We start from the raw sequence: 139,754 nt of genomic DNA, 5'->3' as shown, positions 1-139,754 counted from the left end.
GGAAATAGGAAGTTACATCAGAGGGCAGGACTCAGTGAGTGAAGGGCCAACGACGAGACAATTTTGTTCTTTTACAGTCAGCAGCGCTGCAGATTTGAGGTGCCGGGTGCACGGAGCTCAGCTGGTAGGCAGGTGGGGACTGTCGGAGGGGGGAGTGAGAGGCGCTGCGCCGGGGGGGGGTCCACGCCAGGGGGGGTGCCGTGCCACACCGGGGGGGGGGGGTGCGCGCAGCAGCAATCTGCCCTGGGTGTCAGCCAACCACGGAATGCCACTGGGTAGGGGACAATGGTCCTTCTTGGGCCACTGGCCGGAAAGCTCATTACTTCTCCTCCTACAGCTTTACCGGGATCTCTTTAGGGAAGGAAGGCACTGCGCACCTCCAATTTCTAAGGAATACCTATGTGGGGTTTTCCAGACTGGCCCTTCCTCTTAGTACACATGGAGTGGAATTTTAGAAGGGATATCCAAATCAGAATATGGATGTCCATTTCTCATGTATTTTAGAACAGGATCTGCTGACATATAGTCTGTTCTAGAATACATGAAAAATGGATGTCCAAGTGCTGGCTACATCCTGCATGCACATCCATTGTACAAACTGAAATGTCTAAACTATGAACAGGGTAAAACAAGAGACATGGAGGGGCATAATCGAACGGAAATGCCTATCTCCATGGGCGTTTATCTCCGAGAACGGGTCCGTGAAGGGGCGGGCCGAACCGTATTTTCAAAAAAATGGACGTTTTTGAGCTGGGCGTTTGGTTTTTTTTAGCGATAATGGAAACTAAAAACGCCCAGCTCAAAAACGTCCTAATCCGAGCCATTTGGTTGTGGGAGGGGCCACGATTCGTAGTACACTCGCCCCCCTGATATGCCAGGACACCAACTGGGCACCCTAGGTCAGTGCGTTGGACTTCAGAAGAAGCTCCCACATGCATAGCTCCCTTACCACGGGTGCTGAGCTCCCAACCCCCCTCCCCCAAAACCCACTACCCACAACTGTACAACACTACCATAGCTCTTAGGGGTGAAGGGGGCACCTACATGTGGGTACAGTGGGTTTTGGAGACCTCCCATTTACCAGCACAAGTGTTACAGGTAGGGGAGGGATGGGCCTGGGTCTACCTGGCTGAAGTGCACTGCGGTACCCACTAAAAGTGCTCCAGGGACCTGCATACACGCAGGCCTCTAGGACTTGTTACTGCTGTATAACATTGGCACACCAGTTGACACCTGTAGACTAATCTCTCCGAAAACGTCCTTTATTGGAATAAGCACGCTTACTCACAGTTAACTGCAGATCAGAGGTTGTGCCCCACCACTGGCAACGAGTCTCCCTGGTATGAGATTAGCAGGTCAGAGCTGGCAGAATGCTGTACAATGCCCTCTTTCAGCCACATTCAAGGTAAGAACTAAGTTCTCTAACGTGGCTAACACATGGAAGGGATCTAAAACTGGCTTACAAAAATGGCCACTACCTCATGGACTACTGGAAACACAACAGGGCACACTCTGACCCAGTAGGCAGGGGGAAGAGCACCATGGGAGACGAGCCTACCAACTATCAACATCGTGAGACTGTAACACAAGCTAATGAAATCACCAAGCCCAATACCCTACACCCACCACAATGCAATGCTGATGTGACCCTGTATTGCATCCGAGAGCCACATCTGACCCAGGGAAAGGCTGTGAGAGGATCGAACTTATTCTGCTGTCATGGAGGTGGGTACGGCATTTGAGGGTGGCATACAGGCTGGAAAAAAAGTTTGTAAAGTGGGTTTTTTTTTGGTGGGAGGGGGTTAGTGACCACTGGGGGAGTCCGGGGAGGTCATCCTCGATTCCCTCCAGTGGTCATCTGGGCAGTTGGGGCACTTTTTTGGGACTTGTTCGTGAAAAAAATAGGGTAAAAAAAAGTGACCCAAAATTGCGGTAAAAACGCCTTTTTCGATTATCAGCTAAAGACGCCCATCTCTCCTCGGCTGATAACCACGCCCCAGTCCCACCTCCACCACGCCTCCAACACGCCCCCGTCAACTTTATTCGTTTCCGCGACGGAGTGCAGTTGGAAACGCCCAAAATCAGCTTTCGATTATACCGATTTGGGCGCCTTTGTGAGAAAAACGCCCATCTCCCGATTTGGGTCGAAATATAGGCATTTTTCTCTTTCGATTATAAGCTGGATGGCCATCTTTGTGGCAGCATAGATCACATGCACATTAATATGGAGAAGTAGCCTAATGGTCATTAGAGCAACGAAGAACTAGAGCAGAAATCCAGAGGTTGCCAGTTTAAGTCAACCCACTGCTTTTTGTAATTTTTGTTTTTTTAATTAGCCCTTCAGGGACAAGAAAATACCTACTGTGCCTCCCCTTATTCCATTCAGTGGAGAACAACTCAATTGGAGTACCAGGTCTAAATATGGACAACCATCTTTTTGAACATGGACCTTCCTTCACCTTCTGCAAACGGAATTGGACAGCTGTCTATTGGCCCTTCCCTAGTCCCACCCAAAACACGCCCAGATCACACCCCCTTGCCATATGATTGTACAGCAGTTTTAGACGTCCATATCTGGCTTTATAAAATCAGCAGTTTGACGTCCATCCAATATGGATATCTAAATGCTGGTTTTCAGATGTCCAAAACACAAATAGAGCTTCTAAAGTAAGCACTTAAGTGGCATTACTGTGGAGCAAGGACCCAAAATATTCCATCCTGCTACATTAACTGAAAGATCCACAGATGAAAAAGTTTTCATTTACCGTTCATCCACCTGACCTGTTAAAAATTGCCCTTATATCATAAACATTTTAATGTTCGTAGTTGCCAGGTCTCCTCTGTTGCTGCACGGCTTGGACCTGCTACATAACTTATATATTTCCACTCTTAACTTTGGCTCTGTTCAAGGCAAGTTGCATATTCTTGTGCCATGTAGCATGGGCTCTGTGTGGCACCAGCTGCTGCTCTGTCCACCTGCTTTATTTATTAAAACATTTATAACCTGCTCAATCCACAATGTTCTAGGCAGTTTACAGTTAATACATTCACAGTAATCAAATGACAAAACAAAATAAACAGACAACAAATATTGCAATGTCTCCAATTTCACAGCAACCATTAAATCTCCAGCTTATTCAAACCATTACAGAATCCGTAAGATGGTTTACAAACTGTCCCAAGGCTTCTTAATCATCAAATTCCTTATGAAATAACAAAGTTTTTAGCTCCCGTTTAATCTGATCTAATGACATCATCATTCTAATATTTACAGGCAACTCATTCCACAGTTTTGGCCCCCATACTTTAAAAGTTGGCTTACGATATTCATCCAATTTGAGCACTCTAAAAGATGGTACATTTAACAAACTTGGTGTAAATCCCAATGTCTAAATTAGGCACGGACCAGGTGTATTCTATAACCACACACATAGATTTGAGAAACGTCCATGACCCACCCATTCCACTTTTCAACTATGCGGCTAAGAAATTATGCGCATCATGATTATTTTGTTAACTAATTAAGTTGCACATCCAAATATGGAATATGACTGGATTTGCACGTGCAACTTAAGGCAGGCTACATAGAATCTGGAAGCATGCTCGTAAAGTTAGATGCATGATCTGCACCTGAAATTTATACACAGCCCGAAAAAGCGGGTATGGAAAGGAGACAGTTATGGGTGATTCAAGGCAGAACGGAGGCGTGGTTTTGAGTTCCATGCATAATTATAGAATAAGGGTGCTCTGTGTGTAAATTTAGGCATAGGCATTTGCACCACATTTTCGTTGGTGCAAATGGTCACGCCAAAATTTATGCGTAATCATAATGCTTAAGAGTTATTCTATAAACCGTGCCAAACTTTAGGCACAGCTTATAGCATACCACTTAAGAGAGGGGGGGGGGGGGGGGTTGGCACCAAATTTTAGGCGCCATTTATTGGATCTAGCTCTAAAGATGGTTTAAATCATTCATGACTTATCTGTATGCCGGTAGACAAGCACACCCCAACAGGAGCCTGTTTCGCCCTCCTGGTTTTCTCAAGGGGAACTTATCGTGCAGTTTCAGGCTGTCAGATATTTTTCGCCAACCGACTGTTATATAAAGTAGAGTTTAGCTGTGTTGTTTGGCAGTCATCCTACTTAATGGCATCCCCTCCTACAGAAATTATTAAATGGCTCACCATCTTTCAGAATTGTCTTTTAAAAATTGGTCATTTTCCAAAATCTGTGGGTGGTATAAGACACCACTTCTTTAAAAAGCTGGTTTAGATCCAGCTCAAAACAACAAGCTTTAGACTAGTAGCTTTGTTGGTGAAAATGACAGAGGCCATTTTGGCAGAACTACTATCTAAGGGGCCCTTTTACTAAGCCGTGGCAAAAAGTGGCCTGCAGCAGTGCGAGTGCATCTTTTGGGCACATGCTGGGCCGGTTTTTGCCAGGTCCTGGAAAAAGGGCCTTTTTTTAAGGGACCAGAAAATGGACGTGCAGCAAAATAAAAACCAGCACACATCCATTTTCGGCCCGAGACCTTACTGCCACCCATTGACTTAGCGGTAAGGTCTCACATGCTACCCAGGTGGTAGGCATGCAGCGTGTGTCCACTGCTGTTTACTGCTAGGTAAGCACCACGCAGTGGAAAATAGAAAATATTTTCTACCACATGTTTTTGGTGCTTGCCAAATTCAGAATTACCACATGGGACATGCGGTAGCTGGGTGGTAATGCTGACTTGATACACAGTAGATGCGTGTAGGCCCTTACGTGCCTTTGTAAAAGTGTCCCTATGTTTTTGACTGATCACATTTAAGTCCTCTATAATTTGATTTTCGATCCTTTCATAGTACAGAATCTTTATTTTATGCTTTCATATCGGATGCCAGAAATTCCTTATCTAGAGCTAAAGAGCTACTTTTGTTGCAGTTTGACCTGACAGTAGTGAGTTTTTACGGTAATCAATAGAAATAGAATAAAATAAAACATAGAAAAGAAAATAAGATGATACCTTTTCTATTGGACTAACAATACATTTTTTGATTAGCTTTCGAAGATAGCTCTTCTTCGTCAGATCAGAAATAAGCAAATTTTGATAAGTAACAGCATATATAAGTGAAACATCAAAGTATTTCAGTGAGTCTGAAAGGATGAGGGAGAGGGGTGGGTTAGGTGAGAAACAGGTTTTACAGAACAGAAACTATAAAGTTAAAATCGACAATTAGACATCCTAGACAATCGGGCTTTAGGAAAGGCCATAGAACAGAGACTATCCTGACTTCGATGTTAAGTGAGATTCATGCAAAACTAGAGCATGGCTGTATTGCCTTGGTTGTTTCACTTGATCTATCTGCAGCTTTTGATTTAATTAATCATAAACTACTTCTTGATAGATTAGGTGAGATTGGTCTTTCAGGGACAATTATGAAATGGTTTATATCTTTTCTTACCGAACGTTCATTTAAAGTAGTTCAGCAGCAATCGTCCTCTACAGTATACAATCTACCATGTGGGGTTCCACAGGGATCGGTCCTGTCCCGATTACTGTTTAATCTATATGTCAGTCCCTTGGCACTTCTCATTCAAACAATGGGTATTAGTTTATATTCTTATGCGGACGATTTTCTTCTTATTCATTATGTTAAACCATCTAATATGGATCTTACACCACTACAAATTTGTCTGGATAAAGTGGCAGATTGGCTCACAACATATCAATTAGTATTAAATCCAGATAAGACTATAACATCTTGGATAGTAGGACAGGGCACATGTCCAGCAGTGGTACCTATGCTATTTGGCAAGAACATCCCTACAGTTAAATCTTTTAGATACCTTGGGGTTATAATCGATTCTGCTCTGACTTTCGAGGAACAAATATCTGACGTAGTGAAAAAATCTTTTTTCCATCTTAGGAGACTTCGGTCAGTTAGGAATTCAATTAGTAAGGATTCCCTTAAAACGTTGACATCTGCTTATATTACCTCACGCTTAGACTATTGTAATATCATATATTCAGGGATCACTCAAGCTAGCTTGAAGCGACTACAAAGAATACAGAATACTGCAGCACATATGATTTGTAGGGCCCGGAGGGATGACAGAGTAACACCTTTACTACATCAACTGCATTGGCTTCCGGTTGAAGCAAGAGTTAAGTTTAAAGCCTTAGTTTTGACCCATAAGGCTTTTTATACACTAAATCCTGACTATCTGTCAAATCTAACTATTCCTTACACTGCCACACGAACCCTTAGATCCCTGACAGACAACAGGTTAGTGATTCCTCCTCTCGCTAGGGCTAGATGGGAATCTACACGGAATTCGGCTTTTTTCTATTTGTCTCCCTCTCTTTGGAATGGCCTTCCAAAAGAGATCAGACTTGAGAAATCTTACTTTCATTTTCGGAAACTTTTGAAAACCTTCTACTTTATCGAGTATGTAGACCAGAATTTAGAATAATGGAAGAAAGGTTATAAATGGGCATCTGTAATATATACTAAATCAAAACTGTATTATCTGTCTGTGTAGATTATATTATGTATTTAATTTTGTATTTGCGGTGTTCTCCTGTGTACTAATCATGAGTTATACTGTTTTCATCTTATGTAGCTAGTTTGTGGGTTTGCTGTGCTTTCCTGTAATGATTGGAGTTCTAATGTTTGTCCAATTTGTACTTATTGTATTGCTTCTTTTTATAAATTGTAAACCGTTCTGTCTTGCAGTAGCAATAAGATACGGTATATAAATTGACGTAAATAAAAATAAAAATAAATAAATAAAATGGATAATACATTGTCAGATGGCTGGAGCCCACAATGTGGGGTACCTCAGGGGTCTCTGCTTTCTCACATTTTATTTAATGTTTACATGATTTCATTTGATCAGGCTTCAAGTGTACAGCGCTGCGTATATCTAGTAGCGCTTTAGAAATGATAAGTAGTAGTAGTAGTAGCTTTAGCTCTTTTGGTATAAAGTTCTATTCATACCCAGATAATATGATGCTGCTAATACCTATAGATAATGAATGGAAAAATACTATATTGAAGGTATCCAATTGTATTACATTGATAGAACATAAAAGTAGGACTTATGGTTTTCAGCTTAATTATTATTATTAGCATTTGTATAGCGCTACCAGACGCACACAGCTTAATAGAGACAAGACCAAACTGTTATGATTAAGTCCTCAAGTACAGTCTACTCCTGATGATTTAAAGCTCCTCTATGGTTTGTCTCTGAAGGTGATCAATAGAAATCAAACAAAATAAAACATGGAAAAGAAAATAAGATGATACCTTTTTTATTGGACATAACTTAATACATTTCTTGATTAGCTTGCTAATCAAGAAATGTATTAAGTTATGTCCAATAAAAAAGGTATCATCTTATTTTCTTTTCCATGTTTTATTTTGTTTGATTTCTATTGATAACCTTAAGAGTGGACTAACACGGCTACCACACTCTCTGAAGGTGGAATGTTCTTCAAAGATCTTGGGTGTCATTTTAGATACTACACTCTCCTTAGAACTACAAGTGAATAATGTGGTGAAAACTGCTTTTTTAAAGCTCAGACAACTCCTTCATATATGTCCTTTTTTCAGAGGAACAGTTTTCATTATTGGTTCAGGCCCTTACACTTAAACTTTAACAGAAATGGCAAACTCTTCAAAATGCGGTTGCCAAATTGATATTCCGATTGAAGAAATTTGATTGGGCTAGTTCATCTCTTGTTCTGTTACATTGGTTACCTGTTCAGGCACATACACTTTTTAAATTGGCCTATTTGTGGGATACAAATGTTGCAAATAAATAAATAAATAAAATCTTTGATGGATCTTCTCCAGAATATTTAGTCAAATTATTTTCTTTCCCCAATGGTACTCGAGCTTCTCATGCAAGTGTCTCTCATTTAATTTACTATCCCTCTTTTCAAGGTGTTCGTTATAAAACGTTTTTTTTTAATCTATTCTATTCTATTTCAATGCTTCTACACTGCCTTTAACAGAGTCTTCAAGGTGGTTCACACCAAAGATAATATCTTAATCAGATATGATCAACAATTTACTTTTCCAAGCTTTCATGATATATAGTTACAACGTAAACAAATATCACATATTTGTTATCAATTATATTCTGTTTGTAGAGTAGTTACCAGTGATTGTTATCCACCTATCGTGAGATGGTAGAATACAAATATCACATTACATTACCTCTTACAACCTTAATCCATGTCCATTCTATCCCAGTGACACCATCATAACTTCACAAGAATCATGCGAAAAATCAGTGTCTTAGAAACAAACAAAAAAAAAAAGCTAAACAGCTAGTTAAGGAACATATTAATGATGTTCCATTCAATAAATTCTGAAGTAGGCTATGTGCAATATTCAGCACTTAACCTGCTATAAATAACAGCATAAAGATAGGACTGACTTCTCTGCGGCCCTATTTATGTGGTTAACTTTAACTGGTTAAATTCCGAATGCCACACTTAGGCCCCCTTTTACAAAGGCGTGGTAGTGTTTTTAGCATGTGCTAAAAAGAAGTGTGTGTTAAATGTTAGAGATGCCCATATATTCCTACAGGTGTCTCTAGTGTTTAGCGCCTTTGTAAAAGTCTCCCTATATCAAGTGCTGAATCCTCCCTCGGAACGGCCTCATAGTAGTCAGCTTTGGCTTGGGTGCTAACCGAGCATTTTCAGCGGCTGTATCTGATTACATGCTACTGAAAATGTCCGGTAAGCTCCAGACTGGCAATCTAAATGGCCAAGAGCCTCTCTTGGCTGTCATTTTGAATATCTGGCACTGGATACTTTTCATAATAGAACAGGCACAACATAGGTGCATCTAGGTGTCAACAAATAGGTACTCTCTTATATAATTAGTCTCCATGTGCTTTGCTATTATATACTGTAGGACAACTACTAACAGACAACATATGAACATAGTAGATGATAGCAAAAAAGAACTAATAGACTTACTTAGTTTACCCTTAATCTATGCTGCTGTCCTTAAGGGAAATGGGACTTGATATGCTGCCTTTCTGAGGTTTTTGCAACTACATTCAAAGTAGTTTAGATATATTCAGGTACTTATTTTGTACCAGGGGCAATGGAGGGTTAAGTGACTTGCCCAGAGTCACAAGGAGCTGCAGTGGGAATTGAGCTCAGTTCCCCAGGATCAAAGTCCACTGCACTAACCACTAGGCTACTCCTCCACCTCCTCTAAGAATATAACTAATCTGTCAGCCATCCAAGCTTAACATAAGAACAAAAGAATTGCCATACTGGGACAGACCAAAGGTCCATCAAGCCCAGTACCCTGTTTCCAACAGTGGCCAATCCAGGTTACAAGTACCTGACAATATCTCATTTTATGCTGCTTATCGTAGAAATTAGTAGTGGATTTTCCCCAAGTCCATCTTAATAAGGTCTTGTAGACTTTTCTTTTAGGAAGCTATCCAAACCTTTTTTAAACTCTGCTAAGCTAACTACTTTTTCCACATTCTCTGGCAACAAATTCCAGAGCTTAATTACACGTTGAGTGAAGAAATATTTTCTCTGATTCATTTTAAATGTACTACTTTGTAGCTTCATTGCATGCCCCCTAGTCTTATTATTTTTGGAAAGAGTAAACAAGCGATTCACATTTACTCAATCCATTCCACTCATTATTTTATAGACCTCTATCATATCTCCCCTCAGTCGTCTTTTCTCCAAGCTGAAGAGCTCTAGCCGCTTTCCTCACAGGGAAGTCGTCCCATCTCCTTTATCATTTTCGTCGCTCTTCTCTGTACCTTTTCTAATTCCACTATATCTTTTTTGAGATGTGATGACCAGAATTGCACACAGTATTCGAGGTGTGGCATTAAGCTGATTATCAGCAGGATACTGCTGCTATTGCAAGTCAGTTAGTTGTATTATGTTCCACCCTTAGCCCTCTACCATTCTAACCGTACTAGTTCCCATTCTAAAACCAACATAAGGAGCCTGCCCACCTCACACCTCATCCCCTCAACCTTGTTTCTGCTACTATAATCTGTATCTGTTACGAGTGGCAAAGAGAGAACATAATGCTAGAAGCTGTTTTGAAACAAATACATTTAGAACAATGCAGTGTAGGAACATAAGACTTCCAGTCAAACTTGCATATGCTGGATGACATTTCACTTCTAGAAAGAAAAAGATAACATAGGAGTATATTCCAAATTTATCTTCCTAATTGGTTTTGACCAAAGATGAATCACTATGTTCCTAATTGCAACATATTGTGGGGATTATAAAAACATAGGTATGCTGAAGTTTGAAACAAAAGCAAGAAAGAGAGGGCAGTTTATTCTCCTGTCAGTACCGGAGGTGGGATGAATTTTCCATATTCTGTTACCCTCGGTTTAATGCTGCACATGTTCTCATTCTCCATGCCTCTACCTTACAAAACAGATGATGGCAGGATCCAAACAGCTGAAAACCTAACAGAGAAGGAACTGAGATTTGCTAAGGTTTGTATATTTTTTTATGGTATACTACAGAAGATCTAACTTCTTCCCAGTTAAGCTGAGGGCTAGAACGTCGGTCTAAGAATTAATGATTCCTGGGCTGGAAACCTCTCCCTCATTGACTCTCTGACCTCTGTCTCCTTTGGTGTAACAACTGTACTTGGGTAATAATAGTGTTTTGAAGTGCTGGGTGGATATAAGCCACTTTGAACAATTGCAAAATATTTACTTATGTAGATTTAGAACTCAAGTAGAACATTTGTTAAGCTTATTTGCAAGAAAATTAACTGAGGACTGTGTTGTATGTGACACATTGATATCACGGACTGTTATTAGTATTATTTGCAAATAGAGCAATAAAAAATATGGTAGATTACAATGAGATATGTGTACTGACCTTCTAAAAATAAATTTGCAATATGATGAACTTTGGTAAAAGTATTTGTATAGCAAAGAGAGGGAGCAAAGTACAAACCAAAGTCCAAAGAACAAAAAACAGAAAGTACCAGGGGCCTTCAAAAAAAGGGAAACATCTTTATTCATATATTTTGTTGAAAACAATCCTTAAATGGACCCAACATGGTCTGTGTTTCGGCGCCCAGCGCCTGCGTGAGGGGTCTACATTAAACGTAGAAAGAATAATTTAGAAATATTTATAAATACAAACATATATTTGAACTCTAAAAATAGGAACCATAAATATTAAAAACATTAAAAACATAAACACAACATATACATAACATATTTAGCCAATATATCATGTCAGCCATTAGAAATAAATATGCAAGTCTATATACGTAAGAACGTACAATCTATGCCAACAACTCATGTATATTTTATTTTAAAAAACAGTTATATGTTTATTATTTATTTTCATTTATTATTTAAAAAAAACCAATTTGCATTGCCTAATTGACACTCTGTTCTTATAGAATCATCTATTCAAATTTATACAATATTAATAATTACAATATGAATTTTTAAATAATTGTTTAAAAATATATTTGTTTATTTTAAAAAATATATATGATTGTAAAATAAATTTATTTAAAATAAGATGTTGAAAAATTAAATGAAGCCTCACAAAAATATTGTCTTCAATAGTATAAAAATGAAAAAAAAATGTATATACTGAAAACATAAACAAAAAAAAAATGTCTGTAACCATGATTAAAAAATGCTAAATAAATAAACATAATTCAAAAATTACATCAACACATATTGCTAAAAAACCAGAAATATATATAATAAAATGGAAAATACACTAAAAAACTAGAAAAATATATAATGAAAAATATGATCAATAAACAAAAAAGTCCGTTTGGCAAGCATGTTTAATGAATATCCAGTAAGCAGTATCAATAAATGATGACAAATAAAAGAAAAGAACTCACCACAAAGCGTAGCAGATAACGTACAACTGTATTGTAGAATTCAATACATATGCTTGAAACAATGTTTCTCACCGCCGTGTTGTCCCTTAAAGAGACATATAGTTCCATAGAAACCTATGGAACTTTGGAAGGCTAAGTGCTTTGAAAATGAGCCCCATAGTATATGGATACACTGCAGTCATGCAGCTGTCGGCTCTGCTGGTCCCCTGTCCCCTCAGACCTTACTTTGTTTCAGGGTGGGGACCGGAAGAGCTGACAGCTGTGTGACTGCTCTGTGCACCCCCGTGCTAGGAGGAAGGGTGGTGGGGTGATGCGCCTCGGGGGGGGGGGGGGGGGGTGACACGCCGGGGAGGAGGCACAGCGGCGACCCACTGTAGTTGGCAACCAAGCTAGGTATGCCACTGCATTAAGGCACCCAAAGGACCCATGGTAGGAGCCTATTCTACAAAGGAACCTCGGTTCCATTATAAAATACTAGCGCAACTATCAACGCACCTAATATTGAGGTGCTAATACTTTCGTCACCCATAGAGCAGGCTGGTCCTGGGCAGGCTCTGGTGGGGCAGGCTGGGCCTGGACACGCTCTTCATCAGCTGGAGGGTGCCTTGTGTATGTAAAAGGTTTGCAATTGAGATCAACATTTCCTTTATGATTTATGTAGTGGTGCAGCTGGCTCTTGGGAGGCAGAGATAGAGACAAGTGGGGGCAGCTGTTGTTATCTGGAGGACATTTCTGAGGTATAGCACCAGTGAGATGACATAGCAGGGAACTAGGAAAGGCAATGAAAGTGGTCTGGCTGTGGGCACACAGGATAGGTTCTGGGCCTGCTGGAGGGTCCTAGGTGAGCAGACATTGGCTAGGAGACAGTATGGCACTGCGCTGTTACACGGATTGGGCCATTGTTTCCGTTTTTGTCAGGGATATGGGTGTGTGTGCATCCCCATGCCTATGTGACCTACTGGTTGGGAGATGGTAGAGGACCCTGTCATAATCCTTCTGGCCACATCTGCTGGGACCCCCAAGAGAAAAGCAGTTTCTAGACATCAAGGTGTGTAACCTAGGTTTGGGAGCATCTATCTGTGGGGTACTGATGCTAGCTGTTTTAAGGTCCTCACTAATGACGGTGGCTGCCCATCACTCTATGACTCATGCCCATACTTTGGGGGTTCTGGGATGGGTGGAAAGATATGTGTACACATAGGTGGGAGTTTCCATAGTGGGGAATGGGAGCATACTAAAATGTGGAGATTTCAGGGGCTCCCAGCTTGGGTATAGAGGGATGATTCAGAGGGCAGTATACCAACCTTTGGAGCAGACAATGGTATGTCCATTGAATATGGGTTATGGGGCACGAGAGAACATCCATTTGGAGGGGAAATGATGCTGTGTGACAGTCCACTGTGGTCAGTGTATTGTCATCCTTGAACACTTCTTTGTCAGATGCCTGTTTGTCCTAGGAGTTAGGGCTGTGTGCCCTGAGTGCAAGGGATGAGGGTTTGAGTCCTACTATGCGTGTTTCGGATGACTCTTTTATGTCACCCCCCCCCCCCATAGTGGCTGCAATGGGCTAGGTAGGTGTGTGTGACACGCTGGCCACTTTTGTATTGGTCACTGGAGGATGCTGACCAAAGGACTTCAACCCTTCCCCCTTCCTTTCCATGCCATCTCATAGGTTGGGGTTTGGCTGCAACACATTCTAATAATGGGGGTTATGGACACACTACAACAAGGGTAGGCTGTTCATTATAGATCTCCATGCCTTCATGGAGACATTGTGTGGGGGTAGGTGGTGCTGGTGGTGGTGGCGGTGTTTCATTATTTGTCTCCTGTGCCTGAGGCACATGAGGACCAGTAGCTCTGTCTCCTCCACAGAGAAATTTGGTTCCCTTCTTAGAGACATAGCTGGGCACTCTGAGCAATGTCCTTTCATGTGCAGAAGTATATATGCCCATTTTGCACGTGGAGGGAATGTCCTGCCGTTGACAAGGATGTTTTTTCAATGTGGGGACCGGTACCATAGTTGCACATTTTGCGTAGTATTTTTTCGACGGTGGAAACGTTTATCTCTAAACATCTAGAAAGTTTTTGGTACATCCTCCTTGAAATTATTCGGGGGGGGAGGGGTTGTGTATTTTTCAATATTGGAAAATATTTAGTTTTTTCTTCCATTATGGACTTCAATTTTTAAATGTTTTCCAATAAACGTTTATTTCGTCATTTGGATGCCCCTCATACACGTATATCATAAGTAATATCTATTGTATGGATACAGAATCCTATAAATGCCATATTTCAAATATATAATAAGACCTGTGTTTTTAAAGTAAAAAAAAATACTGGGACAATATTTTGGACTTCCTCATTTCCCTCACCTCATCCTCCCAGATTGTTTCTGCCACTATTCCCTCTAAGCTGAGTGGGAGTCCTCCAACTGCACTTCTGCCACTAGGTGGTGGTGCTTCCATATTGAGTTTTCAATTGCTAGGGACAGGCAGGTTCCCTGGAGTCCTGCAGAGCTAGCCAGTCTCTCATTATTGAAAATGTGATAGTGAAACAGCATCCCCAGCTGACAGAACTACATGTGGAGGACTGCTGCTCAGTTTAGAGGGAACAGTGACAGTTACAATCTGAGAGGCTTTTGAAGACATAATGCATGGCAAAAGAAATGGCGGCAAGGCACACACACATTGGCTGAGCAGTCAGTGGTAATCTGAAAATGTTTTCCTTGTAACACTCAGGAATATCTGCAACATTTCTATCACATCAGTGAAGATTTACCCAACCGTACAAGGAGAAGCACTGACTCAATAGCAAGCAGACTAAAGCGAATGCAGACATTTTTTCATCTGAATGCCACTGGTCTCCTGGATTCTGAAACTTTGGCTACGATGAAAGTCCCACGATGTGGAGTTCCTGATGTTAACAATTACAGGCCACTGGGCCAATGGAATCGCTGGTCAAGGAATACTTTAACCTACAGGTAAGATAATGCATTGGAGACCTGACATGGCACTATCTTGGCAGGAAGAAAATGTGAACATGCCAACCAAAAATGATACCTCTCACATGAATGGAGGAAAAATACCTTAGTTACTGGTTCTATTACTAAAATGCACTAGAATCTGGGTTTAATGTGTGGTAACACAGGAGTTTACCTCACCCTAAGCCCAGATTTAACACAGCACATTTGGAGGAATTTTAATATATTTCATTATAGGTCTTGCGCAAATGTTATCATTAGAGCACGGTACTTGCATGGAGTTAACACAGGAGCACTTTTCACCTCCTATTTAGGGGAAGAAACTCAATTTATAATAGACTGTTTCCTGCAGGTTGTATTTTGGCTTGAATTATGGTTTGTTAATTATTTGATTGGTCTTGAGTGATTGTGCTTTCCTATTTTATCGCGTTCCTTTTCTAATTTTTGATTTTGTATTTTTTTTATTGCAATGTAAACCATTTCAACTTGGGTTCATGAGGAGCGATATAGCAAACTCAATAGATGATAAACGATAACTGTGTTAACCAGTTAGCCTGCATTCAGAATAACACACTAGCTGGTTAATGCATTTGGGAATTTTATATGTTCAGCTACCAAAAGAAAATGAATCTCAGTTGGGAAGACTGGATAGTCTTTATTGCTCATCTTTTCCTATGTTAGCTTTAATAACCTGGTTATTTCCATGTAGTATGTAGTATTAGAGGGACCATTGGATGTTTGCTTCCCACCTGGAGCCAGGTGGGAGTGGGTACATAAAGAGAGGGTCAATATTCAGTCAAATAAGGAAAATGACTTTATTGTTACATTATGTCCTAGTTCTTTGGGCTTTATTTGCTGCTTTGCATAAGTAGAAGGGGGAGGGGGAAGGCTGGGAGATAAATGGTCCTTATATTTTATGGAAGGATTTTGGGGTGAATGGAGAGGGCTGAGGTGATTATAATCGTATACCATTTCAATTGTTTTTGTTAACTTATAAGCAGTATAAAAAATATAAAATAAATAAGGCGACCTTTCACAAAGGTGCACTGAAAAATGGCCTGCGCTAGTGTAAGCGTGTGTTTTAGATGTGCCCAGATCCATTTTTCAACGTACCTGTAAAAAATGCCTTTTTTATTTTGGCCGAAAATGGACATGCAGCAAAATGGTGCGTGTTCATTTTTAGGTCTGAGACCTTACCGCCACCTGCACGACGTCAGACTCACAGAAACAGAACGAAGCCCTGCAGATCGCAAGGCTTCGTTCTGTTTCTGTGAGACTGACATCCTGCACGTTGTGTACGTGCAGGATGTCAGACAGACTCAGAAACCAAACGAAGCAAGAAGACTTCGGCTAGTGGGGCTGGGGTCCCCCGCCAGCAAAGGTAGCAGACGGCGACGGCAGGTTGACGGCGGGTTGGCAGCGGGAGGTGGGTTGAGAGGGTCATTGGCAGGGGGGTCCAGGGCCAAATCTACGGGGGCCCTGGCCTCCGTGGCCCCATAGCAGCTACGCCCGTTTCACCCCCACTACATAGACAGCATTCACTAGAGCCTTTTGAAAAATACAGAGAAAATTATGCACATTCCATCCTCAATATTATATTTCCAGTCTTTGTGTGATCTATCTAAAATGGGCCTTCTTATTTCTTTTTGAAATTTGATATTGAAAAACTAATTCACCAAGGGGCCCTTTTACTAAGGCGCACTGAAAAATGGCTGCGGTAGTGTAGACGTGTGTTTTGGGCGCGTGCAGAATCATTTTTCAGGGCACCTGTAAAAATTGCTTTTTTAATTTTTGCCGAAAATGGACGTGCGGCAAAATGAAAATTGCCGCATGTCCATTTTGGGTCTGAGACCTTACTGCTGTTGACCTAGCAGTAAGGTCTCACATGGTAACTGTGCAGTAATCATATACGCATGTAGAATGACAATTGCCGCTGGGTTTTTGCCACGCACAAGAAAATAAAAATTATTTTCCGGTGCGCGTACCGGGCACATATCAAAAATGAAATTACCGCAGGTGCCACGCAGTAGCCGGACAGTAACTCAAAATTAACACGTTGGGTGCACATAGGTGCCTAACCAGCTTATAATCGAAAGTGATCGCCGGCCATCTTCCGACATAAATCGGGAGATGGCCGGCGATTTCTTAAAAGCGGCGAAATCGGTATAATCGAAAGCGGCATTTTTGACAGCATCGCCGCTTTCCCGTCGCTTCGCCGACAAAAGTTCAAGTGGGCGTGTCGGTAGATTAGTGAAGGCGGGACATGGGCGGGCATGGGTGTGGCTACCAGATGGCCGGCTTTCGTCGATAATGGAGAAAAAAAAGTGGCGTTAAGCAGTATTTCGCCGGCTTTACTTGGTCCTTTTATTTTCACGACCAAGCCTCAAAAAGGTGCCCCAACTGACCAGATGACCACTGGAGGGAATGGGGGATGACCTCCCCATACCCCCCAGTGGTCACCAATCCCCTTCCAAACTAAAAAAATAAAACTAAAAACCTTTTTTCCAGCCTGTATGCCAGCCTCAAATGCCGTACCCACCTCCATGACAGCAGAATGTGTTGTATCCTCCGACAGCCTTTCCCTGGTTGCGATGTGGCTCTCGGGTGAGTGTGACACCTTTTCTGTTAGGCGCCCTGCAAAGTCACATTAGCAATGCATTGTGGTGGGTGTAGACTGGTCTCTACTCCCATGGTGCTTTTCCCCCCTGCTAACTTGGTCAGAGTGTGCCCTGTTTTGTTTCCTATTGTAGTCCATGCGGTAGTGGCCATTTTTGTAAGCCAGTTTTAGTTCCCTTTCCTGTGTTACCCACGTTAGGGAATGTAGTGGTACCTTGAATGGTGCTGAAAGAGGGCATTGTACACCATTGTGCCAGCTCTGACCTACTGCTAATCTTAGTACCAGGGGACTCTTTGCCAGTGGGGCACAACCTCTGATCTGCAGTTAACTGTGAGTAAACGTGCTTATTTCAAGAAAGGGCTTTTTCAGAGAGATTAGTCTTAAGTTGTGAACTGGTGTGCCAAAATTATACAGCAGCAATAAGTCCTAGAGGCTGTATGCAGGTCCCTGGAGCAATTTTAGTGGGTGCAGTACATTTGTGGGTAGTGGGTTTGGGGGGGGGGGGGGTTGGGGGGCTCAGCTCCCAAAGTAAGGGAGCTATGCACGTGGTGGGAGCTTTTCTGAAGTCCACCGCAGTGACCCCTAGGGTGGCTGGTTTGTGTCCTGGCATGTCAGGGGGGCCAGTGCACTAAAAATGCTGGCTCCTCCCACGGCCAAATGCTTTGAATTTGGCCGGGGTTTGAGATGGCCGACATAACTTTCCATTATCGCTGAAAAACAAACCCGGCCATCTCAAACCCGGCGAACTCCATGGCATTTGGCCGGGCTAATCCGTATTATCGAAAAAAAAAGATGGCCGGCCATCTTTTTCGATAATACGGTTCCGGCCAGCTGTAGCGCTGCCGCCAACATAGATCGCCGGCGATCTATTTGGCCGGCAATGTTCGATTATGCCCCTCCATGCGGTTTAGTAAAAGGGTCCCTGACTGACTTTACCTTCATGTTGCTTTTTACTAATTAAATCAGTATTTAACCTTAAGCACAAATTTACAAAATTAGACAATTATAACAGTATATCTAAAACCACTCAAACTTAAGTATAGTGAGTAACACTTTTCTCATTCCACAGAATATCAACATACACATCAAGACTGCCTTCTTTCACTGTGAATTCACTTATTGTTTCGGCTTTAAAAGTTTGGAGTGATGCCAGTCCGCTAAAGTTTGAACCAGCCTATGGTCCAAATGCAGATATAGGTATTAAGTTTGCAAAGAAAGGTATGATATTTAGAAAGTTTCTTAAGGATTTACGTCATTATTGCTGGCTTAAAAAATGCCAATTAATTATGTCATACCAACTTTTCTAGCTCATGGGGACACGTTTCCATTTGATGGCCCAGGGGGAACCCTAGCACATGCATTTGGACCTGGAGAAGGCATTGGAGGCGACGTTCATTTTGATGAAGATGAAAAATGGACAGCTGAAAATACCGGTATATGTGGATGGTTTCATACTCTGAAGCCTCTGCTTTTCTGATAATTTATTTAACAACAAGTTTCCATGTAGAGCGACAATGCCAGTAAAGTACAGTCACATTTCAATTAAAATTTTTAGTTACAATCAAGTGCGTGATAAAAGTTTTTTAATCGTGATTAATCACACAATTAAAGGTATTTTATTAATTTATTTATGTAGTTATTTATTTTTGACTGCAGCCTGCAGCTCACACCCCTCCCCCTATTCAGGGTTTGGCATCTTCCGCCCTTCTCAATCCCCTCCCCAATCAGTGATATAGAAATAGCATGTGAGGTCAGAGGAGGCAGAACGGGCTAGAGGGGAAACTTTGGATCAGGCTGCAGACAGAGTATGTGCAACACTGCCATTGCTGGGGACCAACATAAGATTACCTTTAAGGTAGCCTAGCATGGGAGGTGAAATTGAATCGCAGGAGGGGGAAAAGATGCTGGATCACCAAGGACAGGGGGTTGGAAGTGAAAGAGAGCAGAAGAAATGTTTGAAGATGATAGCAGATGTTGCAAAATTAATTTTTTAAATCTCAGTGAATAATTATTGCATTAGTTGCAGAGTTAACCATGATTACAGCCCCACAGTAAAGATATATTGATTCAGACATAGAGTTACAACAAAAGGGTGGTTATTTTAGAAACATATCCATGTTTAAATAGTGGTATTTATATGTGCAGGCCACATATTCGTGTAAATAGCAATTTCAGAATGGAAGCAAATTAACCCATTGAGATCCACACCATTCAGAGATTCTAGGGAGTGTGATGGGGACATGGTTTGGACCTGGCATACACAAACCAAGAAATCTAGGTGTACTCCCCATTTTATAATGAGAATACACATACTGTATATATAAAAAAAAATTCTTGTTTGATTTTGCACCAGCTCAGATTTCAAAAAATGTTCTTTTTCACCAAGGCTTTACTCAATGAATTATGGGAGTAATTCTCCTTAAGCCCCCATTATTTTCCCCTCCAAAATGAAAAAAATGTAAAACTGTGTCCTCATTACTTAATTGGTAGTACTTATACTAAGGTGTGTTAGTGTTTTTAGCGCACCTACGGATATTGTAGGCACGTACATGGTTAACGTGCATTAAAAATGTTAACGCATCTATAACGCTGCTTAGTAAACAGGGCTCTAAGTTTGTAAAATGGTATGATTACATGTGGAAGTGGTGCTACTTACATGTGGAAGTTACAAAATCACTGCTTCTGTGTAGAAGTGCTGACACTTCCACATGGAAGCTGGCGGGTTCATACCACTCACTTCCTCCACATGTATAATTTATAAAATGGCTGCCGGTACACTCTTGCTGTGTATGCCAGCAAATACATGTGCATTCCTGCATATTTGTATATGTATTTTACAAAGAAGGGGATATAGAGTAGAGCCATGTTAATATTCATGTTCCCTGGCTACGAACCCAAAGATGCTAATAAAAAAAAGTCTTTAGATTATTCTTAAAACTATCTAAACTAGTCTCTAAACATATTTCATCATATTCATTAACCCCGTCATCTTTTATTTATATTTCAACTTTTTACTTCCTTACATTTTATTTTTATTCCCTATTAATCATGTGAACACTATCTATTTTACTATTCCTATCACCTGTTCATCTGTTTCACACATTTGCTCCATCATCCCCATCACTATTTGTTTACAGACCCTTTTACTCACCTATTCTGACTTATCTATGTCAATTTTGTCAATTCTTGCTTTTGTTTTTATTCTGTCTCATTACTACGGTTTTAATATTTTTAATATTTGTGGTTTTCAATATATTTTTAATGTTTATGTTTTAATATTTGTATTTTTATATTTTTATCTCATTATGTCAATGTACATTTAGACACCTGAGGAAGACTGTGCTGAAACACGGCCCTTGTAGAGTCTTGGACTCTACGTTTTAGCAAATAAACTTTTTGTTGCTTTTACTGCTGTTTGCCTTGGTCATTTGGAACTTTCCTGACTGTTACCCCTGCTAGTGTTGCATGGCAAGAAATTCCACAAGGCAGGAGCTTGATAAAAGAATGCTGAATCTGTGGTTGAGTCCAATCTTGCTCAGGATAATGGTGGTAGATCTAGATGGTTCTGAATGGGGGCAATAACGGATTAATAAATTGTTCAAATATTGGGGTAAACCAATATAAAATGTCTTGAAAGTCAAAACTAACATTTTAAGCTTAGAGTGATAAAAGCAAGGAAGTCAATGTGCTGCTTTCAAAAGGGGATTCACATGATCAGATTTTTTAGCTCCTAGAATAATTTTAATAGTTGCATTCTGAATATTTTGAAGGTGGCTGATTGAGTATTTAGGCACTCCATTAAATAATGGGTTCCCATAGTCAAGTCTACTTAAAATGCGAGTGTGAACTAACTTATGGAGTGACGGTTTATTAATCAAAGACTGCAATAATCTAATAATGTGCAAAGTGAAGAAGCACTTCTGGACAACAGATGAAATATGAGACTCAAATGACAATTTAGGATCTAAAGTGATTTCTAAGATCTTGATACTCGATTCAGTAGTCAAGGTATGTCCTAAAAGTTGGGGTACTGCTTCAGGGATAGGTAGATTCCCAGTTATCCAGATGGATTTGAGTTTTGAAGAATTAACCTTCAGCCAGTGGTGCTCAAGCCAATCAGCCACTTTATTCAGAGCAAAATTAATGTCATCTGCATATTGAAAAGCATGGATTAATGAGACAAAGCCAATAAGGATTTAGTGAAGGGAAATTTTGCCTCACCAATCTACTACATTTCTTTGAAGGGGTGAACGAACATGTGGATAAAGGTGAACCGGTAAATATTGTGTATCTGGATTTTCAAAAGGCATTAGACAAAATACCCCATGAAAGACTCCAGAAGAAATTGGAAAGTCATGGGATAGGAGGTAGTGTTCTATTGTGGATTAAAAACTGGTTAAAGGATAGAAGACAGAGAGTAGGGCTAAATGGTCAGTGTTCTCAATGGAGAAGGGTAGATAGTGGGGTTCCACAAGGGCCTTTGTTGGGACCACTGCTTTTTGACATATTTATAAATGATCTAGATATGGCAATAACTAGTGAGGTAATTAAATTTGCTGATGACACAAAGTTATTCAAAGTTGTTAAATTGCAAAAAGATTGTGAAAAATTGCAAAACAACCTTACGAGACTGGGAGACTGGGAGGGGCATAATTGAACAAAAACGTCTATCTCCCGATTTGGGTCGCAATATAGGCGTTTTTCTTTTTCAATTATAAGCTGGTGGGCATCCAAATGGCAGATAATGTTTATAATGTGAGCAAGTGCAAAGTGATGCGTGTGGGAAAGAGGAACCCGGATTATAGCTACGTGATGCAAGGTTCTGCATTAGGAGTCACTGAGCAGGAAAAAGATCTTGGAGTTATCATTGATAATACTTTGAAACCCTCTGCTCGGTGTGCTGCGGCAGAAAAGAAAGCAAATAGAATGTTAGATATTATTAGGAAAGAAATGGAAAATAAAAATGAGGATGTTATAATGCCTTTGTATCACTCCATGATGCGACCACATCTTGAATACTGTGTGCAATTCTGGTCACCGCTTCTCAAAAAAGATATGAGTGATATTAGAAAAGGTACAGAGAAGGGCAACGAAAATGATAAAGGGGATTGGGCAACTTCCCTATGAGGAAAGGCTGAAATGGCTTGGGTTCTTCAGCTTGAAGAAAAGATGGCCGAGGGGAGATATGATAGAGGTATATAAAATACAGAGTGGAGTGGAACAGGTAGATGTGAATCACTTGTTTACTCTTTCCAAATATACTAGGACTAGGCGGCATGCAATGAAGCTACAAAGCAGTAAATTTAAAGTAAACATTTCTTCACTCAACGTGTAATTAAACTCTGGAATTCATTGCCAGAGAATGTAGTAAAAGCAGTTAGCTTAGCTAGGTAGTTCATAAGCCATTATTAAAATGGACCTGGGAAAATCCACTGCTTATTTCTGGGATAAGTAGCATAAAATGTATTGTACTGTTTTGGGATCTTGCCAGGTACTTGTGACCTGGATTGGCCACTGTTGGAAACAGGATACTGGGCATGTTGGACCTTAGGTCTGTTCCAGTATGGCAACACATGTACTTATGTACACAGCAAGAGACCTGCACTACATAACATGCATTAATGTGTGTTAGTACATGGTATACAGTAGCACCTTTTAGTAAATTTAGCCTATGTGATGTAGATAAATATTAAACAAATGGGGTGATAATATCAACCCTTGCAAGGAAATTTCCATGGCTGTGATTCAAATACCCAATAAAACACATTGAGGTCTATGGCTCAAGTAAGACCCAAACAACCTTAAAACCATACCTGTGAATCTTGACACTTCCAACTGCCCTAAGAGCAGCTTATAGTTGAGTATGGAAACACTGCTGTCAAATCTAAAAGTATGACTGCTATATCTCCACCATTCTCTATTCACCTATACAGATCATCCGACAGATTCCAGAATCTCCCCCTCCAGCATCCTTTTCCCACTGTTTCTCTCTTATACCTTCTCTGGAGGTCATTGTTCTACTCTTCTTTTTAAGGAAATGCAGATTCCATTTCTTTTTAAGGAAATGCAGATTCCATTACACAATATTGCAATCTGTTTATCCAATAGCTTTCTTAAAAAATGGCAAATTTGCCACCAGTCTGTAATTATTCTGGTCTTCCACTTTCCCAGTATACCTCTTCAAAATAGACCTAGTCATTGTCTGTTTTAAGGGCTCCAGGAAGAGACTTGCAGATCTCCATAGTCTCCACATTAAGCAAACCTTTGCATGCTTAATCAGGAATGAAGGGCAAGGTTCTACTTAAGTGCAGTTTCCTCACTTATTTATTACTATTTTTTCTATATCCTCATTTCTTACAAATAAAAATGAATCCTGCCACTTCTACTAATGCATACATTCAATGTCAGTCCATGAGAGAATTAGATCCTTAGTAAAAGCATCTTGAATTAACTTCCCCACTTTTCTTTCTTGCTTAACATCCTGATTAAACTATGGCCTCATAAAAAAATTGTAACTTTATCCTTAAACCATTCAACTATGGGCTTATTCCCTTGGTCTTTCCCACCATTTGAGTTGTTTCACTAATAGAAAGACCTCTTCAGTAATATGTTGACCAAAAGACATTGCTTGTTTTATATAAGTTTTCTTATTTTCTAATCTACTATAATAAAACTCACCCTCAATGTTCTGAGGACACTGACGTCAGTGAAGCCAAGCCCTGACTTCCTTCAAAAAGGTTCGAAGGTTCGTGGTGGTGAAGCCACCAAAATCGCTCCGGGCCCCGGAGCAATAGCAGAACAACGAAGGGGTTGGCAGGGAGGGAGGCAGGGGTGGGAGGGTGGGAAATCACTCCGGGCCCCGCCCTCGCGTCAAACGTCATGATGTTGGGGGTGGAGCAATGGCAGAACAACGAAGGGGTTGACCAGGGAGGGAGAGGGGATGTTGGCGACGAAAACCTTGCTAGCGCCGGTTTCATTTGCTCTGAAACGGGCCTCTTTTACTAGTGATTTAATACTATGCCTAATGACCTGACAGTTTTAACATTCCTAAATCATCTGTAAACCAAGGTGTAATCTATTTCCCTGATCTGCATGGTGGTAAGGTGCAATAACATTCACTGCTATTGACGTCTCCTTATTCCAAGTCTGTCAGTTATCATATTGCTATTATCATATCCTTATGGCGTTGGCCCCAGAACTTTGACAAACTCCACAGGATCTGACTTTTTCCAAAGGTGAACCATCATTGTCTGCTCTTCTGAATAACAAACTGAGGGGTCCTTTTACTAAGGTGCGCTGAAAAATGGCTTGTGGTAGTGTAAGCACGGGTTTTAGGTGCACGCCGATCTATTTTTCAGCATGTTGGTAAAAAAGGTCCCCTTTTTTGCAGAAAAATGGACATGCGGCAAAATCAAAATTGCCGCAAGTCCATTTTGGGTCTAAGACCTTATCGCTAGCCATTGACCTAGCGGTAAAGAATCTGGGCAGTCCGTTAAGCACGCCCAAAAATAAAAATATTTTTCAGATGCGCGTATCAGATGCACACCAAAAATGAAATTACCACAAGAACCATGCAGTAGTTGGTCGGTAACTCTATTTTGGTGTGCATTGGGCGCACATAGATGTTTACGCGGCTTAGAAAAAGGGTCCCTGAATCAGTGACGTAGCTACTATGGGGCCATGGGGGCCTGGGCCCCCGTAGATTTGGCCCTGGACCCCCCTGCCGATGACCCTCTCAACCCCCCTCCCGCCGCCAACCCACCATCAACCCGCCATTGCCGTCTGCTACCTTTACTGGCGGGGGACCCCAACCCCCGCCAGCCGAAGTCTTCTTCCTTCGTTTGGTTTCTGAGTCTGACGTCCTGCACGTAAAATGTGCAGGGCGTCAGGACGTCAGACTCAGAAACCAAATGAAGGAAGAAGACTTTGGCTGGCGGGGAGTGGGCAGGGGGGTCGAGGGTTGTCGGTGGGGGGGGGGGGGTGAAAGTTGTTGGTGGTGGTGCTAGTGGTGGCGGGGGGTGTCGGCAATGGCGCTGGGGGGGGGTCGGCGGCGCCGGGAGGGGCTAAAATGTGCCCCCTCACCTCGGGCTCCGGACCCCCCTCCCGCCAAAGTCTGGCTACGACCCTGCCCTGAATTAACCTATGGCACTTCCTGAGTAGTCACTGAATTGATATTGGAAACCTTATTCTGCTTAAAGCAATAACAGGTCCAAGATATTCCATCCTGAAAGTGTGGAGCTGTTTATTTTTTGAATCAACCCCAATTTCTCATTCAGATGTTTCAAATAATCAAATCTTGCATTTGTTTGAATGTCCCATAGAACAGTAAAATCCAAAAAGCACAACAATCTCTGAGATTAAAAGAAGCAAATCTTCAAATGATATGTTCATTCCACCTGGTGCCTGATAAAAAGAATAAAATCCCCAGCATTAGCTTCCCACCCACCCATACGAAGAAGCATTCCACTGAAGAACCCCCTCCAACAGCTTCTCAAGTCATTTACAAGGACTTCCTAAATATTAGAGTTAACACCTCCACCTCCTACAAGACCATTTTATGTGCTGTGAATCACATTATACCCACAACAAACCTATGACACAAACTTACATGCGTATGCAATTAGTTCCTGATAATGGAACATTTTATATTCACTATGATATAAATCATTACAATAGTTGCATTATGTTCAGTGTCAAATTTCTTGCATTAAGCATATATCAGATAAACCTTTCCCTCCCTTAAATACTAGGCAAGACATTACTAAAGAAACCCTGAGCTGCACAAAACTGATCCCTGCTTCTTAACAAGTTTCAAGAGATTTAAAATAAAGTCAAATAAATGTTTGTTATGAAGAGACAAGTAATGCATCACAAAGCTTCCCAATCCTACTCTAATCTTCATGCTTGCTGACAATTCTAATTAGAGCAATCCAAATGGATTATAATAAGCTAGACAATTATTTCTCTGATGCACACAGCTTCTTGAAACATGCTTTAACTCAGTGATGCTTAAACCGGTCATCCCACGCCTGCTACTTGGGTTTTCACGATATTCCTAACAAATATGCCTGAGCTATACTTCAGTACATTGGAGGAACAGGCAGTGCAATCAGTATCCCAGGAATATTAATCTTATTGTCTAGGTTGAGCAAACATAGGGGTCCTTTTACTAAGCTGTGTAAGTGTCTACGTGCGTCCAATGTGCACCAAAATGGAGTTACCACAAGCCTACCGCATGCCGTACATCCGATATGGGCGGCTGAAAAATAATTTTTATTTTCTGCCTCGTGTATCGGATGCACACCAAGTGGCATTTGGTGCGCATAGGTCATTACTGCCCGGTGACCGCGTGAGACTTTATCGCTAGGTCAATGGCTGGCGGTAAGGTCTCAGACCCAAAATGGACACACGCCAATTTTCATTTTGCTGCACGTCCATTTTCGGCAAAAATTTTAAAAAGGCCTTTTTTACAGGTGCACTGAAAAATGATTTTGTGTGCGCCCAAAGCCCGTGCCTACACTACCGCAAGCCATTTTTCAGCGCACCTTAATAAAAAGACCCCATATTTATTTTATTTTTTTATTTATTGGGATTTATTAACTGCCTTTATGAAGAGATTCACCCATATATATATATATATAACTTATACATACAAACCAGTACCTATAGTTATGTTATCTGACAGCATACCGATCCATATAGAGAAATATGTATAATTTTCTTTTTATCAGCTACTTTCTTATAACTCTCAAGTGGAAGAGTAGCCTAGCGGTTAATGCAGTGGACTTTGATCCTGGGGAACTGAGTTCAATTCCCACTGCAGCTCCTTGTGACTCTGGGCAAGTCACTTAACCCTCCATTGCCCCTGGTACAAAATAAGTACCTGAATATATGTAAACCACTTTGAATGTAGTTGCAAAAACTGCCTCAGAAAGGCAGTATATCAAGTCCCTTTTCCCTTTCTAGTGGACTATGCAGCCATCATCTTTCATTTACAATTATAAAAAATTGTATAGCCTTCTCCTCCCACTCCATTTGCCCTGCTCATTGCACCAAAGTCAGAGAAATTTGGTCCAAAGCTACAGCTTGAATTTTTTTTTATAGTCTAGCACATGTGCACATTGGGAGCAATTCAGTATAGTGTGCCAAAATAATAGGCACCAAAATGCACACAAAAAGCTGGGATAAAATAAAGCGCAAGTCAGAATTTATGTGCCATCATTGAGCCATGAGCACTTAAGTGGGGAGAGAGAGGGGCAGATGATAGAAGTGGGGAGGAGAGAGGGGACAGATGGTGGAAGTTGGGAGGACAGAGAGGAAAGCTATAGGTAGACACAGTCAAAAGAGGGAAACTGAAGATTGGATAATAAGAAAGAAATGTGGATAGAAGCAGAAAATGCATTGAAGAAAGCTGAAAGGAAAAGTAGGAGATAAAAATGACAAACGGACAGAAAATCCTGGCAATAGAGTTAAGTCAGAGACTGGGACCAACAAAGTTGAAAAAATAGTATGTGACCAGACAACAAAGGTAGAAAAAAATAATTTTATTTTTAGTTTAAGAAAAAGTAGTGTGGTAGCTGTGTTTAATTTTTTGTTTTATTTGTAGTTGTTAATATGTAATGTACTGAATAGAATATGTCATTTTTTTTTACATTTACATCTGCTATCTTTATAGCAATACAAGGGGGAAATATTTTTGTTTTTCTTATGTTGTCCTGCATGCCAGAGTCTGGTTTTTGGGAGTTTCAGCTGAATATTTGTCTATATATTTTATTAGTTTATAGTCAGGGGTTCTTTTGTTGGACCTAGGGACTGGTATACTATTTTCAATTATATCTTTTCATATGCGCCATGGCTGGTAAATGGGTGTGGCTAATGGGGGTGTAGCTACTGTATGGGCAGAGCCATATATAGTGACCCCGCCCTTAAGGATGGCCCTGTATGAGTTCTGGTACCATTTTTCCTACAAAAAAAGCATTTGCAATTCCCGCCCCTGGTGTGAACAGGATGATACCCTGTCTTTGCCCTCTTTGACCAGAAAAGGGCCTTGGATGGTCTTGAAGTCCAAATATTAGGATACCTTAGCAGAAAGTCGTTATACCTTTTTCTACAGAAGTTTTGATACTTTGGTAACAGGGCTGTGCAAGATGTTATGTGTATTGCTGTAAAGTTGTCTAGCTATTGAAGGAAATCAAGATAATCCTAACTAACTTTTAAGGCCCACATATACTAAAGGGTTTGTCCCAGGTTGGGTGCATGGGATAACGAAGTTCATATAAAGTTATTTTTCTCTCTTCTAGGATTAAATCTTTACCTAGTTGCTGCTCATGAATTCGGCCATTCATTGGGACTTTCTCATTCTTCCAACCCTTCCTCTTTGATGTATCCAAAATACAAAACACGCAAGACAAATGGATCTCCACTCTCCAATGAAGATAGGCAAATGGTTACAAGGCTGTATGGTAATGACAATATATATTATATATATTATTCTCTATGTTCAGAAGAGCCAGGTCTTAATAACTTTCAGAAGAATTTAATATGGCAACATCCTTCATCCTTCTATCTCAATAGCACACTATGGACTTTTCCTCCAGGAAAAGTCCATAGTCCGCTATTGAGACATAAGGATGAAGGAGAATGGCAATCAAATTGGGGACCAGGAATTTGTTTCCTTTAAAGTTTGATTCTAGACAACATAAGAAATTAATAGGTTCTGTATGTAATGCCGGAGCTGTTTGGAGCACACAGAAATGTGCTCCTCACCTGATTCCTTTTTCTGACATGAGGTCATCTGAGAGTGAAAGAGAAGGGAAGATACTGTTGATGACAGGTGGAATTGGGGTGGAAGAAAAGTAAGATGGTGATGCCAAGAGAGTTAGAGGGCTGGTGGAGAGCAGGAGAAAGATCTGAGAAGATGGTATTGGTACCAAGGGTGTAAAATAGGAGAGGGAAGGTTAACATGGTAAAGCCAGGGAATAGGAGAAATGAAAGGAAGTGATGATGTCAAATGTTGCAGTGGGATAAGGAATGGAAAGTGATGATGCCAGGACATGGGTGGGTGGAGGGGCAGGTGTACAACAGGAATATGAAAATGTTGATGTAGTGAGTGGGAGGAGAGGAAGGGTAATGGTTTCAGTATTGGGCATGTCATGGTACATAAACCTTTAGAGTTCACCTTGGGAATCAGCACCCAAGAAAAAGATCTAGGTGTTATTGTAGACAATACAATGAAATCTTCTGCTCAGTATGTGGCGGCAGCCAAAAAAGCAAACAGGATGCTAGGAATTATTAGGAAAGGGATGGTAAATAAGATCAAGAATACTATAATGCCTCTATATCACTCCATGGTGCAATCTCACTTTGGGTATTGCGTTCAATTCTGGTCACCATATCTCAAAAAAGATACAGCGGAATTATAAAGGGTTCAAAGAAGAGTGACCAAAATGATAAAGGGAATGAAAATCCTCTCATATGAGGAAAGGCTAAAGAGGTTAGGGCTCTTTAGCTTAGAAAAGAGATGACTGAGAGGAGATAGGATTGAGGTCTACAAAATCCTGAGTGGTGTAGAATGAGTAGAAGTGAATCAATTTTTTACTCTTTCAAAAAGTACAGACTAGAGGACACTCAATGAAGTTACATGGAAATACTTTTAAAACAAATAGGAGGAAATTTTTTTTCACTCAACGAATAGTTAAGCTCTGGAACTCATTACCAGAGGATGTGGTAGCAGTGGTTAGAATATCTGGGTTTAAAAAAGGTTTTGACAAGTTCCTGGAGGAAAAGTCCATAGTCCACTAATGAGATAGACATGAGGAAGAACCAGTGCTTGCTCTGCAATTGCTAGCATGGAATATTGCTACTATTTGGGTTTCTACCACATACTTGTGACTTGTATTGGTTACTGTTGGAAACAGGATAATGGGCTAAATGAGGGTGTATACAATGATGTTAAGAGGAAATAGGCTTAGGAGGAATCTAAGAAACTACTCTTTCATAGAAAGGGTGATGGATGCATGGAATAGCCTCCCGATGGAGGTCGTGGAGATGAGGACTGTGTCAGAATTTAAGAAAGCGTGAGACAGGCATGTGGGATCCCTTAGTAAAGGAAGCGTTAGTGGTTACTGAGGATGGGCAAACTGAATGGGCCACTTGGCCCTTATCTGCCATCATGTTTCTATGTTTCTATTACTGACCCAGTATGGCTATTCGTATGTTTTATTTATTGATGTGCACTTCCACATTATGCTTTACATGCAGTGGCAGATAGTTGGGCTCCCATGCACATAGATTTAGGCACAGAGGGGTGTATTCTATAACAGTGTGTGTAAGTAAATTTTGGATAATCCATGGCACCTTATTTCCACACCCCTTTTTGGCTCTGCGCATTAGAATTTAGGTGATGTGCATTACAGAATACACTTACCCTCCACCCTCCCTATTTACTAAACCGCACTAGCAGCTGCCGTGTGGCAGCCAGCAGCAATGCCGACACAGCCCATTCAAAGTGAATGGGCTGTGTCTACATTAGCGAACAGCTTAGTAAACAGGGGGTTAGTGACTTGTGCACCTAAATTCTAATTATTGCCAATTAGTGCTCATTATTCCTTGTTAAGTGCTGTTAAAAATGCTGATTGGCTTGTTAAGCCAATTAAGTAACACAAGTTGATATAGAATGTGCTTGGATTTCATTACGGAATATAGAATCTGGTGGATGGTGGCTTGTCCTTCAAATAACCTGCAGTTATTGTAGGATAACACCTGAATAATAATTTATTGTAAGTTCAGACTCAGGAAGATACTGTAGGTAAATTAGAAAGTGATATAAAAAAAAACATTAATGATTTCTTTTCTTTAAATAATGTAGGACCAGTATCCAGCTCTGGAGGGATGCATTATCCAAACTATCCGTATTTGCATTACTTTTTCCCAAGATGGTTGACTGCGGATGAGAAGTGCAACCTAAACTTGACATTTGATGCTATAACTACTCTAGGACAAAGCATTGTGATCTTCAGAAAAAGGTAAACACTACTGTGAGCCATAGATGCTCTGTGGGTGCTATAGGTGTTTGATTTCCCCCAGTATTGTGTTCTGTATTCCCTTGGATAAGGAACTGAGACATCCATATTAGAAGGCTATAGGGGAGAGCAGAAGGAATGTTTCTGTCTCCTTTCTACTGCTCCCACATCACTCTGTAGTCTATTGAGTGGCTAAGGAACGCCTGACCAATGGCCTGCAAGGGGATAAGAATCCAACAGCAGTGTAGGGCAGCTAGGCTTCTAGCCTTTGATCTGCCTTGAAGAGAAAGAGAGGTGTGTTAATGGAGGTACCAGGAAAGAAACAGGATATGTAGAATAGTTCTTAGTTCTGGAGTAATGCATTGCCACCACCCCCCACCAGGCTCTCTCCTCGGCTATAGCCAGCTCTACAATTTGGGGGTGTGTGCAGAGGGGGACCGGGGGGGCGCAGAGGGGGACTGGGGAGAGAGCCTGTTGTTAAACATTTACCAGCACACCACCGCTCTAAAGCCTTAGTAATAAAAGTAGCCAATGCTTCCTTTAGAAACATCCTAACTGTTGTAGGATCATCAGCCTCACCCACAGAAATCTCCCCTTCCTCCAAAGTATCAGGCAAAACTGCACCCGTTTTTATAACATGGTAATGAACTGAATGAATATCCCTATGACACATTTGGGCCTTGTTACTGTTTTTGTGTATAATTAATTGACACAATATGGTGACAGAATCTTGGAAAACATTATTAGCTTAGATTGGGCTGGTATGACCTCATCAGTGTTACTCTGAGTCTTCTTTCAACCAAGCTGTATATATTTAACTATAACAACTTCAAAGTCTCTGCAAGGTACCATTAGCCACTGACATTTCCTGGGTCATCTTTTTATCATAAGAAAAATGTGGATCAGACAACTTCAGACATCAAAAGTGAAGGAAGGATTGATTAAAAGCTTCTTACCACACATTAAGTCAGATATTGATGCTGCCTATGAAGTCCCTTCACAGAAAACAGCAAATATTTTCAAAGGTAAAATAATTTTCATTCTCATTTAGAATCTACATTAAGATTTTTACTTAAAGCAAATGTTTGATACTGTATGCATTTTTCTTCAGGGCATCTTAAATACATACTATAAATTGCAGTCCACATTTGGATTCTTAAGTGATAATGTCTTGCCCCCCCCCCCCCCTCCCATTTTGCTTTAAAATAAATGCTTCTTTACATAGGTTCTAAATTTTGGAGTGTTACAAACCTTAAAGTAAGGAAAATACCCACCAAGATCTCTGAATTAGGTTTTCCAATTGGTGTTGACCAAATCGATTCGGCAGTACATATTGAGGAAACTGGAAAAACGCTTTTCTTTATAGGAGAAAACTACTGGAGGTAGGTATATAACTATTATCACATTTTAATGTTCTTTACAATATTTTCAAACCTGTTAAAAACTGTTCCGTCCAGGTTTATCTAATGCTGCTGCTGTGCAGGACACCCAGGTTTAAGTGTCAGATGACATTCCTATTCCTGGGTTCAGCTTGTGCAGGAAGCATCACAGAAACAATGATCACAGCTAACAAAAGAAAAACTATGAAGCCCTACGAATATACAATGTATAATGCCCCTTTACCTGGGTGCTTTTGATTCCGGGGTCTGACTGGTCTGGAGCCTCCCGAAGGCAGTCTCCGTTGGACCCTCACTGTTCTGGCGCTTGGTGCTTCCTGGGCTGGGTCTCTCCATTGCCCACCCAGAGCTCTCCTTCTCAGTGACTGCTTTTCTTAGCAGCAACTCTCTTCTTTTACAGCCAATGGGCTCACTTCTTTAGTTCTTGGACTCCCCTTTAGCCTCCAGGTCAATGGCAGGGGACCCTCAGTCAACCAAAGACTAGGGACCAACAAGTAAACTCTCCCCCTCAAAGGGCAACTAACTCTTTTTTATTAGCAACTAACTCCACCTCCCCTGTCAGTCCTATCCAGAAGAGCACGGTTGTTCCACATTTTATTCCAAAGCTACTCCCCTTGGGTTGGGCTCATAGGCGCCCCGTATAAGAGGCTTGGGGAGGCTAAGCCTCCCCAGCCCAAGTGCAACCTCTTTTGGAGCGCACGTTGCTGGTAGATTACCGGTTCCTGCCCAAAACAAGCTGGAACTTCCCTTCCGTGCTGCCCTGCCGGCGCTGCCACCAAAGTTGCTGCCTCTCCGATTCAGTGTCCAGGCATCCATCGGCAAACAAACACTCTGTGCACGGAGCCATAGAGCTCCGCATGGCAGGCAGCGCTGACAGCTCTTCCGGTCCCACCCTCTATGATGCATCATAGAGGGTGGGACCGGAAGAGTTACCGCCGGGTCTAGGGCCTTTATCCACCGCTGGGTAGGGGTAGGAGTCAGGACCGTGGCTTGGCTTGTGAGTCTGTCGTTGGTTTATTGCTGTGTAATCCCTATCCCAGGGCAGCACGTCGTCGAGCTGGGGACAAAGTTAGAGTTCCACCCCGCCCCCCTTTGTGGTCAAAGCTGCAGCGTTTTACTTCATTCTGCCGTAGAGGTGGACTTGAGATTGGAGGGAATGGGGTGACGTGTGTGTGAGAAGAGGCAGATGGGCAAAGCTGGATAGTGAAAAGAAAAACAGGCAGTGGTGCATTGTATGGGGAGAGAGAGACAGAGAAGAGATCTGTATGGTATGTGAGGTAGGGTGAGGTGGGAGAGAGAGAGGAGATCCTGGGTGCCTGGGGCAGGGGAAGAGAGAGAAGAGATGCTGCATGGCAGGGAGGGGGAAGAAAGTTAGATGGAGGGAGAGAAACAGAGAGGAGATTATGGCAGGCAGGGAGAGAGACACACACACAAGATCCTGGATGTTGGGGTGGGAGAGAAACAGAAAATGAAGGAAGCATGGATAAGTTTGAGTGGTCAGAGAGGCAGAAAAATGGAAGAAAGCAGAAAAAAAATATCAGTGTCAGAGATGGATGTAGTAGAAGATGTGAAGAAGACATGCGAAGAGAGAAAAATGATATATGGACAAGAGATATGGAAAGAGTTAAAAGACAGCAGTAACCAGAGACTGCAACCTGCACAATTTGAAAAATTAGATGCCAGATAACAAAGGTACATAAGTACATAAGTAGTGCCATACTGGGAAAGACCAAAGGTCCATCTAGCCCAGCATCCTGTCACCGACAGTGGCCAATCCAGGTCAAGGGCACCTGGCACGCTCCCCAAACGTAAAAACATTCCAGACAAGTTATACCTAAAAATGCGGAATTTTTCCAAGTCCATTTAATAGCGGTCTATGGACTTGTCCTTTAGGAATCTATCTAACCCCTTTTTAAACTCCGTCAAGCTAACCGCCCGTACCACGTTCTCCAGCAACGAATTCCAGAGTCTAATTACACGTTGGGTGAAGAAAAATTTTCTCCGATTCGTTTTAAATTTACCACACTGTAGCTTCAACTCATGCCCTCTAGTCCTAGTATTTTTGGATAGCGTGAACAGTCGCTTCACATCCACCCGATCCATTCCACTCATTATTTTATACACTTCTATCATATCTCCTCTCAGCCGTCTCTTCTCCAAGCTGAAAAGCCCTAGCCTTCTCAGCCTCTCTTCATAGGAAAGTCGTCCCATCCCCACTATCATTTTCGTCGCCCTTCGCTGTACCTTTTCCAATTCTACTATATCTTTTTTGAGATACGGAGACCAGTACTGAACACAATACTCCAGGTGCGGTCGCACCATGGAGCGATACAACGGCATTATAACATCCGCACACCTGGACTCCATACCCTTCCTAATAACACCCAACATTCTATTCGCTTTCCTAGCCGCAGCAGCACACTGAGCAGAAGGTTTCAGCGTATCATCGACGACGACACCCAGATCCCTTTCTTGATCCGTAACTCCTAACGCGGAACCTTGCAAGACGTAGCTATAATTCGGGTTCCTCTTACCCACATGCATCACTTTGCACTTGTCAACATTGAACTTCATCTGCCACTTGCACGCCCATTCTCCCAGTCTCGCAAGGTCCTCCTGTAATCGTTCACATTCCTCCTGCGACTTGACGACCCTGAATAATTTTGTGTCATCGGCGAATTTAATTACCTCACTAGTTATTCCCATCTCTAGGTCATTTATAAATACATTAAAAAGCAACGGACCCAGCACAGACCCCTGCGGGACCCCACTAACTACCCTCCTCCACTGAGAATACTGGCCACGCAATCCTACTCTCTGCTTCCTATCTTTCAACCAGTTCTTAATCCATAATAATACCCTACCTCCGATTCCATGACTCTGCAATTTCTTCAGGAGTCTTTCGTGCGGCACTTTGTCAAACGCCTTCTGAAAATCCAGATATACAATATCAACCGGCTCCCCATTGTCCACATGTTTGCTTACCCCCTCAAAAAAATGCATTAGGTTGGTGAGGCAAGACTTCCCTTCACTAAATCCGTGCTGACTTTGTCTCATCAGTCCATGTTTTTGTATATGCTCTGCAATTTTATTCTTAATAATAGCCTCCACCATCTTGCCCGGCACCGACGTCAGACTCACCGGTCTATAATTTCCCGGATCTCCTCTGGAACCCTTCTTAAAAATCGGAGTAACATTGGCTACCCTCCAGTCTTCCGGTACTACACTCGATTTTAGGGACAGATTGCATATTTCTAACAGTAGCTCCGCAAGTTCATTTTTTAGTTCTATTAATACTCTGGGATGAATACCATCAGGTCCCGGTGATTTACTACTCTTCAGCTTGCTGAACTGACCCATTACATCCTCCAAGGTTACAGAGAATTTGTTTAGTTTCTCCGACTCCCCCGCTTCAAATATTCTTTCCGGCACCGGTGTCCCCCCCAAATCCTCCTCGGTGAAGACCGAAGCAAAGAATTCATTTAATTTCTCCGCTACGGCTTTGTCCTCCTTGATCGCCCCTTTAACACCATTTTCGTCCAGCGGCCCAACCGACTCTTTGGCCGGTTTCCTGCTTTTAATGTATCTAAAAAAATTTTTACTATGTATTTTTGCTTCCAACGCTAATTTCTTCTCAAAGTCCTTTTTTGCCCTCCTTATCTCTGCTTTGCATTTGGCTTGGCATTCCTTATGATCTATCCTGTTACTTTCAGTTGGTTCTCTTCTCCACTTTCTGAAGGATTGTTTTTTGGCTCTAATGATTTCCTTTATCTTACTGTTTAGCCACGCCGGCTGACGTTTAGTCTTTTTTCCCTTTTTTTTTCTAATGTAGAATGAAGTAGCCATGTTAGTCCACTTTACAGGTTAATAAATAAAAAAAATGTAAAATAAGATGACAACTTTTTATTGAACTAAATACATTTTTGACTTACTTTCAGAGGTCTAAACCTCCTTTCTCAGGTTAGTAAACTCCAAAAAGCTAGTCAAAAATGTATTAAATTAGTTAAAAAGGCATCACCTTATTGTACATTTTTGTTTCAAATATTTATTCATTTTTTAATTTAGTGAGTGGAATGTGTCAGTTTCTGAAATTTAAATCTGTTGGTCAGTGTGGCTATTCTTATGTTACAGTCCATTTGCTTTATAGGTCCTGAGTGACTTTTTTAAGGTTCTGCATTACTTTTCAATATGCCTAATATTAGAATTTGGTCTTAATTTAGCTCATAGCATTCTCAGTAGTAGCTCAACTTTCACTTGCTAACCTTGAATCTCACTAATTGGGATGGTACTTTTCACATTTGGGATGGGACACCCTTGGTATCTCTGCCCTCTGGAAATTGAACCTTAGCACTGGTGCTTTTCTGTCATCAAAAGTTCTGACTGCCTATTCTATAGAAATGCACTTTCCTTCCAACTATACTGTTCAGCCATCAAGCTCTCAGACAGTTTGAGCAACCACTTTATTCTTTGACATATTATACATATCTAATACCTAAATTTAATGAAAGGTATTACTTGTTACTATTTTACTTTTACTTATTTTTTTCTGTGTTGTCAGATAATTATGGATGTAAGCCCCACCCCTGGCACCGCCCATGACCCCACCCCCTTTAGCCTCCCCAAACAGTTGGGCCACCGACCGCCTATGGTTGGGCTTCCTCCCACCCAGGGACCTTCCAGTCACTCCCCCTAGTGACCCTCCACAGTGACTTACTCTGCTAGTAATCCCCAATTTAACAGGGGATTACAAATGAATTACATAAAAAAGCATTAATCAAATCTTAGGTAATACAAATTTATGAAACAAGAAAGTTTTCAGTTGTCTATGCAATGATTTGTAATGTTATATTAACCTGCTCTTAATAGGCAAAGCATAATTTGAAAATTGCCTGGTTTCATTAGGTAACCAAAGTAATTCTATAAACGTAGGTATAATTCTATCAAACTTGGATTATTTAAAAATCAATCAGCCGCTGTATTTTGTAACGTTTGCAACCTTTTATGAACATTGTCTTTACAACCAACATAAATTAAGGCTGCAATAATCCAAATGTGGTAATACTTCTAATCCTTCTCAATTTTCTTAGGGGCCCTGATCCTGGCCCTTCAGCTGTGAAGACAGAACAGAAATATTTGTTAAGCAATTCTGACTTATTTTTATCAGCTTCTACATATTTCTCCCCTTCACCTTTGAGTTTCACAATGCCACTTTTGCACTTCCTCCTATCACTAACATATCTAAAAAATGTCTTCCCCCCACCCCCACCCCCATTTTACTGTATTGGCTTCATTTGCATCTTTGCTTTCCTAAATACTCTACCAACTTCTCTTAGCTTTTGCAGATATTCTCGCCTGTCTTCCTCTGCGATGTCTTGTAGTTTATAAAGGCTAACCTTTTTTTCCTTACCTTTTCAGTTGCTATTACTTTTGAAAAACAAAGTGGCCTCCTTTTCCTCTTACTTTTGTTTACTTTCCTTACAAAAAGGTTTGTTGCCCTTACAATAGCTCCTTTCAGTTTTGCTGCGTGAATGAAAGCAGTAGATGTAGCCCCCCTTTTTTTTTTGCAAGCACAAAAGCGCGTTGTTTTTTTTTTTGGGATGGACAGACCTATGTTGGGGCTCCCTGCCTCCCCACTGCTGGGCTGTCTGCTGCTGTTGGCTCTGAGGAATCAGCATCAGGGCTTGGTTCCACCCTTAGCTGTTCCTGCTGCTTCCTTCTATTGGCTGGCTGACATCCTGGAACGCCCATCTCCCTGAAGATGGACTCTCAATGGCTGGCTGGTGTCCCAACTCCTCCTCCCTGCAGGGCTTCCCTGATGACATCCCTCTAGAGCTGTGAGCTGATTGGATCTGAACTTCCTGGTGTCCCCTTCCAGTAGTGAGTGGGCGGGACATCCCAGGCTGACACTGTCCAATTGGTTTAGCCCCTCTTTGTTGTGCTTCTAGCACAGGAAATGCTGTTTCCCAGCAGAGGCTGTTTGACCCTTGTCTTCCTTGCATTTTTGGTAAGTCACCATTACTTTTATACTGCCCCCCCCCCCCCCCATTTCTTGCCAGTAACATGTCATTTGAAAAAAGAATCATAGCACGGCTTTCATACACGCAAAGAAGCTGCGTGTAAGCCTGTGTACTTTTTTTGTGCTCCATCTTCCCTGCCTTGTTTTTCCCCTTCTCCTACTTGCGAAAATGAAGAACCGACAGGTCCAGACCTCCCGTTAAAATTTCCATGGTAAAGGTGTGGACTGCTTTTGTGCATGGCATTGGAAACGGCTGTGCATCACCTTACATGCACATTATAATAGTAATTAGCTCATTATAATAGCTTTGCATTCCATTTTCATTAGCTGCTACCGTGACAGGAAAATGGTTTGGAGAACACTTTTGTGCATGTCTTGTTTTACTACTTGCTCGCTAAACTGGCTAGAACTAGTTTAAAAACCACGTTTTAGCTTGTTAGGTTTAGTGCATCTGGCCCTGAGAGAGAAAGGGGGGGGGGGGTGAGGAACTAGTCCAGCATGCACAGAGAACAAGGCAAGCCAATAGAAAGAGTCCCATAAGCATATGGCTTTCCTTGCCTATAGGACTAGGGTTCAAGCCTTGGGAGGCAATTTTGTATTACACTTTCCTTAATTATATTTCAAGGTCACCAATTTCAATTTTTTGATCCCAAGCAACTAAATAATTTTCTGCAATCTAAAGAGGAGGTAAAAGTAATTGTGTAACCCATATGTTCACTGTTTAGGGTGGGCTGAGAAGCATTTCTTTGTTAGTAGTCCTTTTGAAAGTTTTTTTCTTTTTTTTTCCTTTTAAATGTTTTTCTTTAACCTTGGATCTTATTTCTTATTTAGTTGGCGGAAGAAATTGAATTATTTCTATTGTTCTTATGACATCTTTCTTCTGATTTCATCATGTATCCCACTTTTTGGTGTTACTTGAATATTATATGTATAAAGTTAAATAAAAAGAGTCCCATAAGATAAAGGAAGCTGGACTTGTGCTCTGAAAGAGTTTATTATAGGGAACTACAGCATTACAGGGATTTGTAGTTCAAGGGCCTGACCCAATTCCCTGCAGATTGGGGGCAGAACACTTATATATGATATAATTTCGGATAACAAAGATCCTAATACTGTTCTATGCTAAATCCACTTCTAAAACCCGATTGTTTATTACAATCTGGTGGTCCCTGATGAAGGCTAAGCCGAAACTTGGCCAGGTTGGGTCCTTCTTCAGTGAAGCTTGCTTTGGTGAACTCCTGTTTGCTCTTTCTTCCACCATATGCCTGCTATAACGTTTCCGAACTGGAGTGTCATGTGCCTCTCTTGTCATTCAAGTACTGCCCACAAATCTTGCTTATTGAGTTGATTTTGAAATTTTGGACTCTAACTTTTCTTACTCAATACTTTGTTGATTTTAACTATGTTTACTGAAACAAAGTAACACCTGAAATCAATGTTTTTGCTCGTGGCTGTTTATGCTTAATAGTAGTAGTAGTATTATAGTAGACTGGAATCTCCACAGACGCATAACACTGTGTAACTCTCAAATGGCAGGAAGCAGTGCTATTAATATTAACTCCTTATATTTTCCCTTTAGCTATGATGAATTTACTCATACTATGGATAACGGCTATCCAGAGAATATTTCAGGAGCTTTCCCTGGAATAAGTGGCAAAGTTGATGCGGTTTTTGAACTGAATGGTAAGTTTGAATCAATATATTCCATGAAGAAGGCACAACAAGCCTCTCTGGTGAGCCTGGAAACTGAAGTATTCAGATACTCTCCAGAAAGATTTTATATATTTTTTACAAGGTTGTTTCTTTATTCAGGAATTAGAAAATGTTTTCACAAAAAAATAATTTACCACCACTAGCAAAAAGAAATATTTGTATTCTTAGTTTGAATACAACTGCCCTGTGCATCTAAGCCACACCTATTGAGGAGATTTAGGCCTGCCTCAATCGCTAGCACATACAGAGTAACTCTATAAAGGTGCACCTATTTGGAACTTATTCTATAAAGGTGCTTCCTTTCTAATATAGGAAACTAGCAAAACCAGGTACATATGAACATAAGCATAGCAGGGGCGTAGCTAAGTGGGGCTATGGGGACATAGGCCCCCACAGATTACACCCTAGCCCCCTCTACATTTCACCCCCACCGTCGCCGCCCACCCCATCAGGTACCTTGTTTGCTGGCAGAGGTCCCCAATCCCCGCCAGCCGAAGAGTCTTCTTCAGCGCCGGTTGACTCCGGCGCCTCCGTTGTGCGATCATCTGTTTATGTCGCCTTACGTCCTGCACCGTACATGTAGCCCCGTGCAGGATGTAAGGCGTCAGAAACAGATGATCCCACAATGAAGGCGCCGGAGTCGACCTGCGCTGAAGAAGACTCTTCGGCTGGCGAAGATTGGGGACCCCTGCCAGCAAACAAGGTACCTGATGCGGCAGTGGCGTGGAGTGGTGGGGGGTTTGCGGTTGTTGTGGCAGTTCAAAGTGACGGGTGGGTGGGCGGGGGTTGCGGTTGCGGCGGTGGAGGTCCAAAGTGGTGTTTGGGCGGGCAGGGAGGTTGCGGCGGCAGGGGGGGTCCAAAATGGGGGGGGGGGGTCAGCGGCGGCGAGGGGGGGTCAGCGGCGGGGGGAGGCAGCTAAACAGTGCCCCCCACCTCAGACTCTGGCCCTCCCTCCCGCCGAGGTCTGGCTACGCCCCTGAAGCATAGCCATACTGGGTCAGACCAATGGTCCATCTATCCCAGTATATCCTGTTTCCAAAAGTGGCCAATGCAGGTGACAACTACCTGGTAGAAACCCAATTAATATTAACATTCTATGCTATCAAACCTGGGGCAAGCAGTGGCTTCCCCCATGTCCATCTCAATATGAGACTCTGGACTTTTCCTCGGGAACTTGTCCAAACATGGTTTAAACACAGAAAAGGTATCCACTGATACCATATCCTCCGGCAATGAGTTCCAGAGCTTAACTATTCGTTGAGTGAAAAAATATTTCATCCTGTTTGTTTTAAAAGTATGTCCATGTAATTTCATTGAGTGTCCCCTGGTCTTTGTACTTTTTGAAAGAGTAAAAAATTGATTCACTTTTACCTGTTTTACACCACTCAGGATTTTGTAGACCTCAATTAACACCCCCCCCCCCCCTCCCAGTTGTCTCTTTTCCAAGCTGAAGAGCCCTAACTTCTTTAGCCTTTCCTTATATGAGAGGAGTTCCTTCCCTTTATCATTTTGGTCGCTCTTCTTTGAAAGCATATGCATTCACCAGTTATAAGTCTGATGTAAATGCTCACATTTTGATTCTGGAGATAACTGCATAACTTATATTATTCTATAAGTTACACATGTAGGTGTGCACCCCATGCATGCTCTGCCCTTTTGAATGCCCAGCTGCAAACTATATGCTATGAAAGATATACTTATAGTTACAGAATAGTGTGTAGCCAGATTTACAGCATTTACGCATACATATGCTAGTATTCTGGTCATTTATACATTTACTTGCCATATAAATGTTAGTGCCTTCTTTAGAGAATTACCCTCATAGTATATTAGTTATATTATACATGAGTTTCATTAAATGTGCAAGGTTATCTTGCTGATGCTGGAATTTGAGGAAGCTTGCTGCATGTATGATGTTAGGGTTAGACACCAAGATCATTTTCCACAATCAAAACAGCAGAACCAGCTTGTTTTCAGTCACAAGAAAATTTATCGCAAAACACATTAAAATCCAAGACCAAACATGGCCATGTTTCATCCAACATAGGGCTGCATCAGGGGTTTGTCAAAAGTTGTTGGGTATCTGGGTTACAACCAGCAATGGCTGAGTGCAACCAAATCACCACAAATGTCACCTGAAGACATAAATTTCAGCATTAGAGCCCACAGGATTCCCAAATACTTATGACAAACCCCTGATGTAGTCCTATGTTGGACAAAACATGGCCATATTGGATTATGGATTTTAATGTATTTTATGGGGTCAATATTCTCAAGGGTTTAACTGGTTATCCCCTAATAGGGCTCACAATTTTAAAAAGACAAAATAAAATAAAGCTACAAACCCCTACAGATTTTAACTATGTTTACAGTGAGATTCGAACCTGAAAACTCTACACTGGTTCGCCGCTGGGTGCTCTAACCATTAAGCTACTCCTCCACACAGAGACCTGGGTGACCATTTTATAATATGGATGTTCCAATGCTGCCACAAAGACATTCATGCCCCTCATTTTGCTCTGTTCATAGTTTGGACCTTTCAGTTTGTAAAATGGATATTTATTCTAGACATAGCCAGCACTTGGACATCCATTTCTCATGTATTTTAGAACAGGCTTGTGTTAGCAGATCCTGTTTTAAAATACATAAGATCTGATGTACAGATCTGGAAGTCCATATACTGAGTTTGATGTCCTTTCTAAAATTCCACTTGTTAAAGATTATTAACATATACATTTGCTTTCTTATGTCATGGTTTAGGAGTTTGATTAGGCAAACTTTCTATCATTTCTGTAAATGCAGGTTTTCTTCACTTTCTTATTGGACCTAATTCACACAAGTATGATTACAAAAGTCTGAAGACAGTTGAAGTTACAAATGCCAACATATGGTTGGGATGTTAGACAATGATTCTGACAACAACGAAGAGAGTCCAAATCTCCCGTAAAAAACACCAGAAAAAACAAAAAAGACGGAAGATATACAGAAAGACCAAACTAAAATCGCAAATGTAAAAAAGCCAAATTTATTTATAAAGACCCTACACGGCCTCTTTGGCCGAAACACAGACCGTGTAGGGTCTTTATAAATAAATTTGGCTTTTTTACATTTGCGATTTTAGTTTGGTCTTTCTGTATATCTTCCGTCTTTTTTGTTTTTTCAGACAATGATTCTGTCCAGCGCTTGACTGAGGTGCAGTATCTACTCTCATAAAAACAAAACATCATCAAACATAACCTTTTCCAAACTACCCATATTTGGGCAACTATTCTTTTCTGATAATATAGATAAAGTATTCTTAGCTCCATAAATGCTGGCCTTCTGACAACCACCAAATCTGAAGCAAACATTAGTGAAAACAAGCTCCCAACAGCATCTCAATAAGAAGAGAATGGCACGAGCCACTGCAATATCCCAACACATTGTCAACAAGAACAGAAGAACCAAAAAGCCTCCGTGTTACTACAAAGAGTCAAGCAACACAGCGAAGAAGGCAATGTAGATGATGAAAAACATCCAACGGATTTGAAGAGTTCACATTAGAAGCTTATTTCACGATAAAACTGGGCGCGACACGAATCGTGTTTCGGCCATAAAGGCCTGCTTCAGGAGTCCCTGTGGTTTGATTTCTGAAAATCCTAGTGAAACTGTAAATGTTGAACCAAAAAGGGGTAATCAAGTAGCAACATGCAGTCTAAATAGCACAAAATGTACAGAGTCAGTCCACTGACGTGCACAGTGAAATACGCCAAACACATGTCACAGGAGCCCAGTTACCCAATAGAAAAAATAGCAAACATAAAGGGATCCTACTCGTGTTCTTCCTCAAATGTATATATTATTCAGTGTAGAAAATATGAAGAAGGATGCTATATTGGAGAGGAAGGCCAGATGCTAAAGACAAGAATTAACTCTCACAGGCTCCACATAGAAAACCAAGGTGAGCATTTTCAGGACCAGTGCAGCCATCCCATCTGCATGGGGAACTGGGCAGGATTAAGACATAGGCAAAATGGGTATGTGCCTAAGGCTCAAACATTTAGGATGGGGACCTCTCACACATGCACCACATCAAACACCACAAAGCAAATCAAGGTGACAACTCTGTGGATGAACATTTCCCAAGACCAGAGGACTGCACCTTGGGGTCAGAACATTAAGAGGAAATTCTAATACAATCCAGGAACATAAGACAGTTGAAGTTAAAGATGATGAATACTTTGATACCAAGACAGAACTTAAAGATCTGGGTTTCCTCTTATATTATAAACCATAAAATGATACTGCATTGTAATCTTCCATCTCTCTGTTTCTCATTCCCCACCACCAATCCCCATCCCTACACTTCCCCTTGTCATTAGAATGCTTTTATGTTATTTATATATTCTGATGTTGTCATCTTTTGTTCATATTGTCCTCACCTGAGGAAGAAAATTCTAGTCTTCAAAAGCTAGTCATCACATGAATTAATTTAGCCCAATGAAAACGGTATCATCTTATCTTCCTTTTTTGTTATGTTGTATTTCTATTTATTACCTTGATAATACAGAGAAAGATGCTCTTGTGGAGGAAGATAGAAACTTCATAAACACACTTAGTTGAAATGTTCTGAACTATGGGGGCCCTGGCGCATGGGAAAAACAGACTCGCCACTACCGCAGGGCTCTTTCTCCCACAGCTTAGTAAAAAGACCCCCCTATATGTTAACCATCTCTCTGACCTCATGTGCAACTTTCTTTAAATTAGTCACCTTATTTACTAACTCCTCTTATTCTCTTACCTATCTACATGTTCCATCTTTACTCATAGCCTACACTGTCAATTAAAATGTTCTATTACATATTGTGTTGACATTGTGAGTATTATACTATGCCATATGTTGTATTGTTATTTGAATATTTTTACTGCTATAATTGCCTATTGCTCATGTTTGATTTCTTCTTACTGACACCACCTTGACTGAATTCCTTCGTAAAGGCGGTAAATAAATCCTAATAAATAAATAAATTTCTGGATAATGGCCTGATGAACTAACGATATGCATGGTTCCTGTGTGCATTACTGCTATCCATGCAAATAAGGAAGTGCTTCTCAACCCAGTCCTCAGAGCACACCCGGCCAGTTGGGTTTTCAAAATATCCACAATGAATATGCATGATAGAGATTTGCATGCATACTCACTGTGGATATGTTGAAACCCTGACTGGTCGGGTGTGCTCTGAGGACTGGGTTGAGAAGCACTGAAATAAGGTACCTGTGAAAATGACCCAGAGACCCAGCAAAAAAAAAAAAGTAACTAATCTATCCCTCAGTCAAGTGTAGTTATCTTCATTGCTCACAGAAACGTCTTCATGTGCTAGTTTTCACTGATTCTGAATTGAGTTGCTTTGCATGATTCTGTACCTTATCAGCTCATTAATTCACAATCTGATCAAAATTTCATGCAATATACAATGTGCTAAATTGTATTGCTAGTGAAGGGTAAAAATTACAAACTTTTTATGAAAGTGAAAAAATGTGCAAAACCTCAAAATATCTGTGTCAATATTCAAAGCGGTTTAAACAGCTCCTGGCCATTTAAATCACTTGGCTGGGATTAACCGGGCATATTCAGTGGCACTTAACTGGATAGTACTGCTGAAAATTCTGGTTAGCATGGCTGTCAGGCAGATGCACCAAAGTCCTGGTAAAGCACCGATCTCTATTTCTACCTCAGTAAAAATTAAAGCGTTGGAAATAGCGAGAGATACATAAGTAAATTTAAAACAAATCGGAGAAAAGTTTTCTTCACCCAACGTATAATTAAACTCTGGAATTCGTTGCTGGAGAAAGTGGTGAAGCCTTCCCTTCTCTCTCAGCTCTGCGAGGGTGGGAATAGAGCTGAGAGAGAAGGGAAGGCTGAAGCGCTGAGCCTGCTCGCCTTTCACTGCTGCCGCCGGGACCCCGAGGTAAGATGAGTTTTACATTCTGGGCGGCAGGCAGGAAGACGAGGGTGGAGGACTGTTGTGGGAGAAGAGGGTGGGCTGGGGTTGGGACTGGCACTTGGAGGAGAGGAGGGACCTGGAACTCAGAGGAGAGGAAGGGAGGCCTGGAACTTGGAGGAGAGGGAGGGGGCCTGGAACTCGGAGGGAGGGGGCCTGGAACTCGGAGGAGAGGGAACGGGTCTGGAACTCGAAAGAGAGGGAGGGGCCTGGAACTCAGAGGAGAGGGAGATCTGGAACTCGGAGGAGAGGGAGGGGGGCCTGGAACTCAGCAGAGAGGGAGGGGGAGGGGAGAGAGGAGGGGAGGGGGAGAGGAGGGGGGAATGCACCACCTGTAAAAAAAAAAATTTCAGCACCCCCAAGCATTTTGAAAAGTTGGCTTCTATGTATTCAGCACTTAACTGGCTAGGATAACTGCATAAATTGGAGCGCATAAATACAGTCCTATCTTAATATGATTCATTATAGCCAGTTAAGAGCTGAATATCATCATGTTTAACCAGCTATGTTTTAGCAGGCCACATATGCCTAGGTATTTAATGCTGGTGCCTGGACATGGCTCAGTTGATGACAGTGAGCAAAATGCTGACCACCATTGGCTGACTATCCAGCTCTCTGTGTTGTTGCACTTTTTGGGAGGATTCTGTGTGCATTTTAGTATGCAAGCCCTAATTACAAAAAAAAAAAAAACTTCACAATTTAGCATATCAGTCTCTAAATTAGTAGAAATAATTTTGTTTCTCATTACCCATTGGTGTTTGGTGAGCTTAAAGTATATTTTGTTGGTTTCTTAATCCATCTGTGGTGAGTAATTATCTGGGGATGTTACCACACACCAACTGATAGGGCTGTCAATAGCACACTACTAGCACTATTATGTAGTTGCAGCCCAACAAAAAAAGGCAGCCCAACCCTCCAAACTCAATCCCCCCCATGAAGAGCTCCTTCAAAATCCCCCGAGTGAAGATCCATCTTCTCAACATCCCCCCAACCAAGGCCCTCAGCAAAGCCTTTCAAAGATCTAAGTCCCCATCAAGGACCTGAAGTGGTCAACTTGATACAGATTCACCCACTAGGATTGACCCAGTCCTAGCTTTACCCCATTGCATGCAGGGACTTGCTTTTCTTAGGGAGTGCAATGGGGAAATCAGACCTACAAGTCCCTACATGCAATAAGGTAAACTCAGGATTGGATCAACCCTTCTGGGCAAATGTGGATCCAGTTGGCAACCATACAAGGACCACAACCTAACCCCCCCCCCCCCCCCCAGGACTTTTTCAGAGGTATCTTTGGTTATCTAGTTTTCCTCTGTTTTCTGCCCTGTGGCCAACTGGGATCAAAATGGCAGCCATGATCCTAGGCCAATCTGCTAGGTGTGCATGCATGGAATGCTCTTCCTTTTTTCATTTGACCAACATGTAATCTTATCAAACTTCAGAAGAGTTTAAAGACATATTTATTTGTTTATAACGACATTTCCTGAGGCTGCTTAAATATTTTTAGGTATAATGGATGCCTTTTTATTATTATATTTATTATATGTGGTTATGATGTGTGTTTATGACTGTGTTTACATTGTATGTGATGATTATTGTAGATGTTTGATGTTCCAAGTTTAGCACTAAAGAACTAAGTGGGGTTATAAATAAATGAAGTGAAATGAAAATGAAATATCTAAGGAGTAGCTTCATAACAGGGTGCTGATCTGAAATATCCCCCAAAACACCTATTTTATGCCTTTATGAAATAGGCTCTCAGAGCTATCCATAACAGTGCCAAAATTTACACCTGCATGTTCTATGTGGATGTACACGTGTATTTTATAAATTATGCTCACATATCACAACTCTACACAAGCTTCAACCAAACTGCAACCCTGAGAACGCCAGTGAGCAGAGTACATAAAGGTAGGATGTAGTATAGCCAGGAACTTTTTACAGGAGGTGCATCTTCCTCTTGTCCCACTGCCACCTCCCCCTCCCCCCGTACCTTAAAAACCTCTCGACTTTAGATTTTACCCGGGCAGCAGCAGCAGCACTCATAGATTGCCAGCTGCAACCTGCTTGGGAACTTCTTTCCTTCCACGTCCCACCCCTTCTGATGCAACTTCCTGTTTTGCGAAGGACAGGACAGGTGCAGGGAGGAAGTCCTGAGCAAACAGCCTATGAGTGAAGCTGCTGCTGTCTGGGTGAATACTAAAGCTGAGAGGATTTTAAGATAGGGGGACTGAGTCTGACAGGGGGTGCATACGCCACTGATGCACCTAGTTTAAATACGCCACTGAAGGTAGGTGAAATGTTATAGTGCACCTGCTTTTTATAAGTATATACCTGTGTGCAATTTTCTAAGAACCTTCTTCTGCACATGCTTTACATGCAGATAAAGTTGTATAAAAATGCCATCTTACTAGATAAAGCTTTGTTACATGTCTACTGTTTGAGACAGCTTCTAGAATAACCTATTGTAACAATAGGAAGGAAAAGCTCAAACCTGATAAACTAGAAGTGAATCATTGTTAGTTATTCATTCTCTAAAGAACTCTAAGTCTTCAGCTGATTTTCTAAAAATAAGCTTCTAGTATTTTGCAACATCTAGTACAAAGAATTATATAGTACTCATGGTAGTCCATTTTAATCCACACAAACAATAGCACAATACAAGCTGTGTAGTATATATCACAGGATTCTACAGCTATTCACATGGGAAGGACATTCACCATAAAGGATTCACATTCATTCACATTCATGAATGCAGTAAACGTGATTCAGTACAAACAATATGAAGAATGATGCTACATCAGAGAAGTAAGTCAAAATTCAAGGACAAGAAAACACCTTCAAAGGTGTAGAATAATGCAAAGGTGTGGAATAACTAAATCAAAGTACCATAAATCAAGAAAATGATCTGGAAAAACTAGAGCAAATCACTGTATATAAAGAAGATGTAAAAGGGCAAACTGACATACTTAAGACTAAACGATCTATGAATTAACCAACTTCCGCAAACTACTGAAGACCCATCTCTTCAACAAGGCATACCACAAAGATCAACAAATATGAACTCCTATAATATATCCAGAATTGCCTTACAGTATTTACTCGTCAAACTTCTATCATGTTTTATCGTTATCATGTTACTCAAGATCCTTCTGTTATATTAAATGTATATTTTCTTATATATTTCCACTTTTCATGATGTATTGTAAGCCACATTGAGCCTGCAAAGAGGTGGGAAAATGTGGGATACAAATGCAATAAATAAATAAATAAATAAATAAATAAATCTACTGAAAATAAGTTGCGTTCTTATGGTTTTGTGTTTGTCATATAGGAGGAAAAGGCTTCAGATGCTCGGCTAATTCTTTGCTTTTACTACTACTACTACTTAACACTTCTAAAGCGCTACAAGGGTTACGCAGCGCTGTACAGTTTACAGTTTGCAACTTTCAATTTGCCAGGCAGGCTTCTTCATCAGCCTTAAAAGCCTCCAAAATGAAATCCTTTACAAGTTTTTTTGTTTTTATTTACCATTTGCTTAATCCTAGTTCTTCAATCCCATTTACAGATTTTTAGCAATTGTTTTCCTGAGGGCGTCACAGGTACTTATCTTTGTGAATGTGCTGTAGGCATAGGTTTGCTGAACAGAGCGCGCCTCCATTTTGTTGCTTCTTCTAACTGACACAAAGATGCACGGGGAGATATAGATAAGGGACACAGAAGAAATTGTGCGGCACGGTTTGTCTCCTGAAGAAGCAATGAAATGGAGACGCTCTGTTGAGCAAACCTATGCCAACAGCACATTCACAAAGATAAGTACCTGTGACGCCCTCAAGAAAACAATTGTTAAAAATCTGTAAAGAGGATTGAAGAAATGTAAAGAAATCGGATTAATCAAAGAGTAAATAAAAATAAATAATTGTAAAGGATTTCATTTTGGAGGCCAATTAATCTAATTAGTGTCAATAATAGTTTATTAAAAAGCCAATTATTGGTGCTAATTAGCTTGGTATTCAATTAAATTGTGCATGCAAATTGAGCATGTGTCCAAATTTGTGCACGCAATTTTTGGCAACTCTTACAGAATTAGGGGCATATGAATATAGGTAAACTGGTTGATATGGAACCTCATCTTACATAGAATACGGAGACTGAAATTGAGACATCCAGGTTAGGACATCTAAAAGGTGGATGAAAGTTTATGTGGACAAATAGAAAGTGGCACATTTTTTTTCACTAGTCAGTATTCTATAAGAGGTCATTTACACACATAAATGGTCACTTATGTGTGCAAATGACTAAAATACCACCATTTACACACCTTCTTGCTACCTATAGGATTACCCTCAAAATATATTGTTAGCTACTTCTGACCCAAACTGGCCACTGTCTGAAACAGAATTCTGTACTAGATGGACCTTGGTCTGATTTATCATGTTTTTTTTTAATGTTCTATAAACAAAGGGAGATCATTCCTTTAAAGATTTTAAGTTGGTGTACTTGTCACAAAATGCCTAGAACCTGCCTGGGGTTAGTCCTGCGGCCACCTGGAGGATCTGCCCTCAGCACTGCTCACACTGCTCAGGCCCCCCTGCACCTAGGCATCTGCTCTATACTAGCATCCTCCACCCTACTGACTGGGTCCCACTTGCCTCTGGGCGAGTGTCCCACTCTCAAGTTATTCCCCAGTGATTTTTAGGTTACTAGGGTCATACTTTCAGGGGTCCCACAGTTCCCAGAAAGCACCCACAGACCCAAAACACAAACCACCAGGATTCTTAGTCCAGGACAACAGAGCTAATACACTAACAAGGTTTATTGTCACAGAATTAGAACAGTGGACCATATAAAACAGATGGAAAAGTAACAGGCAACCAAATAAGGATCAATATTAAAATTGTCTAAACACTTTGTTAATACCTGGGTAGCACAAAATCACAGAACAAAGAGCAGTGATTAAAGAGCAAATAAGTAACCTAATACAAAAAATAAGGCTCCAATCTCAAAATTTTGTGCTTTTGCAAAAAATGAAGAAAAAGCCCTCAGAAACCATGGATAATATATCTCAGGTTTAGTGCGTGGTTATGTTGCTGTAATAACTCACGCCACGATTCTATCACTGGGCAAAAAACTTCATTTTTGCATTAACAATTTGATAGCTTGTGATAAGGCTATGTATTCTTTTTCTCTTTTCTTATCTTTCTTCTTTTTTCTTATTCTTTAACAATCAAACAATATCTATTTCAACGATATCTATTTCAATGCATATTCATTGTACTTAGCTTTATATAGCTGAGCACTCTCCAATCTCAGTATTTGTTCGACGGGAACCCGTTTCGCCCAAAACTAGGCTTCATCGGGAACGGAGTGCTTTCGTTAAACTGGAATCAAAATAGAAAAGACATTGTTGTCATGAAAAGAAATAAAGCTTAAGCACATTAAGTTATAGCTCGAGGTCTGTCATACTTTAGTGGAAGCTTGCAATGTTTCAAAAAAATGGCGCCTCGCAATAGATCATGTTGAAGCACATTATAGAGGAGGGGACCGTAAACTTGCTTTGTTAAGAAGAGAAACCAGATGGATATTTGAATTTGATACTCTGGAGCCAAACGGGCTTAACAGCTCCATTGATTGGTACAATTTCTATTGACGTTGTACTGCAGTCCAAACATATCATAATTCACTGATAGCTTAGAATCTTTCTGACGTCATCACGCAACATACGTATCAGTATTTCAGACAATTGGAAGCATAGGAACGCCGAGGCGCCATTTTTTTGAAACATTGCAAGCTTCCACTAAAGTATGACAGACCTCGAGCTATAACTTAATGTGCTTAAGCTTTATTTCTTTTCATGACAACAATGTCTTTTCTATTTTGATTCCAGTTTAACGAAAGCACTCCGTTCCCGATGAAGCCTAGTTTTGGGCGAAACGGGTTCCCGTCGAACAAATACTGAGATTGGAGAGTGCTCAGCTATATAAAGCTAAGTACAATGAATATGCATTGAAATAGATATCGTTGAAATAGATATTGTTTGATTGTTAAAGAATAAGAAAAAAGAAGAAAGATAAGAAAAGAGAAAAAGAATACATAGCCTTATCACAAGCTATCAAATTGTTAATGCAAAAATGAAGTTTTTTGCCCAGTGATAGAATCGTGGCGTGAGTTATTACAGCAACATAACCACGCACTAAACCTGAGATATATTATCCATGGTTTCTGAGGGCTTTTTCTTCATTTTTTGCAAAAGCACAAAATTTTGAGATTGGAGCCTTATTTTTTGTATTAGAATACCTGGGTAGCGCCTGAGAAGCTTCAGGAAATTAACTGCTCACAAGCCTTGAACAGGGTCTCAGGACATAAGTACATAAGTATCGCTATGCTGGGACAGACCAAGGGTCCATCGAGTCCAGCACCCTGTCACCGACAGTGGCCAAAAGAACAAGCAATTTGTCCCGCTCATCCTAGAAATACTGTATTCCCTCGTCCATTCAATAACATTCTATGGCTTTTTCCTCCAGGAAGCTGTCCAACCCTTTTTTGAAGTCCGCATCTCTGATCCTATACTGAGACTAAAGACTTCCTCAAAGTTCAGGTGGGGAAAAAAACAGTCACTTCTGTAACAGCTTTACAAAAAAAAAAAAAAAAGACAGTCACCATCTGCTGGCCAAACAAGGGAAATGCACTGGGGAACAAATATGTCATACATTCACATAAGAAGTCACAGACATAAGTCCCCTGTTTCATCACAGCACTCAAAAGGAATTTCAGGAGTAAAAAGAATGCAAACAAGCACAGAAAGATTTAACAAGAGCATTGACTCTCTCACTAGAACAGTCATCTATTTTTCCCACTCTCCCCATTTTCTATTAGTGAGCTTTGCCAGACAATCTATGGTCTAACATACTTACTTATATTCCATATATACCTGTTAAGTTCAATGCAGATTACATTATAAATAAAACTGGGAATAGCCAAGAGAATTATAGTATAGTAAAAGCTTCCAGCCTAACAGCAATAAAACACCAAAAAATTATAGAAAATACTAGGCAAATAACGTTAATATTTACAGCATAGTATATAGTATGTGTTTCCAGTACAACAACAGAAAAGTACCAAGAGCTTAACTAAGGTATTGTTTAAATAGCCAAGTTTTCAGATTTTTCCTAAAGGCCAAATAGGTATTCAAATATCTAAGATCTTTAGGTAATCCATTCCAAAATATTTGCTATTAAATAAGTAAAGGAAGATTTAAGAACTTTTAAATACTTAACACCTCTAAGCAGTGGAAAGTGTAGTATCATGGAATCTCTCAACTTTATCTGTATCTCAACAGTAGAGCATGATATGAGTGAAAACATACTGCGGAGCAGAACCATATAAAATTTTAAATGCTGTACACATCTTAAACAATATTTTAGCTTGTAAGGGCAACCACTGAGCTCTTATCAACAAAGGAATCATTCTATCCAGACTGACTGCCGTGTTTTTACAATGTTTGAAATTTTTTCAGAAGTGATTTATTATAAAGTAGATGACAATAATCCAACTGATTTATAATTACAAATTGACCTGATGAAGAGGTCTTAGCTCCCAAAACTTAGTTACAGATATTAGTCCGGTCAAAAGCTATCATCCACAACTTGCTTGTTGACTCTTTTTGCAACGACATGTTAAACTGCACTGTGAATAGTAAAACAGAGCTTCTGTTGAGGCATATTCATAATAATAAAATAACTTGAACTTTGCTAAAGGATGTACTGATCCAGCTCTTACCACACTGTCATACACAAAATACGCTTGCTCTCATTAGTGGATTTCAATACCTCTGAAAAATATATGACTCATTTTCAGGTATACACCTATTCATCCCTATAAAGCCAGTGAGCTTGGAAGGGTTATGAAAGAAAGTTTCGCTTGCAAGCATGCAGTTCACTTGGCTCATCTTCTTGGTTTTGTCGAATTCTGGATTTTATGCCTGTTTACCAGTGCCAGAGGAATTTAAAAGCATAACTCAGCAAGATGTGTCCTTTGCAGAGGTAGGGTTCGTTGTTTCCTCATCCTATACGTACTTTTATTTTCCTTATTATTCATAGTGAGGCACCCGAATATATGAATACTTTGATACTATTGTCAGATTGAGAACAGCCAGAAGATATTTGGTGCTTATCCTAGTCCCAAAAAAGTTGTTTTCAAGTCAGTGTTTACTTCTGCATTTCAATATCAGGCAGCCAAATGTTGGAATTTATTACACAATAAGTTTAGAGCATTAGAGTATTACAGTTTATTCTGTAAATCCTTGAAAATGTTTTTATTTCAAGAATAGTTTTAGCTAGATTTTGAAGTATGTATTAATGAATGTATTCTGTAGTGGATCCTGGGTATGCCCACCTCTTGATTTGTTAAACTGCACTGAGTTCCACTGGGGATATTAGCAGTATATAAGAACTTGAATGTAATGTAACACTGAACAAACATCATTTATTTAAAACTTCTCTTACTGATTTTTATTTGAATAAATATTAGGAAAGTTCTATTTAATCTTTTATGCTTTCTCCATATGTAAAACATGTTTTATACAAGGAGTGTGCATGTGTAAATAGTAGGCACACTGGAAAATAGAAATAGTTTTATGAGATCTATGTATAGGTGCTCTCGGGTCATAGTTTGGGCAGAGCTGGGGAGGAAGTGTGATGTATATATATTTTATAAGAAATGCATCTGTCCAGCCACGATCAGGGCACAGACCATAGAAGTCTGCTTTGCTTTCCAATTACTGGTGTTGTCATCTAGTCACCGTCAAACAAAATTAACGGTGATTAGATGGCAACACCATTAATTGGGAAGCAAAGCCAGTGCTGGGGCAGATTGCTATGGTCTGTGCATGACCGTGGCTGGACAGATTCAGCTTCAGTAGCTGGAGAACAAGGCCAATGCCCGGCAGACTTCTATGGTCTGTGCCCTGAAAATGGCAAGGACAAGTCAAGATAAAGTATACATATGCAGTATCACATCATACCTTATGCTATGAGTTTATCTTGTTGGGCAGACTGGATGGACAGTACAGGTCTTTATCTGCCATCATCTACTATGCTACTGTGGGATTAATTTTCAAAGCACTTCGACTTACAAGGTTGCCTAGGTTGCTATGCAACTTTGTAAGTCTAAATGCGTTTAAATATGCCTTTATCTTACTATCCATAGAGTACATGAACATATTTAACCCTTCTTTGTGCTACTGGAGGTCATTACAGGAGCCTATTTTATGGAGGCATATAGGCATCTATATAGCCTTTTAAAACATACATAAAATAGGCACTTTTTGGACTTTTTACATAGCTGCCATGTTATAAAAATAGCCCCATAGAGGGCAGTTGGTCTGTCTCATAATTCGCCTCTATTGGCCAACTAATAATATAAATGGACTTCCAAAGAAGAAAAATTTCCCAGGATTAAGGAGAGGGCAGTACTAGGAAACAACACGCATAGAATGGTATTTCAAACTCATGTACATTGGGCCCGATATTCAGCTGGTGGTGGGCAGTGCTTTTGCTGTCCGCCACCGATATTAAACCCAGATATTTAATGCAGAGCCATTTCCTGTGACCACCATTGAATATCTGGGGGGGGGGGGCTTAACCACTAAAAGTTAAGGCGATATTCAGCACTAACCAGTTAACTTTGTAGTGGTTAAAGATAGGCCTTATGCAGCCTATTTTAACAGCTGAATATCTGTGACTAACCAGCTATGTTGCGTGATACAGCCAGTTAGCAGCTAGTCACTAACTGGATATTTAATGGGAGATAACCATAAGGGAACAAAGCAAAAACATCCAGGGCTAAAAGTTAGACCTTTTGGTCTAGATCTGTTTCAATCACAAGTAAATCACAAAAAGGTGCCCTAAATGACCACCGGAGGGATTAAGGCATGACTGCTCTTAATCCCACAGTGGTAACTGACCACCTCCCACCTCCTAAACATGTAAAAGAAACAGTAAATGCCAGCTTCTATAACAGCTTCAGATGTTATGGCCACTTCTGTTAGAGCAGCAAGCAGGTCCCTGAAGTATCCTAGTGGTTGGTGCAGTGGACTGTAGAGAACAGAACCCAGGCCCATATCCCACTCTAACTGGTACACTTGTGGTGGAAAATGTTAGCCCTCCAAAATGCGCCAAAAACCTACTGTACCCACATATAGGTGACAACTGCAGACATAAGGGCTGTTGTAGCGATGTACAGTAAGTTCTTGATGGGTTTTGGAGCGCTCACCATACAATATAAAGGGGTAATGGTAAGATGTGTACCTGGGACCTTTTATGTGAAGTCCACTGCAGTGCCCCCTAGGGTGCCCCACTGCTCTGCTGGGATGTCTGTGTGGCCAATCTACTAATAATGCTGACCCCTCCCCCCCCCCCCCCCCCCCCCCCCCCCCCCCCCCCAATGGCTTGTTTTTGTGCATTTTTCCCTTGGATGTTTTTTTTTCCATGAAAATGGTCATGAAAAATGCACTGAGCACAAAATATCTAGGAAATGGCCCTTTTCAAAACAAAAAGATAGAGGTTTTTCTGCTTCGAAAATCGCTATGTTCGCCACTTCATTTTTGGACATTTAACAGTCTAATGTAAAACTGCAAAAGGGGCGTTCACATGGAAGGTGCATGGGCAGGTCATGGGAGTTCTGACTAGCTAAGTGTGCACTTTACTGAATACTGTCACCTAACTGCTGCATTTAGGTCAGCCCATTTACATCTGCCATAGAGCAAGCATAAGTGGTCGTGCCTAAACTCAAGCACCTTATTACTGACTTACCCTAGTATTTTATAATGGATTAGGCCCACAAATTTGCCATTATAGAATACTAGCTTAGGGCTTAGATTTTAGTGCCCTATATAGAACTGCCCACATGGAGATTATCCCTATGCATACTTTACCAACCTCACTCAAACCATGCCCCAGCCTCACTCTTTTTCCTGTAGCATTTTGCACTGTAAATCAGTGTATATAATTTTTACCACTGAATGAAAGGTAGTTTTCAGCCCACAAAATTTGTGGGATAGCTGTTCAGTTACCCAAGCAAATTCCCAGGGGCAGTGTTAGAGATGCTGAAGCCCAGGGCAGAAATTTGGGACGGGGCACAAAAGCCTTCCAGAAGACTTTGCCTCTTTCAGCTTGGGGCTCCTTGTGGTCTGTGGGCTCAGGGCAATTGCCCAGGTGGCAGCCCTCTAACACCAGCCCTGCAAATTAATTTGGAAATTATGTTCCTTCAGTAAATATGTAAGTCATGGAGATATTTTATTAAACCATTGAACACTGAACTACCTTATAAAAAATATGTATCTATATGTATTTTAAAATCAAAAATTGTTGAGTTCAGTCACTGTTCACAAATATTTCTTTAACTTGCCAAATATTGTCAGATAGTATGTATAAGGGAAGCACTTAGCTTAAGCTTCCAATCGTCAACATCCCAATGGGGACCCGTTTCACCCGGAAAGGCTTTTTTAACATGCAACACGCAGTCATTCCTCCGTCATTCAATGTTTAATTCTAATGTTATAGAAGATATTTTCATTGCCTTTAAATGGTGAAACCATTCAAGCAGAAGAAATTAAATTGAATTAAGTAAGTAAAATTGAACTGAAAATATTTTAAAGGTTTTTTAGCCGATGATTGGTTTTAGTCAGAAGGAGTCTTGGCTTTTGAAAAATCAAGTGGGTTATGCCCAGTCGATGGCAATTACCTTTGACTACTGAGGCTTTTTTCCCTCCTTTTTAAACCAATAAAAAAGTTCTTCAAATATAAAAAAATATTTCCTGTTTGAAGAACAGTTTTTGTTGTCACTTGATTTAATTATTTGGATGTACAGGGTTTCCACGATTTTTTATTTTTAGTCTCACTGATTTTTGTGGAACAGTTCATTGTTGTTTGGGCAATCTATATGTATCTTAGAATATCTTACTCAATACTTGATATTTCTTATCTCAAAATTAATGTATAAAAATAGCACTTGCTGTAGAAACATAATATTCATTTTACTATAATATTTTTATATAGAAATACCTACAGCAGTTTTACAGCATGGATGGGATCTCTCCACACCGAAGAAAAAGATATATTGGGACTTTCCAGAGCAAAATTAGGAAACTACAGGATTTTTTTGGCCTAAATGTTACTGGATCATTGAATCCCGAAACACTGGCTTTGATGAAGGAACCACGATGTGGAGTACCAGATGTGGAAAATTATGAGTTTTACGCCAATAGGTCCAAATGGACATGGAATATCATAACCTATCGGTAGAGTATGTGTTCTAACACCAGTTTCATGTACTTCGTAATCAAAGTGTTTGGTAATTGTGCCATATGTTTCTGAGTAATTGGAAGCATAAGAATAGGTCAAACAGCTTTATGGTAAACTAGTAAAACAGGCCCATTTCTGACACAAATGAAATGGGCGCTAGCAAAGTTTTCCTCGGAGTGTGTATGTTTGAGAGAGAGAGAGTGTGTGTGTTTGAGTGAGATAGTGTGTGTGAGAGATGGAGTGTGTGTGTGTGAGTGAGAGAGAATGAGTGAGTGAGAGAGAGACAGGCAGACAGGCAGACAGAGTATGTGTGTGTTTGTGTCAGAGAGAGAGAGAGTGTGAGAGACAGAGTGTATGTGTGTGTGTGTGAGTGTGTGTGTGTGAGAGAGAGAGAGAGAGAGAGATAGAGTGTGTGTGAGAGAGAGTGTATGTGAGAGACAGAGAGTGAGTGTGTGTGGGGGGGGCTCCGAGTTCCATGACCCCCTTCTTCCCTCCCTCCCTCTCCTCCCCTCCGAGTTCCAGGCCCCCCTTCCGTTCAAGGTGCAGGCCCCCCTCCCTCCCTCTCTTCTCCTCTCCCTCTCTTTCCTCTCCTCCCTCCCTCTCTCTCCTCCCCTCCGAGTTCCATGCCCCCCTCCCTCTCCTCCCCAGTGTTTTCCATGCCCCCTTTCCTCGGAGTGTGTATGTTTGACAGAGAGTGTGTGGGTGAGAGTGTGTGTGTGTGAGTCTGTGTGTGAGAGAAAAGTGTGTGTGAGAGAAAGAGTGTATGTAAGAGACAGAGAGTGAGTGTGTATGTGTGTGTGTGTGTGTGTGTGTGTGTGTGTGTGTGTGTGTGTGTGTGTGTGTGTGTATGAGAAAGTGAAGCCTTCAAGCCTTGAAGCATTCGTGTGCTCTGTAAGGCTCCATCTCCTCAATTGACGACACGTAGTTCCGAAATGTTGCAGGAATGCTTCAAGGTCCGTTTTATTATATAGAATGGTGTTAAGCTTCCTAGTAAAATATAAGTTATTAACAAAATGACCAAGAGTGGTTACAGTATAGGTAGGATGGAGAGGATAATTCAAAAAATACTGTGTCCCATATATGGTAGGACAGATCATGATTGGCTGGAATGGGCTTCAATGGTGACTTCAGTGGTTGGAACTTATGGACAGTGCTGAGCAGACTTCTACAGTCTGTGTCACGAAAACAGCAAAGAAAGATCAGGATCAAGTATATGCAGGTCCGCCAAGAGGGGGGCCAAGATTACCGGGGCCAGCCTCCAAGGGGGGGGCCTGGCATGAGGGAATAGAAGCTTCTTCTTGCCAGCCTGTGTCTATTTATGCTTTCCAAAAATACTAGGACTAGGGGGCATGAGATGAAGCTACACAGTAGTACATTTACAACGAATCAGAGAAAATGTTTCTTCACTCATCGAGTAATTCAACTCTGGAATTCGTTGCTAGAAAACGTGGTAAAGGCGGTTAGCTTAGCAAAGTTTTAAAAAGGTTTGGATGGCTTCCTAAAGGAAAAGTCCATAGACCATTATTAAATTGGACTCGGGGAAAATCCACTATTTCTGGGATAAGCAGCATAAAATGTTTTGTACCTTTTTGGGGATCTTGCCAGGTATTTGTGACCTGGATCGGCCACTGTTGGAAACGGGATGCTGGGCTTGATGGACCTTTGGTCTGTCCCAGTATGGCAATAATTATGTACTTATGGGTCTGTCTCTCTCTCCTGGTCCTGGATCATTGCGTTAATGCGATAACCCGGGTCCTGGCAGTGGGTACACAGGAGCCGGAGACAACAGACTGAGAGAGTAGCAGAGTGGCACAGGAAGGTAGGGGGCGGTGGCAGCAGCCCAAGTGTTGGGGGGCAGCCTGAGTGTGCAGAGGGGCACGCGGTACAGGGGCAGCCCATTTGGGGGGGGGGGCGGGCTGGGCCCAGCTATGTATCTTGGCAGTCCTGGGTATATATATTTTATACCACATTCATTATTGACTTAATCATGAATTGATAATGAATGTGACTATTGGGCAGACTGGATGGACTGTTCAGGTCTTTATCTGCCATCATCTACTATGTTACTATGGTGCTTATGTTTGAAGCTCTATTCACGTTATAGACACCTAAAAACTGGTATTTAGATATCCATATTGTATGGATATCCAAGGAATTCCATTCAATATAAAAGGAAAGAGGGAGAAAAAAAGCAGAAAAGTGACCTTACAGGCTTGGCTCTACTGCCATTGTAGGACTATGGAGGGGCCAAAAGCTCTAATTGCAGAAGGGGAAGGGACATCCATGTCCAAAAAGATGGATGTTCGTATTTAGACCTGGTACTTGGCACGTCCAGGTTACAGAAAGGTGCTCCAATTAGGCAGTTCTCCCCTGAATGGGAAATCACAATAGATATTTTCCTGTCTCTGGAGGGCTCACCAAAAAAAAAAAAAAGAAACAAATTACAAAAAGCTGCAGTTTGGTTCAAAGCAGGCTGCTCCAACCACTAGGCTACTCCTCCACCTGGATAGTTATGTGGCCATTTTATAATATGGGCATTCCTCTGCTGCTATATAGACATTCATGTCCCTTGTTTCAACCCATTCATAGTTTGGACATTTCAGTTTATATAATGGAGGTTCATGCTAGATGTAGCGAGAACTTGGACATCCATTTCCTGGTATTTTTGAATAGGCTGTATATCAGCAAATCCATATCTAACATACAGACTTGGACAATCTTTCTAAAATTCCACTTTTTATATCAATAACAAATTAAAATAAAATAAATTTAAATATATGGAAGCTAAAAGAAAGGAGACCCTAGAATAAGATCAAGAAAAGGTGTAATAGAACCAAGAATAATCAAGCAGTTGTCGTGAAGATGATCATTTTGATACTGGCTGTGGTGCTAATCGTGATAAGCTCATTTTCAAATCGGTGCTACCCATGGACTTTCCCTTTTAAAAAGCAGGTGGAGTGTACCTCCTGACCTTTGCCTTCTCTGAACTAGCCCTGCCTACACTTTTATGTGACAGTACTTGTGCTACTTCAGACAGGGTCGGCCCAAGGGTATCTTACCTCCTAGGTGAGCTTTCAGACATGTGCTCCTCCCCCCACCCCCTGGCTCAAGGCACTACCCTCATACTCCAGCATCTCTCTTGCCCTCTATCTTCCCTCCCAGGTGGCCAGCATACCACTTTCCACTCCATAGCCCCCATTCAACATCTCTTCTCCCCTTCCCTACCCCATCCCATATTCAGCATCTTCCCTTTCTTTACCTGTCCCCTCCTCCACTGCCTATTGTAGTCTATAAAAGTTTTGTATTCCGCTTGCATCCCACAAAGAGGTTGCTGCGGTCAAGAAACCAAAAATCTCAACAACAGACGAATATATAAGTACAAACCTAAAACATAATCTTGCAGATTCAATTAAACATTAAGATCTAAATCAAATAAGTATGTTTTAAAAGCTCTCTGAAAGCAATAATAAGAAGGTGAACATTTTAACTCCCACTGTAACCCATTTCAAACTCGTGTACTCTAAACAGAAAAAGAACATTCATAAGCAGATTTAAAACGAATGCTCTAAAAGGAAGGGAGGCCAATTTGTAATGTCCAAGAAAAGCAGGTAGTACGTCCTGATGAAGGAATCATGAGCAGCTCTGTAGGCGCCTACGAGTTCTGACCAACTAATGACTTATAAACCAAACAAGCAAGTTTAAAGCTGATGTGCTTCTGAAATGGTAACCAATGAAGATTCCTCATAAGCAGGGTAACGCTATTGAATTTCCCTTTGTCAAAAATCAGTCTGGCGGCTGTGTTCTGCAAAAGCTGTAACCTTTTTTGCAGTTTAGGTAAAACATTATGATATAGCGCATTACAGTAGTCCAGTTGCGCCAAAAGAATTGCCTATGCTAGAATTTTAAAATTTTGCAAATGCAATAATGGCCTGCTAGCACGAAGCTGCCTCAATCTAAAAAAAAATTCTTAATCGATGCACTGATCTGATTAACAAAACTCAACTTGGAACCCAGAATAATTCCAAGTACCTTGGAATGATCTTCTATAATAAGACTCTCTCCTAAAGTTAATGTAAACTTCTTACATGAAACATTATCAAAGTCCCCAAATCACAGCATCTTTGTCATCTGTTTATTAAACTTCAAGAAATGCTCAGATGACCACTGATCTAAGAACAGAATATAACATTTTATAGATATTAATGTATCCTCAAATTTTGGTAAGGCAAGACATTACAAAAAGATGTGATCTGTATAAGAAAAGACTACGATCCCTAAGTCTAAAAAAAATGAACCCAGAGAATTAAGATACACATTAAACAAGAGTGGAGATAATGGTGAGCCCTGAGGAACAACACAACCAGGGTTCCTCTTCCTGGTTCTAGGTTGAATTTCAAGCAGACTGAGCACCAAAACACATCCATTAAACAGAAACCTATGCTCTGGCACTGCCACGTTCCATTCCCCCTGACACATGACTTCCTGTTGGGGAAGACAAGATGTGCTGTGCTGAATCTACTTGAATCTTTGGGAAGAGGTAGGGTATTGGGGGAAGGAAAGAGAGGGATGATGCTGAGCATGGGATGGACGATAGCTCAGCTAAACGCGCTGTGATTGGCTCAGAGACTTCCAGGTCTCTCAGCTGAGTGAAGCATGACCAAAAAGGACGTTTTTATTATTCCGTGGTTGAATGATGTCCAAAAAAGAGCCTACAGCATCGGAGACTGATTTTTTAAAATAAAGCTTCGCTTAAAAAAAAAAGTCCATTTTGGGCGCCCCCCCCCCCCCCCCACAATAATAAAAACATCCTTTTTGGCCGTGCTTCACCCAGCTCAGAGACCTGGAAGTAAGGGCTGGATAGTCAAGTAAGCACAGTTGTGGCTAAGTGGTTAGAGCAGTGATCTTATAATCAAGAGGTGGTGGGTTTAAATCCTAATAATTTTGTTTAAAAAAAAAAAAAGGACCAGCACTTGGATTTTTTTTCCACTTTTTTAAGTTGTATGAAGTCTTTATTGAACATTTATCAATAAAGTGACGAGCACTTCGGCGGTTTTTCGGGTGTAGAACGGCCATATGACGAGCACTTGGCCGTTTTAGCCCCCCCCCCCCCCCCCCCCCCCCCGATTTTTTTTTTTACATTTTAATTTTTCCAATCCCGCACAGCCTCAACGAGAGGTACAGACCTCTCGTTAGATTTTCCACCATTTTCCAGCGTTAAGGCAATCGGAAAAGTTTAGTGCATCTCATTACAATAGGGTTTCTACACGATTTGCTCATCTGCATTCCGTTTTCGTTAGCTGCTACCGTCGTCGGAAAAAAGTGTTTAGTGCATGCCAGGGATTACTACTTGCTAGTTAATGGCTTGTTAAGGGCTCGCTAAGTTTAGTGCATCTGGCCCCAAGTCTCAAAAAAGTGCCCCAATTGACCAGATGGCCACCGGAGGGAAATGGGGATAACCTCCCCTTACTCCCCCAGTGGTCACCAATCCCCTCCCACCCCAAAAAACAATTTTGGCCAGCCTGTATGCCAGCCTCAAATGTCATAGCAAGCCCCCTGACAGCAGTATGCAGGTCCCTGGAGCAGTATTTAGTGGGTGCAGTGCACTTCAGGCACGTGGACCCAGGCCCACCTCCCCACCTGTTACACTTGTGGTGATATATGTTGAGCCCTCCAAAAAACCCCAAAACCCACTGTACCCACATGTAGGTGCCCCCCTTCATCCCTAAGGGCTATGGTAGTGGTGTAGAGTTGTGGGGAGTGGGTTTTGGGGGGATTTGAGGGGCTCAGCACCCAAGGTAAGGGAGCTATGCACCTGGGAGCAATTTTTGAAGTCCACTGCAGTGCCCCCTAGGGTGCCCGGTTGGTGTCCTGGCATGTCATGGGGGACCAGTGCACTACAAATGCTGGCTCTTCCCACGACCAAAGGGCTTGCATTTCGCCGGGTTTGGGATGGCCAGGCCCGGTTTCCATTATGGCTGAAAACCGAAGCCGGCCATCTCTAAACCCGGCGAGCTCAACATTTGACCTAGATGTTGAGATTTAGCTGGCCCCAACCGTATTATCGAAAGAAAAGATGGCCAGCCATCTTTTTCAAAAATATGGTTGGCTCCGCCCCTTTGCGGAGCCAGCCCCAAAGATGGCCGGCCATCTATTTGGCCAGCGCCGTTCGATTATGCCTCTCTGTGTCACCTAGCTTTTGATTGCTATAGGCTGTCCTATTCTATGTAAACCATCCGTAATAGTTTGCTCTTCTTCTCGTTATTTTTAATTGTAAGTCATTTGCTGTGTACAAGGAAAGATGTTACAGGCAATGATAAAATTAATTTTCTTTATCTTTTAAAATTATAGGTTACTAAACTATACAAATAAACTAACAGCTAAACAGGTGAATGAAGCTGTTGAAATGTCACTAAAGGTCTGGAGTGATGTTACACCACTAAATTTTGTCAAAACAGACAACGAAGATGCTGATATTATGATTAAATTTGCTTCTAAGGGTATTTTTTTAAAACTTTTTAATAGAGTTTTTTTTATAATGCACATTTAACAGGGCCAATATTTAAAAGCACTTAAGTGTTTGGAAGCATATAACTCACTGGAGCCTATGTACTAAGCTGTATTATGTATTTTGGGGGAAGTTATCAACATGGGCTACCATTAAGAGGGGTTATTTTACCACGTCATCCTTTTTTAGCCGGATTATTGTCAGTTAAGTTCTGGCACTACAAAAATAAGACATATTTTTATAGCAACAGAAATGGCATGCACTAGGGGTGGGAACTACTGCCAGGCTCCTGCGATACTACTACTACTACTACTACTACTTGACATTTCTAAAGCGCTACTAGGGTTACGCAGCGCTAGTTACCCAGCGGTAGTTCTGGATTGGCATGCAGGGAGCCCACCGTGGGCTTACCGCTGCTTCGTAAAAGGACCCCTATATCAGCTAGGGTAACCTCATAAATAGGACTGTATAAAACACAGTCCTATCTTTATGTGGCAACCAGTGGCCAGTTAAGTTCTGAATATCAACTTAACCAGCTATGTGTTAGTCGATGCTGCATAAACTGAATATTCAATGCCAAAGCCCAGACATGGCCCAGCATTAAATATCCAGGAATAACGCTGGTGGTGGTCAGCAAAATGCTCACTGCCGCCAACTGAATATTTACCCCTTAGGGCTTAGCCTGTCTCATCTTGACACCTAACTTTGGCAACCTCTATAGAATTGCCCCTTCGGAGGTCAATTCTACAAAGAGACATCTACATTCAGGCACCCGGGGTAAATTCTATATATAGTGGCAAAACTTCAGTTCAGAAAAAATCTCTATTCTACAAAACACGCTTAAAGTTAGGCACAATTTATAGAATAGTACTTATGTCCGAGAATTGTGCCTATCTTTAGGCATGGCCATTTGCACCAACTAAAATGTAGTGCAAATAGCCATGCCTAAATTTAGGTGCATCCTATGTGCATAACTTAAAGGAATGTCCCTGATCAACCTGTGACCTGCCCATGACCCTCCTATTTCCAAACTCCCTTTATTGACTCACACATAAAATTTAGGCACGAATCCCATCCCTAAATTTATGTGCATATATTTCAATGAATTCTAATTTGTGCCAACAATTGCTTGTTAAAAAGCCAATTATTGGTGCTAATTAGCTTATTATTCAATTTAATTGCATGGATATATTGGGCGCACATCCAAATTTGCATGCACAAATTTTAGCAACTTTTATAGAATTAGGGGGCTAATGGATGCATGCCTAGGTACTGACTTTCCTTCATAGAACACTAGCATAACCAAGTATATACACGCAAATGCATTTCAGCACACACATTTATGTCAGCCATATAGGTTACGGGCCAAATTCTATAAGGGTACTCAAAAGCTCAAGCATGATATTGCTCATCTGCTGTTAGTAATATGTAACCTGTCATTAAAATCGTGCATAGTATCTGAAGATTGGAAGGTGGCCAATGTGACACCGATTTTTAAAAAGGGTTCCAGGGGTGATCAGGGAAATTACAGACTGGTAAGCCTGACATCAATGCTAGGCAAAACAGTGGAAACTATTATAAAGAATAAAATTACGGAACATATAAACAAACATGGTTTAAAGGGATAGAGTCAGCTTGGGTTCAGCCAAGGGAAATCTTGCCTCACCAATTTGCTTCATTTCTTTGAAGGCGTGAACAAACATGTGGAAAAAGTCAGCTGATGTAGTGTATCTAGATTTTCAGAAAACTTTCCTAAGAGTCATAGGATAGGAGGCAAGGTTCTGGTGTGGATTAGGAATTGGTTATAGGACAAAAAACAGAGGGTAGGGTTAAATGGTCATTTCTGTCAATGGAGGAGGGTGAACAGTAGTGGAGTGCTGCAGGGATCAGTACTGGGACCGGTGCTATTTAACATATTTATAAATGATATGGAAATTGGAATGAGTGAGGTGATTAAATTTGCAGATGACACAAAACTATTCAAGGTTATTAAAACACGTGTGGACTGTGAAATATTGCAGGAAGACCTTAGGAAATTGGAAGACTGGACAACCAAATGGCAGATGAAATTTAATGTGGACAAATGCAAGGTGATGCACATTGGAAAGAATAATCCGAATCATAGTTAGCTGATGCTATGTTCCACCTTGGGAGTCAGCACTCAAGAAAAAGTTCTAGGTGTCATTGTAGATAAAACACTGAAATCTTAAGCTCAATGTCTGGTGGCAGCAAAAAAATCAAACACTATGCTAGGAATTATTAGGAAAGGGATGGTGAATATGACTGAAAATATTATAATGCCTCTGTATCACTCCATGGTGCAATCTCACCTGCGTTCAGATCTGGTCACCGTATCTCAAAAAAGATATATCAGAATTAGAAAAGGTTCAAAGAAAAGTGACCAAAATGATAAAGGGGATGGAACTCCTCACGTATGAGGAAAGGCTAAAGAGGTTAGGGCTCTTCATCTTGGAAAAAAATGGATGAGGAGAGATATGATTGAGGTCTACAAAATCCTGAGTGGTGTAGAACAAGTAGAATAAATCGATTTTTTTACTTGTTCCAAAAGTACAAAGATTAGGGGACACTCAAGGAAGTTACATGGACATATTTTTAAAATAAAATAGGAGGAAATATTTTTTCACTCAGCGAATAGTTAAGCTCTGGAACACTTTTCCGGAGGATGTAGTAACAGCGGTTAGCGTATCTGGGTTTTAAAAAAGGTTTGGACAAAGATCCATAGTCTGCTATTGAGACAGACGTGGGGAAGCAACTGCTTTCACTGGGATTGGTAGCATGGGGTGTTGCCACGATTTCGGTTTCTGCCAAGTACTTGTGACCTCACCTGGCCACTGTTGGAAATAGGATACTGGGCTAGATGGACCATATTAGTCTGACCTAGTATGGCTACTCTTATGTTCTTATGTTCTATGGTTCTTATGTCTCAGAGGCATAGATAACTATCAATCAAATATGCTGGGTAAGCAGATCACTTCAGGAGACAAACATAACAATACATTAGGAGGCAAACAAAGCACTAACAGGGTGAAAACCAGACATTTCCATTCTGTTTCTGGAAATCCATCTTTCACTGGAGCGACGACAATTGAAAAGGTGAGTTCCAAAACCTGTTAAGCACGAAAAGCTGTTTTCTCCATAAATGCACGTTTTTATTTTCAAGAATTCTATCCAACATAACAATATTTTTTCCACTGAATATCATATACTTTATGAATAAATGCCTATTAGCCACAGGATCTATAAAAGCAGTCTGTTTCCAATTTGAACCTTTTTTTGAAAAACAATGTACTTATGTTTTGGAATTCACCTCTTCAATTGCATGGTTTCTGTGAAATCTGTGATAAGTATGAAAACAATATTGCCTTATTCAGAGGCTTACGTTTATCTCCATTTAAACCTTTGAATAAATAATCCACACCCAAATAATCAGATTCAGTAAAAAAGATGTAATCCAGTAGAAAGCTATACAAGGAAAGAGAAAAAAAATAAGACAAAGCTTTATAAGTTCCATTTACTTAGCTCTGTGGAAGGAGGAAATTCCTTGCAAATAATTGTAAAGAATTTAGCTAATTCCACTTTTCTTTCCAAAAGAAGTTCAGCCTCTTACCTGCAATCTGGAATGCAGCAGAGAAAAGGCTCTTAAGGTTATGAGGTCGAGAGAGCTGTTAAGCAATCAGAAGGTGGCTGAACTCTAGCAAGGCTGGTGCAAGAGTAACTTGCAATTTGGGTGAACCTTCAGCCATGTGCCACTCCCTCACATTCCGAGCCCATAAACCAACTCCTCATCCACTATCTAGTCAAAATGATGAGTCCACCACCACCCCTCCCAGAACAATCCTGGAAAAAAACATAATTGGACATAATGGGCCCAGGTTCAGTGAATGGCGCTCAAAAATCGGTGCCAGAAAAAAATCGACTCCTGACTGAGCGTCCTTTATAGAACAGCTCATAACACCACTTCCTGCACCCAACTTTGGCTGAAATCAGGTGTAAATCCAGTATTCTATAACACTGCACCCAATTTTTCGGAATTCCTGTGACCTGCCTATGCCCTTCCCATGACCGCACCCACGTTTGGGTTGCATGTTATAGGATTTGTTTTCCCAGTGTTATAGAATAGTACGCAGGCAGATTCATGCACAAATCCTAATTGGTGCCAATTAATATCAATAATTGATTGTTAGCGTCCAGTTATTCCTTAGCTCGTTAACCAATTGTTCATTCATCTCAGGATCATGGGTGACCTTTATTTATTTATTTATTTATTTGTAGCATTTGTATCCCACATTTTCCCACCTATTTGCAGGCTCAATGTGGCTTCCATTATTCCATATTGGTGATCACCAATTCCGGAAAAGAGAGATACATAGTTAAGATGTAGGTGACAGAGTGGATTAGATAATTCAGGTGAAGAAAGAACATTTTCGTAATAAGAAATAAAAGGTATGGGATTAAACTTCAATCGTGATAAATTGGCTTGAACAATCAGTAATATTACACTTCAATCATAAGTACATAAGTAATGCCACACTGGGAAAAGACCAAGGGTCCATCGAGCCCAGCATCCTGTTCACGACAGCAGCCAATCCAGGCCAAGGGCACCTGGCGAGCTTCCCAAATGTACAAACATTCTATACATGTTATTCCTGGAACTGTGGATTTTTCCCAAGTCCATTTAGTAGTGGTTTATAGACTTGTTCTTTAGGAAACCGTCTAACCCCTTTTTAAACTCTTCAAAGCTAACCGCCTTCACCACGTTCTCCGGCAATGAATTCCAGAGTTTAATTACGTGTTGGGTGAAGAAATATTTTCTCCGATTTGTTTTAAATTTACTACACTGTAGTTTCATCGCATGCCCCCTAGTCCTAGTATTTTTGGAAAGCGTGAACAGACGCTTCACATCACCTGTTCCACTCCACTCATTATTTTATATACCTCTATCATGTCTCCCCTCAGCCGTCTCTTCTCCAAGCTGAAAAGCCCTAGCCTCCTTAGTCTTTCTTCATAGGGAAGTTGTCCCATCCCCACTATCATTTTAGTCGCCCTTCGCTGCACCTTTTCCAATTCTACTATATCTTTCTTGAGATGCGGCAACCAGAATTGAACACAATCATGATAGATTAGTTTGAACAATCAGAAAATAAAGGGTTACGTTTTGTGTAGTTCTGGTGTAAATGTTATTACTGGTATTTAGGATGGATCTTTGTGGTATGCCTTTTTGAATAGGTTGGTTTTCAGACGTTTTCGAAAATTATTTGTGTCGTGTGTTGTTTATAAAATCTGTGGGCATTTTTTTGTGGAAGGGCACTACATAAACCAGCTAATTCCCACTTTCGCCGGCAAACCCAGAAATTCAATGCCAGGGCCATATCCAGCCACCAGCATTGAATTTACGGGAGATTTTTTTTTTGTGCCGCAAACCTAGCTGGTTAAGTTGATATTCATCAGCTGACCGGCCAGGTTCTAGTGGCCAAAGATAGACCTGCTATTTATGGATTCACATTACCACCCATTAACTGGATAGTGGACTTCACGTGGGAGTGCTTAGCGCCTCCTAAATAGGAGGCAGTAAGTGCTCCTGCATTATTTTTTTACTGGTCCTGAATGCTAATAAAAAAATTAGTGCAGGACCTTCAAACATTAAAAAAGAAAAAGCCCTATTTTACTGCTAAGCCGCCCCAGCCCGTGACCTTCCCCTGGCTGCTGCCCCCCCTCCCCCAACGCAGGGCTGGTGCAGCGCTGCAGCCAGGCAGCTCTCCGACGGTCCCTCCTTCCCGCCCTCAGCTCCCTGACCGACAGCCTTCTTCTCCATTCCTTCCCCCTCCCCCCAGCATGTGCGTGCATTTAACCCTTTTACTTTTGGTCACAGGGACATCAATGAAGACAACACAGCGGGCTCACCTCCAGCTTCTCCCTTCCCTCACACAGTGTCCCGCCTTCTGCAATAATGTCTTACCTGTTTCTGTGAGGGCGGGACACTGTGTGAGGGAAGGGAGAAGCTGGAGGCGAGCCCGCTGTGCTGTCTTCTTCACTGCTGGTTAAACGCAGGGGGGAGGGGGGAGGAAGGAATGGAGAGGAGGGTTGTCGGGGAGCTCAGGGAGGGCAGGGAGAATTGCTGGACATGGATGGGAGGGGAGTACAGGGGGAGAGAACAGATCGCTGGACATGGAGAGGAGGGGAGGGCAGGGGGAGAGAACAGATCGCTGGACATAGAGAGGAGGAGAGGGCAGGGGAGAGAGGAGAATTGCTGGACATGGATGGATGAAGGGCAGGGCAGGGGAGAGAGGAGAATTGCTAGACATGGATGGATGGAGGGGGCAGGGAAGAGAGGAAATTTGCTGGATATGGGTGGATGGATGAGAGGGCATGGTAGAATGGAGAGTTGCTGGACATGGATAGATGGAGGGGAGGGCAGAGGAGAGGAGAATTGCTGGACATGGATGGATGAATGGGAGCAGGGGAGAGAGGAAATTTGCTGGATATGGATGGATGAAGGAGAGGGCAGGGGAGAATGGAGAGTTCCTGGACATGGCTGGAGGGGAGGGGAGAGCAGGGGAGAGAGGAGAATTGCTGGACATGAATGGATGGAAGAGAGGGCAGGGGAGAATGGAGAGTTGTTGGGCATGGATGGATGGAGGGGAGGGAAGTCAGGAAGGAGATGCACATAGATGGAGGGGAGGGAACGAGAAAAGAGGAGAAATGCTGGACATGGATGGAGGGGAGGGCAGGGAAGAGAGGAGAAATGTTGGACAAGGATGGAGGGAAGGAAAGACAAAGGATGGAGATGCACATGGATGGAGTGGAAGGGCGAGAGGAGAAATGCTGGATATGGATGGAGGGTAAATTGCTGAATTTAAGGGCTGGATCGGAACACTTTGAGGGCAGATGCTGAAACTAGAGAAAGGATAGGGACAGGGCTACAGATGGTAGACAGGACGCATAAGAACACAGGAGGATGGTGGACATGGTGAGAGAAAAAATATCAAATGGTAAGAAGACACTGCATAAAACAGAAGACACTGGGATCAAAGCGAATAGAAAAACTAAATGATCAGACAACAAAGGTAGAAAAAAGTATTTTATTCAGAATTTATTAATTGGAATATGTCAGCTTTTGGAAATGTGCATCTGTGATGTTTTGCATGTAAATTTCAATTTTTCTAGTATTGCTGCATGCTGAGTCTGACTTCTTGAGTTAACTTTCCAGTTCAGTATTTTGCCTTCATATCTGTTGTGTCATGTGTTTTTCATGTGTGATCAAGGCGCAGTATTCTGCTAGCGTGTAGTATTTGCAGCCCTTTTTGTTTTTTTCACTAGGTTGTGTACTGGTGTTTTAGAGCCCGGTGTAATTACAGTGCTGCCTTTCCATGCACAAGGTTATACAGTGGTGGAAATAAGTATTTGATCCCTTGCTGATTTTGTAAGTTTGCCCACTGACAAAGACATGAGCAGCCCATAATTGAAGGGTAGGTTATTGGTAACAGTGAGAGATAGCACATCACAAATTAAATCCGGAAAATCACATTGTGGAAAGTATATGAATTTATTTGCATTCTGCAGAGGGAAATAAGTATTTGATCCCCCACCAACCAGTAAGAGATCTGGCCCCTACAGACCAGGTAGATGCTCCAAATCAACTCGTTACCTGCATGACAGACAGCTGTCGGCAATGGTCACCTGTATGAAAGACACCTGTCCACAGACTCAGTGAATCAGTCAGACTCTAACCTCTACAAAATGGCCAAGAGCAAGGAGCTGTCTAAGGATGTCAGGGACAAGATCATACACCTGCACAAGGCTGGAATGGGCTACAAAACCATCAGTAAGACGCTGGGCGAGAAGGAGACAACTGTTGGTGCCATAGTAAGAAAATGGAAGAAGTACAAAATGACTGTCAATCGACAAAGATCTGGGGCTCCACGCAAAATCTCACCTCGTGGGGTATCCTTGATCATGAGGAAGGTTAGAAATCAGCCTACAACTACAAGGGGGGAACTTGTCAATGATCTCAAGGCAGCTGGGACCACTGTCACCACGAAAACCATTGGTAACACATTACGACATAACGGATTGCAATCCTGCAGTGCCCGCAAGGTCCCCCTGCTCCGGAAGGCACATGTGACGGCCCATCTGAAGTTTGCCAGTGAACACCTGGATGATGCCGAGAGTGATTGGGAGAAGGTGCTGTGGTCAGATGAGACAAAAATTGAGCTCTTTGGCATGAACTCAACTCGCCGTGTTTGGAGGAAGAGAAATGCTGCCTATGACCCAAAGAACACCGTCCCCACTGTCAAGCATGGAGGTGGAAATGTTATGTTTTGGGGGTGTTTCTCTGCTAAGGGCACAGGACTACTTCACCGCATCAATGGGAGCATGGATGGGGCCATGTACCGTACAATTCTGAGTGACAACCTCCTTCCCTCCGCCAGGGCCTTAAAAATGGGTCGTGGCTGGGTCTTCCAGCACGACAATGACCCAAAACATACAGCCAAGGCAACAAAGGAGTGGCTCAGGAAGAAGCACATTAGGGTCATGGAGTGGCCTAGCCAGTCACCAGACCTTAATCCCATTGAAAACTTATGGAGGGAGCTGAAGCTGCGAGTTGCCAAGCGACAGCCCAGAACTCTTAATGATTTAGAGATGATCTGCAAAGAGGAGTGGACCAAAATTCCTCCTGACATGTGTGCAAACCTCATCATCAACTACAGAAGACGTCTGACCGCTGTGCTTGCCAACAAGGGTTTTGCCACCAAGTATTAGGTCTTGTTTGACAGAGGGATTAAATACTTATTTCCCTCTGCAGAATGCAAATAAATTCATATACTTTCCACAATGTGATTTTCCGGATTTAATTTGTGATGTGCTATCTCTCACTGTTACCAATAACCTACCCTTCAATTATGGGCTGCTCATGTCTTTGTCAGTGGGCAAACTTACAAAATCAGCAAGGGATCAAATACTTATTTCCACCACTGTAGCTCGTCCTGTCCTTGGAATTAGTGCTGTTATGGTTTGGTAAGGTTATGAGTATGTTTTTGCACAAGTTTGTGTATAGTGTTTTGCAGTGGGGAGATTGTGTGTTGGCCTTACTGAGGTGGCACCAAAACATCAGAAAGGGTGTAGAGCCTAAATCATGGCACACTACCTCTTGAAGGATCTACATATGGTCGTTAATAAAAGGAGCTCATTGTGAACACTATCCTCCCTAAAAGGGTGTTTTGTGGCTCTACATGAGAATGGTGATATTATGATCCCTTGTTTCATATTGTTAATGGTCTGCATTTTCCGTATGGGTGGTATATTGGTGTATTAGGGTCTGCCCAGTGTAATATTTATGGTACAGTATGGTTCTGTGTTTTTGCACAAATTTGTGCATAGTGTTTTGCAGTTGAGCGATTGTGGTTAGTATATGCTTTGAGCAACCACTTTATTCTTTGACAAATGATACTTATCTAATATCTAAATTTAATTAAAGGTATTAATTGTGACTATTTTATTTTTACTTATTTTTTTGTGTGTGTTGTCAGACAATTATGGATGTAAGCTCCACCCCTGGCCCCACCCCTAACATCACCCCCTTTAGCCTCCCCAAACAGTTGGGCCACAGACTGCCTATGCTTGCATCCAATACTTAAGTATACATTTTTCCCCAATGCATAAGCTTTACAAAGTAGAAGACATGAGTTTTAGTCAGAGATTAAAATAGCCCATTTAATGGTAGCCCATGTTGATACCTCCCCCCCCCCCCCCCCCCCCCATCTTTAGTGGGCATTCATGATTGCTTAAATTATTGATTACATAAAAGGTGTTGAATTAGTATATGTTTGAAATTTGTGAGAAATAACACCAGCTGTCAAGGCTTCAACCTTACCTACTGTCCATATATGAGTCTTTCACATATATTCATAATATTCTTTTAAAAAATACAAAAATAATTCTACCTACAGTGAGAGTCCATCTTACTGTATATTCTCTCACTTCTTACTGAAATCTTTCTCTGGATTTTTGTTACCAGATCATGGAGACTTCTTCCCATTTGATGGGCCTCGGGGTACACTGGGCCATGCCTATGAACCAGGGGAAGGAATAGGTGGTGATATTCACTTGGATGAAGAGGAAGTTTGGACCATGGGATATGTCAAAAAAGGCAAGCAGTTTATCTCATGAATTTGCCATGGCCCTTATTTTAGAAGCATTCCCACTTCGAAATGGCAGCATTTGAATGTCTGGAAAGACCCAATTAGACACTGTACTACAGAAGGGTGTTGAGGTGCCCTGCTAAGATTCTATATATTTACAGTGGTGGAAATAAGTATTTGATCCCTTGCTGATTTTGTAAGTTTGCCCACTGACAAAGACATGAGCAGCCCATAATTGAAGGGTAGGTTATTGGTAACAGTGAGAGATAGCACATCACAAATTAAATCCGGAAAATCACATTGTGGAAAGTATATGAATTTATTTGCATTCTGCAGAGGGAAATAAGTATTTGATCCCCCACCAACCAGTAAGAGATCTGGCCCCTACAGACCAGGTAGATGCTCCAAATCAACTCGTTACCTGCATGACAGACAGCTGTCGGCAATGGTCACCTGTATGAAAGACACCTGTCCACAGACTCAGTGAATCAGTCAGACTCTAACCTCTACAAAATGGCCAAGAGCAAGGAGCTGTCTAAGGATGTCAGGGACAAGATCATACACCTGCACAAGGCTGGAATGGGCTACAAAACCATCAGTAAGACGCTGGGCGAGAAGGAGACAACTGTTGGTGCCATAGTAAGAAAATGGAAGAAGTACAAAATGACTGTCAATCGACAAAGATCTGGGGCTCCACGCAAAATCTCACCTCGTGGGGTATCCTTGATCATGAGGAAGGTTAGAAATCAGCCTACAACTACAAGGGGGGAACTTGTCAATGATCTCAAGGCAGCTGGGACCACTGTCACCACGAAAACCATTGGTAACACATTACGACATAACGGATTGCAATCCTGCAGTGCCCACAAGGTCCCCCTGCTCCGGAAGGCACATGTGACGGCCCGTCTGAAGTTTGCCAGTGAACACCTGGATGATGCCGAGAGTGATTGGGAGAAGGTGCTGTGGTCAGATGAGACAAAAATTGAGCTCTTTGGCATGAACTCAACTCGCCGTGTTTGGAGGAAGAGAAATGCTGCCTATGACCCAAAGAACACCGTCCCCACTGTCAAGCATGGAGGTGGAAATGTTATGTTTTGGGGGTGTTTCTCTGCTAAGGGCACAGGACTACTTCACCGCATCAATGGGAGCATGGATGGGGCCATGTACCGTACAATTCTGAGTGACAACCTCCTTCCCTCCGCCAGGGCCTTAAAAATGGGTCGTGGCTGGGTCTTCCAGCACGACAATGACCCAAAACATACAGCCAAGGCAACAAAGGAGTGGCTCAGGAAGAAGCACATTAGGGTCATGGAGTGGCCTAGCCAGTCACCAGACCTTAATCCCATTGAAAACTTATGGAGGGAGCTGAAGCTGCGAGTTGCCAAGCGACAGCCCAGAACTCTTAATGATTTAGAGATGATCTGCAAAGAGGAGTGGACCAAAATTCCTCCTGACATGTGTGCAAACCTCATCATCAACTACAGAAGACGTCTGACCGCTGTGCTTGCCAACAAGGGTTTTGCCACCAAGTATTAGGTCTTGTTTGACAGAGGGATTAAATACTTATTTCCCTCTGCAGAATGCAAATAAATTCATATACTTTCCACAATGTGATTTTCCGGATTTAATTTGTGATGTGCTATCTCTCACTGTTACCAATAACCTACCCTTCAATTATGGGCTGCTCATGTCTTTGTCAGTGGGCAAACTTACAAAATCAGCAAGGGATCAAATACTTATTTCCACCACTGTACATGCATGGGGGGGGGGGGGGGGAGATGATTCTATATATAGCGCCTAAAAAATCCACGTGGAAAACAATTTTACCTAAGCGCAGTGGCGTAGGAAGGGGGGCGGTGGGGCGGTCCGCCCCGGGTGCACGCCGCTGGGGGGTGTTGGCTCCACTGGTTCCCTGCTCCCTTTGCCCCGGAACAGGTTACTTCCTGTTCCGGGCAGAGAGAGCAGGGAACTAGCGGATCCGACGCAGCTCCTAGCGACATGCATTTGTGGCGGTTCGGCCCTCCCACCCGTCCCTCGCCACTTTCCCATGTAAGTACGTGCTCCGGTGGGTGCATTCCGGAGGGGGGAGGGTGCACCGGGCTGCACCTGGGGGGGGGGGGTGCGCAGCGGCGACACGCCCCGGGTGTCAGCTGCCCTCACTACGGCACTGCCTAAGCGTATTCTATAAGCGGCAACTAGATTTAGGTGCGGTATACAGAATATGCTTAGTTGATATCCCAGCATCTAAAACTACGCGTGTCTGTTTACAGCAATGAAAACATGGTGTAAATCCTGGTGTGTAGATTTAGGCGCAGAGTGTCATATTCTATAACTACATGTGTAAATTTTGGAACACCCACAAAATGTCCATTTCCCCACCCATCACCATGCCCCTTTTTTCTGCGCACATTACAATTTAGGCACAGTATGTTACAGAACACGCTTACCGAGTTGTGTGCGTAAATTCTAATTATTGCCAATTAGTGCTCAATATCACTTGCTAAGTGTTGTTATCAATGCTAATTAGCTTGCTAAGCCAATTAAGTTATGCGCGTTGTTATAGAATCTACCTGGATTTCGGCACAGAGCTCTAGGCGAATCCAGGGGACAAGGGGCATGTACATGTGGACACCTACCTAGGTTGTAGAATTGCCCTTCACATGTGTACCTGACAGATTTTATAACATTGCAAATCTAAGAGGAGCCAATTAAGGAACCAAACTCCAAAACTCAAATATTGGCCTTTTAGGGTCGTTTTGAACTCTTTGACAGGTAAGAAGTACTCCCCCCCCCCCCCCCCCCCCCCCCCCCCCCCCCCCGTCGTCAAGCACCTCTCCAGACTCCAGGTCCAAACAAGCAGTTAGCCAGAGGTTGTGTGACTTGAAGCAAGTGTAGATGCCAATATGGAAATTTTCCACTGTTTATACTACTACTAATAATTTCTATAGCCCTACTAGACGTACATAGTGCTGTACACTTTATAAGCAGGTACTTTCTCTGTCCTTAGAGGGCTCACAATCTAGTTTTTTTTTGGTACCTGAGGCAATGGAGGGTTAAGGGGTCCTTTTACAAAGGTGCACTGAAAAATGGCCTGCAGTAGTGTAGGCGCGGATTTTGAGCGTGCGCAGAATCATTTTTCAGCGCACCTGTAAAAAAGGCCTTTTTGTGCCAAAAATGGACGTGCGGCAAAATCAAAATTGCCGTGCGTCCATTTTGGGTCTGAGACCTTACTGCTAGCCATAGACCTAGCGGTAAAGAATTTGGGCAGTAATGACCTACCCCACTTGGTGCGCATCCGGTACGTGTTCCAGAAAATAAAAAATATTTTTCAGACCTGCGTAGAGGATGTGCACCAAAATTGAAATTACAGAAAGAGCCACACGGTAACCGGGCAGTAACTCCAATTTGGCGTGCATTGGGTGCGTGTAGGTGCCTATGCAGTTTAATAAAAGGGGCCCTAACTGACTTGCCCAAGGTCACAAGGAGCTACAGTGGGAATTGAACCCAGGTTGCCAGTATCAAAGTCTGCTGTACTAACCATTAGGCTGCTCCTCTATTTTACCTGTATAAAATATAAAATACAGATACAATTTGAAGGATCACCCAAACCTTCTCCAGAAACATCCTGTTAAAATGTCTGTGTGCTGCTGTTTCCACATTTCAGTAATGCCTTTTCTAAAATTTCTACTTAATTTAGCTGCTACAGTCATTCTTGGTATAAATAAATCTGATACATTGGTTGCTAATTGTAACACAAATTGCTTTTATATTAAAGTGTTTCTCTTTTTAAAATCTTGCATTGACTCAGCCCTTGTTACTTGTCAAACTACCTAATACTGCAATCAAATCCTCATTTTTCTCATTCGATTTTTAGAAATTGAACTGATCTTCCATCTGCCTGCAGTATCCAGAAAAAAAAATCAACTAGTCAATTTAAGTGTCCAATTCTGACTCTGCCCTCGGAGTGCCCCCAACTTAGTCAGCTTTGAGTTAGGCGCTAACCGCAAATTTTAGTGGTATTTAGCCAGTTAAGAGCCACTCCTGCTTATTTTTGAAAGAGAAGGGCGCCCATCTTCTGACACAAATCGGGAGATAGGCGCCCTTCTCTCAGGTGCGGCCAAATCAGCATAATCGAAAGCCGATTTAGGTCGCTCTCAACTGCAGTCCATCGCAGGAGCAGCCAAAGTTTAAGGGAGCGTGTCAGAGGCATAGCGAAGGCAGGACGGGGGCGTGGTTAACACATGGGCGCCCTCGGCCGTAATGGAAGAAAGAAGGCCGGCCCTGACGAGCATTTGGCCGACTTTACTTGGTCCATTTATTTTTAGGACCTAGCCTCAATAAAATGCCCAAACTGACCAGATGACCACCGGAGGGAATCGGGGATGACCTCCCCGTACTCCTCCAGTGGTCACCAACCCCCTACCACCCAAAAAAAAAAAAAAGTAAATACATTTTTTGCCAGCCTCTATGCCAGCCTGAAATGTCATACCCAGCTCCATGACAGCAGTATGCAGGTCCCTGGAGCAGTTTTAGTGGTTGCAGTGCACTTCAGGTAGGCGGACCCAGGCCCATCCCCCCCTACCTGTTACACTTGTGGTGATAAATGTGAGCCCTCCAAAACCCACCAGAAACCCACTGTACCCACATGTAGGTGCCCTCCTTCACCCATAAGGGCTATGGTAGTGGTGTACATTTGTGGGGAGTGGGTTTTGGGGGGGATTTGGGGGGGATTTGGGGGGGATTTGGGGGGCTCAGCACCCAAGGGAAGGGAGCTATGTACCTGGGAGCAATTAATGAAGTCCACTGCAGTGCCCCCTAGGGTGCCCGGTTGGTGTCCTGGCATGTGAGGGGGACCAGTGCACTACAAATGCTGGCTCCTCCCATGACCAAATGGCTTGGATTTGGCCAGATTTGAGATGGCCGGCCTCAGTTTCCATTATCGGTGAAAAATGAGGCCGGCCATCTCTAAGTCCGACGATCTCAACATTAAGGTCGACCATCTCTATGGTTGACCTAAATGTTGAGATTTGGCTGGCCCCGAAAGTATTATCAAAAGGAAAGATGGCCGCCCATCTTGTTCAATAATACGGTTGGCTCCACCCCTTCCCGGGGCCATCCCCGGAGATGGCCACCCTTAAAGATGGGCGCCCCCATTCAATTATGGCCCTCACTGAAAATTAGCAGCTAGTCCCAACCAAGTGATTTAACTGGTCAGTGGCTGGCTAAATCACTGAGGGCCCCTTTTACTAAGCTGCTTACCAGGCACCTACACATGCCCAACGCACGCCAAATTGGAGTTACCGCCCGGTTACTGCATGGCTCTTGCGGTAATTTCAATTTTGGCGCACGTCTGCTACACGCATCTGAAAATATTTTTTATTTTTCAAGTGGCATCTGACGCGCGTAGGTGATTACCGCCCAAATTCTTTACCGCTAGGTCTATGGCTAGCGGTAAGGTCTCAGACCCAAAATGGACGTGCGGCAATTTTGATTTTGCTGCACATCCATTTTTGGGAAAAAAGGCCTTTTTTACAGGTGCACTGAAAAATGATTCTGCGTGTGCCCGAAACCCGCGCCTACACTACCACAGGCCATTTTTCAGTGCGCCTTTGTAAAAGGACCCCTGAATATCGGCCAGATTATTATTAATTATACATGTGTAAATGTATAACCACCTCCATAATCCAGAGCAGTAAATGGCAATTTCATTTTTCAGGTATATTTTGAGGGTAGCCTTAATGCTTTTAAGATGGAATCTAACCTTTTGAATGCTTTGGCAGGCTATGATTTGTTCAACGTTGTCGCTCATGAACTTGGTCATGCACTTGGACTAGGACATTCCAGAAATCCCAATGCACTGATGTATCCCAAGTACAGATTTTATCAGCCTAAAGGCTTTCAGCTTTCACATGATGATTTAAAAGGAATTCAAACATTGTATGGTATGTATTCAAGCTTTATATATATATATATATATATATATATATATATATATATATAATTTTAAAATATTCTCAGTCAATGAACTGCATGATTAAATCTGAATGTAAATCCTGTTAAGGCAGAAATATTTACATTTAAATTTTATTTACATTTGCCTTTACTGACTGGCAGGTCAAGGCAGTGTATAGGCTATAAATAAAGATGATGAAAGGAAAGCTTTTAAAACATAAAATATACAATCAAGATAAACAATAACAACAGGAGGGAGTTTGGACATCAAGACAATTTGTTTTGATTGGTTGCTTGAGGGTGGCTTATTCCTGGGTTTCTTTTGTACTTATTAGGCTTGTGTGTATATGTGGTGTATTCCCCGGGGAAATGTTCCTGCCTTTTGAAATCCAACGTGCATATTTTTGATTGGGTTTCCCTTGTAATAGTTAGTTTGGGTTAATGTGTCTCTCACTTGATTGGGTTTCAGGAGAACAACAGTTTTTTTTAAATCATCCGATTTTCTTGTGTAAGTATGAGTTTTTGCGAATGATTCTTTTTTCGCTTTTTTTCCTTTTTGGGACCAATGATAATAACCTACTCCTAATTTGAAAGTGGTTTTGAAATACTGTATGTATTTTCCCTATCTGGAGCTTTGAGGTTCCTGGTTGTAATTCTATATTTTAGATTTCTTTTCTGAAATCTTTCCAGTACAAGGGGGAGACATATACAAACTAATATTTTCAAACTTCCTAGAGTACTTGGATAGTATATTACTTACAATGTCAACCCAATATGTAAAGAACATTTTAATAGCGTAGGTTATAAGCAAAGATGGAGTATATAGATAGGTAAGAGAGTAAGAGGAGTTAGAAAATAAGGGGATTATTTTACAGAAAGTTGCACATGAGGTCAGAGAGGTGAACAATAAAGTTTACAGCTTTCTTTTCATTGAGATTTTCAGGATTTAAAATATAACCGGTTAATTTTGGCATTCAAATTCAGTAACAAAAAGTAGCAAATCTGTTTCACTTTTCTCAGGTCCTCGAACTAGACAAACAGTTGCTGTCCATGTTCCTGAGAAGTGCGACCCCACTTTATCTTTTGATGCAGCAACCACCATAGGAACTGGGTTTCTTTTCTTCAAGAATGGGTAAGGTCTCCGCATTTCATAAGCTATATATTGTATTTGTCTTCAGTTTCATGGTTTCAGTTCTTATGAGAGAGAAAAAAAGAGTCTAGGTGAGAGATCCCCATTATCTGTCACGTTTACAAAGCTGGACACTGGGTTTGTGAGCCCTTGGGCCACTGCCGAGGAGCGGCAGCGGCAGGCAAAACCACCCCACGCTAGAGACAGGGCAGATCTCTGACAAACAGTTAGGCTTCACCTGCACCTGGCCACTTTCCACCAAGAGTTGAGCTCAAGGCTTCAGGTGGCCGGCAGGACTTACTGGACAGGGCAGGACTGGCTAACAGCTAGGCAGCACAGGGACAGAGAGGCAGGGAAGGGATAGGCTAAAGGACAGGACTGAAAGCTGCGAGCAGCCACTGAAACAGGGAACAAACACAGCCAGACACAAAACTGAACTGAAAACTGCAAGCAGCCACTGAAGCAGGGAACAAACACAGATAAACCCAGAACTAGGCAAGACATACAAACAAGACACAAGACTGGGAAACAAGCAATACTCTAAACTAAACTAGAGCAAGGAAACAAACTCAGGCTGAAGTGCAAAAGCACCAACATACCAAGGCTTTAGACGCAATGCAAAGGCAAAGCAGCAAGGTTTCAGAATGGCTAATAAGCCCAGCAGCACCTGGAGCTCAGCTGCAACCATCACCAGGAAACTACGGGTGCTGTGTAGGTTCAATCCAAGCAAGCAAGTCTAGCAGCCCGGAAGATCCGGACCGGACTCGGCTGAAATCTGGAACGGGTGACGGTCCACAGCAGCCACCCGTTCTGGCCACCAGAGGGCGAGGTGAGCACAGACGTAACATTATCCTCCTGATTCTATAAAGGTTGCCAAAAACTGCGTATGCAAATTTAAGCGTGGCCCTGATTTTGCACGTGCAATTTAATTGAAGAGCCAATTAAAGACAATAATTATCTAGTTAACAGGTAATTTTTGGTACTAACTAGGTTTAATTGGGTAAAATGTGCATAAAATTAGACTGGAAAAAGGGGGCGCGGAAATGGGATAGTCATGGGCATTTTGCAGCAGAACAAGGGTGTGGTTTTGAGTTCTACATGTCATTATAGAATAAGGGTGATCTGCATGTAAATTTAGGCATGGACATTTGCACCATGTTTTCGCTGCTGCAAATGGTCTGGCCTAAATTTAGGTGTGACCATAATGCTTAAGCGCTATTCTATAAATTTGTGCCAAACTTTAGGCATGGCTTATAGAATACCGCTAAAGTGGGGGGGGGGGGGGGGGGGAGGGGGTTTCGGCATTGATTTTTTTTTTATGGACCATTTACTGAATCTAGCCCTATATGGTGACAGATGCTTAAACTAAAGAAGGAAAGCTGATTGATTTGGGCTTTCACCCTCAAAGAAAAAATGAATTTTGTGCAGGTAAAGGCAAAATGGAGTGGCCTAGTGGTTAGGGTGGTGGACTTTGGTCCTGGGGAACTGAGGAACTGAGTTTGATTCCCACGTCAGGCACAGGCAGCTCCTTGTGACTCTGGGCAAGTCACTTAACCCTCCATTGCCCCATGTAAGCCGCATTGAGCCTACCATGAGTGGGAAAGTGCAGGGTACAAATGTAACAAAAAAAAGTAAAGAACTGACAGTTATTCTTCAGCGATAAGATAGATAAGGGATGCAGGCAGGGGCGTATCTGCTATGGGGCCACAGGGGCCTGGCCCCCATAGATTTGCCCCTGTACCCCCCTACCGATGACCCTCTCAACCCCCCCTCCTCCCGCCGTCGCGCCTCACCTCCCTTTGCTGGCGGGGGAACCCAACCCCCGCCAGCCGAAGTCTCCTTCCTTCGTTTGGGTTTGGTTTCTGACGTCCTGCACGTGCGTGCAGGACGTCAGAAACCAAACCCAAATGAAGGAAGGAAGGAGACTTTGAGGGGCATAATCGAATGAAAACGTCTATCTCCATGGGCGTTTATCTCCGAGAACGGGTCTGTGAAGGGGCGGACCGAACAGTATTTTTGAAAAAAATAGACGTCCATGTTTTATTCGACAATTTGTGAGCTGGTCGTTTTTGTTTTTCAGCGATAATGGAAAAGGAAAGCGCCCAGCTCAAAAACGAATAAATCTAAGGCATTTGTTCGTGGGAGGGGCCAGGATTCGTAGTGCACTGGACCCCCTCACATGCCAGGACACCAACCGGGCACCCTAGGGGGCACTTTTACAAAAACAAAAAAAAAGGTAAAAGAGCTCCCAGGTGCATAGCACCCTTCCCTTGTGTGTTGAGCCCCCCCAAATCCCCCTCAAAACCCACTGCCCACAAGTCTACACCATTACTATAGCCCTAAGGGGTGAAGGGAAGCACCTACATGTGGGTACAGTGGGTTTGGGGGGTTGGACGACTAATAAGCATTAAGCAGCACAATTGTAACAGGTGGGGGGGGGATGGGCCTGGGTCCACCTGCCTGAAGTCCACTGCACCCCCTAACAACTGCTCCAGGGACCTGCATACTGCTACCAGGGAGGTGGGTATGACATTTGGGGGTGAAAATAAAAAGTTGTGAAACATCATTTTTTTTGTGGTGGGAGGGGGTTAGTGACCACTGGGGGAGTCAGGGGAGGTCATCCCCGATTCCCTCTGGGGGTAATCTGGTCATTTAGGGCACTTTTTGGGGCCTTATTCATGAAAAAACAGGGTCCAGGAAAAGTGCCCTAAATTCTAGCTACAAACGCATACTTTTTTTCCATTATCGGCGAAAGGCGCCCATCTCTGTTCGGGTGATAACCATGCCCCAGTCCCGCCTTCACCACGCCTCCGATATGCCCCCGTCAACTTTGTACGCTTCCGTGATGGAGTGCAGTTGAAAACGTCCAAGTTCGGCTTTCGATTATACCGCGTTATTCGTTTTTGTGAGATAAACATCCATCTCCCGATTTAGGTCGGAACTTGGGCGTTTTTCTCGTTCAATTATAAGCAGGTTTGGCTGGGGCGGAGTGACGGCGGGAGGGGGGGGTTCAAAGTTGAAGTTCAAAGTAGTTGGAGCCAGATGGTGGTGGTGTCGTCGTCGGGCGGGCGGGCGGGTGGTGGTGGTGTCGTCATCGTCGTCTTCGGCGAGGGGGGGGGTTTAAAGTAGTTGGAGGTGGTGGTGGTGGTGGTGGTGTCGTCTTCAGCGGGGGGGTGGTCAGCGGCACCGGGGGGGGCTAAAATGTGCCCCCTCACCTCAGATCTGCCCCCCTCCACCACTGAAGTTCAGATACGCCCCTGGATGCAGGTATGAAGGTATATGGATTGTACAGAAATTGAAAAGGCTGGAAAGTTGGAAGCACAAATACAGTCAATGCAAAAAAATCCAGATCTGAAAACACCAAGGCTGAAGCCAAATCTAAATATTGTTGCTGCCACAGAAACGTGGTTCAATATGTTCCCTTATTAGGGTGCTATAATCTGCTCCCAGGGCCGCCAAGAGGGGGGGGGGGTGGAAAAATTCCCCGGGCCTGGCCTCCAAGGGGGGCTTGGTGACGGGGTCTGTCTCTCTCCTGCTCCTGTGTGTCAGGACCCAGTGATTGCATTAACGCGATAACCGGATCCCGGCACAAAGAAGCAGGAGAGTGACAAACTGAGGGAGGAGCAGACACAGTAAGATTAGGGGGCGAGGGGGGCAGTGGCGGCCCATGTGGGGGGGGGGGAGCAGAGCGGCGGGAACCCGAGTTGGGGAGAGCCCTGCCCTGGGCCTGGCTCTGTCTCTGTCTGCTCCAGAAGCATAATGATAAAGGAACAAATTAAAGAGTAGCTTGCTATTTAAAAAATAATATCGTTATAACTGAATTGCAGGGCACATGGAGATGGAAGAGGCACAGAAGGCCATCTGGAAAAGGGGACATACACATCTAACCTGTTATGCTAGTATTCTAAAAAGGAAAGTTGCTACCTACTTTCCTTTATAGAATAGGTGTTACCATATAGGCGCCTGTTTTAAATTGCCCTCTCATTGCTGACAAAAAAAAAGTTTGTGAATAGCCTAGAATGGTCTGTATTTTAACACGATTTACACTCGAAACATGATTAAATCTGAATGTAAATCCTGTAAAGGCAGAAATATTTACATTTAAATTTATTTACGTTTGCCTTTACTGACTGGCAGGTCAAGGCAGTAAATAGGCTATAAATAAAGATAATGAAAGGAAAGCTTTTAAAACATAAAATATACAATCAAGATAAACAATAACAACAGGAGGGAGCTTTCTAAAATTACTGAACATGTAATTTATTAAGAAGTTACTACAATATATTCACAAATTAACAAATTATACATAAATATATACCCCATAATTCTATATAAGGTGCTCAAAACTGCGTGTACAAATTTGGGTGCATGCTCAATTTCCACACACAATTTGATTAAACAACAAGCCCATAACTGGGCACACACAATCAATTATTAGTGCTAATTGGCTATAAATAGAATTTACGCATGCATCTTTGTAACTGGTATTCTATAAAGATGTGCATAAATTTTATATCTGGATCTAAAAGGGGATGTGACCATGGGAGGGGTATTGGTGGGTCGGGGCATTCCTAGAATTTATGCACATGTTAGAGAATAAGGCAGATCTGTGCCTAATTTAGTTGTGAAGATTTACACCAGGCTCCACTTGGTATAAATCCTTGCACCTAAAATTGGCTGGTCCAAGTGCTAAGCGTTATTCTATAAACAGCACCAAACTTTGAGTGCCATTTATAGAATACCTCTTAGAGCTCATTTTTTTGCCCCAAATTTGGGTGACAGTTATAGAATTTAGTCCATAGTGGCGTCCGCAAGTGCATCATCCACTAGTCAGTCCAAAAGCCTGCTCAAATAGCCAGGTTTTAATGACAACTTTGAATTTCTTAAGGACAGTTCTCTCCAAATAGGTAAAGGTAAACTATTCCAAATAAAAGGGGATAAAATAACACTCCATATTTTGATTAGTTATTGAACAAAAGGATTCACTGGTAGGTATCTATGTATGAAAAAGTATGTGAACCCTTTATTCAGTAACTACTGACCCTTTGCAGCAATAACTTCAAGTAAATATACGCTGGTATAAATGACTGCACCTAAATTCCTGAAAAACAATCATAAAGTATAGTATTCTATAATTTACATACATAATTGTGTGCCCCACTCAGACTCCACTTAGCCTCTACCCATATGTACGCCTACCTACAAAGCATATGTCATCGCATTTAAGAACATAAGGACAGCCATACTGGGTCAGACCAATGGTCCATCTAGCCCAGTATCCTACTTCCACCAGTGGTCAATCCAGGTCACAAGTACCTGACAGAAACCCAAATAATAGCAATATTCCATGCCACCAATCCCAGGGATAAGCAATGGCTTCCCTCATATCCATCTCAATAACAGATTATAGACTTTTCCTCCAGTACCTTGCCCAAACCTTTTTTAAACCCAGATACACTAACTGCTGTTACTACATCCTCTGGCAACGCACTCCTGAGCTTAACTATTCTTTGACTAAAAAAATATTTCCTCCTATTGGTTTTAAAAGTATTTCCATGTAATTTCATTGAGTGTCCCATAGTCTTTGTACATTTTGAAACAGTGAAAAATTGATTCACTTTTACCCATTCTACACCACTCAGGATTTTATAGACCTCAGTCATATCCCCCCTCAACCATCTCTTTTCCAAGCTGAAGAGCCCTAACCTCTTTAGCCTTTCCTCATATGAGAGGAGTTTCATCCCCTTTATCATTTTGGTCACTCTTCTTTGAACCTTTTCTAATTCCTCTATATCTTTTTTGAGATAACGTGACCAGAATTGAATGCAATACTCAAGGTGAGGTTGCACCATGGAGCAATACAGAGGCATTATAATATTCTTGGTCTTACTTTGCATCCGTTTCCTAATTATTCTTAGCAAAAGATTAAATCTGTCCCTAAAATCGAGTGTAATACCGGAAGACTGGAGGGTAGCCAATGTTACTCCGATTTTTAAGAAAGGTTCCAGAGGAGATCCGGGAAATTATAGACCGGTGAGTCTGACGTCGGTGCCGGGCAAGATGGTGGAGGCTATTATTAAGAATAAAATTGCAGAGCATATACAAAAACATGGACTGATGAGACAAAGTCAGCACGGATTTAGTGAAGGGAAGTCTTGCCTCACCAATCTAATGCATTTTTTTGAGGGGGTAAGCAAACATGTGGACAATGGGGAGCCGGTTGATATTGTATATCTGGATTTTCAGAAGGCGTTTGACAAAGTGCCGCACGAAAGACTCCTGAAGAAATTGCAGAGTCATGGAATCGGAGGTAGGGTATTATTATGGATTAAGAACTGGTTGAAAGATAGGAAGCAGAGAGTAGGATTGCGTGGCCAGTATTCTCAGTGGAGGAGGGTAGTTAGTGGGGTCCCGCAGGGGTCTGTGCTGGGTCCGTTGCTTTTTAATGTATTTATAAATGACCTAGAGATGGGAATAACTAGTGAGGTAATTAAATTCGCCGATGACACAAAATTATTCAGGGTCGTCAAGTCGCAGGAGGAATGTGAACGATTACAGGAGGACCTTGCGAGACTGGGAGAATGGGCGTGCAAGTGGCAGATGAAGTTCAATGTTGACAAGTGCAAAGTGATGCATGTGGGTAAGAGGAACCCGAATTATAGCTACGTCTTGCAAGGTTCCGCGTTAGGAGTTACGGATCAAGAAAGGGATCTGGGTGTCGTCGTCGATGATACGCTGAAACCTTCTGCTCAGTGTGCTGCTGCGGCTAGGAAAGCGAATAGAATGTTGGGTGTTATTAGGAAGGGTATGGAGTCCAGGTGTGCGGATGTTATAATGCCGTTGTATCGCTCCATGGTGCGACCGCACCTGGAGTATTGTGTTCAGTACTGGTCTCCGTATCTCAAAAAAGATATAGTAGAATTGGAAAAGGTACAGCGAAGGGCGACGAAAATGATAGTGGGGATGGGACGACTTTCCTATGAAGAGAGGCTGAGAAGGCTAGGGCTTTTCAGCTTGGAGAAGAGACGGCTGAGGGGAGATATGATAGAAGTGTATAAAATAATGAGTGGAATGGATCGGGTGGATGTGAAGCGACTGTTCACGCTATCCAAAAATACTAGGACTAGAGGGCATGAGTTGAAGCTACAGTGTGGTAAATTTAAAACGAATCGGAGAAAATTTTTCTTCACCCAACGTGTAATTAGACTCTGGAATTCATTGCCGGAGAACGTGGTACGGGCGGTTAGCTTGACGGAGTTTAAAAAGGGGTTAGATAGATTCCTAAAGGACAAGTCCATAGACCGCTATTAAATGGACTGGAAAAATTCCTCATTTTTAGGTATAACTTGTCTGGAATGTTTTTACGTTTGGGGAGCGTGCCAGGTGCCCTTGACCTGGATTGGCCACTGTCGGTGACAGGATGCTGGGCTAGATGGACCTTTGGTCTTTCCCAGTATGGCACTACTTATGTACTTATGTACTTATGTACATGTTGTCTACAATGATACCTAGATCATTTTCTTGAGTGCAGACTCTTAAGTTGGACCCTAGCATCAGGTAACTAATGATTCAGATCATTCTTCCCAATGTGCATCACTTTGTATTTGTCCACATTAAATTTCATCTGCCATTTGGTTGCCCAGTCTTCCAGTTTCCTAAGGTTTTGCTGCTGTTTTAATTAAATTGTGACAAAACAAGGCACACAGTGCAAAGCATTTGCTAAGGGAAATTCCTAATAAAAGGTTGGACTGGTGTATTTTCATAAGTACATATAAGTGCATAAGTATTGCCATACTGGGAAAGACCAAAGGTCCATCGAGTCCAGCATCCTGTTTCCAACAGTGGCCAATCCAGGTCACAAATACCCAGCAAGATCCCCAAAATGTACAAAACATTTTATACTGCTTATTCCAGAAATAGTGAATTTTCCCCAAGTCCATTTAATAATGGTCTATGGACTTTTCCATACTATCGTTTATTGTTTATTAAAATTTGCTAAAACTGCCTTTGTCACAAAATCAAAATCAAATTAAGGAGGGATACAATAAAGCTACTCAAGTGGAAAAGGAATGTCATAATAAAGAGCTCAATTTCAAAACAAAAAAGTCCACAAAACGTCATAAGATTCAATTAAATTCCTGAATACCGCTAATATCCCCTTTCCAGTGTTCAGAGTGGTTTACATTCTAGGTGAGACAAAAGCAAATGGTGTTAGTGTGAGGTATGAGAAACATTAGAGACCACTGGTGTAATGCATGAGACTAAAAGCATTAAGGAAAGGATAGTGAATGATACTAGGAGGTAGAAGTCATGATGGATTGTTATGAAGCAGTCTCTTGGACGTTTTATTTTCCAAAATGGTCCCAAATGAAAAATGCACCAAGAACAAAACATTTAGAAAAAGGTGATATTAGAACCAAAAAGATAGACATTTTTCAGGTTTAAAAATGCCTATGTTCACCCCTCAATTTTTGTAGTAAAATGTCCAAAATCGGACTTAGATGTTTTAACGAAAACGCCCTTCCACACGTTTGAACAATTGCCAAGTATTTTGAAACTATGTAAGGGGACCCATTTTGTCTGGACACTCTGGACACGCATATGCCAATATTCTAGTCATTTATATGCATACATAACACCAAAATGTTGGCGCCCACTTATAGAGTTGCCCTACACCTGTGTTTAGTATGAGTTCAAAGATCTTTTTAAGTACACTTTTGAAAAGGGCCCTTTTACTAAGCTGTGTTAGGTGCTAATGCATGACTAACACAGCTTAAAATGGCAATACCATGGGATGCTCTCAGGCATCCTCTGGTAATGAGAAAAGAGCACGCATTAACCACATGCTAAAAAATATTTTAATTTTTTTAGGGTTATGAAGCGCTGAGAGTGGGCATTACTGTGTGCTAACTGGTTAGCATAGGATTATCATGTGAACCCTTAAAACTTGCAAAATACGTGGCAGTAAGTGATCACATGGCAACATTAGCGCATAACCATTAATACAAAAAAAAAAAAAGGAAAACTGGCCATTTTATGGCTTTGGTATTTATTTAGATTTTGCTCACACCTTTTTCAGTAGTAGCTCAAAGTGAGTTACATTCAGGTACTCTGGATATTTCTCTGTCCCAGGAAGCCTCACAATCTAAATTTGTACCTGAGGCAATGGAAGGTTAAGTGACTTGCCCAAGATCACAAGGAGCAGCAGTGGGATTTGAATCAGCCACCTCTGGATTACAAGGCCTGTGTTCTAACCACTAGGCCACTCCTCCACCACTAGGCCACTCCTCCACGCCTTAGCATACAGGGAAAACCCATGCAAGGGCATACTAATGTCACTCTTTGCCACAGCTTGCTAAAAGAACCCTTGTGTACCTCATTCAAACTCCAGTTAACTAATGCAAACTTCAGTAATATCCATGTGGTTTCCATACCAGTCTTCTTCATCACATGACCACCATCATTTTGCTCACAATTAGAAAAGATTTATGCCCATCCGATTTCATTCTTTTCTTCTATTTTTTAAAAATTTTCCTGTAACTCTGGCTCAAAGATCTATTTGTTTATGTTGGCCATTTATATACTGTTTTCCCAGCAAAACCAGCTTGCCCAAAATTGTAAGTAGCTTAAATAAGTTATTTATGAAATACAAATTCAAAACATTTAAAACAATAAAAAGAAATCTACGGGACATGATGTTAACATCCATTCTTTTTTTGTTACATTCATTCAAACTTCACAAGAATGTCAACCCCTTATGCAAATTAAATGGAGCATGAAATTGTAGTCCTATATTCTATAGCAACTTACGGTAAATTTGGTGAGTGTAATTAGAGATTGTTCATTTGAAAAACCATAACTGAGGCCATTTTCCCCTTGAGATAATGCATTACAGTCAATTGTGGTAATTTAGAACAGCATATAGCACTTTTGTGTACTCAATTTATGCAATGATTTTAATACAGTTTTAATTGTTCTAATTTCCAGGTCAGATTAATAAGCAAGAAGGATCATCAGCCAGCCCTAGAAAATAAAAAGATGAAAAATACTACACTGCAATGAATCATTTATTTATGTTTATGAAGGAGATATTTAACATACGAAGTAGGAAAGTTATCTTGTACTTTAGGGTTGTTATTTTCTGTTTGTCTTTAGGTACATGTGGTTGAGGAAGCCCTTTGAAATAGGAAGCATGGAAGGATTCCTTCAAAGCTATTTTCCAAAGATTCAAACAAATATTGATGCTGCTTACGAAATTCCAGAAAGAACGATATTGTATCTTTTTACTGGTAAATATCTTGCCAGCAGATCTTTGCATTTAAACCAAACAGCATATGATATACTGTATTATAAGTCTAAGCTTGCCATTTACTCCTCAGTGTCCACTGAACTCAAATGAAACAGCTTAGCTTGAGGAATTGTAATCATTTTAAAGAAATGAGTGGGGGAATCTCATGTTGACCTGCAAAAACCGAACAAAACATGCATAAAAATGCAAAGTTTCAGAAATACTTATATCTCTGTCTTCTGGTTTTGAAAATTAGTTTGGTCTCTATCTTTTATTCTACTCTCTTGTTTGCATGCCTGGTTTTCCTGAAGTAAGGAAGATCTTTGAGGGTCCTAACAGTCAGGTAGGATTAAAAGGAACCCTATTCACTTGTTGAAAGGAAGGTGAGAATTAATGGGATTGCTACCTTTTATTTATTTATTGGGATTTATTAACTGCCAGTGGCATACCAAGGGGGGGGGGGCGGTGGGGGCGGTCCGCCCCGGGTACACGCCTGCTGCGAGAGTTCGCTAACTTCTCTCGTTCACTGCAGCTCCCTCTTTCCCGGAACAGGTTACTTCCTGTTCCGGGGCAGAGGGAGCTGCAGCGAACGAGCAAAGTTAGTAAACTCGCAGCAGGCGCGCGCTGCGGCACTCCCCCCCCCAGCGGCATGCACCCGGGGGGCTCCTTCGCGGGGGGGGTCTTTCGCCAGGGGGGTCCGTGCTGTATCGGGGGGGACGCTGCACCTGGGGGCGGGGCGCCACCCCGGGTGTCCACCCCCCTAGGAACGCCACTGTTAACTGTCTTTATGAAGAGATTCATCCAAGGCGGTGTACACTAGGTACAGTTTAACATCAAACTTACAATTTTGTTAACAGTATATCAATGGTAAAATGTACAAGTATAAACATAAATACAAAATGAAAGAGGAAAACTTGAAAACAGCAAATTGAAACCTAATAATAAGACTACCATGAAACAAGATCAAAAATATACACATTTAACAGTTCTGAAATTAAAAAAACAGAGATATAATATGATGCAAGGATCATTTTAACACATTGTCTATAGAGGAGCAAATTAAAATCTGGAACCAAGTTCTTTCATTAGCCTTGGATGATCTTGCACCGGAAAAAACTATTAAAATAAATACAAAACATTCGCAGCCATGTTATCACCCAGGATTAAAACTGTGTAAGCAGCAGGTACGTAGGGCTGAACGGCAATGGCGGAAATATAAGACTACAGAGCTAAAAGAGAAATGCAAGCAATGCCAAGCTTATTACTTGGCATAATTAAAGATCGCAAAAACAACTTACTTCTCTAATCAAAGACAGCATCTAGTTCATCAAAACAGTTGTTTCATGTGATGAAACGCTTAACAACGTCAACTGGTGATAGTATAGAGACACCTGTCATTGAATCTGAGGTGCTGGCAATGTTTTTTAATGCTAAAATTGAGAAATTAATAACCCATTTCCCTAAGGTGTCAAGGTTAAGTCAAACTGAATACTCTTTAGACACATCATTATCAGGATCTTGGCAAGAATTTGAAAATCCCTCTGTTGAATCATTGCAAAATTCACTTATGGGTCTATCGCCTACTTATAGCTTATTAGATCCTATACCATCAATCTGGTTGAAAACATCTACACTAGACATTCAAAAGTTTTTGTATTCAATTATTACAATGAGTCTTTCTGAAGGGGTGGTACCTACTCTATTGAAAGAAGCAATAGTAAAACCGAGTTTGAAGAAGCCTTCATTGGATCTTTTGTTACCCAATAACTATTGACCAGTGTCTAATTTACCATTTTTGTCTAAAATCTTAGAGACGATTGTGTTTACACAATTGTAAGCTTATGTGGATTCAAAAAACTTGTTACATCCGAGACAATTGGGTTTCAGAAAAGGACATAGTACGGAAACAATTCTGACCTCCTTACTGAGTGAAATTCATGCGAGGCTGGAACAAGGATATATTGCTCTAGTTGTTTCACTGGATTTATCTGCAGCATTTGATTTAATCAATCATAATTTACTTCTTGATCGATTAAATGAAATTGGTATTTCAGGAACAATCATGAAATGGTTTACATCCTTTCTAAAAGACCGCTCATACAAAGTTGTCCAACAGCAATCTTGGTCTAGGTCATTTAATTTATCATGTGGGGTGCCCCAGGGATCGGTTTTGTCACCATTGTTATTCAATCTGTACGTTAGTCCCTTGGCATTACTCATTCAAACAATGGGCATCAGTTCTTATTCGTATGCTGATGACTTTCTTCTTATTCATTATGTCCAACCATCCAGTATAGATCTTTCACCAATTCAAATGTGTCTTGATAAAGTGGAGGAATGGTTGGCAGTACATCACTTAGTACTAAATCCAGATAAGACAACCACTTCATGGATAGTAGGACATGGAACTATTCCATTAGTAGTGCCCACGCTATTTGGACAAAGTATTCCTACAGTTAAATCCTTTAGATATCTAGGGGTCATTATTGATTCTGCCTTAACTTTTGAGGAACAAATATCTGATGTAGTTAAAAAGTCCTTTTTTCACTTAAGGAAGCTCCGTTTAATTAGAAATTTAATAAGTAGAGACTCTTTAGAAACATTGACGTGTGTGTGTATTACATCACGGTTAGATTATTGTAATGTTATTTATGCAGGGATTACCAAAGTGAATTTAAAAAGAATACAAAGAATTCAAAATACAGCAGCACGTATGATCTGTAGGGCACAGAGAGATGAAAGAATAACACCTTTATTATAGCAACTGCATTGGCTTCCAATCGAAACAAGAGTCAAATTTAAAGTGTTTGTCTTAACACAAAAGGCATTTCATCTACTTAATCCTAGCTATTTATCTAACCTGACAATTCCTTATTCTCCTGCATGGACTCTCAGATCACTAACAGACAATAGGCTAGTCATTCCTTCGCCTACTAAGGCTCGATGGGAATCAACGCGTGCATCGGCGTTCTTCTTTCTGTCTCCTACTCTTTGGAATGGACTTCCAAAAGAGATTAAATTGGAGAAATCCTACACTCATTTTCGAAAACTGCTGAAGACTTTTTTTTTACCAATCATATCGAACAGAATCTATAAGAGTAGGGTAGGTGTTAAAATCCAGGTTAAACTGTATTTGATTGTATTTAATTTAGATAACTGTGTTTTATTAGTTATGTTCTTATTATTTTTTGGTTTGCTGTGCTTTCCTATTATTGACTGGAGTTCCTATTTGTTTGGTTATGAGATGTATTTTTTAATGTAAACCGTTCTGTTTTGTAATTGCAATAAGAAACGGTATATAAAAGGAATAAATGATGATAAATGATGATAATAATGATGGAATATCTAATAGGCACACAATTAGAACATTCAAATAACATTGCTATGTTACTAATGCTTTTCTACAATACAGCTTAAATACACCTGTTATATGCTCTGGCAGAAAACATGTCAAATCTAAATAAGATTTCAGAAGTGACAGATAATAGTAAGTATTTTACAAAACATAATGACAAATCCACATTTTCATTTACAAGTGGTATATGACATTTTTAAATTGGCTAGGTTCTCGGAAGACGTGTCATGACTACCAGTGAACAATAGGTGACAGTAAAACACTTCTAAAAACACCACAAAAGATGCAGTAACAGCAGAGCTGATGTCACTCTGTATAGATCTAATGTTTGGTTCTGACATCCCTAGGAATAGAAATGGAGAATGGACTGCAGTAAAAGTAAAACTGACTGGCCCATGGCTTAGGCTTCAGTGCAGGAAACTCATATTCAAGTCTCCTGGCTGACAGAAGTTGCAGAGTCAGCATGCGAACCCTTGGAGGGAGAAAAGACGGGTACAACAACTGTTGGAGAACGTAGCGATGCTAAGGATAAGCCCCAGGGGTGATTCTCCCCTTACCTAAGGCCTCTCAGTTGATGAGGAAGTGAATGCACCCAGGGATGACATCTAGGTCAGGATGCTGCTATAGAAGATGTAAAAATATGTAATTAAACATTTTTAAAAATTTTAAATTCCTAAAATCTGATATGATGCTTTTTGATGCTGCTTTTAACTCCTAACCCTTATTCACTTTGTTAAGAACCCTTATTTTATCATCCTCACTTTAATATTCCCTTATCTTTTGTTTGTGCTGTCTGTCTGTCCTAATTAGATTGTAAGCTCTGTTGAGCAGGGACTGTCTCTTCATGTTCAAGTGTACAGCGCTGCGTACATCTAGTAGCGCTTTAGAAATGATAAGTAGTAGTAGTAGATTGACATCAAAACTGCCTTGGCCAAACAATGGAAAGCTGCCTGATTACCGCCAGGTAACCCCCTGCAGAAATATTTTTTGAATATTTCCGCGTGCTGGAGGTGGAACTACTGTCAGCGCCCTTAAGTGACTTGCCCAGGATCAGGATCTCAGTCCACTGTATTTAGGCTGCTCCTCCACTGCATAAAAACTCAACTAGTACCATCCTCTTACTCATCTCTCCCAGAACAGACAGAGAGGGCAGAACAGCGATTGGGGACCTCTCACACCCTAAGTAAGAATCATACCCTTAGACCAATGACCCACTGCTGTTTGAGTTGTGAGAGGCATACACTAGCACTTACTGCAGCTTAGAAAAGGATCCCAAAGTCAGGAGCATAATTCCTTTGACTACTGGGTCCAATATGATTAAATCTGTCAAACCAGTAATTGTTAGCTCCAGACTCTAATATACCCTTAAATGGTATTTATATGGGCAGGTGCAGAGATGTAAAGAAAGGCTTAGTCGAGTAGTATTGTAGAATTTTCCAGTGATATATTTCAGGGATAAAATTATTTATACTATGGGAAACCTAATACACAGAACTTTACTATAAAAGAAAGATTTCTGTGTATTGCATGTTTGGGGTATAGTAAAAGTCAGCAAATTTTTTAAATATTTGTTTGAGGTGGCGGTAAGGGCTCCTGCACTAACCCGGTGATAACCGGGCAGCCCGTGGCACTGCCCAATTACCACCGGGTAAACACCGGTGCTACAAAAATTGAAATATTTTTGTAGCGCCAGAAGTGGCAGACGCTGGGGGTGGGAACTACCACCGGGCTGCTGCGGTAGCCTGGTGGTAGTTCCAGATTAGCGAGCAGTAAACCCACGTTGGGCTTACCACCTCTTCATAAAAGACTCCCCTAATGATTTCTACACCTATTGATTTGGCACTTTACCACACTAGGAGCCCTATGATGGTGTGGACTCCAGGGTACCCTGAAAAACAGGGTCCACTCTGAATTTGTGGAGCATTGCAGCCAAATGATTGGCCTCATTTATTGCTCATAAATTCACACACTCCTTTTCACATTAAGTTAATTTTAGTAAATTTTATTGTAGTTATTGGACCCAAGTGGTCCTCAATATAATTGCATGAACAAAAAAAGGAGGAGGTTAAAACTTCACGCAAACGTGAGATGTGGAAAAAACAAGATGAACCAAGGAGGATACCAAAAACTTTATTGGGGTTTCAAAAACGACCCAACATGGCCGTGTTTCAGCCCTAAGGCCTGCCTCAGGGGTTTTGATCAATCTCAGGTGTAGCAGTGCAATATAACACACCAATGAGAATTTGTGCCCAATGTTTGGATAATACAAAAACTCCTTCAGTCTTATGTTTGGTTTATTTATTGTGTCCGAATGCTGTGACTTCAAGCGTCTCTTCTCCTTGGAAAAATGGTGTGTTGTCAGTTAAAAAACTGTGGCTGTGTTGGGCCTGCGGTAGTTCCAGGTTGCCGCGCGGCAACCCCTTAGTAAAAAGGCCCCTTTGAATGGGCTGTGTCAGCATTGCTGAATGGCTTAGTAAACAGAGGGGTTAGTTTGCAAAGCTTTATCACTCAATTACTATTCGTAGCTTAAGGTTTAGTACCTTATCCTTTACTTTCGTGGTTATATTTGTTTCAGAGTATTTAAAAACATAGGGACCCTTTTACTAAGCTGCGTAAGCGTCTACGTGCTCCCAATGCATGCCAAAATGGAGTTGCCACATAGCTACCATGTGGCTCTTGCAGTAATTTCATTTTTGACGCACGTCTGATACACACGACCGAAAAATCATTTTTATTTTCTGCCACGCATATCGGACATGCGCCCAGTGGCATTTTGCGTGCATAGGTCATTACCGCCCGGTTACCGCATGAGACTTTACCGCTAGGTCAGTGTCTAGCAGTAAGATCTCGGACCCAAAATGGACATATAGCAATTTTCATTTGGCCGCATGTCTATTTTCATCAAAAAATTTAAAAGGCCTTTTTTTACAGATGCGCAGAAAAATGATTCTACGCACGGCCAAAACCTGCGCCTGCACTACCGCAGGCCATTTTTCAGCGCACCTTAGTAAAAGGACCCCATAGTAAAAATAAGACTACCCTACTTGTCCTAGCACAGTGTACACCTTCATTTATTACCTCTGTACTTTAAACTTTCCCAGTAGGTCCCATCTCTGAGGATTTTCTCGGTGTAGATTATAGAATATGTAGATATCTTATCATGTGTTATTTATGCTACCATGTTTTTCAGGTGCTACATACTGGAGCATAAATACTTTCACCATGGAAATATCATCCAGCTCTATCTATGATTTTGGGTTTCCTAGCTCAGTAATCCTCATCGATGCAGCATTATATTTACAGAGAAACAGAACAACTCTGTTCTTTGTGGGAGAAGAATACTGGAGGTAAGAAATGTGACTGGGGTATATGATAGAAGCAGTCAGATATGACAGGATTCAACAAAGAACTGAACAAGGAACTTTTTCATAGTAAAAGAAATTCAAAGACAACTGGTCCTAATAGGAAGTAGCAGGGGAAAAGGTTCAAAAGAAACATGAGATAGTGGAGCACCATTAGTAAGCACACCAGTAAAAGGGCTTGATGGGGCCCTTTTACGAAGGCACGGTAGGCTCTACGCGCATGCAGCGCATGCCAAAACCAGACTACCGCCAGGCTAGCGTGCATCCCTGGCGGTAATTTCAAACTTGGCGTGCACCCATAACACTTGGACATTTTTTTTAAATTTCCTACCACACGCGGCATTTCTGGAATTAATCGGGAGATGGTGCGTGCTCCGATCAGATACCACGTGTATAGCATGTAAGCCCTTACCGCTAGATCAATGGGTGGCCTTAAGGGCTCGGGCCGTAAATAGGCGCGGGCTGGTTTCAATTTTACTGCAGGCTTTTTGCAAGGCCCACTGAAAAAAAAGCTTTTTCCCAGATGCGGTAAAAACTGGACCAGCAAGCACCCAAATAATGCGCTCCCACTACTGCAGGCCACATTTTACTGCAGCTTAGTAAAAGGTCCCCAAATCATAAAATTAATACTTGGTACTCAATAATACATGGCAGGCTGTACCAAAAATGACCTGGTGGTAGCTACAACAAACTTCCTTTCCGGGCCAAGTGCTGTAAATAAAATTTTTCACACTTTAGGCCCTGTTTACTAAGCCGCGCTAGTGTTTTCAGCACGCATTAAGCGTTAGTGCGCACTAACCGTGTAGATGCCCGTAATATTCCTGTGGGCGTCTACACCTTAGTAAACAGGGCCCTTGGTCTTTGACACTATAGTAGTTTAAGAAGGCCTATACCCCTGACCCAAATTAACTTTCTACTTCCTGCGACACAAAACTATGGACCGTATTGGACTTCTATCACCACCCCCTCTTTATTTCTTTGTTGCTCTATACTTATGCTTCTTTCAAGTTGATTACTATATTGTGTATTTGTATTTTATATAACCGGAGCCTGCCTCTCCGGTATTGTGTAAGCCACATTGAGCCTGCAACTAAGTGGGAAAATGTGAGATATAAATGCGTTAAATAAATAAATAAATAGGTTATTGTTCCGGTAATAAGCGCACCGATAGTACACGGTTACATAGCCATGCCTCCAGAACACTGCGTGCTATCGGTGCTCCACTGTAGATAGATAGAATAGCCTACTGACAAGGCTAGTTACAATCAAAATCATGAAGGAATGCAAACATGCTTGTGACAGATGCAGCCTATATGGCAGACTAAAACTTCTAGTTGTGCAGGGACCTACATGTACCAATAAACTGTTATTTCAAAATTAAACAGAGTGAACATCCCTTTAAGCACATTTGCATAAGTAACTGCATAGGTAATTCAGCATGTTCTAAATGTGTCTAAACGCATTTTCATGAATGTTTTTAAGGATCATCAGAGTTAACAGCATAAACAGTGCATTAAAGCAACAATATCCTTAAAAACATTCATGAAAACGCGTTTAATTTTGAAATAAATGTTGCTTGGGAATTAGATTACTGTGACAGATATAGAGCACAGTGGTCTCAGTGGGTCTTCTTTCACTTTCTCTTGAGAGCCAAATCATGATTGCCAGAGTACTGGTAGAATTGACCATAAGCTCCCTTTTGAACGCCACTGACAAATATTTACCATTAGTATTTTAAGGAAGCCAAGTTGCTGTAAGCACTAGCGCATGCGTATCACAGCTTATAAGGGCTTACCGTGGGGCACATTCAGGCATCCTGCGGTAAGTTCTAGGTTAATGCGCATACACCATGCGCTAAAAATGTATTTTTATTTTTACTGCAGAGGGGGCATGTCTGGGAGCAGAGAACCCCACTCTTTCCAGCCCACTGCTGACGCGCTCTTGCCGTTACCACCGCTTTTTAAAAACGTCTGCCAAGACTTCCTGCGGCAGCCTCACGAAATGGCCATTTTGAAGAAGCGGTGGTACTGGTATGAGCGGCAGAAGTAGGCAGGAAAGAGTAGGGTTCTTTCCTGCCCCTGAAGAACCCACTAGACCACCAGAGCATGTTAAGGTAGGCCCACCGAGGCTCGGGGGATGGGGTGGCCATCTGGCCTTTACCGCGGTCCCCGTTCTCGTGGTACTGTACTGCACTGCACTGCAGGAACAGGGACTGTGGTAATGATTCTCCATGAAAAAAGTAAATTCTGCGCCACTGGCAAATTCTGCGTGCGCTGCGCGGTCACGCAGAATTCTGGCACGAGTAAAAATAGGAGATAACCAGAGAAGGCAACAACTAGGCAGACTGGATGGACCAACTGATTCTTGTATGCAGTCATCAGCTATGTTCCTATGGTGACAGTTTTTGTCTGTGGATTTTGCACCAGTTTTCAAAGTGAAAGTACGTGTGCCCTTTGATTTTGAGAATAGCCAAAGGAAGAAGAACCTACAGATGCTTGCACCTCCTTTTCTACTGTTACTTTTTACAACTAAAATAACATGCTTACCTTTGAAAATACAAAAGTGCATGTATTATTGTAATGCCTGCTTTAACCCCTCCGAGAAGAATGCATATGCTAAATGCAGGTAAAAGTTTAAATGTTGTGGCATTATACATGTACTTTTATCCACATACAGGGTAGGCAATTTTCAAAGAGCCCCTTTCCATGGTAAACACTGTTTCACCCCCTATAATGTTACTCCAGTAATATTGAAATGTTTGTCAGTTCAGCCTCTTAATAATATGAGAAAATGGCCTCTTAATGACCTCCTAGGCAAATGTCTATTTTGTTTTCTTTTCTAGATTCTCTCTCTGTCATGCAGCTTAAGGCAGCAGATTTAAGTGATCAGCCCTGAGCTAAAGCATTGCACAAGTTTCTTCTGTGATGTGAATGTTTAAACACCTCTTACTGAATTTTGTTCAGCAGCAAATCTATGAAGCGTTTAGCTCTAGTTGGGTGGATACCGATCTTAGTTGGGTCTTCTTTCAGTTTCTCTTGAGAGCTATGTTTTGAGCTCCAGAACTGGCAATATGTTCCCTTTTGGCCGCTACTGACAAAGATTCACCATCAATGTTTTTAAGAAATATATATGATATCTTATTCAGTACGTGCTTGGTATCCACAGTTGAGGAAGTAGCTTAATCATAGGTTTCATTGTGGTCATAGGATGAGGTCATACAGTGAGCTTAAGATAGTGATGGGGAAAGCTATCCTTCATCAGGGATTTATACTGGTAAGCCTTGTAGCTTAAGAGACACTGAGGCTTATTTTCAAAGCACTTAGACTTACAAAAGTGCATAGTAACCTATGGAACTTTGTAAGTCTGTGCTTTGAAAATGAGCCCCAGTGCTGTATGCTGCCAAATCACCAAATTTTCTGCTGCTGTGGGTAGTCACCCTACCACTAAAGTCTCTTTGGGGAAAATTTTACAACTGGGCTCCTCCATTTAGGCACCCTGAGGCCAAGCAGTAGGAGCCTCTTCTATAACAGAATCTGAGCACCTAGTGTAACCCGGTATCGGAACGCTTAACAGGGCCACCGAGAGACTGGGCTGGGCCCGGGGCAAGGCCGCCCCCGGGGCCCCGCCGCCACCGCTTCCCCCCCCCCCCCCCCCCCCCCCGAGGTTGCAGCCGCTCCCCCTCCCCCCGCCCCCCTCCATCCGCCACCGGGCCGGGCCCCCTGCATTGAAATCACAGCGCCTCTCACCTCCATGTGAAAGCGCTGCAAGCAGCAGGGCAGCAGATCGCCTCCCTTCGGCCCTCCTTCCCTCTTTGTGTCCCGCCCTCGTGGAAGTTACGTCAGACGAGGGCGGGACACATGGAGGGAAGGAGGCCCAAAGGGAGGCGATTTGCTTCCCTGCTACCTGCAGTGCCTCCACACGGAGGTGAGAGGCGCTGTGATTTCAATGCAGGGGGCCCTGCCCCCCCTCTCGGCGGCTGTGATGCTTAACATTTAGGCACTTACAGGTACAGCAGGTGTAGAGCTAGTGCAAGGGCAGCCACCTTAATGCAGCAGGAACAAGCGTAGCTTACAGTATTCTGCAAGTTACACACATAAGTGGCTGTCCTGCCCACATCCATGTTCCAACCATGTGTACACCTCCCTTGCAAATGCACGCAGTATGCATTCTGTAAGCTAAGCAGGTATTTGTAGAATAACACTTAGGCTCCTGCTGGCATTTTCACTGGTATGTGTACACTTGCATGAATAAATGCTAGTATGCTAATGGTCTGCATGCACAAGGAGCACACAACGCGGGCACTCGGCATATGCTCAGACATACTTCTTGTGTGAACCATTAATACACTAGAGTCTGCTTCCGATATAATTTGGAGTTTATTTGGCCACAGCCAGGTACATTTAAATTTACATTTCTAGTCTTCACACACAATTATTCCATTACTTGACATCATAACAGTTAACATTACAGCTTCTTTCATCCACACAGGTTGTGCCGTTGTCTCTCCTGTGTATCCCGTTAAAGGTTACACCTACGATTGTCTCTCTCTGGTGTATCCCGTTGAAGGATGCACCCATGATCATTCCTGATCTGATGATCTGGACCTCCTGGCCGTTAAAGCCAGGAGACAAGATGTGACTCAGCTACGATGCAGGCATATGGCTCTTGTTTACCTTTCCACTTTACAATCAACTGTTTTCACATAACACCTTTCCACATCCCTTATCACTTTCTCTGTTCGTCTGCTGTGTACCCATCACTGTTACTGTATAACTGCTGTAACCTGACGCCATTGCCTGCGGTAGCGACTCCTTGCTTGTCGCGGGCTCCTCCTACTCCTGACTGCGGCCCTTGCAGAAAGTTATTGTCGCGATGTAATCTTGAAAATCTGAATTAAGAATGTCTAGGCCTACATCTGATAAATGCACACCGTCCGCCCAGTACATGCCCTCACAAGATTCCGTTATTAGTTCATGCTTGATAACCTGTCCCCTTATGTTGTGCATAAATTTTTCCATCTATTGACTTTCTTTCTGGTCTTATCTATCGCTTGGTGCGATCTCTCGCCCCTCCAAACCCATCTTGGGATAATATTAGACCAAGCCAATCGGACCAATGGTAGCAGGCAGGCAGGTTAATTTTAGAAAATCATTTTGTATGTGTTTTCTGAGTGATATGCTGTTGACCCGTGCCAGATCATTGCCCCCCAAATGTACTATTATCATATCAGGAGGCGGCAGGTCTGCCGCTTCCACAGTAAGGTTGGCATTAGCTATGGCCATGTCATCCCCCTAATACTTATCCAAGTGATTGATAACTTTCTCGCATTCATTCCGAAGTTCTCCCCGGCTGGTCTGATAGCCACCCTGCTACATGCCCAGTAAACGTACGAGTGTCTGCATATCCAAATTCGCCTCCGTTCGTCTTGGCGACCTGAAATTCATGTGAAGTGGGATGTTATCAATTTAGTAAGGAATAGTGCTCCAGGACATCGGGTCGACCTCGATGCTCAATTAGCAAAGTGGTCTAATGAAACGCTTATATGCATTCGATTTCCATCACCCTAGCTCCTTGGTTCTCTCTGTGGGCAGTTCTTGAGCTGTCGCTGTAGTGGCCGCCCCGATTCTAAATGAGTGCGTGCTATATGTCCTAGCCTGCATGCCTGCCGGCTGGACACACATGCGCAGCACCCTAGAAAATTGAAATCGAGTTAAGGGGGTATTGTTTGCATGAATTAGTAGCCAACCTGGTGCTTGTGGCCTTACACTCAAATATGCTTTAAGATTTGTTACGGGGCATGTGGGGTCTTCCACAATCTGACTTAGCAGGACGTGGGTTCCTTTGGCCAATTGATCTATTTTGGATTTCTGAATGCATAAATCAATGGCCGTGCCTTTTATGGTCACATCACGGATCAGCACGCCCATGTCCAGGCAGGCTGATTTTGATTTTGCTACTAATTCGCTAATTCGTAGGGCCCCATGGAATGCCAAGGAGAAAGCGCATTTGAATAAGCGGGTCTTGTAGGCACTGTTACATACCTCTCCCATTGTACCAAATAAGAGTGTCAGCTCGTATAGTGTAATGGGATGTCTGCTATCTGGCTGTGTCACAGTTGCCTTGTTCTATCCTCTCATCATTCTAGTGATGGAAATTTTTTTCGTCGGGTTGTCTATTCCTACTGCCTTTGTAAAGAAACTGATACTGGCTATCATGGTTGTTATACGTGCTCTGCTAACTCCTGCTCTACGTGACATCAGAATAAAATGGACAAGGGCATGTACGCTGAATATGTCTGTCTGGCCCTGCTATTCCATGTAATGAATGAATGATAGGAAAGCTGCCTTGCATCTTCTCCGTGTTGCTTCTGACAAGGATTGTAGCACCAGGTCCCAATACTCTATGGGCCAAATTGCCAAACGCTGTCTGGAAGCGGAGTCTGCTTCTCGTCCGCCCTTGGGGCAAGGGCCTTGAACTCTGTGAACTTAAAATGAGAAAGAGCGTCTGCTATAGAATTCTCTTTTCCCGGAATGTGTTTAGCTCTAATAGTGATGTTGAGGACAAGACACTGCAAAACTATTTCTCTAAGCAGGTTAATTGTCGGGAGTGTGCTGGCTGACAATTTATTAAGGGCTTCCACCACAGCCATGTTGTCTGAGTGAAATATAATTGCCCTGTCCGCTAAGCGATGGCCCCAAATATGGAAAGCCGCCATGATAGGGAACAGCTCCAAAAAAGTGATATCTCTCGTGGTACCTGCTTCCTTCCAAGTTTTAGTCCAACGAGCTGCACACCATGCTCCCTGGCAATATATCCCAAAACCCTCTCCCCCGGCTGCATCAGTTTATAATTGCCAAGCAGTGGCCTCTATTGGGGTGTCTTGCCAAAATGCTATTCTATTAAAGTTTTTGAGGAACTGTGCCCACACTACCAGATCTTCTTTTATGTCCTTGGTTACTCTGATATGACAGTGTGGTTTCGTTATCCCCTTGGTTGCTAAAGCTAACTTCCTAGCAAAAATGTGCCCCATTGGTATGAGTATAGAAGAAAGTGGGATGCTTGACCATGGAAATACAAGACCTGGATGAATAGATCTTAAAAATATTTGTTTATTGTTGCTTAAAAGACTCGACACAACCGTTGTGTTTCGGCCGTGAGGCCTGCATCAGGAGTCTACAAAACACATATATACAAAAGAACATTAAGTAAAAAGTTATATGAAAACATATATAGTTAAAAACATTAAGTAAAAAAGTTATATGAAGACATATATAATTAAAAACACAAATACTAAAAAACTCAACCGAATAGAAGTATGTTCCATTTTATTTGTAACAAACCGAGCACATCAGTGATGTAACAACACTATTTTATCCTTGATACAAGAGGATTTTAATTTCGCACGATCTGCATTTAGTAATTGATGCATTTAATATCAACATTTCTAAATGTTTTTAACTGTCTATTTTTCACATGTGTTTGGATATTTCATTAGCCCTTATAATATTTTGTACTTCTATTCGGTTGAGTTTTTTAATATTTGTGTTTTTAATTATGTCTTCATATAACTTTTTTACTTAATGTTTTTAACTATATATGTTTTCATATAACTTTTTACTTAATGTTCTTTTGTATATATGTGTTTTATAGACTCCTGATGCAGGCCTCACAGCCGAAACACAACAGTTGTGTCGAGTCTTTTATCCAACAATAAACAAATATTTTTAAGATCTATTTATCCAGGTCTTGTATTTCCGTGGTCAAGCATCCCACTTTCTTCTATACCTGTGTTCTCCCGTGGGGCATTCGAGTTCTCCGCTATATAGCCGATTTGTTTGGACATATGCCCCATTGGTATGACTCTGGTGGCGAAGCAAAGGAGACCGAGTAACTCCTGAAACTGTTTTAAGGTTGCTTTCCTTTTCTGTATCATCTGACTGACTGCTTTGGTTAGCCTGTGTATTTTGTCCTCTGGCAGCCTGAAGTATTGCTTCCTAACATCTAGCTCTATACCTAGAAAAGTAATCACAGTGCAAGGCCCCACTGTTTAATCCACTGCCAATGGAATCCCAAATTCCTCCGCCACCCTATTGAAGGCCTCTAGCATGACTGCGCACTCGTGAGCATTCCGCCCTATAAACAAAAAGTCATCTAAGTAGTGAATCAACGTTCCTGCTGGAGCTACTTGTTCGACTACCCAATGAATAAATGAATTAAACTGCTCAAAATATGCACAAGAAATTGCGCAGCCCATGGGAATGCATTTGTCATAATAAAATTGCTCCTCAAACTTAAAACCTAATAGAGGAAAAGAATTTGGGTGAACTGGTAGGAGTCGGAATGCGGACTTGACTTCGGCCTTCGCTAAGTGTGCGTGTACACCGTGGTTTTGTATGACTTCTGTCGCCCTATCGAATGAAGTGTATTGTACTGAACAACAGAATTTCCCACTGGGTAGGAAAGATTATGAATGAGACAGAATTTCTCCTAGTCTTTCTTTGATATTAGACCGATTGGAGAAATTATCATAGATGCGAATGGGGGTTCTATAAACGGGCCCGCTATTCTTCCCAATTGTAATTCCTAGTTAATTTTGTCCCTTGCTACTTGTATGTTGGTACGAATAGAAGCTGCATTTTTAGGGTAGTTCGAGGGATCGTGTTGAGGTCCTGTGTAAGGTATGGAGTACCCACTTTCAAAACCTGCGGCGATGGATGCTGTCACTAATCTATCGGGGTACCTTGCTAACCACTGTGCCATGTCTTTATGCCTGATGGGTGAGAAAGCCAATTCCTCCCGAGCTCTGTCCCGACTGACCATTTGCCTGTCTCCTGTCTCTAGGATGTCTACATTGCACCGCCGAGTGTCCACCTCCACACAATGAGCAGGAATGGCGAAACTTGCACAGCTGCCAAGTACACTGTCCCTGATTGTATTGCCGGCAGGGTCGTTTTCCCGCCTGTGACCCATAGAGCTTTTGCCCTGTTGCTGGTGTCTGAAATGTCTGCAGTGCTCTGTGCCCTATCGGGTCTGCCTGGTTATAATTCCTGTCTTGCATGAGAGGCCTGTGAGCCGACATTTCATCTAACCAGAAGTCTACTACCCTATGCTTCCATGTTATGGATGGGTTGTCCGCCATACTCTTTCTAAATTTGATATCACAATTCAGCCATGCCCAACCCCCATAGCGCTTATGCACTCTAATGATGGAGTCCATGTACCTGATCATATAGGGGCCCATCTCCGGCTCTTTCTCTATTATAACCGTTATAAAAATGTGAAATGCGGACACCCAATTGGTAATGGATTAAATATCCTAGGTCTTCTGTCACGCTCAAATGGTGAGAAATTCTGTCTCTACCATTGCTGTCCTCATCCTGCTCCCATAAGAGGAGTGAAAATATACCAATTATTTTTTCAGGATTTTCTCTTTCATCGCCTTTGATACACTACTGGACAGTGTGAATACTCCACATAATAGGTCACTTCTAGGGTTAAATACTCCTTCGCACGTCCCCCTGCTGCTTGCTGTCGCTCTATGTTACATGTGTGCATTGTCGTGTCAATTGGCCGCTTATCTGCTTGCCCCGTAGTAGAGCTTGCAGCTTGCCTCAACTCATAATCATGCAGCGCGCTCTTAATTCCCAAAGCTACTGAGGTGTCATGGCCCTGTGTACTAGGATGTGATATCTGTGAATTGGCCATAGCCATGTCCACCGACTTACCCTCCCCCCCCCCCCCCCCCCCCCCCCCGTGGCTTCGTGAATAGTGGTGTTCGCCTCTAGCACAGGTACCAGTACTGAATTGGGCATTTGCGGTGCTGGCGTCCCTGCTATGTTTCCCAAGGATTGAAGCTGCCGGGTTACTGACGAAACGCCATGCCGCTCCACCAATTTGCTCAGCTCCATCATAAGAGCTCCAAGGTCTGGGGTTTGTTGTATTTGCGCTCCTTCCGATATCTGTACCGCTCTAGCATTGGTTCTGGGTTATCGCGTGGCTTTCCTCTGCTTGGCCGCATTCTGTTTTTTTTTTTGCCGTAGCCTTTTTTTCCCTGTCTGGCGGCCTCATCCGCTGACAATTGCCTTCTGTTCCTTTGAGATGGCATTTCTGGAATGTAGAGACTAAAAGAATTGATCATTACTTACACTTGCATGCCTCACTTACATATAAACTGTCCAGTAATTAAGCTAATCCTTGAGTCTCACTATAAAATTTTTTAAAAATGTTTGTTTGTTTTTATTTCTGCTGGTTACCATTTGCCGCCACCAGCAAGGGAATAGTGCGAACTGCTGCTTAATTCTACTAGTGCAAAGACAGAGAGGTAAAGAAAGAAAGAAAAAGAGTGGGCCAATGACACAACTTTAATAATAATTTTCCTTTTCACTGTACTGTTTTCTGTGCTATTGCTCTGCTGCCACTTGCTGGTTCTTAATGGGCACTGCACTTAGTAATCACTGTATCTGTTGGAAACCCTGCCTCAATGTTTTCCTTCTGGTGAGCACAAGGGCCAATTTTTTTTTTTTTTTTTTTTTTGCAAGCTATACTCCCGGGATCTGTAGCTGTGGAGCTCCACCACCTCTGGGACCAGACCCCACCCCCAGAACAAACAAGAAATGCCGCAGACACATGGCAGCCCCCATGGCAGTGCTGTTACCTCCTGTTCACCCCTGGCAACCCCCAGAGCCTTGCTACTCACGCAGCCACCCGGTCTACAAGAGATCACTCTTGCTTAGCCGAGCGTGGCCGGCGCCACCACGCCCACCCCACCAATCCGCGAGCCGACTAAGCCTCGTCACCGCCCTTATCGCCGCTCACTCCACAACACAGACGGTTACCACCACCTTCGCCCTGCACGCTGCGTAGGGACAGAATGGCCTCGCACCGGAGCCAGATCCCCAATCCCAGGCGCACATTGTGTCGGAGCGGCTTCACTCTCTCACCCGACCTCTTGGCCCACCCACAGGGGGCACGTAACCCAAGGCTAACTGCTTTATGAGCGGAGAGACATGGGAACTAAAACCCCTGGAATCCCTGAGTAGTATCCGGCATTGGGACCGAAAGGATGCCCACTCCTCTGATATTCCACGCTTGTGCCTGGGTTAACTAATGGAGGGGGCCGACTATGCAGCTAATATGCCCGTCCCATGTGCCGCAACCCGGCCTGTATGGCAGAGAACCTGGCCTCAGGAAGCCGCCGCTCCGCTAGTGACCGCATGGCCCTTCTCTGCTCATAACGCTCAAGCATCTGGCTCTCCCATTTTCGTTTGATTATTTTTCTTTTCTTTTTTTTTTAATGAAATCCTGCAATATTTTGCACCTACCCTGCTTTGTCGCTCTCAGTGCCTCCTGCCAACTTGTAAATTGCCCACTAACGGAAAACAGGCCACGCTCTTCTGAATTCTGCCCATGCGGTGAGTGCCAAGTCGGAGCTGCTTGCTGAATTCAGCCCACGAGGTGAGTGCTTAGTCGGATCTGCTTAGTCAGTGCTGCTTCTCCTCCCCCCCCCCTGTCCTTTTTCCCTCTAACCAGTGGCGTACCAAGGGGGGTGGTGGGGGTGGTCCGCCCCAGGTTGCACGCTGCTGGGGGGGGGGTGCCACGCGCCTGTTGGCCGAGTCCGCTTGTTCCCTCCCTGCTGCTCCCTCTGCATGGAACAGTTTACTTCCTGTTCTACTTCCTGTTCCGGGGCAGAGGGAGCAGCAGGGAACGAGCAGACTCGGAGCCGACAGGCGCGCGGCACCCCCCAGCAGGTAAAAATGCACCCAGAGGGGGGTCTCGCTGCACCCAGAGGGGGGGTGTAATTTCGCCGGGGGGGGCGCATCAGCGATCCGCCCCAGGTGTCAGCCAACCTAGGAACGCCACTGCCTCTAACTCTTTTCCTACCTTCTCCCTGTAACTATTCACTGTCCCTAGCCCTTTCTAGCCCTTCGTCCCCTCCCTCCCTTCCCCTTTGTCCTAGCTGGCCTTCCACCCGTTTGTGGGCGGCATCCCCCTATTGGGGTCTGCCTCTTTCTTAAATGCAGGTGCCTAGATTGTAAAATTAACCTTCACAGGTTTGTCTCAAATAGAAATAGTGCTTAACCTCAAGTGTCACTTGAGTAGCCTCACACATACACTGAACACTTTCTGGTTCCAAGAACCATTGATGACATTACAACATTTCATTAATATAGTGACCTGCTGAGGTCTCATTTTGTTCTGGACTGCACTGGTTGGAACCAGGGGCATAGCCAGACTTCGCAGTGGGTGGGGGCCAGAGCCTGAGGTGGGGGGTCACATTTTGTTCTGCTGCCCTGCCGCCACTCCCCCACCCCCTGCCACCCTGCCGCTCCCCACCCATTGCCACAGCAAATACCTTGGCTGGCAGGGGTCCCGTCCTGCATGCTCCTTTTAATGAAATTGAGCAGTGAGGGAAGACAGAGCAAGTCAGGCAACATGGCGGCGCCGGAAACTGGTGCTGGACTATGCTTCAGTTGAAGGGGGTTGGGACCCCCTCAACAAAACCAGGGTCCCAGAGGAAATTTGGGGGGGCCTAGGCCCTCATGGCCTCAAGTAGCTACACCACTGGTTGGAACTGAGAGAGGACAGGATCCAGTGGTGTACCTAGCTTGCTTGCCACCCAGTGTGGGTTGCCGCTGCATCCCCCCGAGGCACGTCGCCCCACCCTTCCCCCGAGGCACATCACCCCCACCCTGAGGCACATCACCTCCACCACCCTTCTTCCTAGCAAGGGGCTGCACAGAGCAAGCGTGCAACTGTCAGCTCCACTGGTCCCCTGCCCTGAAACAGTAAGTAACTCCAGAAGGGGCAGGGGACCGGCGGAGCCGACAGCCGCACAACTGCTTCTTGCATCCACTTGCTGCCTGCACCTGGGGCAGACTGTCCCCTCCCTGCTGGCTGTTTCAGCTGCCTGTGGCTGCCTGTGTCTACATAACTGTTGAACTTTGTGGGACTTTTGACCGTGTCTTTACAAAATAGGTTGCACATAGTCGCACTTTTTTTCAATCACAGCTAGGTGTCTTTATAGAAAATTACCCACAGCACTTCCGGGTTAAATTAGGGGTTGTAGGCGACCAGTCTCAGCTAACATTGTTGGTCTCAAGCACCCACAGCACCCATGGAGCTGGCACCTATGGCTGAAGTATATAGAGGGCCTTTTACAAAGCTGAGACAACCATAGGAATATAGGGCCAGATTCTATATAAGGCGCCTAAGAAGTCCAAGTGGTATATATTTCCGGCTAAGTGTATTGTATAAGCAGCACCTAGACGTAGGCACAGTAAAATGCTTAATTGATATCCCAGCTCCTAAAACTACATGCTTCCATTACACCAACAAAAACGTGTAAATCCCTGCACGTAGATTTATGCGCACTGGGGCATATTCTATAACTACACAAGTACATTTTGGAATGCCCACGAAATGCCCATTTCCCCACCCATAGCCACGCCCCTTTTGAACTGCGCACATTAGAATTTAGGTGCAGTTCATTACAGAATACACTTAGCAAGTTGTGCGTGTAAATTCTAATTATTGCCAATTAGTGCTCATTATTGCTTGTTAGGTGCTGTTATTAACGCTCATTAACTTATTAAGCCAAATAAGTTATGCGCATTGTTATGGAATACACTTAGGTTTCAGCGCGGAACGCTAGGCGCGCTATATAAAATCCAGGGGATAATAGGCATCTAAGCGTTTACTGCCAGCTGATTTTTATCATGAGCTAAAAACGCTTGCACAGCTTTGTAAAAGACCCCCATACTTAGCAATGTAGACACGAATAACTGGGTAGACTGGATGAACCAGTAGATATTTATCTATACTTACTATGTTATTGTGTTGTTTTTTGAGTCACCCAAACTGTATAAAAATGCATTAACCTGTATTGAAAATGGTAATTTTAAAAAGCATGCATGCTTTTAATAAAATGTTGGAATATGTTTTATTTTCAGTTACAATGAAGTTTTACAAGTAATGGAAACAGGGTATCCTAAAAAAATAAAAGATGAATTTCCAGGAATTAACAATAAAGTGAATGCTACTCTTGAATTTGAAGGTAGGTCTCTGGTATACCATGACAAGATACCCACAACTGCAAACTTTTTAAAGAACATATTGGCCTCTGGAGAACTACTGTACCTGTCAAGCAATTTAATTTCATATAGTCCTTCTAGAACTCTTCAGTCTGCTCAGCTAATCCAGCTCACAATCCCAATTTATCGTATTATAGTTCATGAACATATCTGACACTCTATCATCTCTGTCGAAGGACCACAACTCTGGAATGCTCTTCCGGACTCCCTAAGACTGCAACCATCCCTAGCAAAGTTTAAGGTAGATCTTAAAACCTGTCTTTTTGACGATGCTTTCTTCTGACATTTGTTGCATCCAGGATACTCACTGATCTTACAGAGCCTCCCCTTCCTTTTGTGTCTCTATGATCTTTCCTATCATTATTGCAGTTCTATCCCTTCCTTCAACTCTGTTAGTCTTATCTACTATAATAAAACGCACCTCCAACGTTCTGAAGCTGACTCCATGGCTTCACTGAAGGGTTCATAACGGTGTCACATCTCTCTCTCTCCTGCGCCCTCACGCCAAAATGCGATGACGTCGAGGGCGGGTACTCAGAAGGCAGGACTAAGGGAATGAACTCGAGACGGCCAGGGCTTTCAATAACGGGGGCAGGGGATACAGGACAATTGCTGGGTGGCTGGAGGGGGGGGCAGGGAACACAGGAGAATAGCTGGGTGGCTGGAGGGGGGGCTCGCTGGATGGCTAGAGGGGGGCAGGGGATACAGGTCAATCGCTGGGTGGCTGGAGGGGGGCAGGGGACACAGGAGAATAGCTGGGTGGCTGGAGGGGGGCAGGGGAGACGCGAATCGCTGGGTTGCTGGAGGGGGGCGGGGGGTCAGGGGACAGAGGAGAATCGCAGGGTGCATGGAGGGGGGCAGGGGACAGATGACAATCGCTGGGTGGCTGGAGGGGGTAGGGGACAGAGGACAATCGCTGGGTGGCTGAAGGGGGGGCAGGGGACAGAGGAGAATCGCTGGGTGCCTGAAGGGGGCAGGGGAGAGAGGAGAATCGATGGCTGGCTGGAGGAGGCCAGGGGACAGAGGACAATCACACACACTCTCTCTCTCACACAGACACACTCGCACGCAGTCTCACTCTCTCTGTCTCACACACACACTCGCACAGTCCTGCAAACCACACAGAGGGGGACAGGCAGGGGGTCCTGAGACCAGAGGGGAGGGGAGGGGAATGCACAGGGGGGAGGGGGAGGGGGTCCTGAGAGGGGGAGAGGTCCTGAGACCAGAGGGGAAGGGATCCTCAGACCACAGAGGGAGAGGGGAGGTATCTCTGTGACACACACACTCTCTCTCTCATACACACTCACAGTCAGTGTCTTTCTCTCTCTCACTCTCACACAGTCTCTCACACTATGTCTCACACTATATCACATTCACTCTCTGTGTCACACAGTCACTCTCACACACTCTCGGTCTCACACACACTCGGTCTCATACACTCTCTCGGTCTCACAGACAGTCTGTGTATCGCACACATACTCTCTCATACTCTGTCTCACACACACTCTCTCTCTGACACACACTCTCTCACACACAGTGTATCTGTGTGAAACACACTCTCTCTCTCTCTCATACTCACTTTGTCTCACATATGCACTTGCACACACTCTCATTCAAACACACACACTCTCATTCTCACACACACACACTCTCTCTCACAGACACACTCGCACCCAGACTCACTCTCTCTCTGTCACACACACACACTCGCACATTCACTCTCTCTCTCACACACAGTCACTCTCACACACACTCTCTCAAACATACACACTCCGAGGAAAACCTTCCTAGTGCCCGTTTCATTTCTGTCAGAAACAGGCCTTATTTACTAGTGTCTATATATTAGATTGTAAACCGCCATGAAGGCTGCCATACAGCAGGGTGGAAAATTCTAAATAAACTTGGAAACATCATGGAAAATGATAGCACTTATGAGGGGAGGCTGTGATTTGGATAAAATAGCACCTCAGTGTAGGAATCTTGTACATATACCTCTAGTTTTATAAAGAGCGCTTTGAGATGCACATATATTTGGGCATGTGGGAGGGGGTGAGCACTTACCGCCACCCACCGAGGTGGCAATAAGGACTTCCATGCTAACCCGGCGGTAAGAGGGGAGCAGGCGGTGCTGCCTGATTACCGCCAGGTAACTCCCTGTGGAAATATTTTTTGAATATTTCCGCTAGCACTAGAAATGCTACATGCTAGGGGTGGAACTACTGCTGGCACCCATGTTGGGCCATCAGTAGCTTACCGCCGCAGTGGGCTTACCGCCGCTTAGTAAAAGGGCCCCAAAGCAAGCAGAATCAAAAAAAGAGTGGAAATGACCACGAAGAAATTGTTCCAGGATGACAAAGAAAAAGTTTATTCACAAATATATGATGGCAAAAATCATGTATGTCAATGCATGTAATTATTCAACAGATGCGCAATCACAGTTCTATAAACATATGCTGTACAGATGAACCCTACATGGGCCATGTTTCAGCAAATGAGCCTTCCTCAGGAGTCCTTTCTGTAGGTAGCATAAATTTCAGACTGAAAGAAACATAACACCTTAAAAGGACGCGATAAGTGCTCCTGTATCAATTTTTTTCAGGTAATGAGATGTGGTAGGCATGTTAGTCCACTCTTAAAGGTATCATCTTATTTTCTTTTCCATGTTTTATTTTGTTTGATTTCTATTGATAACCTTTCAGGTAATGCAAACGTTAGCGCGTGACCTGAAAAAACAAACAAACAGAAAAATGCTTAAAATACTCTCACATTAGAAATGGCCTTAGCGCATGGAAAAGTCCCATTTCCTAACATAGGGGTCCTTTTACTAAACTGCGGGAGAAAGCCCCTAAAGTAGCGGTGGAAGCCGTTTTTCCTGTGTGCTAGGGCCTTTTTTACCGCAGCGGGTAAAAAGTCCTAAAAAATGGCCATGTGGCAAGATAATTCTTACCGAGATGGGCTTGAGTGTAAATTTTAAGGGGCTTCGACGTTAGTTTCAGAACTTTTAGTACAAGAAGAGTGCTGAGCAGACTTCTATGGTCTGTGCCTGAGAATGGCAAGGACAAATCAAACTCGGGTATATATATATAAAGTATCGCATATCAAGTAAAATGAGTTAATCTTGTTGGGCAGACTGGAAAACTCTTTTTATTGGAAAAAACTAAAAACAAATAACATACAAATCAAAAACAAGCCCCTAGCTATACACGGTCCTCCTATCTATGTACACCCCCCCCCCCACCCTCCTCAATAGTACAGTGGAAACTGTTTATTAGAAAAACCAAAGAAAAAAAAAACCGGACATGCAAATCAAACCCCAGGCTCCTAGCTAGACATGGTCTGCCTATCTATATACACCCCCTCCCCCTCCCCAATAATACAATGAATCAACCCCCCGACCCCCCCCCCCAAACCCCCCAAACCCCTTCAGACAACTGGCACACAATCCCCTGGGTAGCATGTCCCCTCATGGCGGCTTAAGCCTCACGTGTCTCCACCACCTCGAAGCCACCCCCACCCCTTTTTCCACCCTTTCCCACTTCGCCGCTTCCTGCACTGCCCTTACCACATCCCAGCTGACTACCTCCGCCGGCCGAACCTCCTGGTACAGGGACACCCTGCAGCGCGCCATCCAGAGGCAGTACCGCAATATCACCGAAATCAGAAAGCGTGTTACCGGATCCCTGCGTCCCCCTCCAACCTCTGGGCCGTACACCCAGTCCGCATAGCTGTAGTTGCGGAAACTGGGGATCTGCAGCAACGAGGAAACCCGGTCAGAGACCTGGACTGTAAATGGGCACCTCACCAGGAAATGCTCCATCGTCTCTTCAGTTCCAGCACATTCCTCCCGTGGGCACCCTCTATCTCGCACATTGCGATATTTCAAATTTCCTCGGACGTACAGTCTACCGTGAAAGGACAGCCACGCCAGGTCTTTATACTTCACCGGGATGCGGTTCGAAGCAATCAACCGTAACCCCTGCTGCATCCGTGGGGCCGGTGCGTCCCTCAGCGCCAGAGGAGCTGAGAACACCTGCGCCCGTACTCTGTCCATCCAGACCCCCCGTTGTCCTGTCTTCACCTCCCCCACCGTCAGCCCCCACACCCTCACCAATTTCACTAGGGTCTTGCAATAACTCACCCCCCCCCCCGGGGCCCCCCTTCGCAGTGCCACTACCCTCCCCCCCTCCCGCCATAGGTCCCAATATCTCGGCCACCACTGCAGGACACTCCTAGCCCACCCCGGTGGCTCCCGCCCTACCGCCCTCCCCAGATTGAACTGCAGGAACAAAGCGCTGAAAAACAGGACTGGGTTTATCATGCCCACCCCCCCTCCCTCCTAGGCAGATATGTAACATTCCGTTTTACCGGATTCATCCTGTTGCCCCAGAGCAGCCGGAAGAACACCCCATACAAGGCCGCGTACCGGCTGTCTGGCAGCAAGCAGATGTAACTGACGAACAGAAACAAAGGAACTAAGTGTGCCTTGATGAGCTGTACCCGCTCCCCCATGGTCATTTTCCACCCCTTCCATCTATCCACCCTCCCCTTCGCTTCATGGAGACACCTATCCCAGTTGTAGAGCCTATAATCCCCCTTCTCAAAGTATATTCCCAAGACCCGTAAACGTTCCACAGCTGTAGGAAACCTACCTCCCAACTCAAACTGCAGCCCCTGATCCCCAACCCACAGGCTATTGGACTTTTGAAAATTGACCTGGGACGCTGTTGCCTGCGAGTATTCCTGGATCAGGTTCTGCAATCTACCTCCCTCCCTCTGGTCCGCTACCCACACTGTAACGTCATCTGCATACGCCACGACCCTTAACTGGCTATTGTCCCCCACCTCCACCCCTTCCAGCCCCTCCGCCCCCCCCCCCTTCTCCAGCCGTCTTATAAAAGGGTCGATGGCGTATGCATATAACAGCGGGCTGAGCGGGCACCCCTGCCAGACCCCTGCCCCTACCTCAAACCCCTGCCCTCTCCACCCGTTAACCAGGGGAAAACACCCCACATGCCGATAAAGTAGCTGTAATTGCTCTATCCAGCCCTTCGGAAACCCATAGCGCTCCAAAATGCTCCATAGGACACCCCACTGCACTCTATCAAACGCTTTTTCCTGGTCGAGTGTTACCAACAGCCTACCATGCCCTCCCACTCTACTGCGTTCTACCCCCTCCCGCACCCACGCTGCCGCTTCCAAGACCCCTCTCCCTTTAACCCCACATGCTTGTGAGGCTGCCAGCAAATCCCCAGACACCTGCCTCATTCTCTGGAATAGCATTCGCGCAAAAATTTTCCGATCTGTATTAAGCAGTGCTATAGGCCGCCAGTTGGCCAGCATCACCGGGTCCTTCCCCTTACTTAGTAGGATAAGAGCCGCCTCTGTCAGGGACCTAGGCAAGGAACCCTCCAACTGGGCTGCCCCCCATACCCTCACCAGGATCGGCACCAGCTGCTCCTTAAAGGCCTGGTAGAACTCAGTTGTTAGCCCATCCGGCCCCGGCGAGGTCTTCCTGTGGAGCGCCCCGATGGCTTCCTCCACCTCCTGTTCTGTCCACGGGTTCAAGAGGGCCTGAAGCTGGGGTCCCCCGTGACCTATCCCCGGGGTTTCTTCCACATAACACTCCATCTGCTCTATATCAATCTGCTGGGCTGAAAGGAACGCCGCAAAGTGGTCCCTCACTGCCCCCAGAATCCCCTCCCTGGTGTCCTGCAGGACCCCCTGTGCGTCCCGCACCCCCTCCATCACCCTGCGCGCCCTCCGCTCCCGGCAGCATGCGAAGGGGTCCGGGCTACACATTTTCCCGAAGTCCCGCTCGTACACCAAGGAGGTGTAGCGGTTGTACTGTACCTGTTCCAGGAGTGCTTGGAGATCATGTATTTCTTCCTCCCTCCCCCCTTGTGAAATCAGTGTGTCCCTCTTTTTCTTTATCGCCATGCCCAGCTTTGTCCTTTCCCTCCCCTCCCTTCTCGCCTGTCTGAGAAAGAATCCCCGCGTTCGTCTTTTCACTGTATCCCACCACTCCCCTAATGACTGAAATGCCCCCTGCACTGACACCTGATCTTCCAAAAACCGGCGGTACTCCTCCCGCACCTGCTCGCTACCTAACCACTTTAAATTCAGTCGCCATAACCCCCTCCCTGGCCTCTGCGCTGCCGCCCCCCCCCCCCCCCCCACCTGAAGGAGGACCATGTGGTGGTCTGAAAAGTCCACGTCCACGTTTCGTGGACCCCCCAGACAAACTCCCTTCTTTACCAGGAATCTATCGATTCTACTCTTACACTGCCCTCGAAAGAACGTGAACCCCTCCTGTTCCTCACAGAAGGCCACGTGCGCGTCTACCAGCTCCGCCTCCCGCATGATCCCTGCCAGCCTCACCCCGTCATAGCCCACCTGTACCGATCGTCCCCCACTATCCTTTTTCCGCAATATGGTGTTAAAATCTCCCCCCCAGACTACTTGGCGCGAAGTGTATAGGTAGGGCTTGATCTTCCCAAAGAGGAGCACACTTTCCTTCTTGCTTTGGGGCCCGTACACATTCACCACCCTCAGTGCTCTATCCTCCCAAATCACATCCACAACAAGACATCTCCCCACCCCCAGCTCCACCACTCGCTGAATATTCACCCGGTGGGACTTAAATAAGATCCCCACCCCACCATACCTCTCCCCCGCCAACCCCCACACCGAGGGACCCCACTTCCAGGCCCGCCTCGCCCGCCTGATCACCTCAATGGACCGCAGCCGAGTCTCCTGGAGCAGGAAGCAATCTGCTTGGACCCTCGCGAACCAGTCATACGCTAAACCCTGCTTCTTCGGAGAGGCGATGCTGGCCACATTCAGCGTGGCAAATGTCAACACTAAGCCTGCCATCCTTATTTCGAGTCACGAGTCTGCTCACTCCCACCTTCTTTCCTTATCTCCTGGGATACCCCCTTCTTACCCTGAAGCAGGTCCTCTGCTATGCGGTCTACGTCATCCCCTGCCAGATCCCCCTCCCCCCCCCCCCCCGCAGCCGTCCTGTCTGCACCTTACCCCCCCCTCCCCCTTTCTTCCTTCCTTTCTTCTTTGCTCTATCCGGACCCACCCCCTGAACCCTCCCTCTCCCCTCTCCCCCCCCACCCCCTACCTCCTCCTCCGAGTCCTCCACCTCTCCCAAGTCCTCCAGGTCCTCCAGATCCTCCTCTAGCTCCACTCTGTCCCCCCAAGCTTGCACTTGGGCCTTCACCACCTGCCCAGCCCCCTCAGCTTTCCTCTTACTCCCCTTTCCCCTCCCTCCCTCCCTTCCCTCTTCCTCCTCCCTCCCCCCTCCCCCTCCCCCCAGAGCCTTCCCGCCCTTCTTCCTACCACCAGTACCCTCCTCCAGTGCATCTTCATATTTCCGTTTGCCCTCTCCAATCCCCCCTGCCGCCCCCTCTTCCTCCATTAACTCCACCTCTTCTCCTTCCCCCTGTTCTTCCTCCTCCCTCCCAACCTCCCTATCTTCCTCCTCCTCCTCCAACACCTGAAATCTGTTCCCCCCCCTCTTCCCCTGCAGTGACCCCTCCCCGCCCACCCCTAGTTTCCCCCCCCCCCTCCGAAACTTCCCTTTCCTCTGTGGCACTTGTACCCACTCCCCCTCTCCCCCCTGCTCCACTCCTAACCCAGCCCCCTGCCGCCCCCCCTCCTGCATCCCCTCCTTCTCCCCCCCTTGCCCCTCCCTGCCTATCACCCCCTGCCCTATCCCCTCCTCCCTTACCCCCCCTCCCTGTCCCTTCCCCCACATATCCCACTCGTTATGGGCCGCCCTAGGGCAGTTCCGATATGCATGGCCTAACCCGCCGCAGAGGTTGCACCTGATTGCGGTGCAGTCCTCTGTGGCGTGCTGATCCCCGCATCTTCCACACTTTACCACTGGGCATGACATGCTGAAGTGCCTAAACGAACCACATCTGAAGCACTGCCGCGGCTGCCCCTTGTAAAAGCACAGTATCCTGTCGCGACCGATAAAGGCAGCCGAAGGAATGTACTGGACCACATGGCTCTCCTGTCTCAATTTGACCAGGGCTCCCCAACCTCCTGCCCAAACCCTGCTTGGATCCGGTAACTTTGTAAGCGGGGATCTCAGCTCCGCGTACCTCTGTAGCCAGTAGGCCAAATCTGCCCCAGAGATAGACTCATTTCTCACGAGCAGGGTGACCTGCACCAGGTCCGGCTTGCTGATTGGAATGGCCCTGAGGTCCCGCCACTCCCCCTTTCCCCTCACCCCTTCGTACCTTTCCCAGAATATTTCCATCCCCCTCTGGGTCATGAAGCTCAAGTCATATTCTGGGATGTTGATGGGGTGTATACACGCGTAAAAGTCCTCGAGTATAAACCCCATCCCCATCACCAGCCTCAAGACCCGATCCCTGGAGGGCATTGCCCCCTCCCCTATCCATTTCAGCTGTACCACATTTCGCCGCTTAGGCAGCTGTCCACCCCCTGTCCCCGCTCCCCCCAACCCCTCCCTGGGCCCTCAAAACCACCCGATCTCCCCCCCTCCTTCCTTCCCCCTCCCTGGACTACTGCCGCAAAGGACTTGGACCCCAGCCCCCACCACCCCCCCTCCACACTTGTTCCAGCCCTTCCCTCTGCCTCCCCCCCTTCTGTCCCTCTGCCCCTCCCCTCATCCCTCTCCCTTCCTCAATCTCCACAGCCCCCTCCCCCTCCCGCTGTCCCCCGTCCCCTTCCCTCTCAGACAAACATCCAGCAACGTCCATAGTCAGTTCTGCTGCTTGGGCTGCCTCCAACTGATTGTCCTGCCCATCTCCACTTCCTGGAACGTCCCTGCTCGTCCCTGCCACTGCAGGCTCCAGCCTCTGGGCTAATCGCCTCCTCTCCTCTGTCTCCTGGCGATACTCTGGCTCCTGTCCAGTCAGGTCTGCAGCTGGCGATACCAGACTCCCTGCTCGCTCCGCCCCTGAACTCCCTCCAACCTCCGGCACCAGGGGCGAAGCCTCCGGAACTCCGCCGCTCCCCTTGGCTCCTCGCTCCCAGCCGTCCTGCTGGCAGGTCCGCTCCACCACCCGCTGCACATCTGTTGGACTTGCCATGTCCACTTCTCTAGTCAACGACAGTCTCTCAACAATCGGGTTACTTCCCCTTTGCTTCTGGTGCAGTCCGTCCTGCGTTCTCCCAATGGCTGGCGCTTCCCGGAGGCATGGCTTGTCTGTTCCTGATACCGCCACAGGCTGGCTGTTAGCACCCCCCGATTTCACCTCTTGTAATGGACAGCTGGTCAAATGAGCTCCCAGCTGCTGCCCGCTCCTATTCCTCTCTCTCCGACCCCTCTCCTGTAAACCGCCAGCTACTCCATGCTCAGGGAAGACCTCCCCTGCTCCCGGACTTCATGGGCGGGGCTTCTCCAGATGCCATGCTGCTTCGGTTTCCACTTCAGTCATTGCAGACCCGGCCAAAAATACCGGAGTCTGCCTCTGCTGACCCTTTTCCAACAGGGCCTCCTTCACGGCAACTGTCTCTGCTGTTTGCACAACTGCAGGTAAGCCCTCTGAGACTTCGACCACCACCTCTGTAGAAAACAGGCTGCTACCTGCGTCTCCCTCTGCTGCCTCCATTATCTGGAGTTTTGACAATGTACTGAGTTCTGTCCTCCCCTCCACAGGTAGGATCTCCGCTCCAGCCCCTACCTCAGAGCCATGTCCTGCCGCTGCCTCCTTATCCTCTGGCTGCGGGGTAAGTGCTCTGGACTGTGTTGCCAACTGTCTCATGTATTTTAAAGTGGGGTCACCTCTGAACCCAGACAACTCTTTAGATTCTAATGCTGCTGAAGACACTGAAGCTTGCTGCAACTGTAGTGTTCCTGAACCCCCAGACTGTGGTATAGAAGCCATCCTTTCTCGGTTAACATAGAGCTCCCTCAAAGGATTCACAGAGCCCTTTTTTAAACAGTTCAACAAGTGTTCTTTTTTCCCCAACAACTTCGATATCCGGGCTTCCTCTTTAACATACATTTGTCTGTGCTCCGCTGGGGCAAATTTACACATAGTTCTTGCCATTTTCAGACGTTTTCCTAGCTCCACTACTTCTTTTTCCACCAGCTTAATTCGTCTTACAATATTTACCACACTACTTGCTGGATCATCAGGGTCATAGCTCACTTCAAGGAACTCCTCATCTGACGATCCACTCTCCTCACTCTCACTCTCATCTGCCTCCAGCAAAGGCTTCTGGCAAACTTCCATCGCCTCTTCCTTCTCCCTTCCTTGGAAGCGCCCTTCTGGGGCCTGTACTATTTTCCTCCCCCCTCCACTGTCTTCTCGCTTACCTTCCGCAAGCTGGGCCATGGAGGGGGAAATGCTCTTGTGGCCTCCACCGGGCTGCTTCTCCCTTCGGTCCACTGGACTCCTTTCCCTTCTCCCGGTAGTCAAACCAGGGAGAGAGCCACTCCTTTCGGCCTTCTGGTCCCGGGCCCCAGGAGGCCCCACAGCCTGGGACTTTCCTGAGGCCTTCTCCCCAGGGACCCTCCTCATCTTTGGGGAGGGAGCTAGGTCTCACTCCCTTTCCACTGGAAGTCAGCAGAGCTCTCTAAAACACCTCCTTCCTCCTCAGCAGACTGGATGGACCATACAGGTCTTTATCTGCCGTCACTTACTATGTTACTATCATGCTTATTTTCGAAAGAGGGCGCCCATCTTTTGACACAAGGTCATCCAAATCGGCATAATCGAAAGCCGATTTTTTGACACCCTCGACTGCTTTCCGTCGTGGGGACGACCAAAGTTCACGGGGGCATGTCGGCAGGGTAGCGAAGGCAGGACTGGGGTGTGATTAGGAGATGGTCATCCTCGGCCGATAATAGAAAAAGAAGGGCGTCCCTGACGAGCACTTGGCCGACTTTACTTGGTCCATTTTTTTTCACAACCAAGCCTCAAAATAGTGCCCCAACTGACCAGATGACCACCGGAGGGAATCGGGGATGACCTCCCCTTACTCCCCCAGTGGTCACTAATCCCCTCCCACCATTAAAAACAAGTTTAAAAATACTTTTTTGCCAGCCTCCAATGCCATACTCAGGTCCATCGCAGCAGTATACAGGTCCCTGGAGCAGTTGTAGTGGGTACAGTGTACTTCAGGCAGGTGGACCTGGGGGGGGGGGGGTTGGGGGGCTCAGCACCCAAGGTAAGGGAGCTATGCACCTGGGAGCAATTTGTGAAGTCCACTGCAGTGCCCCCTAGGGTGCCCGGTTGGTGTCCTGGCATGTCAGGGGGACCAGTGCACTACAAATGCTGGCTCCTCCAACGACCAAAGTCGTGGATTTGGACGTTTTTGAGATAGACGTCTTTGGTTTCCATTATCGCCGAAAATCGAGGACAGCCATCTCTAAGGTCGACCTAAATGTCAAGATTTGGGCATCCCCGACCATATTATTGAAATGAAAGATGGACGGCCATCTTGTTTCGATAATACACATTGCCCTGCCCTTTCGCGGCACCATCCTTAGAGTTGGGCACCCTTAGAGATGGTCGTCCCTGTCAGTGGCGTAGGAAGGGGGGGCGGGAAGGGCGGTCCGCCCCGGGTGCACGTGCTCGGGGGGTGCCAGCCCCGCTGGTTCCCTGCTCTCTCTGCCCCGGAACAAGTTACTTCCTGTTCCGGGGCAGAGAGAGCAGGGAACCAGCGGGGCCGACGCAGCTCCGAGTGAAGTGCACTTGGGGCGGATCGGCCCTCCCGCAGGTAAGAATGCGCTCCGGGGGGGGGGAGGTTGTGCTCCGGGGGGGGTGCGCCGCAGAGGGGGGGTGCGCCGCAGAGGGGGGGGGGTCGCGCCGTGCTGCACCCAGGGGGGGTGCGCAGCGGCGACCCGCCACGGGTGCCGTTAGCCCTCGCTACGGCACTGGTCCCCGTTCGAAAATACCCCTCCACATTAGCATGTGGCCATGTGGTGGTGAGCACTTACCGTCACCCATTGAGGTGGCGATAAGGACTCCTGTAGTATCCCAGCAGTAACTGGGCAGCACATGGCAATGCCCGATTACCACTAGGTTAGCGCCATGCTAGAAATCATTTTTTTTCTGGCGCGCAGGACATGGCATGTGCACGAGCTGGAACTATCACCAGCAGCACGTTAGACCAGTTTTAGTTCCGATTTAGTGTGCGATAAGCCCATGTTGGGCTTAACAACGTTTTGTAAAAGGGCCCCATAGTTTTGTAAAAGAGTCTCTTCAAGCATAATTTGGAAAGGTGGGCTATAAATTACCAAATTATTAATATATACTGTATTATACCAACATAATTCAATGTGCACATTTTATTTGAAGTAGATACTGATATTTTTTGGGAAGGGATATGTGCACAGCTTAAAATTGCATACCATGGGGGCACTAAGGCGTCCCACAGTAATTTTTTAATGTGAAAGCACAAACCACGTGCTAAATATTCTTCAAATGTTTCATGGTTGGGGCATGTCTAGGGGGGGAGAGTGGGTGCATCTATGCAAATCAGTTAGCGCATCGGCATTGCTATGCGCTAACCAATTAGTGCAGGTTTAGCGCCTGAGTCCCTAAAATAAGTGGCATTAGGAGCTCATGTGCGATTGGCTAGGTGCTAATGGGATAAATAGCACATGGCCATTAAGGGGAAAATAGGAAATTCAGCCATTTTATTCCTGCAGTAAAAATGGCCATAGTACACGGAAAAGACCTATGTAAGGGCATGCTGAGACCACGTTTTATGGCAGTTTGGTAAAAGAGCGCTTAAATCACTATAGCACTACAATATAATATATTGCTTCATAAAATAATTGTTTCAAATCATATGGATATACTTTGTAAGGATGCACAAAATTCATAGGTCATTATGATAAATTTTGTACATTCTGTTTCTTTCTAGGGTTTATACACATATTCTGTGGCTCTCTAGCATATGCATACAACTATGAAGAGAAAGTCATTGTGTCAACTGTGAAAGCTAATGCATGGCTTGGATGTCAAAATTAAAAGGCACTGTAGAAGAACTGCCCAATGATTGTGAGAGTGTGCTAAACCAGATAGCATTTCATTATACAGCCATCCTATGGTGCCAGGATCTCATCATGCTTTGGAAAATAGTATAATCTTAAGAGTAAAGATAAGTATTAGGACATTTTAAAATAGTGAAGAAGAGATTGGTTTTTGCTTTTGCCATCTTGGGTAGTATATGTTTGAAAGTCTTAAGCTAGGAGGATATGGGTTTCCTATCTGTCTGTCCTACCCTTATCCCTTGTTTGTCCTGTCTGTCCTGATTTAGATTGTAAGCTCTTTTGAGCAGGGACTGTCTTTTCTTCATGTTCAATTGTGAAGCGCTGCGTATGACTGGTAGTGCTGTAGAAATGATTTGTAGTAGTAGTAGTAAATGATACCTATTTAGCCTCTTTGGTACAAATGTCAGCTGAATGGTTCAGGATTGTCCCAATGTTATTGCTCCTATATATACTTGGATGGTGATGGCACCTTTTTCTGCAGAAAACATTTCTGAAGTTTGCCGTGTGCTCTTTCATTGTCATTTTGTTAGGGAAATGTTTTGAATGCTTTTAACTTCTGCTTGTCTGAAACTCATCCATAACTACATAATTAGTAGAAACATAGACAGCTATGCGATAGTAAAAAATGGACTGACATCCCTAACGATTTTAATGTTCCTCTAGAAATTCAAAATTGGTATTCTTTTTACTTTTATGAATATTGCTTCTGATATAATTATAATATCCTACATGGTTTTTAGTTGTACAATCTAGAGTTAGATGTTTCCCCTTCAACTTCTTGAGACTAAGCAAAAAAGTTTTAAAATTAGGGGTTAAGAATTTTTTTCTTTTTAGGAAAAAGTGTACAACTTATATTCAAAAATATAAAAATATAAAATCAAAAATATAAAATATGCTTGAGAATGTAAGCAAGTTGAAAAGCACATACTACAGGCAGCACATATGGGCCTTCACCTCCCCTTCCACCTACCTCTCTTCACCTTTCTCAAAGTTACTGTAATTGGTGTCGGCACACAGAGGAATAGGTTGCAGCATCCTCCCACTGCTCTGAGTACTCTTCAGCAACGATTTATCCTGCAGAACTTACCACTCATACAAAAGAAGCAATTTCTCAGTCAGAAATGTGATAATTACACTGTGGAAACTCTTCAGTAGCAACAGCAGCACAGACTTCTGCCGATCCTCCTCCTACTCTTTGGTAAGAACCCATGAACATAGCAATTGCCATACTGGGTCATATCAAAGATCCATGTAGCCCAGCATCCTGTTTCATAAGCACTGTTCCCTCTAAACTGAGCTTGAGTCTTCCACCTACAATCCTGCCAGTAGGGGGGTGCTGTTTCACTATCACATTTTCAATAGTGAAGGTCAAGCAAGCTCTGCAGAACTCCAAGGAACTTGCCTGAGAACACAGTATTGAAGCACCACCCCCCACTGCACAGCTTAGAGGTAACAGTAGTCACAAGTAGGATCATAAAAATCCCATATTAACTAACCTCAGGGATCAGCAGTGGCTTTCCCTGGGTCTATATAACCAACAATTGATAGACTTTTTTCCCAGAAATTTGTCCTGGGATATCATTTTTTAAAGCCAAGCTATTCTAACTGCTTTTACTACACCGTCTGGCAACAAGTTTCAGCGCTGAACTATATGTTGAGTGAAAAAAATATTTTCTATGATTTGTTTTAAATGTATCACTCAGTAACTTCATGGCATGCCCCTTAGTCTTTCTAGTTTTTGAAAAATAAACAATTAATTTGTGTTACCTGTTCCAATCCATTCAGGATTTTATAGACCTCTATATTATGCTGTAGAAATGATAAGTAGTAGTAGTAGTATCTCCCCTCAGCTGACTCTTCTCCAACCTCCCTAGACTTTCCGCATATGAAACTAGATAGCAGTAGTGACTAAGGGCCTGGAGCACAAAGGCAGCCATAAAATATGTCTGTCTCGAAAACATTAGTGAGTCGCAAACAGCAAGCGATGCGCAAAGGGAATCACATGCAAATGAGATGCATGGATCTCCCTTTGTGCATTGCTCGCTGTTTGCGAGTCCAAGCTATCAAATGCATTTGACAGTTCTGATGCACTGGACCCAAACTCCCTTGAACCTGACACCGACCCCCCCCCCCCATACCCAACACCCTGGCAACTCCCGATCCCGCACCCCCCAACAAAAATTCCCTGGTAGTCCAGTGGACCCCAAACCCCCCTGATGCCTCCCGAGCACCCCCCGAGCACCTCCCAACCCCCCCCCCCCCCCCGACAAAATTCCCTGGTGGTCCAATGGACTGCACACTCCCCCAATGCCTCCCAACCCCCCTCCTCACCTCCCAATCCTCCCTCGACAAAATCCCCTGGTAGTCCAACGGATCACACACCTTCCTCCCCAGCAAATGACCCTGGTGATCTAGTGACCCCTCTCCCTCCTCCCCTGCCCTCCCGGGTACCTTTTCAAAAAGAAAAAAATAAAGGCATATAGCGCAGCACTGAAATCCACAATACAGCATTGCAAATAACAAAGCAAGTTCTGGAGCACTGACAAATATATTTTGAATTTAGCCCTCCCCCCCTTCACAGACCCCTTGAAAACTCCTCAATCCCCTCAAACTCCCTTTACATCCCCCGCCCCCGATTCCATCCTAACAGAAAAAAATGCAAAACCTAGGAGATTTAATAAAAACCTCACAAGTTTGACATTGCTAATATTTTGTTCTGACTAATATAGCAGCAAGCTCCACCCACTGCCTTCAGCTTAGATAATGGGCCAGATAGGATCATGTCATGAAACCTCCTTGGGCCTGAACTCACTTCCTATGAAGGATCCTGCTCCTGAGAGATGACACTCCCATGCTCTTCCCAGACACTGCACTGTGTGGCCACTTGTATAACAATAAACCAGGGGTAGGAATCCAGCTAAGAAACAGTCATGTTAACTTTTTGAGAATTGTAGATAAAAACACAACAGAAAATTGACTTGTGGATAATACCCGTTTATCAGCTTTTCAATCTCTTTCCTCTTGACTATGTGTTTCCTCAATGACAATTGCTATTTGCTTTCAGGCGCTAGGAATAAGAATGTGTTTTTCTGAATTGAAATAAAGACTACTTTTCCTTCTACCTTGTTGTACTTTATCTAAATTTTTTATACCAAGGAGGTTAGATTGAGAACAGGAGACGGAACGAGGCTATCTAGCCCATTATATGGGTTGAAGCCAGTAGGCATAGCTTACTGGTAGTAGGTAAAGTCACAAGTACACCCAAAACAATAGCAAACGCTATTGAAAGCAAAAGTAAAATATTATTAGAAATAATGGACTGCCTATGTGTGGTCCATATGTAAAAAGTCAAAAGCTGTTCCAATTGGATAGACAGTGCCTTAAAAGGTGGACGACAAAAGACTTTTTTTAAAACGTATTTGACAGCTGTTTAATTTATTTGAAAGCGTCCCATATGTAGATATAAATATCATACAGAAGGTGATCTCTCCACAGGAGAACCAAAGACAAACGTACAAACAGTGGATTCAATAAAAGTCCTCTCACAATAGGTGTCTTCCTGAACAAGGTCTTTATTCAAATCAATAAAAACAACCCGACACGTGACGTGTTTCGGCCGTGAAGGCCTGCGTCAGGGGTCTATTGATTTTTGATGCAGAATACCTTGTAAAACAGATGAGTCACAGCCAATTAACTGTTAACAGAGATATCATATGCGATGCGCATGAAGTGCAGCAGCGCATCGCATATGATATCTCTGTTAACAGTTAATTGGCTGTGACTCATCTGTTTTACAAGGTATTCTGCATCAAAAATCAATAGACCCCTGACGCAGGCCTTCACGGCCGAAACACGTCACGTGTCGGGTTGTTTTTATTGATTTGAATAAAGACCTTATTCAGGAAGACACCTATTATGAGAGGACTTTTATTGGATCCACTGTTTGTACGTTTGATATAAATATCATGAAATCAAAACTGAGTATCACTAAAACAGCTTGAAAAATTATTGTAGCTGGTGGAAACAGCACTAATAAAGGCTGTATTTTGTGCTCATTTTTCTATACTGTTCTATATAATACAGTAATACATGGCCAAATTTCTGTGAGAACATCCTGTGTACTGATGGGTTCATCTTAACTTTTGTAATCTGCCTTGGGAAGCCTGGTATTATAAAGATTGAAAGTAAAATTAAACTCTCTTTTCATTGGGGCACATGGAATCACATCTTCACCTCATCTCTTTTGTATAAATGGATTATTCTGTTTTGAGCATGTTTCAGGGGCAAGTGTTTTTCATAAGTCAAAATAATAAAAATAAATATTTTTTTTCATGCAGATCTCACATTTGTTTAAACATAACTAAATGGGCTATAAGCCCCTAATGCAGTCCATTGGTTTTCTTGTATTTTGTTCCAAAACTGGAAATACAGTGAGACAGAATAATAGAATTCAGTAACATCCAAAACTTATTAATTAACATTATAATTGTGTTTGCATTTGGGTAATTGAGAAAATACTGTTGAAAAATGACTTGAAAAAGAAATAAATATATATCACAGAACTGGAAAATGTTGGCACATTTAGACTGAGGCTGGACTTCTGCATGAAGGTAGCTCTGCCCTCATTATTTAATATCTTTCTTTTAAACAGTAGTAATAAACAATATTTAGTGCATTTTTATAATATACCACTGCATTCCAAAAAACAAAAGGAGCAAGTTCCCACAAACCATCTTTCTTTTTTGATCTAGGCACGGGAAAAAATATTTTAAATGCTCCCAGGTTTCAACCTAATACATGTTTAATGTGGGATATAACTGCCATAAATAAGTAAATAGAAACTCTGAATGTTGAGCACCTGATTCTCATAACATGATGTCTGTTTTACTGGCTCTTTACCAGAAGGGAAAAGTCTCTGCACATTGCTAGGGTGTCCCTTTAACCAGCCTCTCCAGATGATACACTGATGACGATTTATAACAAATTACTATCCTACCTATGAAAAGTTATTCAGTTATTATACTTCCTCTGACTACATCTGTATGCTGCACAAGCTGGCATGTTTGAAAATATAAGTGAGATTAAATAAAAATGATACCAGCAATAAAGGACGACAACGTGGATACAGCAGCTCATAGGTCTGTTTGCTTTATTTTGAGTGTACGCAGAACGACGGCTGCGCAGGAAAGGGGAACCATAGACTAACCTAAGTGGCTTCAACTTTTTGATGTCATGCCGGCTCCTGTTCTCAATCAAACCTCCTTGCTTTATATACATAATAGCAGAGAAAAGACTCTCTAAACCCTCCATTGCTCCAGGTATAATACCGTATAAACAGATTGTAAACTCTTCAGAGACAGGAAAATACCTACTGTAACTAAATGTAACTTGTATTGAGATACAACTGAAAAAGACATAAGCTAAATCCAAATCCAAAATGCAGTACTGGGCACATTGGGACCCTTTTGCTAAGCCACGGTAGGCTCTACACATGTGCAGCACTTAACCATATGAGACTACTGCCAGGCTAGTGTGCCCCCTGGTGGTAATTTCAGATTTGGCACATGCCCATAATGTCTAGATGGATGATTTATTTATTTCCTCCCAAATGCGCCGTTTCCAGTGGTAATCAGCAGTTGGTGTGCGTCTACTGGTCGCCGTGCATGTAGCATGTGAGCTCTTACTGCTAAATCAATGGGTGGCGTCAAGGGCTCAGGCTGGTTTTAGACATGCACTGGTTTCAGTTTTACCACATGCCCTTTTTCCGTCACATGAAAAAAAATCCCTTTTTTGCAGACATGGTAAAAAAACTGGCCTGGCGCAGGCCTAATAAAGGCGTCTACACTGCCGCCGGCCACTTTTTACCACGGCTTAGTAAAGGGGCCCCACTGTGAAGTAATGGAAAACCTTACTTGGAGCATATAATGCAATTCTACCATACCATAACAACACTAACTTCCAGGAATCATACAACAAGGGGGCCTGCCTAGGAAAATGCAATACTGGGCAGCAGAACATCAATACACCTAACAGAAAACTAAACAAGCCAATATAGTACATATTGATCCTACACAGACATTTAGGGGTCCTTTTACTAAGCTGCAAGAAAAAGGGCCCTGCACTAGCAGTGGGGTCTGTTTTTCCCACGCACCAGGGCCCTTTTTCCTGCTGCTGGTAAAAGGCTTCCCCCCCCAAAAAAAAATGGCCACATGGTGAGATAACGCTTACCACATGGCCATGCGGTGGGGAGCCCTTACCACCACCCATTGAGGTGGTGATAAGGGATCCCGCACCAAACCAGTGGTAACCGGGCAGCTTGCGGCAATGCCCGATTACTGCTGGGTTAGCTCCGCGCAAGCCATTTCCGTGGTTTTCTTTTTCCCACAGAAATGGTACACGCTCTGGGCTGGACTTCCGTCGGCGGCTGCGTTGGGCCAGCAGTAGTCCCGAAAGAGCGAGTGGTAAGACCGCATTGGGCTTACCGTCGCTCCATAAAGGGCCCCTAAATGCTAACAGAACTCCTGCTCTCTTTCACACACGCAAAACACAGACAGACCCTCGCCAAGAAGGAACATGTAAATTTCAAAAATGAATATATTCCAATCACTACCTTAAAAATTAAATAAAACAAAAATGAAAAATAAGGTGATTCCTTTTTGAAAATAAAGTGATTCCTTTTTGAAAATAAGGTGATTTCTTTTTATTGGACTTATATTTAATACATTTTTTTACTTGCTTCTGAAATCCTAAACCTTCTTCTTTAGGTCAGGACAGTATACTATAACAGCAGTATATTGTCCCGAACCAAAGGATGTTTTGGCTTCCAAAAACAAGAAAACAAGTTGAAAATATATTTAATCCAATAAAAAGGTATTATTGTCTGTTTCTTTCTTTTATGTTTTTTTTATTCATCTTTAAAATTGGACTAACACAGCTACAACGTTACTTCATCCTACACTAAAAATAAAAAATTTTCTACCTTTGTTGTCGGGCCATTTAAATTTTTCTTCGTTGGTCCCAGACTCTGGTTATTGCTTTCCTGTCTTCTTTCAACTTTTTCCAAGGGTCTCTTGTTCATTTGTCATTTTTTTCTCTCCTTCTGTCTTCTTCACCTCCTCCACTACATCTAGCTCCAACACTAATCAGTTCCGTTCAGATTTCTCCCTTTTTTTTTCTGCCTTTCTATCCATTCAGATTTCATTCATTCTTATTATCATTTCTCACTCACCCTCTTTTTACAGTGTCTACCTACAACTTTCCATCTCCTTCCCTCACATGGCTCTCCCATTCTTCTTTCTCTTTTACAAACTGTTACCTCTCCCCACCCCACCCTCCAGCCCCTGCCATCTAGCATTTTCTCTCTGGACTCTTTCTATCACCTCAAAATTATAATGAGGACAGTGGTGCAGACTATCAACTAATCATATCTTAATACCACCGTGCATCTGTGACAGATGTTGAAAATATTTTAACAATGTAATATCATCCTTAACTTTTTTCATCATACAACTTATCTTATTTAATTTTTAGGGTAGGAAAAAGCCTCAGAAAATTCGGCTTTTACCACAACATGTTGTATTGCTCCCTGTTCACTGCATACATTTCTTATAGTCTATAAGTAAATCAAAACAAAAGTCTTCAATACACATAATTCTAATCTCGGAGCCTTTAGTTTATCTTTCTTACCTGGACTCTGCTTATTATTCTCAATAGCACTGTTAAACAAACATGGCGACCCATATTTTAAATAAATGCTGACAAAACGGGAAACCCAATCGAAATTGTCCACATAGCCAGACCAGATTGGCTTATGTCCCTATTGGCTTATGAAATAAAGGCTCTGAGATGAGAATTATGTGTATTAAAGACTTGTGTTTTGATTTAGTTATAGATTGTAAGAAATTTATGCAGCGAGATTGAAGGATCCCTGATGCAGCGGTGTGGGATCCACGAAACACTGGCCGCATCATAATCGTTTGTTGGACTGCATTTGTGCTGCACAACTTTAATATGCCAGACCTGTTCTCTTTGAGGTTCCCCAGGAAGGGAAGAGAGGAGGTCTTCCAAAGAGAAAGAGAGACTCTTCAAAGTACTGAGAAGAGACAGGAGGAGACTCTGTGGAGCAGACTACAGGAGGTTGTGGTTCCCCAAACAAAGAGAGAATTACCAGTGAAAAGTGTAAATGATCCCTTAAAGCCAAAGCTTCCCAGCATCCACTAGTCTTACTCCAAAGAACTCCATTCAGATGCTGTAGAAACATATAATAGCTTCTGAAGGAGGAACCTGTTCAGTGCATTTTATCTAGCAAAAAAGGTGCCGGTACTCAAATGCTAGGCCACCCTTTCAGGGGTGGGGTGATAACTGAAGGACCCACCCCACAATAGCCAGGGCCCCTGCAACCAGTCACAGAATCTATGACAAGGCAGAATAGTTGTGTAGAGCCTGAGCTCTTTCATTAAAACTTGTAATCCATGGGTCAATTTTAGCAGCAATGAAAAATGTGCCGGTACTCAGTACCCCCAAGTACCCCCTCAAAAAAAGCCCTGAACCTGTTGCTTTAAACTTTACCTGGTGGTACACCACTAAGAGTGAGATGGAAGTTGCAGTACTACTACTACTACTTAACATTTCTAAAGCGCTACTAGGGTTATGCAGCGCTGTACAGTTTAACAAAGAAGGACAGTCCCTGCTCAAAAGAGCTTACAATCTAAAGGACAACATGTGCAGTCAGCTTACAATCTAATGGACAACATGTGCAGACAGTCAAATTGGGGCAGTCTAGATTTCCTAGATAGAGGTGAAATGGTTACAATTTTTAACCCGGTGTACCACGGCTGCCCAAAAAGCAAATATCATGTTAGGAATTAATCAAAAAGAGTGGAGAACAAAAGATGATGTATTTTATTCTAAAAAAAAAAAACCCACAAACCTTTATGTCACTGTACAGGTCCATGCTGCAACCACACATTGAGTATTTTGTTCAGTTCTGGTTGCCCCGTATCTAAACGGATATAACAGAGCAAGGAAAGGTTCAGTGAAGAATAACAGAAATGGCAAAAAGGGTAGGCTATGTTTCTTACGAAGAAAAGCTAAAGTCTTTAGGGCTCTTCAGCTTGGAAACAAGATGACTGAGAGGAGATATGATCAAAATTTACAAAGTCATGGCTGGGGTGAAAGAGTTAAACAAGGAAAAGTTATTTAACCTTTCAAACAGCACTAGAACAAGAGAACGGTAATACACATAAAATTGCAAAATGGTGTGTTATTTTTTTTTGTATTGAACATTAATGTAAGTCACGGCAGACTGCATAATAATAAAGTGCAAAACATTTTGCAAAGCCTCTTAGTATTATGCAAACTGAATAAACTAATATGCGGCCTAATGCCCCTGAGTATCATTTTAAATAGGACAGAGCTGTACAAACTTACAGTGCTCCCCTACCCCTCATAGCCCCCTCTGGACCCCTCCAAAGGCCCCTTGGACCCCTATAGGCTCCCTTGAATCCCATCAACTTCCCTCATCTCTCATAGGTCTTCCTGGTCCTACCTCTGTCAATCCCTGGTGGTCTAGGCAGTGGCATAGCTAGGTGGTGCACCAGGGGACCGATCGCTCCCCCAAATGGACTTCTATGCAGTGCACACATGCGCCTACACAGTACACGTGCACGCCTCTCCGCTCCCACTGGTGTCACAACCTGGCTACGCTTCTGGGTCTAAGGGATCTGAAGAAGAAGTAATCCCTAGTCACTCCTGCTCCTGCCAGTGTTAGGGATCACCAGTGCTATTTTGAACCTAGCAACAGTCTTGTGATACTACTGCTGGGGGGGTCAAGTCACCATATAATTGCAAAAGGGAAAATCCAGAGAGACCTATGGGGGTGATAGTTCAAGAAGGATCCATGACGGCCTATGAAAGGTAGGGGTGTTTTAGGGAGAAGAGGGAGGGGAACACTGTTCTATTTATGAAGCTTCAACCCCTTTCAGAAAGGCTCCCCAGAAACATCAGGTTGTGCAGTAGCAGCCCCATCCTACCAGGGTGATGAATAATGCAGCTTGTGAGATTGATCACAAGTTGTGTTATTCATTTACCACAGGCATCAGCAACCTGCGTAACTGAGTTACCACAGGTTAGTGACTCTCATAGTAAATTAAGCTGAAGTACAATGCCATATTTTACCACAGCTTAGTAACTTCCTCCCTATATGAAAGTAATAAACAACAAACAAACCTTGAAAAGTATTTTTCATACAGTCCACAATTAAACTATGGAATCTGTTGCCAGAGATGTAATCAAAGCAGGGTTCAAAAAGATTTGGGCAAGTTCTTGGAGGAAAAGTCCATAAATAATATTAGCCACATAGATTTAGGAACGGTATTGCTTATGCTTTGAATTAGGTTATGAGAAACTATCTGTTTTTGGGAATCTGCTGGGTACTGTTGGGAGACGGGATGCTAGGCCTGGGACCTTGGTCCGAGTCACTTGACTTACCCTATGCTTTTGTGCTAGAGCATGAAGAATCCATTTAAAAACTGAATCCTAAGAGCTAAGATCCAAAGGTGCAGACGTGATAAAAGTCTGCAAATCAGTTTGCTTACACAATTTTGGATTATCACATTTTTTTACCAAAGGCTTTAACTTCCTGCAGCTTCTAAGGAAACACTCCACAGTAAAAATAAATGTGAAATCAACACTTGTGGCAAGAGAAATGTAACATGGGGTTAGGGAAAGAAGAAAAAAACAAAGTGGTAAAATGGGGCTTTACTTGTGCTGGTGAACATTCCACCAGTCAGCAATGTAGCTTAGAATTTTGAGAAGGGTTTTGGAATGGGAAGCTAAGGAGGGGTTACCTGGGAGATGGGGCTGGCTGGCAGTTGCTGAGAGGTTCTGGCAACTGAAGAGAGTGGATGTGCTGTTTGATGTGGGACAGGCAGTGTGGAATTGAAGGAAATTAAAAGTTTTAGGAAGTGAGTTTGGCTGGTAGTGAAAGTCTTGAGGTGAGAGTGATAGTAAAAGTGAGATTGAGAAAGTGAGATTTGGGAATTTTATGTAAATGTGGAGTGAATGGTGAAGGGAGTGAGTTGGACAGCCAGAGAGAGAGGAAGTGCTGGGATGTGGCAGAGTGTTTTTGATTGCCAAGGTGAGAGTAGCTGCTGTGCTGTGTGTGAGCAGGTAAAGGGTGATTTTGATGAAAGAGAGGGGAAAGCAAGATTTTAAAGGAATTTTGGTGATTGAAGGTACTAAAGCAGCTGTAAGACAAGGGTGTTTGTTTGTAGAGGAGAGCGTCTGACAGTGAAAGCGTGAGGCGGTGCTGCTGTGAGTGGAAAAGTCAGAGGGGAAATTTGTGGAAAAGAAAAGTGTTGGAGAGAGTTTGGGTGGTAATAATAGTGTTGTGGTGAAAGTGGGAGTGAAGGTGTGATTGGGGTAGAGTTTGAAATTAATTTTCTCTTATTTGAAGAATTTTGAGAAATTTTTGGATGAATTGCAATGAGACAAGAGCTGTAGTGATTGAATGAAAGCTAATTGATAGCAGGGTGAATGGGATAGGTGGAAACAAGGAAGAAAAATAGGAAAGGTGTGGATGATTTAGGTATCTGTTTGAGATGTAAAGGGGATATGCATGGAATGTTGAGTGTGATACATAGTGGCTGTCTGTCACTCTTGCACAGTATAGGGAAATAAAAAAAAAAACAAATTAGCTAGGCTTGGAAGTGTTAGGGATTGTTATAGTTAATTTTATTTTGTTAGATTGTAACTGGCCACAGTATTTGTTAATATGCCCCACCAGTGAAAAGGATGTTCCAGAAAGTAGGAAAGACAGGGTTTTGCCCACTTTGAGTTGCTTAAGTGTGAGGTTTAGGTGGAACGTTCGACCAGACGGGACCGGCTGGTGATCAGAAGACGACAAGGGCCCCGACGCAAGAAAGACTTCTGTGAACTGCGGCAATACCTGACAGCTAAGTGAACTGGGTTAAATAGTGCAAGAAAAAAAAATACAAACTTACCTGAAAAGTCTCCCGGGAGTGAAAACTCTAGATGAACCTGTAAGAGGAAAACACAAAGAATCAAATTCTTTATAATAATAGCCACACACACATAGAAATGAGAGAAAGAGAATAGAGGGGGAAAAACTGGTTATTTTGAAGTCATTGGGTGAAAAACATTAAGCATTTGGACTCCTGTGGTTATTTAAAGGGTTATTTTAAAAAGTAAGGGATAATTGAACATATGTACTATCTGAATTTCTTTCATTGTGTTGACATTGGAAGAGAGTTCTGAAACAGAAAGAATGACAAAATGTTAAAAGGATATTTATTTGTGGAAACGTTTAAAAAGTGAAGGGAATTATTCCAAAGGATGAAAGTTTAATTGTCAATCTTATTTGATAACCTTTGTTTTAATATATTCTTATAGACAAATAAATTCAAACTTTATTAATTTCATCAGTAAGTTTGGTTATTTCCCTAACCAGGGTAAATCCAATTTTAGTTTTTTTCCCCTTTCATTTCACGGGAGTGGAAGGCGAGGTTAGTGACCTGTAAGTCCCTCAAGTTTCAGCGGGGTGAGTTTAGATGTTGGTCATGACTACTAACAACAGATATTCTGAGCACACCCATCTTCGCTGAAATTCAGGGGGTCCATTACAGTTTTGGCGTAGTCGGCAGGATTTTTCCTGTTTTGGGGGGTAACCAGTGGGGTAATCTGCAAATATAGAAGTGTGTATTGTGTTGTGGGAATTTGGGAAAAAGGGAATTGACTAATTTTCCATTTTAGAGCTTCCAGTGGGACGGTATAGCTGATTTAATTAAGTTATTGGGGAAAAAAAGGGTCTGAGTTTTTGTCTCCCGGGACCTCTGTTTCTGCAACAAACCCAGTCTCCGGAGAGAAGGAAGAGAAGATGGAAGGGGCCACCATGGGAAGCCGTACCCTGCCACAAATTGTGACCCACACGGTGGTAATCCCGCAGGATAGAACCATGCCGGATTTTCACGGGTTCCCGAGAGGTCCCGATG

At 43.1% G+C, this 139,754-nt stretch overlaps 2 protein-coding genes across 2 annotated transcripts; both read left to right on the top strand.

Moving 5' to 3' along the window:
- Window positions 1-14,680: 14,680 nt before the first annotated feature.
- LOC115469590 (collagenase 3-like) lies at window positions 14,681-43,842 on the top strand. The gene is made up of 9 exons (XM_030202384.1): window positions 14,681-14,865; window positions 18,552-18,700; window positions 18,790-18,915; window positions 28,783-28,944; window positions 31,350-31,506; window positions 32,395-32,528; window positions 32,729-32,885; window positions 40,496-40,599; window positions 43,793-43,842. The coding sequence occupies exons 1-9, from the start codon at window positions 14,714-14,716 to the stop codon at window positions 43,840-43,842; spliced, it is 1,191 nt and encodes a 396-aa protein (XP_030058244.1). The 5' UTR covers window positions 14,681-14,713.
- A 10,693-nt stretch (window positions 43,843-54,535) lies between these two features.
- On the top strand, window positions 54,536-126,721 carry LOC115467868 (matrix metalloproteinase-20-like). Its single transcript, XM_030199363.1, has 10 exons — window positions 54,536-54,649; window positions 58,664-58,905; window positions 65,258-65,406; window positions 75,451-75,582; window positions 81,355-81,516; window positions 82,547-82,658; window positions 92,811-92,944; window positions 99,489-99,645; window positions 113,610-113,713; window positions 126,615-126,721. The coding sequence occupies exons 1-10, from the start codon at window positions 54,536-54,538 to the stop codon at window positions 126,719-126,721; spliced, it is 1,413 nt and encodes a 470-aa protein (XP_030055223.1).
- The last annotated feature ends 13,033 nt before the right edge of the window (window positions 126,722-139,754 follow it).

Source organism: Microcaecilia unicolor, chromosome 4 (genome assembly GCF_901765095.1).
Source record: "Microcaecilia unicolor chromosome 4, aMicUni1.1, whole genome shotgun sequence".
In the NCBI taxonomy this organism is placed as follows: domain Eukaryota; kingdom Metazoa; phylum Chordata; class Amphibia; order Gymnophiona; family Siphonopidae; genus Microcaecilia; species Microcaecilia unicolor.
Note: the sequence above shows the minus strand (reverse complement) of the source record. Positions and strands in the feature narration are given on the sequence as shown.

What these genes read in the sequence shown, in the direction of transcription:
- LOC115469590 (XM_030202384.1), top strand. Translation starts at nt 14,714, where the DNA reads ATGCAGACATTTTTTCATCTGAATGCCACTGGTCTCCTGGATTCTGAA. An exon ending in ATGGACAGCTGAAAATACCG is followed by an intron (nt 18,916 to 28,782) that starts GTATATGTGGAT and finishes TCTCTCTTCTAG; the next exon opens with GATTAAATCTTTACCTAGTT. An exon ending in ATTGTGATCTTCAGAAAAAG is followed by an intron (nt 31,507 to 32,394) that starts GTAAACACTACT and finishes TTTTATCATAAG; the next exon opens with AAAAATGTGGATCAGACAAC.
- LOC115467868 (XM_030199363.1), top strand. Translation starts at nt 54,536, where the DNA reads ATGCAGTTCACTTGGCTCATCTTCTTGGTTTTGTCGAATTCTGGATTT. An exon ending in TGGAATATCATAACCTATCG is followed by an intron (nt 58,906 to 65,257) that starts GTAGAGTATGTG and finishes TTAAAATTATAG; the next exon opens with GTTACTAAACTATACAAATA. An exon ending in CATGGGATATGTCAAAAAAG is followed by an intron (nt 75,583 to 81,354) that starts GCAAGCAGTTTA and finishes ATGCTTTGGCAG; the next exon opens with GCTATGATTTGTTCAACGTT.